At 42.6% G+C, this 121896-nt stretch overlaps 1 protein-coding gene across 2 annotated transcripts; it reads left to right on the top strand.

Annotated features, from left to right (window-relative positions):
• The first annotated feature begins 24409 nt into the window (after window positions 1-24409).
• Window positions 24410-105337, top strand: fa2h (fatty acid 2-hydroxylase). 2 transcript variants are annotated; one of them, XR_004414529.1, is made up of 8 exons: window positions 24410-24867; window positions 88739-88819; window positions 90832-90974; window positions 95566-95672; window positions 97337-97509; window positions 99721-99973; window positions 102808-103943; window positions 103984-105337. XR_004414529.1 is itself a non-coding variant. In XM_033036163.1 (7 exons), exons 1-7 carry the CDS (start codon window positions 24568-24570, stop codon window positions 102885-102887), a joined length of 1137 nt encoding a protein of 378 aa, XP_032892054.1. In that variant the 5' UTR covers window positions 24410-24567; the 3' UTR covers window positions 102888-105337. The 2 variants fall into 2 exon arrangements, 1 of the variants encoding a protein (XP_032892054.1); XM_033036163.1 differs by having other exon boundaries at window positions 102808-105337.
• Window positions 105338-121896: the final 16559 nt, after the last annotated feature.

Below are 121896 nucleotides of genomic sequence, written 5' to 3' on the forward strand. Positions count from 1 at the left end.
CAGATAGGAGGACCTCGCAGTTTGGGAGCTTAGTCAGACAAGGAGGCCATAAGCAGACTTAATTTTGAGTTTAGACACAAAATGCTGGAGTGACTCAGCGGGTCAGGCACCATCTCTGGAGAAAAGGAACAGGTGACGTTTAGGGTCGAGACCCTTCTTTGTGACAAAGGGAAACAAAGGGATATGATCTATTGTGGGCTCCACTTTTTCCTGGGATATCATGGGGCCCACCTTTCCTGGCCATATCCCTTCATTGTCACCTCTTCCACAGCCAACAATGGACCGCTGTGGGCTCCACCTTTCCTGGGTCATTGGTGCCGGCTCTGATTTGTTCTATACCTGTTCATGCCTCTAGCTTCCCTCTCCTCTGACTCTGTCTAAAGAAGGGTCTCATCCTCGACCCTTTTCTCCAGAGATGTTGCCTGACCCGCTGAGTTACTCCAGTTTTTGTGTCTATCTTTGGTGTAAACTAGCATCTACAGTTCCTTCCTACACACATGACTTTTGAGTTTAGTTGTTCGTCAGGAACCCATGAATCTGCCCATGACCGTACTACGTCTTTTTCGTCGAGTGATCTATCTTGCTTGCTATAGGATCTTTGGTCCCAACCTGAAAATGTCACCTATGCATGCTCTCCAGAAATGCGACCTGACCCGAGTCACTCCTGCACTTTGTGTCCTCTAATGTAAACCAGCATCTACAGTTCCTAGTTTCTACAATTGCCACATAAATCCTGTATGCTTTAATGGTTCAAGGGGAGGAGCAAATGGATTGGCTAGAACAAAATGACGTGTTTATGAACATACATCAAATGAGTGGGCCATGCCAACAGTGGTTGTGCCCAGAGCAGATTTTAAAAAGTGAGGTTATGTGGAAGGTTTAGTTTAGTTCAGACAAGCCCTTAGGCCCACGCTGACCAGTGATCACATGTAATCTAGTTCTATCCTATGATCTAGGGACAGTTTACAGAAGCCAATTTACCTACGTCTTTGGAAAGTGGGAGGAAACTGGAGCACCCGGAGAAAACCCAAGGGAGAACGAACAAAGTCCATAGACAGCAGCCATTGTCAGGATCGAACCCAGGTCACTGCGCTGTATGGCAGCAGCTCTACCGCTGCCACCCTTAAGTATAAAATCACACAAATTAACTTTCAGATGATGAACAATAACTGGTGTTAATTTCACAAGACTTATATGGTCCAAGACTGATTGAGCAAGATTAAAGATAGTCACACTATTGAGCCTATCTTAGTGCAGACACCTTTGAGCTTTGATGAAGATAGTAGGATTTGACCTATTGAGGATTGCTCCACCAGGGCAAACGTTTGCCCAGGATCTTCCAGGTAATAATAGAGAAACTCTTGCAAGGAGTGGATCATTTTATTTGTAAACAGGATAATTGTTTGATTGGCAAAAGCCCAGAAAAGAAAATGTTCTGATTTTTGAGGAATTGTTTAGGAAATTACTTAAGTGTATTGTGGTGTAAACTATTAACTTTTATGGACTGTATTTGCTTGCATTGGGTTTTGTTTTGCACTGTGGCTATTATTTTTTTATGTTTATTATATATCATCTATGTGTAATGTGTTTACAGGCCTGCTATGCACGTGCAAGTAAGAATTTTATTTTTCCATTGTCGGTACATTGGTCAATTAAACATTCTTGACTCGTGACTCTCTTGAAGGTTGAGGCCATTAGCCTGTGATAAGTTAGAGTCATAGAGTCTTACAGCATGGTAACAAGCCCTTCGGCCCAATTTGCCCACACCAGTCAACATATCTCAGCTACACTAGTCCCACCTGCCCGCATTTGGCCCATATTTCTCCAAACCTGTCCTATCCATGCACCTGTCTAACTGTTTCTTAAACGTTGGGATAGTCTCTGCCTCTTCTGGTGGCTTGTTCCACACACCCACCAACCAACCCCTTTGTGTGAATAAGTTACCAATGTTCTATAGATTCAGGATCAGTTCCTGTGGATTGGAGGGTAGCTAATGTTATCCCAATTTTTTAAGAAAGGCGGGAGAGAGAAAACAGGGAATTATTGACCAGTTAGCCTGACATCGGTGGTGGGGAAGATGCTGGAGTCAATCATAAAAGATGAAATAGCGGCACATTTGGATAGCAGTAACAGGATCGGTCCGAATCAGCATGGATTTACGAAGGGGAAATCATGCTTGACTAATCTTCTGTAATTTTTTGAGGATGTAACTAGGAAAATGTACAAGGGAGAGCCAGAGGATGTAGTGTACCTGAACTTTCAGAAAGCATTGGATAAGGTCTGATATAGGAGATTAGTGGGAAAAATTAGGGCACACGGCATTGGGGGTAGAGGGCTGACATGGATAGAAAATTGGTTGGCAGACAGGAAACAAAGAGTAGGGCTTAAATGGTCCCTTTCAGAATGGCAGGCAGTGACTAGTGCGGTACCGAAAGGCTCGGTGCTGGGACCACAGCTATTTACAATATACATCAATGATTTACATGAAGGGATTCAAAGTAACGTTAGCAAATTTGCATTTGACACAAGGCTGGGTGGCAGTGTGAACTGTGAGGAGGATGTTATGAGAAAGCATGGTGACCTGGACAGGTTGGGTGAATGGGCAGATGCATGGCAGATGCAGTTTAATGTGGATAAATGTGAGGTTTGATTGATAGAATTTATTGCCACACAACCAGGGTCGGTGGAATTTTGGGTTGTCAGCAGCGTACAATAATAAAGAACACACAACCACAATAAAAATGTAACACAAACATCCACCACAGCATTCATCACTGTGGTGGAAGGCACAGAACTTGGTCAGACCTCCTCCATTTTCCCCCGTGGTCGGGACCTCCACCTTGGTTATCCACTTTGGTAGCAAAACATCCACTTTGGTAGCAGATTATTATCTAAATGGTGTCGTTGGGAAAAGGGGAAGTACAACGGTATCTGGGGGTCCTTGTTCATCAGTCAATGAAAGTAAGCATGCAGGTACAGCAGGCAGTGAAGAAAGTGAATGGCATGTTTGCCTTCATAACAAGAGGAGTTGAGTATAGGAGCAAAGAGGTCCTTCTTCAGTTGTACAGGGCCCTAGTGAGACCACACCTGGAGTATTGTGTGCAGTTTTGGTCCCCAAATTTGAGGAAGGACATCCTTGCTATTGAGGGAGTGCAGCGTAGGTTCACAGGGTTAAATCCCGGGATGGAGGGACTGTCATATGCTGAGAGAATGGAGCGGCTGGGCTTGTATACTCTGGAATTTAGAAGGATGAGAGGGATTCTTATTGAAACATATAAGATTAATAAGGGTTTGGAGACGCCAGATGCAGGAAACATGTTCCCGATGTTGGGGGAGTCCAGAACCAGGGGCCACAGTTTAAGAATAAGGGGTAAGCCATTTAGAACGGAGATGAGGAAACACTTTTTCACACAGAGAGCTGTGAGTCTGTGGAATTTCCTGCCTCGGAGGGCAGTGGAGGCCAGTTCTCTGGATGCTTTCAAGAGAGAGCTAGAAGGGCTCTTAAAGATAGGGCAGTCAGGGGATATGGGGAGAAGGCAGGAACGGGGTACTGATTGTGGATGATCAGCCATGATCACATTGAATGGCGGTGCTGGCCCGAAGAGCCGAATGGCCTACTCCTGTACTACAATATGCCGGTTCAACATGTGTAGTGTAGACAATAGGCAATAGACAATAGACACCAATCTGTTATCTATGGTCTATTGTCTGTTGTCTATTGTCTATTGTCTGTTGTCTATTGTCTACACTACACATGCTGAACTGGCATATTACAGTGTAGGTGCAGCAATAAGCCATTGATGGATTACGGGCAAAATAAACTGTTGCTTTTGTTTCTCAACCAACAAACAATTGTGCACAATCGAGAGGGAAGTAGCTGGGATAGTTTCTCAAAACAAGAAAGTCTATCTCTTTTCCCTGGACAGATCCTTTACCATGGTGCCAGACCATAAACAGCCACAAACGATATAATGTCCCAAATCGGTGATATCTATTAGGGCAGGAATTAAGATGCAAAAGCGAGGAATCTTCCTATTGCAGCATGACTGTAATTGAGAGCAGAATGTCATTGCTAGTGGTCTGTAGCAAATAGTATAGGGTGTCATAGCAAGTCGAGCAATTGCTTCACAGTGCCAGAGACTTGGATTCAATCCCAACCTCAGGTGCTGTCCATGTGGAGTTTTCACGTTCTCTCTGTCATCTCATGAGTTCCCTCCAGGTGTTCCAGTTTCCTCACACATCCCAGAGTGTTATGGGTTGGTAGGTTAATTGGCCATTTTTAATTGTCCTTGGTGCACGGGTGAAGGGTGGGTTGATGCCAATGTGATGGAATTAATGCATAAATATGTAAATGGATAGTTTACAGTCGGCGGGGAATCAGGGGGCCGAAGGATCTGTTTCAGTGATCAATGTCTCACTGCCTCCACGACTGTGACTATGAAAGCACAAGTGTGATAGGCACCTTATGTGTGGTTGATGAGGCCTCTCCAGTAAACTCATCTGAAAGTACAACACAATTGGCAGCAGCACCCGGTGTTGAGAAAGGTCTGAGAGACAGACATGGGAAGGATGAACACATTTTGACCGGATGAGGAACTGAAACTGTTCCACTGTCTTCACAATGAGTTGTCATATGGGAAAGGGTGAAACTAGTAGAGTCATGAACAAGCAATTTCAACAGCATTGAGAAAAAATTATTTGAACACAACGTAGGAATGGTTAACTCCAACACTGTCACGGGAAGATAGACACAAAATGCTGGAGTAACTCAGCGGGTCAGGCAGCATCTCTGGAGAAAAGGAATAGGTGATGTTTCGGGTCGAGACCCATTTTGAGACTGCGAGTCAGGGGGGGGGGGGGGGGGGAACTAGTGATATGAAAAGGTTCAGAACACTTCAGTGCCAGCACCGATGACCAAGGAAAGGTGGAGCCCACAGTCATAGAGTCATAGAGTCATACAGTGTGAAAACAGGCCCTTTGGCTCAACTCGCCCACACCGCCAACAATGTCCTAGCTACACTAGTCCCACTTGCCTGTGCTTGGTCCATATCCAATGTTGGGGTAGTCCAGGACAAGGGGTCACAGTTTAAGGATAAAGGGGAAATCCTTTAGGACCGAGATGAGAAAAACATTTTTCACACAGAGAGTAGTGAATCTCTGGAATTCACTGCCACAGAAGGTAGTTGAGGCCAGTTCATTGGCTATATTTAAGAGGGAGTTAGATGTGGCCCTTGTGGCTAAATGGATCAGGGGGTATGGAGAGAAGGCAGGTACAGGATACTGAGTTGGATGATCAGCCATGATCATATTGAATGGTGGTGCAGGCTCGAAGGGCCGAATGGCCTACTCCTGCACCTATTTTCTATGTTTCTATGTTTCTATCCCTCCAAACCTGTCCTATCCATGTACCTGTCTGACCGTTTCTTAAAAGATGGGATAGTTCCAGCCTCAACTACCTCCTCTGACAGCTTGTTCCAGACACCCACCACCCTTTTATGCGAAAAAGTTACCCCTCGGATTCCTATTAAATCTTTTCCCCTTCACCTTGAACCTATGTCCTATCACTTATGACCTTATGAGTTACAATTAGAAGCACTCTACCCAGTTGATCCGGCACCAACTCTGTGAGAACAAGAGGCTCTTATAAACCGGTTACCATGCTAGAATTAAAGCTGTTCATTTAAAACAGTTATACTTGAGTGAAACATGTATATTGATCATTTACTTGTACCTCACTGTCGAAAGTGTATAAAGATTTAGGGAACAGAGTAGTATATCTATACAGATGGATGTTACATATTCATATTATACTACATTGATTATAGAGCATAGAAAAGTACAGCACAGGGGTAAGTCTTTCAGCCCACAATATCTGCGCCAAATATGATAACTAGATAATCTAATCTCATCTGCCTGCACATGGTCCATATCCCACCATTCCCTACATATCTTCTTGCCTATATAAAAGCCTCTTAAATTCGACTATTGTATTAGCCGACACCACCAACCCTGACACTGCACTCCAGGCCTCACCACCCTCAATGTAAAAAAACATGTCCCACATATATCCTTTAAACTTTGCCCCTTTCACCTTAAAGCTATGCCGTGTGTATCTATGCGTGTAGATAATCTATACTCTGTATCTATTTGTGAGGGTAAACTGTGATCCTGTTGGGTAAGAGTCACGCGACATGCAGTAATGTAATAATGTAATATTGACTGGAATACTTCAACACTTAGTTGGTACCAGGAGCTTGTCGATTCAATGATCAATCGGGGAGGAGTTCTGCCATTTATATAAACCACAACCTCTTTTTATATATACACATTATTTACACCCATATTTCCACCCTGTACATTATTGCCTTGGTCTGGCTTCTTCAAGCAGTATCTGTTACCTCTAGCTATCTCGAAATTATAGTAGTTTGTTCCCAATAACCTCTTTGAACTCCCTATTCCTATCAGTATGCTGTTACACAGGGCAATCATGTTTCTCTTCACAAAGAAAGACAAAAAATGCTGGAGTAACTCAGTGGATCAGGCAGCATCTCTGGAGAAAAGGAATAGATGACATTTCGGGTCGAGACCCTTCTTCAGACTGAAGAATTCTGAAGAAAGGTCTGAAGAAGAGTTTTGACCCGAAACATCACCTATCCATGTTCTCTGCAGATGCTGCCTGACCCGCTGAGTTACTCCAGCATTTTTTGTCTTTCTTTGCTAAAGCAGCATCTGTAGTTCCTTGTTACCGAACAATGTTTCTCTTCTCCCTGACCTCCCACTCCCCTAATTAATTAATCAGAAGTGAAAAGAATTTGGAAAGTCCTGAGTTTGTTGGATTCTCATGTAGCTGGAATCACTCGAAATAACACGGTGATTATGAAGGAGACTTCCCATTTGCCACAAGCAATCTCACTTACAGGCAATAAGGATGTTTTATGTAGGATGTAGTTCAAAGGCACTGTCAGCTTCTGTGGGATAACTAAACTAAAAGGCCATTCTTTATATGTATGCTGAAATAGCAGTACAGTGGGCCATCATTATTACTGATCTCTTTATAACGGATTTTGATTATAGTGCACGGACCGACCGACTTTCAGCAACAGGCCGTGCTGCTGACACCAGCCTTGGCCTGCACCATCTCCCGATTGCAACCAGGCTAAACCTACTACCACCACCACCAGCCCACACAGCTTCCTCGGACACGTCCTGTCCATGCCTGCCACCATCATCGCCACTGCCACCCCCTTACCTGCACTCCAGCCACTCTGCCCATCCTTGCCTCTCCCTGGCCACTAGCAGGCCGGGGCCATCAACTCACCTGGATTCCAGTTCCAAACCGAGAGTCGGAAGAAGGGTCTTGACTCGAAACATCACCTATCCATGTTCTCCTGAGATGCTGCCTGACCTGCTGAGTTGCTCCAGTACTTTGTGTCCTTTCGCGTGTTAACCAGCATCTGCAGTTCTTTGCTTCTACTTATGCAATGAAACACCATTACTTGGTAACCCCTTACTCGGTTATAGCGGACAATCGGCAGCAACGGACACCATTCCTCCATTCTAACGATGGTTCACTGCATTCACAAATGAAGTAGTAATTAGCTCAACCATAACTCCTCCCACCAACTTGGAAGGCAGCGCAGTCAAATGGAAATCACTGACCGTAAACAAGAACGCAAGCAACATTTTCCATCCCTAGGCCAGAAATAACCAAACTCATTGCAACATTGGCAATTGTCCACTGACTAAGGTGAGCTAATTGGGAAATAATTGGTGTTGAATTCAAGACTTCCTGAATCTACTGGGGAGTCCAGTGATAAATGTGTGTAAGAGTGTCAGCTGGTGTTTACAGTCACATCCAGCAGTGAGTTAGTGGAGATGAATATGCCGACCCCAGATTCAACTCTGCATTTCTTAGTATTTACTCCATTCCAGTGTCCGATCCTAACTCTGCGTCAACTTCAGTCAATTAAGGAGATTGCTGATTCCACAGCCACGTACCAAAACTCAAGTTTACAAAACTCAATCTGAAGAAGGGTCTTGACCCGAAACATCACCCATTCCTCCTCTCCAGAGATGCTGTCTGTCCTGCTGAGTTACTCCAGCATGTTATGTCTAACACTTGAGTTTATACCCTGGGCTGCCAGTCCAGTTCAGTTAGGTCACAAGGTCATAAGTGATAGGAGTAAAATTTGGCCATTCGGCCCATCACGTCTATTCCGCCATTCAATCATGGCTGATCTATCTCTGCCTCATAATCCCATTCTCCTGCCTGCTCCCCATAACCTCTGACACTTCTACTAATCAAGAATCTATTTATCTCTGCCTTAAAAATACCCACTGACTTGGCCTCCACAGCCTTCTGTGGCAAGGAATTCCACAGATTCACCACCCTCTGATGAAAGAAATGTTTCCTCCTTCCAAAAAGAATGTCCTTTAATTCTGAGGCTATGGACCCCTAGTCCTCGATTCTCCCACTAGTGGAAACATCCTCACCACATCCACTCTATCCAAGCCTTTCACTATTCTGTATGTTTCAATGAGGTCCCCCCCCCCGCCCTCATTCTTCTAAACTTCAGCGAGTGCAGGCCCAGTGCCAACAAACGCTCATCACAAGTTAACCTACTCACTCCTGGGATCCTTCTAGTCACAGCGAGAGTTCGGCCAGATTGCTCCATATCTGGGTTGTTATGTCAGCCCTCGCCTGCTTATTCTGCTGATTCAAGTGGGCACCGAACATCCCATGGCTTTCAGATGACAATGGGGAATTTGTCAAATGTTCTGACTAATATCTTTCCTTCATTTCATAACACAAGAAGCTTGATGTCATTGATCTTGTTCCTGGTTGTTAGAACTTGCCCGCAGAGATTGGCTATCATGTTTACCCACAAAACAATAGTCGCAGGATTTTATAAAGCAAGTTGTTAAGACAGTCTAAAACCAAATATAATCATTCAAATGAAAAACACAATTGAATTCATAACCACATCCTACGACGTGGGGTTGCTATGTTGGGACTTTGTTTGTGTATGCAGTTCATTGATGAAACTATTGTTAGACCTTCTCCGAAGATTTTATCCCAGCCTAACTTCTAGTTCAGAATTATATTGTGGAAGGTCAAGAAGGACGTGAAGGATCACAAATGTATGCATTGTTTCATTAGTTACCAATGTTAAGTTTTAAGATCTTTTACCAATCGCATGAAACACAAAAGTCTTCTACTTTATACAATTACCACATGCACCACCAGACTCAGGAGCTTCTGAACGCTAAGTTACTGTCTGATTCAACTCTGTCCCATTGTGGACCTTGGACTTTGTCTATAGAACTGCTGCACTACCATGGTGAGGTAGACACAAAAAGCTGGAGTCACTCAGCGGGAAGGGCAGCATCTAGAGAAAATGAATAGGTCAGAAGAATGGTCTAAACCCGAGACATCACCTATTCCTTTTCTCCAGAGATGCTGCGTGACCTGCTGAGAAACTCGAGCTTTTTGTGTCTATCTTCAGTGTAAACCAGCATCTTCAGTTTCTTCCTACAATGCTAAGAACTATATTCTGCACTCTGTGTCTTCCTCTTTGCTCAACTTATTGTACTTGAGTTTGACTGTTTGATTGTGTTTGAACTGATTGGATAGCATGCAAAACAAAGCTTTTTACTGTATCTCTGTACATGTGACAATAATAAAGCAAAACCTAAATCTAATGTTTATTACGGTGAAAACGCCAGGTCACGGGGACATAGAGAGATAAAGAAAATGGACCCTTCAGCCCATCAGATCCATACCAATCATTGAACATCCATTTTCACTAATCCTTCATTAATCTTACAAAGTGCGAGAGGTACTCAGTGGATCAGGCAGCATCTCTAAAAAACATGGTTGGGTGACATTTCAGTTCGGGACTTGAAGAAGGGTTTGGACCCAAAACGTAACCTAACCATGTTTGCCAGAGATGCTGCCTAACGTACTGAATTCTTTCAGCACTTCGTGTTTTAGCTCAAGGTTCAAGCATCTGCAGTTCCTTGTTTCTTCCACATTAATCCTATATTTTGTGCTTCTCATGTTCTCAATGGGCATAATTTGTGGTTGAAATCCTGCCCCACTAGTCGAATAAGGATAGGCAATAAATCTGGCCTTTTTCAGCAATGCCCACTTCTGAACAGAAAAACCTTACATTGCTTCAGAACTTAAAGATATTGCAGTATTTAATTCAAGTACTAGAGTCATAGAGCATGGAAACAGGCCCTTCGGCCCAGCTGCCCCATGCCCACCAAGGTGCCCTGGGAATCTGGGTGGGCAATCATATTAATGAGGCTGGCCACGTACTGTTATTTAACGAGTTTGAGTTTGAGTCTGAGTTTAGTTTATTCTCACGTCTACCGAGGGACAGTGAAAAGCTTTGGTTGTGTGCTAACCAGTCAGCGGAAAGACAATACATTGAGACATCCACGATGTACAGATACATGATAAAGGGAATGACGTTTAGTGCAAGATAAAGTCCAGTAAAGTCCGATCAAAGATAGTCCGAGGATTTTGCATGAAGTTCACAGAGCGTTAGTTGAAATACTTTTTACTGCTTATTTTAAAGTTTTAATTTGATAGTCTTTGACATCTTGCTTCGTGTGGCCACAAACATTTTGCCATAACCTTTCATGTAAAAGATGCCCGTAAGCCCTAACCTGTCAGCACAAGCTGGTGTGTGTTTATTGAAGAGCTTCTGGAATTATTTGTCCCCAGTTGCCTTTCATTATCCCATGGGTTGTATCCTCATTGACACAATTACGTATAAAATGCTGCTTGAATCATACATTTACAGAGATGCATCCATGTAATGTATGAGAGGCAGAAATATAACCAAGTGTATTGTGTAACAATGTTTTTTTGTACTCCATCAGGAAATAATGATGTTGACAGAGTTCTGCACTGAGTAACATTCATCTCAGAAGCTAAATGCAAAAGATTGTGGATGCTGGAAGTCTGAAATTAAATCAGAAACGAATGGAAATGCTCAACAGGTTGAGCAGCATTGGTGGAGGTGGAAACAAAGACACTACTTTGGATTATTGACCTGTCAGCAGACTGTGTATATTTGGCGATTAAACAAGTTATAAGATGCAGAGAAGGAGGAGAGGAGAAGAGAGAATGAAAGGGAAGAATCTATGTTTAATTAGATGACAGGGGTGGGAGATTGCAACCTTCACGTGGTCCACCCTGTTTCGACTAATGCAATTAACCCGACAAACACAAACAAGATCAAATAGAACAAGGTAGACAAAATTGCTGGAGAAACTCAGCGGGATGGAGAGTATCACCATTCCAATACATGTTCCGATTACACGATGATATTCAACACTGTGACAATGAGCAAAATGGAATCATTTAAGGTAAATTATGCAACAATCCACAATTAATTATTTGACATTAATACTTTTATGTAAAGAGATATGATGTCTATCCAACGAGCATTGAAAGGAAAACACAGTGCAGATCTGTCAACTGGCCAATACAAGGGATGAGTTATTTAAAATGTTACTCCCCTCTCCCCTCTATGGACTATTGCATAAAGTAATTGAAACAAGAAAGTACGGTCAGAGCTTATTTTTAACAATATAAATATGACATCAGTGAATCACAAGATGTTATTTCTGCAGTGTCATATGGCACAACATTTTTCTAATATAGGCTCATGGGGCCATCGAACACTGAAACAGGCCCTTCAACCAAGATGTCCCATTTACCCATGTGTGGCCCATATTCCTTTAAATCTCTCCTATTGAAATGTATTTTAAGTGTTGCTATTGTACCTACCTCAAATACCTCCTCTTGAATCTCGTTCCATATACACACCATCCTCTGTGTGAAATAGTCGCCCCTCAGGTTCCTATGATATATTTCCCATCTCACCTAAACCTATGCCTTCAACTTCTCGATTCCCATATTCTGTGCATATGCCCTATCTATTCCTCTCAAGATGTTATAAACCTCTTTTAGATCACCTGGCAAAATTCTCTAAATCTTCTCTGCACCCTTTCCTGCTTAATGGCAAATTTCTCATAGCATGGCATCTGTGTGTTTTAAATATGTTTAAACATAAATAAATAAATCCCAATCATTGTTTAACTTTGTGGTCATGACCCAAAGAACATAGCAGCCAACAATTTAATTCAGATTAGCTTTGAGATACAGCGTAGAAACCAAACCACTGGGAGAAAACCCACGCGGCCACAAAGAGAATGTACAAACTCCAAACAGGCAGCACCATACTCAGGTTTCTGGACGGCAGCATCTATCACTACGCCACAGTGCCGCCGATGCAAATAGAGCAGCCAATATGTACATTGCCAAAGACATTCTTGTCATAGAGGGAGTACAGAGAAGGTTCACCAGACTGATTCCTGGGATGTCAGGACTTTGATATGAAGAAAGACTGGATAGACTCGGCTTGTACTCGCTAGAATTTAGAAGATTGAGGGGGGATCTTATAGAAACTTACAAAATTCTTAAGGGGTTGGACAGGCTAGATGCAGGGAGATTGTTCCCGATGTTGGGGAAGTCCAGAACAAGGGGTCACAGTTTAAGGATAAGGGGGAAATCTTTTAGGACCGAGATGAAAAAAACATTTTTCACACAGAGAGTGGTGTATCTCTGGAATTCTCTGCCACAGAATGTAGTTGAGGCCAGTTCATTGGCTATATTTAAGAGGGAGTTAGATGTGGCCCTTGTGGCTAAAGGGATCAGGGGGTATGGAGAGAAGGCAGGTACAGGATATTGAGTTGGATGATCAGCCATGATCATATTGAATGGCGGTGCAGACTCGAAGGGCCGAATGGCCTACTCCTGCACCTATTTTCTATGTTTCTATGTTTCTACATTATATCCCAGAAGTGCTGAAACAAGGAACTGCCAATGCTAGTTAATACACAAAAGGACACAAAGTGTCGAAGTAACTCTGTTGGTCAGAATGTGGATAAATGATGTTTTGGGTTGAGATCCTTCTACAAATTAAATATCCCAGACATGCTATTGGGGTAATCGCCAAATTGATTTGAGTGATAATAATCATGTGTCTATATTTGTGTGATGTTGGCTGAACAATAAATGTTCATCGTATGGAGATATTGTACCTCATGTGTGTAGGATAGGGTTATTGTGCGGGGTATTGCTGGTCAGTGCAGTGTGCTGTATTTCTAGACTAAACTGGAAGGAATAGATGTAAGGTGAGAGGGGGAAAGTTTAATGAAGATATAAGGGGCAAGTTATTTTTACACAGAGAGTGGTGGGAGCCTGGAACATTTTGCCAGGGGTGGTAGTGGAGGAAGATTGGCATTAAAGAGGCTTTTTAGATAGGCACATGGAAGGGATCTGAGTCATGTACACGCGGATGCCATTAATTTAACTAGTTTTCATGTTCACATGAACATTGTATGCTGTTCCTATGCTGTATTGTTCAGTGTTCTATGTTTTCTATACCACCCCACTCCATCAATCTGTGAATCTGTGGAATTCTTATGGTGGTAAATCTGTGGAATTCTGTGGAGCCCAAGGCTGTGGATCTTTTAAAGGCAGAGATAGATAGATTCATTAATAGGGGTGCCAGAGGTTGTGGGGAGAAGGCAGAAGAATGGGATTAGGAGTGAGAGATAGATCAGCCATGATTAAATGGCGGAATAGACTTGATGGACCAAATGGCCTAATTCTGTCCTATCATTTATGAATTTGTGATTTTAGGATCACCATCTGTTTTAATCCAACTTCCCCTCCCATCCACAGATATTTCACCCACAGGCTTCCTCCTTCCCCACCTCTTCTGGTTCCACCTGCCATTCACCTCTCCTCCAATGGATCTCATTATCACCTTCCTTATTTATCAGATTCCAACAATGGCAGCCTTTGTGTTTCTGATTATCACCTTCCAGCAGTTGTCTGCACCTTCACATTCCTCTCCCCTCACCTGTCTCCATCTTCCTTCCTATATCTCCCCTTTCTCTTCTCTTCTACCTGCCTCCATCCATCATCTCCTGCCTCTTCCTTCCAACTCCACCCCTTCTCCTCAACTACCTTGTTCCATTTGCCTAAGATTTCAGCATTCACCGTATTAATGCTATTAGGTAAACATAATTTTTTTCTCTTTTTTTCTCCTTTCTTAATAGTGAGTTTACATTTGTTACCTTTGAATCTGAAGGAAATCTTCTAGAATTAGCTGAATTCAGATATTGGTACAATCTGCATACTTCTTCCTAGTTTTGGCAATTTTAGAAGCCTCTCCTTTAATTTAATTAAATACTATCTGTAACTTTTCTTAATTCATGGACCACTTTTATTTGAACCCAAGCTTTTATTTTTTACACTCACATTTTTTAATTTAATGTTGCAATCTTGTTATCGTAATTTGCTTTAATCATATTCAAGATTCTGGTTTCAGGGGAAGGGAAAACCACCATTCTTTCCATAGTGCTGCAGGCTCCTGTATACTTACCTAAAAGGCAGATGTAGCCTGAATATGAATGTCTCATCCAACAGACATTGGAAAAGAAAGTCAGCCTAGTTTGCATTTGCTATATCCAGAAAATGATATCCTATAGAAGACAAAAAGCTGGAGTAACTCAGCATCTCTGGAGCGAAGGAATGGGTGATGTTCGGGTTGAGACCCTTCTTCAGACCTGCACCAGAGAAATATCCTCGCACTATCTGTCCAGTGAAATTGTTCTGAAACTATCTTTCATTGAGTGAGTAAAGGTCCAACCTACTTTTATCACAAAACGTCCCATTCATTGTGAACCTAGGAAACTTTCATGCAATGCTTCTGAGATTCTGTTCTATTTAAGTCAATAGGACTGAAATTTGGAAAAGGATTGGCAGTATAATATGCCAAATGCAAGTGTATTACACCTATATATTGTAATATATAGAGGTGTAATATATATTACATCTATATAAATTACATAATTATATATGTGTGTGTGTATTACAGTTGTATACATATGTAATCCACATACACATATATATATATATATATATATATATATATACGCACACACACACACACATGTGTATTACATTGATATATATACATGTAATATGCTATTATAAGTAATATGCTGTAATATATATATATATATGCCACCAAGAATAACATTTTACCCTGTCTTCTTTACCGGTGCTGCCAGGAGGAGGGGCCATCTTGGGGAGCGGCTGCTAACCAGCAGCCGTCCGTTTAATTCGCTTTTTTTTTAAGTTTTTAGTAAGTCCTGTGTTTCGTCCGTTGGAGAAATGGATTTTTAATGTGGGGGGTAGGGGGCAATTTTACTTCTAGGTCCCTACCTGGTCGGTGAGGCAGCTTTTTCTCCGGGCTGCCCGTCGACCCATCCTCGTGGCCTACCAGCGGGCTTGGAGCGCCGTTTCCTGGCGGGGACCCCCCAGCACCTCGGCCTCGGTGGCGGCACAGCGCTGGAGCGCTGTCGCAGAGCGGAGCGGGTGATGCCTTGCCTGGGTCGCCGCGCTGGATCGACGCGCTGGAGCTCTGGTGAGCTGTGACCGCCGAGTTCAACATCTGCGGGTCTGCGGAGCGGAGCGGGCGGCGCCGACTTCAACATCGGGAGCCTGGGAGCTCCAACCCAGCGCGGCCTTGTCGGCTTCGGAAGTCGCGGTCTCCAGCTAGGAAGCGGCTGTTCCAGGTGGCCCAGCCGCTGAGAGGACTCTCCCGACGCCGGGGCAAGACCACCCGGTGAGAACGGCCAGGAACATCGGGCCTCCGTAGAGGCAATTGCGGTGGCCTCAATAGGCCTGACTTTGGGTGAACTTGGGGTTGGGGACTGGACATTGTGCCTTCCCCCACAGTGGTATCCATTGTGGGGGGATGATTTTTTTTGTCTGTAAGTAATCCTGTTAGTCTTTGTCCAAGATGGCTGTCGGAAGGGAGAGTGGACGCTGGCGCGCTTTACCTGCCGCTGCTCTCTCTTCACATTGTGTTTTTGATTTTTTGTTTTTGGACTGAATTCTGTTTATAATTTGTGTTTCTGTGATATAACCATATAACAATTACAGCACGGAAACAGGCCATCTCGGCCCTACAAGTCCGTGCCGAATAACTTTTTTCCCTTAGTCCCACCTGCCTGCACTCATACCATAACCCTCCATTCCCTTCTCATCCATATGCCTATCCAATTTATTTTTAAATGATACCAACGAACCTGCCTCCACCACTTCCACTGGAAGCTCATTCCACACCGCTACCACTCTCTGAGTAAAGAAGTTCCCCCTCATGTTACCCCTAAACTTCTGTCCCTTAATTCTGAAGTCATGTCCTCTTGTTTGAATCTTCCCTATTCTCAAAGGGAAAAGCTTGTCCACATCAACTCTGTCTATCCCTCTCATCATTTTAAAGACCTCTATCAAGTCCCCCCTTAACCTTCTGCGCTCCAGAGAATAAAGACCTAACTTATTCAACTCTGTAACTTAGTTGTTGAAACCCAGGCAACATTCTAGTAAATCTCCTCTGTATTCTCTCTATTTTGTTGACATCCTTCCTATAGTTGGGCGACCAAAATTGTACACCATACTCCAGATTTGGTCTCACCAATGCCTTGTACAATTTTAACATTACATCCCAGCTTCTATACTCAATGCTCTGATTTATAAAGGCTAGCATACCAAAAGCTTTCTTTACCACCCTATCTATATGAGATTCCACCTTCAAGGAACTATGCACGGTTATTCCCAGATCCCTCTGTTCAACTGTATTCTTCAATTCCCTACCATTTACCATGTACGTCCTATTTTGATTTGTCCTGCCAAGGTGTAGCACCTCACATTTATCAGCATTAAACTCCATCTGCCATCTTTCAGCCCATTTTTCCAAATGGCCTAAATCACTCTGTAGACTTTGGAAATCCTCTTCATTATCCACAACACCCCCTATCTTGGCATCATCTGCATACTTACTAATCCAATTTACCACCCCTTCATCCAGATCATTGATGTACATGACAAACAACAAAGGACCCAACACAGATCCCTGAGGCACCCCACTAGTCACCTGCCTCCATCCCGACAAATCCACCATTACCCTCTGGCTTCTCCCATTCAGCCACTGTTGAATCCATCTTGCTATTCCTGCATTTATACCCAACAGTTGAACCTTCTTAACCAACCTTCCATGAGGAACCTTGTCAAAGGCCTTACTAAAGTCCATATAGACAACATCCACTGCTTTACCCTCGTCAATTTCCCTAGTAACCTCTTCAAATAATTCAAGAAGATTAGTCAAACATGACCTTCCAGGCACAAATCCATGTTGACTGTTCCTAATCAGACACTGTTTATCCAGATACTTATATATATTATCTCTAAGTATCTTTTCCATTAATTTGCCCACCACTGAAGTCAAACTAACAGGTCTATAATTGCTAGGTTTACTCTTAGAACCCTTTTTAAACAATGGAACAACATGCGCAGTACGCCAATCCTCGGGGACTATTCCCGTTTCTAATGACATTTGAAATATTTCTGTCATAGCCCCGGCTATTTCTACACTAATTTCCCTCAATGTCCATGGGAATATCCTGTCAGGACCTGGAGATATATCCACTTTTATATTTTTCAAAAGTGTCAGTACTTCTTTTACTTTGAAACTCATAGTATCCATAGCTACTCTACTAGTTTCCCTTACCTCACATAATTCAATATCCTTCTCCTTGGTGAATACCGAAGAAAAGAAATTGTTCAATATCTCCCCCATCTCTTTTGGCTCTGCAGATAGCTGTCCACTCTGTCTCTCCAATGGACCAATTTTATCCCTCGTTATCCTTTTGCTATTAATATAGCTGTAGAAACCCTTTGGATTTACTTTCACCTTACTTGCCAAAGCAACCTCATATCTTCTTTTTGCTTTTCTAATCTCTTTCTTAAGATTCTTTTTACATTCCTTATACTCCTCAAGCACCTCATTTACTTCATGCTGCCTATAATTATTGTAGATCTCCCTCTTTTTCCGAACAAGATGTTCAATTTCCCAGGGCTCTTTCCAATTTTTACTGTTTCCTTTCAACCGAACAGGAACATAAAGATTCTGTACTCTTAAAATTTCCCCTTTAAATGTCCTCCATTTCTCTTCTACATCCTTCCCATAAAACAAAATGTCCCAGTTCACTCCTTTTAATTCATCTCGCATCTCATCAAAGTTAGCCTTTCTCCAATCAAAAATCTCAACCCTAGGTCCAGTTCTGACTCTCTCCATAATTATATTGAAACTAATGGTATTGTGATCACTGGACCCGAACTGTTCCCCAACGCATACCTCTGCCACCTGTCCCGTCTCATTTCCTAACAGGAGGTCCAGCACTGCCCCTCCTCTAGTAGGTACCTCTATGTATTGCTGCAAAAAACTATCCTGCACACATTTTACAAACTCCAAACCATCCAGCCCATTTACAGAATGTGTTTCCCAGTCTATGTGTGGAAAGTTGAAATCTCCCACAATCACTATTCAATTCAATTCAATTCAATTCAACTTTAATGTCATTGCACAAATACTGAGTATCGGTACAACGAAATGCAGTTTTGCGTCAGTCCGTAGTAGTAGAGCAATATAGAAATTTAAAAAAAAAAGAGGATACAGAATAATCAAAAATACAGAATAATTAAACAATGGGGATGGAGGGACCGGAGAAATCTATCGGCGGGACTCCGAGTTCAGCAATGCGATGGTATAATTGTAGAAGCTGTTCCTCATCCTACTGGTACGAGACCTGAGGCTCCTGTACCGCCTCCCTGATGGGAGGAGGGCAAACAGTCCATGGTTGGGGTGGGAGGGGTCTTTAATGATCTTCCCAGCCCGTTTCAGACACCGTTTTCGGTGGAGGGCATCCATGGCAGGGAGCGGGGCACCGATGATGTGCTGCGCGGTTTTCACCACCCGTTGTAGTGCCTTCCTGTCCGCTACGGTGCAGCTGCTGTACCATACTGTGAAGCAGCTGGTCAGGATGCTCTCGATGGTACACCGGTAGAAGTTGGTCAGGATCTGGGGGGACAGGTGGGCTTTCTTGAGCCTCCTCAGGAAGTAAAGGCGCTGCTGTGCCTTTTTGATCAGCTTGGAGGTGTTGAGGGACCAGGACAAATCCTCCGAGATATGTACCCCGAGGAATTTGTAGCTGGAGACGCGCTCCACCTCAGTCCCGTTTATATGGATGGGGGTATGTCTGCCCCCTCTGACCTTCCTGAAGTCGACAATAATTTCCTTCGTCTTCTTGGAGTTGAGGACGAGGTTATTGTTGGCACACCAGGTTGTCAGGTGCTGGACCTCCTCTCTGTAGGCTGACTCATCGTTGTCACTGATCAGTCCTACCACCGTGGTGTCGTCAGCAAACTTAATTATGGCGTTGGATCCGTACTTAGGGATGCAGTCGTGGGTGAAGAGGGAGTAGAGGAGAGGGCTGAGCACACAGCCCTGTGGCATGCCGGTGTTCAGTGTTATAGTGGAGGAGGTGAGGTTGTTGACCCTAACAGACTGTGGTCTGTTGGTGAGGAAATCCAGTGTCCAGTTGCAGAGGGAGGAGGAGATGCCAAGTCCGCTGAGTTTGGTGATCAAGCTGGCGGGGATGACAGTGTTAAAGGCGGAGCTGAAATCAATGAACAGCAACCTGATGTAGGAGTTGTTGTTGTCCAGGTGGGTCAGGGCAGAGTGTAGGGCCGCCGATATGGCGTCCTCTGTAGACCTGTTGGCCCGGTAGGCAAACTGATGGGGGTCCAGTGTGGGGGGGAGGCTGGCTTTGAGGTGAGCCAAGATCAGCCGCTCAAAGCACTTAGCAATGACAGGGGTGAGTGCCACTGGGCGGAAATCGTTGAGGCTCCCTGTGGCTGACTGTTTGGGCACTGGCACGATGGTTGATGTCTTGAGGCAAGTGGGGACAACACCCTGGGCCAGTGAGAGATTGAAAATGTCGGTAAAGACTGGGGATAATTGTCCAGCACATGCCCTAAGCACCCGGCCAGGGATGCCATCGGGGCTGGCAGCTTTGCGCTCATTCACCTTGCTCAGTGCATCTTGTACAGCAGAGGTGGAGAGACTGAGGGGTTGTTCATTTGGGGGTGGAGCAACTTTGATGGCTGGGGTTTTGTTATCCCGGTCAAAGCGAGCATAGAAATGGTTTAGCTCGTCAGGAAGGGTGGCGTTGTCTGGGGGAGGGGTGTTAACTTTCTGGTAATCGGCAAGGGATTTGATTCCTTGCCACAAGCGCCTGGGGTCAGAGTTGTTTTGGAAGTGCTCCTCAATCCGCCGTTTGTGATTGAGTTTGGCATTCCTAATTCCCATTTTCAGATTGGCCCTGGATGAGCTGTATCCCTCAGCGTCACCAGAACCTTGTGCTTACTACTAATATCTGCTATCTCCTTACATATTTGCTCTTCCAATTCTCGTTCCCCATTTGGCGGTCTATAATACTCCCCTATAAGTGTTTCTACACCTTTCCCACTTCTCAGTTCCACCCAAATAGCCTCCCTAGATGAGCCCTCCAATCTATCCTGCCAAAGCACTGCTGTAATATCTTCCCTGACTAGCAATGCAACACCTCCACCTCTTGCCCCTCCAATTCTATCACACCTGAAGCAACGAAATCCTGGAATATTTAGTTTCCAATCACAGCCCTCCTGCAACCATGTTTCACTGATCGCCACAACATCATACTTCCAGGTGTCTATCCAGACTCTAAGCTCATCCACCTTTCTTACAATGCTCCTAGCATTAAAATATGCACATTTAAGAAACCCCCCATCTCTTATTCTCTGTTTATTTCCTTTTTTTTCTTTCTCCTCTTGTGTCCGAGTGCTTCCCTTTTCTGCTTCCTGCCTCCCATTCTGTCTACTAGCTTTCTCTATTTGAGTCCCTCGCCCCAACCATACTAGTTTAAAGTCTCCCCAGTGGCCTTTGCAAATTTCCCCGCCAGGATATTGGTCCCCCTCGGGTTCAAGTGCAACCCATCCTTTCTGTACAGGTCCCACCTTCCCCAAAAGAAGTCCCAATGATCCAGAAACTTGAATCCCTGCCCTCTGCACCAGTCTTTCAGCCACGCATTTATCCTCCACCTCGCTCCATTCCTACTCTCACTGTCGCGTGGCACAGGCAGTAATCCTGAGATTGTTACCTTTTTGGTCCTTTTCCTTAACTCTCCTCCCAACTCCCTAAATCCTCCCTTCAGGACCTCTTCCCTTTTTTTACCTATGTCATTGGTACCTATATGTACCACGACCTCAGGCTCCTCTCCCTCTGATTTCAGGATATCTTGGATGCGTTGAGACACGTCCGAGACCTTGGCACCAGGGAGGCAGACCACCATCCTGGTCTCCAGACTGCGTCCACAGAATCGCTTATCCGACCCCCTAACAATAGAGTCCCCAATTACTATTGCCCTCTTCTTTTTGTCCCTACCTTTCGGAGCAACAGGGCCGGTCTCTGTGCTGGAGGCCCGTCCGCTCTCACTACCCCCGGGCAGGCTGTCACCCCCATCCGTACTCAAACAGGAGTACTTATTTGCAAGGTGTACCGACATTGAAGTACTCACTCGTTCCTGCCTCTGCCCCTTGCCCTTCCTTAGCGTGACCCACATGTCTCTCTCCCGTGGTTTTGGAGTGACCACCTCCCTATAACTCCCCTCTATGACCTCCTCACTCTCCCTGACTAGACAGAGGTCATCGAGCTGCTGCTCCAGGATCCTAATACGGTCCCTTAGGAGCCCCATCTCTCTGCACCTGGTGCAGATGTGGACGTCTGGAGGGCCATCCGACACCATCACCTCCCACATCTGACATCCAGAACAGTACACTGCTCTGACTGTCATTCTCCCGCCTTACCCTGGATCCGATACCAGTATAATACAATAGAAACTGCTGGGAGAAATCAGCAGGTATCTGACTCACAAACAGCTGCTCCCTCTTGACCTTTAAACTGCACCTTTATTATATAAACAAAAAGCACTGTACCTTTAGCCCACTGTACCTTTACTAAAGCACTGTACCTTTAACCAGAAAGCAGAAAAGCTAACCTGAGGTTGCACCCAAACAGCTGCTTCCTCTAGTCTGCTTCCGCCAATCAGCGGCTTCCACCAGAACCCTCCCTATGGAGTGTGGATTTTGGTAAAAGCCCTGACCCTCCTCCACTCGCTCCAACGGTTCCGGGCCTCTGTGAAAGAAAGCCCCGCGCCCGATTTAAGTACTCACCGCCCTGACCCTCCTCCACTCGCTCCAACGGTCCCGGGCCTCTGTCTTTATTATTTATTTTATTCTGATTATATGTTTTCTATTCCTGTTAATCTCTGTAAGGTGTCCTTGAGATTTCTGAAAGGCGCCCAAAAATAAAATTTATTATTATTATTATTATATTACTTCTCTGGAGTGTAATTAGAACCTTTGAATTCAGAGGGGGGAGCGCTAATAGAATGTAAGACCAAGGTGTAGGTATATCCCAAATAACCCCTCAAGCCTGCTCCACCCTTCATTAAGATCATGGCTGATTTGATTGTTGTCCTCAACTCTATTGCCCCGCCTGGTCCCCATGACCCTTTATAGCCCTGTAGTCCAAAAACATATCTATTGAACATATTTAATTACTCAATATGCACAACTCCTTGGGGCAGAGAATTCCAAAGATTCATAACCCTCGGAGAAACAAAATGTCACCTTATCTCAGTCTTAAATTGATGTCTCTTTATCCTGAGGCTAAGCCCATCTTCCCGCACCAGAGAGATATCCTCGCAATATCTGTCCAGTGAAACTGTTCAGAAACTATGTTTCATTGAGTGAGTAAAGGTCCCACCTACTTTTATCAAAAAATGTCCCATTCATTGTGAACCTAGCAAACTTTCTCTGTACTGCCTCCAAGGCAAATATATCCTCCTTAAATAAAGATAAATGGCAAATGTTTAACAATTAATACTGATAGAAGATAAATACCACAATTTTTTCACAACACGTTGTATTTATTCAATGTAATTTTACTCATTAAAATATACAAGGTGTTGATCTTGTAAATTGATTTGATTAAATCCAACACCTTTGTGAATTATTTGCAAAAAGAAATAAATGGGTGGAACAGTGGTGCAGCCAGCAGAGCCATTGCCTCACAGCTCCAGAAACCCAGATTCAGTTCTCTGTGTGGAGATTGCCTGTTTTGCCTATGACCAAGTGGGTTTCCTCTGGGTGCTCCAGTTTCCTCCCACATCCCATAAAGATGCAGGTTGGTAGATTATTTGGCTTCTGTAAAATATCCTAGGTGGAATAGAATGGGATTAGTCTAGGTTTAGACAATAGACAATAGACAATAGGTGCAGTAGGCCATTCAGCCCCGAGCCAGCACCGCCCTTCAGATTCAGATTCAGATTCAGATTCAATTTTAATTGTCATTGTCAGTGTACAGTACAGAGACAACGAAATGCATGGCTGATCATCCCCAATCAGTACCCCGTTTCTGCCTTCTCCCCATATCCCCTGACTCTGCTATCTTTAAGAGCTCTATCTAGCTCTCTCTTGAAAGTGTCCAGAGAACCGGCCTCCACTGAGGCAGAGAATTCCACAGACTCACAACTCTTTGTGAGAAAAAGTGTTTCCTCGTCTCCGTTCTAAATGGCTTACTTCTTATTCGTAAACTGTGGCCCCGGTTCTGGACTCCCCCAACATCGGGATCATGTTTCCTGCCTCTAGCGTGTCCAAGCCCTTAACAATCTTAAATGCTTCAATAAGATGCCCTCTCATCCTTCTAAACTCCAGAGTGTACAAGCCCAGAGTAGAGGGGTGATGGATGGTGCCTAAACCTGGAATCGCTTGCATCTGCGTAGAAAGAAATTGCAGATGCTGGTTTAGACCGAAGATGGACGCAAAGTGCTGGAGTAACTCAGCGGGTCAGGCAGCATCTCTAGTGAAAAAGGACAGGTGACATTTTGGGTCAGAACCCTTCTTCAGACTGCCAGTCTGAAGAAGGGGCTCCCACCCAACACGTCACCCATCCTTTCTTTCCAAAGATACTGCCTGAGCCACTGAGTTATTCCAGCACTTTGTGTCTATCTACTGGACACTTGCACATGGTCTCAGCTCAGTGGGCGATTTCAGACTGAGAGTCAGGGAAGAGGGAGTCATAGAGATATGGATGGGGTAAGGTTGTAAAACGACAGAGCTAGTTTTCTTGTCCCAGCACGTAGTTTATGGTGACTGGAAGTCGTGGAGGCATCTGTGTGCAAGGGAGGACAGGGCGGGTGTTGGGTGCTGATGTTAGGGGCATGTTGCCTAGGGTTGGTGCTTAAGGTTGGGGCATGCAGCCCTGGGCTGATGTTGATGCAGGGCGAGGTTGGGGGGTGGGTCAGCGTGTTGGGGGCGCGCTTTGGGCGGGTGTCCGTGGTGGGGAGGCGGGCCGGTCCGCGTCAGGTGCATGCCGGCGTCATGGGCTCATTACAGTGAGGCGCTGGAGGGAGGCAGTGGTGCAGCAGCAGTGGAATGCGAGCGGGTGAGGCCAGAGTACAGGTCGGCGGGCAGCAACAGTAGTGGTAGTAGCAGCAGACGACACACACATACATACACCTCTCGCCCTCATGGAGAAGCGCTACTTCAGCATGGCCGAGGTGGAGCAGCACGCCTCGGCCGAATCCTGCTGGATCGTCCACGAAAACCGGGTGTACGACGTGTCCGCCTTCATCCCGCGGCACCCGGGCGGGCAGCAGATGCTTGTTCAGCGGGCGGGCAGGGACGTGAGCCGGGACATGGAGGGGCCGCCTCACCGCCACAGCACCAACGCCCGCCGCTGGCTGCAGCAATACTACATCGGGGAGCTGAGGCGTGAGGATGACCAGGGAGAGGAAGAAGAGCTGGAACAATTCAGCCAGAAACAGCAGGTAAGGGATTTGTATTAATTTAAAAAAAGGTTATGAGGTCCACTATGAACATTGCCACTAATGTTCCTCTCTCCTACCCAACTCCATTCCTTCTGGGGTTCCCTTGCAAAGCCACTTCCAAATTACACTTTGTACAATGTTATCTTTCTGAGGGAATGACATCTTTCCGAGGTCGGATTGACACTTTATCTCAAAATTATTAACTCGCCCTCTTCCACTTCGCGCCACAAAGTAACGCAAACATGGATTAGTAAGTAGCAAAAAGTAAACAGTCTGTCCATGTGGGGCAGCGCTGGCGGTGACTGCAGAGAGATGGGTTAACATTGGCACAGCTGGAGTGTGTGTGTGTACGTGTGTGTGTACCTGTGTGTGGGTGTGTACCCGTGTGTGTGTGTACGTGGGTGTGTATCTGTGTGTGTACCCCTGTGTGTGTGTGTGCGTACGTGTGTGTATCTTGGTGTGTGTGAGAGGGTTTACTGAGGAGGAACGCAACTGAAGTAGTGCACTTCTGTAAACAACACACACTGAAACTCCAGTCTAGTTCTTTGTAACCTTTCGAGACCGTCAGCGTGTTATTTATTTTTTGTTGTTGTTGTTCGAATAAAAAAAAACCTCACACCTGCTACAGAGTATCTGGAACGGGACGGGTCCAGGCTGCGTGTGGGGAAATAGACTAGAGGGCGAGCTTTCCTGAGCGCTCTCGCTCTCGATCAATGCAGATGTTTGAAACATAAATGAAGTGGGCGAGCTAGTTTTGATTTGAATTCTCAGACCGAAAGTATCTCGTCGTGGGGAATAAAAACTTAGGCATGTGATACAGAGAAAAGGGGAAATTGGTTAAAAAGCAGCATTACATAGCCATGTTCTGGGACGAGTGGATCTGCACTTGTTCGTGCTGTGGAGAAACAGGTGCAGCAAAAAGCTGCTTTTTATATGAAAGGGCGTTGACTGGTACAACTAAACCGGTTCAGCAAGTACGTGGGGCCCACGGTTTACATTTAGTTTTCCCTTCCTTTCGTTGTCCCCGTCAAGTTTTTTTTTGTTGTAAGGGGAGGGAGAGGATAAGGAGAAGAAAGATATAAAACACTTTTTAAATTGCCGTTTCGGAATCGGCGGTATCGAAATTACAAAGCAAAAGCTAGGATCTGGTCACAGAATTGCAACTGTAAGGAATTGGTGTCAAGGGTCGTGGGCTAATTCTAGTTTGATTAAATGCAGTGTCGCTGTGTTACAGTTGAGCTGTTTGCAAATCTAGGTGCAAAAATTGATTCCCAGTATTTACCTTGGTATCTCTCGCCTTAGTTCGTTATACTTTTATTGCAGAGCGAATTTTTAACACGGGGGCTGTATGATTAAGGTATTTTGATATTGATGTAGTTAGACGATTAGTGTATTTTTCCAAATTGATTAAAACTGAATTGCATATACAGGTTATTATATAAAGCTTTTATGGGTACCACATTCTTCCTAAATTTGCAGGTATTTTCTCTTGGGTATCCAATTCCGAACTTTACAATTAACTCTTACATTTTTTTCAGGCAGAGCATTAAAAATTGCCATAGCGATTGCTATTTTAAGTGTCTTTCTTTTTGTACTTGGGTTATTGGCACTTTAGTTGCTGTAATTAGATTCTCATATATTCCCCGCATTATGTCCCGTTGTGATCACCCCTATCGAATCTGTTCCGCCAATGTTCAGGAGAAAATAATGCCATCTTCTCTATTTTAGTTAGTAAATTAATTCTGTGTTGCACCTGAGGGCTTGCCATGCTGTTTTCTTTTCTCTTCAGGTGAATTGAACCCGTTTCACCAGCTGAGGCGTGGTTAAAGGCGCGGTTGACCGACAGAAGTTGCTCAGTGTCAATTAAAGCAACAGTCAACTGTTGGAATGTGTTTGACGGCAACTTCCATGCTTTATTCCCCAATCCGTTACTGGTATTGTTAAGGAAGTTGCCTGTTTTTTTAATGTTCTGCCACATTCAAGAGTTAATGTAAATCCAGGATTCTCCAAGCTTCTGCTTCTCAAAATGGGCTTATAGACGGTATGTCTGGTAAAATTCTGGTTATAGACGACATTTCCTCATTGTTTCTATTGAAATTGTTGCACTACTGTGCCACAGATTTCTTCTGCGTGATCGGCCAATTGAAATCACATGAAACCCGCTTAAAGTAGTTGCTCTCCTTGCAATTGATACCTTTTGAAGTGTGTATGTGTTCAAGGAATGATTCAGTTCAAACTCAGAAATCACTGTCGGCAGTGGGCCAAGATATAGAATGTATACTTAGACCAGCAGAAATAAAAGACAGGTTGTTTTTAATATAAAATGGAATGCAGAAACTAGTCAGCAGCTCATCTGATAGGGAAAAATTGACATTTCAGATTGGTGACTTGTGAAAACCCATTGTTTCTGATCATTGCCATAGCGATTGCCATTTATTGCTATAACATAAACTCTTTATCCACAGATGCTGCCCGACCTGCTGAATATTTTTGCATTCTCAAATCTGGGTATTTATTTTGCGTGACCTGCGTGAGTTTTCTCCGGGAGCTCGGGTTTCATCCCACGCTCAAGATGTATAGATTTGTAGGTTAATAGTCTTGGTATAATTGTAAATTGTCCCTAATGTGTGTGTGTGGGATAGTTTGTGTGTGGGGATTGCTGGTCGGCGTGGCCTCGGTGGGCCAAAGGGTCTGTTTCTGCGCTATATCTCTCAACTAAAACAAAAGGCTCAGGGCAAGTTGCCATGAAAAGCTCACTGGACCATGTGGTGAAAGCTGTTGGATAGACGGTAGTAATTTGGTGACCTGTTGCTGCCTTTAGTAATGGAAATAAATGTCAAGAAGCATGATGGCATATTGTTCTCCATTAGATATTTTCGCATTGCAACACTCTCCTCAAAATACTCAATTTGTAACTAAATTCAACAGTAAGAACGTTTTGATGATCCCACAAAGATAAGAAGTGGAGCATATCTACACACTAGTGCTAATGTAGAAACAAGGAACTGCAGATATGGTTTACAAAGAAGGACACAAAGTGCTGGAGTAACTTAGCAAGTCGGGCAGTATCCTTGGATAACATGGATGGGTGATGCTTTAGGTCGGGACCCTTCTCAAGACTGAGGTTGGGATCCTTCAGACCGAGTCAACAGTCTGAAGAAGAGTTCTGACCCAAAGCATCACCCCTCCATGATCTCCAGGGATGCTGCCTGACCCACTGAGTTACACCACCACTTTGTGTCCTTCTTCACTACTGCTAATGGCTGTGCCACATAAATTGTAACTGGTTCTAGAAAGCTTCTCGCTTTACTCTTAGTGTTTATTGTCAAGTATTTATTATCAAGTGCAAGTACAATGAGAACTCTTGCTTGCAGCAGCATTGCAGACACATAGACTCATTCAACACAGGAACACATTATAAATGATCCAAGACAGTGGGGGAAAAAAGGTATTAGTGCAAAAAAAAAATCGACATCTTTAATTTTAAATAGTGCAAATAGATGATTGTTTTCAGACTTTTCTGGAATTTGATTTGAAAATGATAACTTAAAGGGATAGACCAATAATTGAACATCCAGAACAAGGGGTCACAGTATAAGGATAAGGGGGAAATATTTTAGGACCGAGATGAGGAAAACATTTTTCACACAGAGTGGTGAATCTCTGGAGTTCTCTACCACAGAAGGTAGTTGAGGCCAGTTCATTGGCTATATTTAAGAGGGAGTTAGATGTGGCCATTGTGGCTAAAGGGATCAGGGGGTATGGAGAGAAGGCAGGTACAGGATACTGAGTTGGATGATCAGCCATGATCATATTGAATGGCGGTGCAGGCTCGAAGGGCCGAATGGCCTACTCCTGCACCTATTTTCTATGTTTCTATGTTATTGACTACATTTTTCATTTGTTAAGCTACAAATATCTTGTAAAGAGCTTTGTTTTGCATGCTGTCCAATCAAACCTGATAATACTACACATACATATAATCAGGCGAAACTCAAGTACAATGGATAGAATGAGGGGAAAGGTAAAGTGCACAATATTATTCTCAGCATTGTGCCAAAACTATCAGTGTCAAAGTCCAATGTCCGCAATGAAGTAGAGGAGAATTGGAGTCTGCTCTGTCTGATGAAAGGCTGTTCAGAAGCCCGAATACAGAAAGGAAGAAGATATTCCTGCATCTGGTGGCATTTGTTTTCAACCTTTATCTTCTACCCGATGGGAGTGGGAAGATGGAATAACCGGGTTGGAAATGGTACTTGATTATATTGGCTGTTTTTCCAAGGCAGCGTGAAGTGCAGATGGAATCATTGGTGAGGAGTCTGCTCTGTGTGGTGGACTGGACTACATCTACAATGGCCTGCAATTTCTTGCGGTCTTGGGCAGAGCTGGTACCAAACCAAGCTGTTATTGCCTCTGCAAGATGCATCATGAGCCTTGTCTGCTATTGCTTTACATTCTCCCCCTCCCTTCTGGCTTATCTGATAAAGTTAATGTTCTCTAGATGTTTGCATTTTTTTAACATAGATTTTGACTGCCACTCTTGCCATGTAACTCCAGTTAGTTGCTAAACCTTTCTCGGTAGGTGTGTTTCATTGTTCAACGATACAAGCATCTTCAGCCTTGTGGTATCAGCATGACACATCATTTTCCTGCCATTATATAATAGTGATGATTTATGACGATATGGGCGTTTCACGCAATGATAAACATTTTCAAGTAATTCCAGACTTTGATGTTCATCCAGGATTAAATTATTTTCTTTTATCAGTTTGTTCTGGTAGAATATGCATTGTTAATGGCAAGTGGTGTCAGATGAAATAAGTCCTTTTGGCACTTGTTCTGTGATCAGTCTTGAATGTCTGAGCATCACGTGATGTTACACCTATTGGGTGGGAAGATGTGATCTACAATGGCACTCACTAAAACAGATTTGATTTCTTCACACACTCCAAAGATGTACAGGTTTGTAGGTAAATTGGCTTGGTATGAATGTAAATTGTCCCTAGTGTGTGTATGATAGTGTTAATGTGAGGGTATCTTTGGTCAGTGTGGACTGAAGGGCCTGTTTCTGTGCTGAATCTTTAAACTGAAACTAAGAGAATGATCTCATCATTGCAAGTCATATAATGAAAGTTGTCCTGCCCCTACTTTCATGGGGCTGAGTGGTGTGATGAATTCCAAGTCATTTTCTGTTGCAACTGGACCTGTACATCCTGTTTGTAGAGTGCATCCTCCACATATTGGAACAACCTGACAATAAATTGAGTTATTGGTAGGGTTTGCAGGGTCTCTGGTGTTTTATCCAGAGCAAGCAAATTAATTGTTCAAGCACAGATACCACCCCAAAATTGATCAAAGCCAAGAGTTGGTGTTCCCGGTTGTGAACCATTTTATCTCCTCTTACTGTTCTCATACGATTTATTTCTGATCTTGACTGCCTCGGTTGTTTGAGTGATGCCACATGCAAAGATGAAGAGCAGCAACTCTCATTCCACTTGGGTAGCTTCCAACCCAATGGTGTGAACATTGAATTCTCTAATTTCAAGATGTATCTGCTTTCCCCCCCCCTGCCCTTTTCCACCTGTACCAGTCCCTCCAGCTATACATTTCACTCCTCTTCTTGCCTTATCTGACACCATTTTGTCTCCTTGTTACCTTGTGCCTTGAAAATAGTTTGCGTTAGGGTCAGGCACCATCTATAGAGATTTTGAGTTCATGATATTTCATTTGAAATGTGAAAAGAGCATGGGTATAGCTTCCTCATGCTTATTTGTTTGCAATTTATCAATGTTATTTATGTATCCGAAATTGTCCGTGGTGTGCTTGAATTCTTTGGTAAGTATTTAATAAGCATGTTTATTTATACAGGATTCAACTGGATGAATGTTCATTGGTATGAAACATGGAAGCTTTCGCAAACTGGTTTCTTCTTGGAATTAGATTAGATTAGATTCCTTTATTGTCATTTAGACCTTTCGGTCTAAACGAAATTATGTTGCCTGCAGTCATACACAGAACCAATAAAAACAAAACATACAATAAACACAAATTAAACATCCACCACAGCTCCGGGCCGCTGCTCCGGGTCCTGCAGTCTCCGCTCCAGGCCGCTGCCCCAGCTCCGGGTCCCGCAGTCTCCGCTCCAGGCCGCTGCCCCAGCTCCGGGTCCCGCAGTCTCCGCTCCGGGTCCCGCAGTCTCCGCTCCAGGCCACTGCCCCAGCTCCGGGTCCCGCAGTCTCCGCTCCAGGCCGCTGCCCCAGCTCCGGGTCCCGCAGTCTCCACTCCGGGTCCCGCAGTCTCCGCTCCAGGCAGCTGCCCCAGCTCCGGGTCCTGCAGTCTCCGCTCCGGGTCCCGCAGTTTCCGCTCCAGGCAGCTGCCCCAGCTCCGGGTCCCGCAGTCTCCGCTCCGGGTCCCGCAGTCTCCGCTCCAGGCCGCTGCCCCAGCTCCGGGTATGTAGAATGAGTATGTAGAAAGTTTGCTCTTAAAATAGGATGTCGTGTCATTTACTAAACTAAAATGGCAGTTCGGCTGGGTAGAACACAAAGTGCTGGAGTGATTCAGGGGATCAAACCCTGGCTGTTTGTCTGATGGAGTTTCGACGGAGAGGCTGGCTGCAACTAGTTAATATTTTGGATGGGGATTGATAACTGACAGACAAAGTCAAACAAGAAGTATCAGCCGAAAACTCACTCAACAAGAGTCAGATTATCTACCAATGGTAATTCTCCAGCAGCCCAAACATCTGCCCTTGACCGGAAACTCAACTGGATTAGCCACTTGCACTGGTTATGATTAGATCGGAGGATGGGATATTCTGCAGGGAGTATTTTCTGTCTCTCCAAAGCCTTCCTACCATTTATAAAGCAAGCTGGGAATGGGTGGAATATTCTAGTTCAGCAAAATCGAAGCTCAAACCATCCAGTGCAGCAGGCTGCTTGATTGTTACCAATACCCCCTCTAACATTCACTCTTCCCGACACCTCTATGGCTGCAACCTGCAACACTGTTCTTTCCTCATAGTACCTTCCTAAAGCCACAACGTGTATCGCCAAGAAGGCGATAGGATCGGGTTTATGAAATGATCATCTGCAGACTTCCACTAATTTGCATGGGAAATAAATGATAACTAGGCATTCAACGATACTTTTTGTGGGTGAGGGGTGTGGATGAACTTTCAGTCTTTTACTCTTGTCTGCTTGTACTTATTGGTTCATCACCGAACCCCCCCTCCCCCCCCCCCCCCCCCCCCCCCCCCCCCCCTTTGCTGCTTTGTGATGACTGGGAGAACTTTGCACAAGGGTCCTGACCTTTATGCTTTCTAGAGTTGCTGCCTGACCTGCTCAGTTGGTCCATCACCTTTTTAAGAAGTAAATTCCTGATTAGGTTGTAGTGAAAATTGTAAAATCCACTTTCACCTTCACTGTCTTGGCAATTTTGTTTCTTTTTATGTTTTGACATGAGTTACTAAGTTACAGGAGCAGAATTAGGCTGTTCGGCCTATCGTGTCTGCTCTGCCATTCAATCATGGCTGATCAATTTTTTTCTTTCAACCCCATTCTCCTGTCTTCTCCCTATAACCCCTGACACGTGTACTAATCACCCAATTTTATTTGGGTGAATGAGGGCAAGGCGGTGGAACGATTTGAAGCAGAGCATGAAGATATTAAATGAGCTAATTTAGGTGCAGTTGTCGGACCGCATTTCATTGTTGCAAAGAATCCACTTTGCCCTGGATGGGAGTCCTGGATAAGGCGATTGGATCAGTCACTATATACCCTGTTATAGCTGAAGCAGTGGCTTTTGCTGAAAAGTGCCAAACCCCATCAATGAACCTTGAGCGGGCAGGCAGATACTAAATTCATAGTCGTAGATTCATGGAGGACTATAGCATGAAAGCAGGCCCTTTGGCCCCAAAAGTCCATCGCTCCATCAAACATTCATTTTCACATTAATCCTCCCCTAACCCGTTTTACTCTTGCCGCCTTCTCTTCACTTCCCACCACTACCAATTACCACCACTACTGGCCAGTTAACCTACCAACCCACGTTATTAGAATATACGGGAGGAAACCATAGCACCTAAAGAAAGAGGTGCAACTAATAGAGCAGCTGCAGTAACCGCAGTTCATTTCTGTTCTTCAACACTGTGTCTATGTGGAGTTTAGATGTTCCCTGTGATCTTGTGGGACCTTCAGGCACCATGGTTCTGACAAAGTTGTCAACAGTGCACATTGCTAAGGGTCCACGTGGACAATGAGCTCTATTCTGGGTGACTAAGATTCTGACTGCTTGAACCCATGGTGGCATTATATGGGGCACATGGATGATGTGATTTGGTAGTCTCGCCCCAGTATAAATGTGACAGACTTATTCTGTTCATTAGCTCAGGGACTGATGTATTTAGGGTTGTTGGCAGGAAGAGAAATTACTCTGGAAACAATGCGCGAGACCACACTTTCTGGGGCATCCATAGGTGCACTTGTGCAGAACTACATGCAGTGCCCCAAGATGACCCTGAACTTCCAGTATCTATAACTAATTCCCATTTCATTTCCAATTAGACCTTTGTCTCTGACCAACAGTGGAACAAATTTAGGAAGCGATAATAAGCTTGGACATTATAGTCCTGAAACAATGCAACTTTAGTGCTTGACAATCCATTATTTCTCCCAAACGCCATTGTCTTTCATTAGCCTTTTATCAGCAAGCGCCATCACCTCATGCCACTCACTTCTTCCCAAACACCTAATTGCAGAGCTTTCTGTTCTCCACCTGACTTTTTACTGCAAATTTTATTTCAGTATTTCGTATTTTGACAAAAATTGCTTTGGGTTGCAATTTCATCTGGTTGCAATTTCATCAACCCAAGACTATTCTTTCCATACAGATGTTGCCTGATGTGAATATTCCACCATTTTGTTTGGTCAATAGCAATGCTGCTGCTTTAAGATTGTTTGGAGAACTTATTGTTATTGAAAGTCAACCTTTTGACTTTCTCCACCGACCCTTTGACGAAATGTTTTGTCAGATTTTTACATTTTTTTTGCATTTGATTGGGTTTATCATGATTAGAAGTCTGCGTAGATCTGTTATTTGAATTGCTTGAATATCAGTGGTTCTATAATGTGTTTGCTTCTCTGCAATGTTGCATCTTCATTTTAATCCAAAACTAAATGAGAGCGTGGACCCTTCAATGAAAGATTAGCAATAAATATCCGGGTTGGTGTTTCATTGTGTGGTGGATATTGCAACGTCATGAGAAACAAATTGTCACAATATTGCAGCGGACGTGCACCGGGATCATGGTATGTGGTTACGACGATAGACAAGCCAAATGGGCTGCTTTGCTGCATGTTATTGTGCTGCATTTGTTATTGGAATCGCTCTCGTAGAAGTGTAGTGTTTTACACACTGGCACCGCTTATGGTTGCTGCCTCACAGAGCCTCAGACCTGGGTTCCATCCTGACCTTGGGTGTTGTCTGTGTGGAGTTTGCATGTTCCTTCTGTGATCACATGGGTGCTCTTGTTGCCTCACACATTCCAAGTCCATGCGGGTTGTATTGGCCAATGTAAATTGCCCATTGTGTGTAAGGAGTGGATGCATAAGTGGGATAGCATAGAATGAGTGTAAACCTGGTCAGTATGGGTGTGGTGGGCTGAAGAACCTGTTTACATGCTCTACTCTTTCAATCATTTACATGAATTTGCCCTGTGAATGAGGGAACACCTTTTTTTAATCTTCAAGCATGTAGCTGAGTCTGACCACAGAATGCCAGTTATAGACCCGTCATTCCCACTGAGTTTGTTGAGCAGGCACAGTTAAATGTGATATTAATAGTGACTTCTGCAACCTTTGGGTAATATCTATGGCATCAACAGCCTTGTTTAATGTCAAGGGGAGATAGTCAACGTCCAGGTTCAGGAATAGCCTCTTCCTACAGCCATTCGGCTATTAAACACTACAACCTCAAATAAGCTCTGAACTACATAGACCATTATTGTTATTATTGCACTATTAACCTTTTACCTCTCTTATATTGTTTACAGTGTACTGTTTACATATTCTGTTGTGCTGCTGCAGGTAAGAATTTCATTGTTCTATCTGGAACAAATGACAATAAAACACTCTTGACTTTTGACATTGCCCGATCCTTGTGTCATGAAGATATGACTCGCCACATAAACCAGTCTGAAAGTTGTCCAGATTTTGCCGCGTCATGGCATAAATCATTTCATTGTCAAGAGCTGCACATTGCAATCCACAATGCCCCTTTTTACTTTTTATGTGAGGAGGGTCATTGAAGTTGCAGCACCTTGAGTTTGGAATGCAATTTCTGAGGAAACTTTTTGGAAAGTGACATTTTGTTTCCTGACACAACTATCAAAAAAAATGCTGGAAGTACTCGGCAGCTCAATGCAGCATTGGATAGAGTGGATGCGGAGAGGATGTTTCCACTAGTGGGAGAGTCCAGGACCAGAGGTCAATGCCTCAGAATTAAAGGACGTTCCTTTCGGAAGGAGATGAGGAATTTTAGAGTCAGATGGTGGTGGATCTGTGGAATTCATTGCCACAGAAAGCTGTGGAGGCCAAGTCGATGGATATCTGCCTGGAAGGCAGAGATGTAGATTATTGATTAGTACGGGTGTCAGATTATGGGGAGAAGACAGGAGAATGAGGTTAAGAAGGAAAGATAGATCTGCCATGATTCATTGGTGGAGTAGACTCTGTACCAAATGGCTGCCTTCTGTTCCTATAACTTATGAACTTATGAATATCTGTGGATGAAAATGGACTGACACTGTTGCATTTATGATGGATTTGACTCCTAAGTTCCCAACCCCATCTGTTTCTATTGATTTAAATTTTATTTGGCCAAGTGTGGCATTGTCAAAAATGATCTTTGCCGTTCTGATTTTTCTCTTTAGTCTAATCTTTAGACTAACGTGTAAATTGTCCTGGAGCTAAGTAGCTCTTTAAGGGACCAAATCTGAGCAAGTGAGAAGATTATTAATTATTCTCACTCAAGTCATTGCTGATGATATCTTCCGTGAATAAAGCTGGGCAGTATTTTGCCATCTTAAATTTATCCACCATGAGCAAGACAAGATGTTAAAATGGGCAACTTTCCCCATTTTGTTGGGTAACAGAACTGTGTTTGCTGGAATGCCTATTAGTGCTGTTTTGGGCAGACTTGCATCTTGCCCACTCAACAGGTCTAGATGTTGAACTCTGCATTTTCATCTAAACAGGCCTATCAACACAAATGTATTTGTTCTTGGTTGTAATATATCATTGAAGAAAATAGCATTGTCTCGTTAGCAGCTTGCTTCACATTGGGCAAGGATGCAAAGAATTGGCTTTCTATCAATTTAGAAAGCGCAGCAACAAATTCTCATCCCTTTTCACGTGGCAAGCACTTTCCATTGTGTGTTGGGAATACTGTAAAAAAATACTGGAATTAAGAGGACGTAACTGAAAGCTTGGTTTGATTTATGTTCAAGAAACCACCTAAATGACACAGTGGGATAGGTTGGAATATTTGCAGTGCATGGAATTAATATTGGAATGATTCTGTTTTTGAATAAGCAAGTATAACAAATTTCCAGGATGATGGATATCAAGGAAGTTGTACTCCATAGAAAGATTTTAAAGTTAGTGAGAATTTTTGAGTAAACTTTGTTTGCCAAAGAAAAGGCTGAACCAGATTTGGAGTGTTTGTGGGCCGCGGAGATGGACGTTTGTTTTTTTATCTTTCCAGAGGAAAGTTACTTGACCGACATTGTCTTTATTCAGATTACTAAACGGTGCAATGATTGAGCAAGTTCAAGAATCTTATTTAGAGATGTTGCCTCAGCGCGCTCTCTCTCGTTTATTTAACAACTGCATTTATTGAATCTGCAGCTTACTTGCCATTAGCTAGTGTCTTGCTCGTATCATTTCAGCAAACTGATTTGAAAGCCTTACTCCAGTAAGCACATTTTTCACGCTGATTTGGGATTATGTTGCTAAGGAAGTGACTTTCGTTTGCTGTGGCTTCTTTTGGATTAGGGTGTTAAAAACATCCTTTATTCATGCTGGGACAAAATGACACTATTTGAAGAGCAGTGATCTTTTCCCTGAGACCCGTTTATACTGATTCATCAACTGACTCCAATCAGGTGGCTCCTGTGAAAGATTTGTGGGCTATATGGTGATTTTGTTCTGGCAGCTCACGAAACACTTCATTCTAGGGTTTTTTTGTAAACCATCAGGTACTCTGTTTTTATTTTCCCGTTATCTTAAAGACCTGTTGCTAGGTTCATTGACTACTGTAAGTTATCCCAAGTGTAGGTAAGTGGCAAGTGAACCAAAGATAAATTGATGGGGATGTAGCGAATGAGATGTAAGTCTACAGGGAAATGAAAGAACAGGACTGATACAAATGATTTGTTGGAAGCTGGCATGGTCATCGTGGGGACAGTAATCAATGCCTCAGTAGTGAGTAAATAAGAGCTAACATTTTTGGGACCAGTCTTCAGAGCACTAAAATTAATATTTATTTTGTTTATGTAAATGTGTGCAGTGCAGATAATAGTTTGGTAAATATTCTTAAAATGCAGTGGCAGCACTATCCTAGCTGCCTACTCTTTGAATAATGCTGGATATTGTCACATTGTTGATGATTCTGGTGCTTAACATTTGCCATCTCTTCCCGATGTTGGCGTTCTGTCTCTTGTCTCAGCAGACAAAAGCAACCTTTATCCATCTGCCCGCTGCAGTCGGCCTCTGAATTAGAGCCACTGTTGAAGTTGTTTACAGGCCCCTTGCAGATCACAGATTGGGCACCAATTTATTAAAATGGCCTTTATTTCAAAGACTGCGTCTTAAAAGAATCAATTGTGCTCTGCTTAAACCGATTCTTCATTTTGTTGCTAAATTCCCCAATTTAAACCCCCCCCCCCCCCCCCTCCCTCCAAAGAATCAGCTCTGTTTTTGTCCCCAATGTGGGCGATGCTTTTCAAGCATCTGACAATGCACCAGTTGTAAGTCCTTCCATGTTATTCACTGTTTACTACTCTGCTATTCTGCAGTGGCTGGAGATATTTGAAATGGAAAATGCGTTTGTCTGAAAAGCATCAGTCACATTATTTGGGACGCACAAGAAAATGCTAGAATATTGAGCAAAAAACTGTGCTGAGGGAACTTGGGCGGGGAGAATGTGTCGGGCAACACCTGTGTGGAGGGAAAGGACCGATGACAATTTGTGTCGGCACTTCAGTGAGAACGGTCCCAACCTGAAATGTTGTCTGTCCATTCCCACTGCAGATGTTGCCTGTTCTGCTGAGTTCCTCCAGCACTGTTTTGCCCACAGTATTAATGCTGTTCACTCCAATAATCAATTTCTGTATTAATTTGGGTTTGTTTTCCTCATGTGTACTATTTTTCTAGATGAGCCTCAAAGGTGTATTTAATTTGATATTCATGGACCTATCCATGAGTACTCTAGTCCATATATTTTCTTTGCAGTTAAAACCGACCCGATGTTCCTGCTAAGTCCACAGAATCAGAGTTGAGCACATTAATTTTCTGCCTTCCTCACGAACTTTCACGAGGTTGAGCCCAGATTGGATGAATTTTGAAATGGAAACATCTGCTGCCTGGTTCTACATTTGTACGGAGTAATTGGGAGAGTTTTTAGAATGTTATCAGGAATGTATTAACAAAGCCCAAAATTTTGTATCGATTTGGAGTGGAGGATGGTCGGGAGGGAGGGGAGGAGAGAATGGCTAAATTAATACAGTTGTCTGGTTTGGAACAGAAGCCTAACAGGTCAAGATAAATTTTGCACCTAACAATTTTTTCAATCCACATCTTGTAGGATCTTGTGTGTAAATTGTCCACCTGCCTAGGTAAGGAGGTTTAAATATAAAGAAAATTCATCTGTAGGTGTTGAATTCAAATGACCATAAGGCTGTTCACACTTTATTTTTCTGTGTTGGAGGAAGTGCTCATTAAATTTAACATAACCCCTTGTACCCTTGTAAAACCCTACTTTTGCAAGCTATGCCCTATCCTTCCTTCTGTCTGCTTTATTTTTTATTGCAATCCTCCCTGGAATGCTTCTATCCTTTGGCCAGGTGTATATCTATTTCTAATCTTCACCTCTTAACCAGTATGGTCAAGAAAGACCTCTTGCACTGGCGGTCTTTATGGACCACACAGCCTCCACCTTTAAAACTGACTTGAGGTCAACTTCTTTTATTATCCCACATGAAATGCATTGGGAATAATGTTGACTGTTTAGAAGCATTCTATTGAAAAGTTTAAAATGTACTCATGGAATATTTCTCAATGAAAATTGATGTCATGCTATCTTTAGCTACTGTGCTCCATCCTTGACCACAGGTTTCAGACAAAGGCATATAAAGATGCCAAAATGCAATGTGAATTTGAGGATTGGAAGTGATTTTAAGAGTTGAACAAAATATAGAGCATGTGGGTGGGGGGGAGGGGGGGGGGGGGGGTGACAGATACTTTTGTTCACAAAATTTCGTTCAGACCGAAAGGTCTGAATGACAATAAAGGAGACTTTGACTTTGACTTGAATCGAGCAAGCAGCTTGGTGGGAAAAGCAGATTTGTTTCCTCAATTGAGTGACAAGCCAAATTTTACAATGGTTGAAGCATAGCTGGTTTGATTTTGAAAGTGGCTTTTTTTCAAGTCTTTCTCATCTGTTTGCTGTGTCTGCATTAACTTTGTTTTATTGGACCAGTCCGAACATGACTAGTTTCTCAGTTTAAGCAACATTCTGGTGTATTCTTACTACAAGAGCAAGCGATTTATGAGAATTCCACCATTGTTTGTTCTTCCACATCTAATGACCTTCAATAGATTCCAGCATGTTTATATTAACTTGCCATGTGCTAACTGGTTTGCAATTCCCAATGTTACGCCCCGCCTTTCACTAATGGGCCTAAGTGCCATTTACAGTGGATATTCTAGAATTGAGGGAATTTGAAAGATCTCAATTCTGGGTAACCATATTTACCGAGCCTTAATGTACGCTAGGATGTTTAATCTGAAGAAGGGTTCAGACCTAGAATGTCACCTATTCATGTTCTGCAGAGATGCTGCCTGACCTGCTGAATTACTCCAGCACTGTTTTACTCCAGAGGATTTGTTTGCTTTTGGTTTTCCTGTATCTTTAAAAGTAAATGTCCTTGTGTCTTATTCATTATTAAAAATTTCAGTAGTTACCTTAAATTTAAACTGGTGGTGCTTTGTTTATTTCACACCAATCAACGCATGATTTGATTCAGTCTAATAAGGGCAGCACAGTGGCGCAGAGGTAGAGTTGCTGCCTTACAGCGCTTGGAGACCCAGGTACGAACCCGACTACAGGTGCTGCCAGTGCGGAGTTTGTATGTTCTCTCTGTGACCGCGTGGGTTTTCTCAGCGATCTGCGGTCTCCTCCCACACTCCAAAGGCAAACAGGTTTGTAGGTCAATTGTATACATTGCACCTAGTATGTATAGGATAGTGTTGATGTACGAGGATTGCTGGGCGGCATGGACTCTGGGCCAAAGGGCCTGTTTCCGTGCTGTATCTTTAAACTAAGCTAAAAATTTGAAAGAGCACTTTAAAACTACTAACAAAATGTCTCAAGCCACATGCATAACATTTAAAACAGAGTTGACACCAAGCCATACAAATTTACTGCATGCATGCTGAATCTTTATAAAAAGTTGCTTTTTTTAGGAAGCATGTTGATTGCCTACCAGTCATTAGTGATTAGAAAATCCCGGATGATTTATGGCAGAATTGGAAAGGCAAGAGTTATTTTGTAGGCCGCAGTAACGTTAAGTTGCAATTTCATTTAAATACAATGGGTAAGGTGAGAGTCAACTATCAGCTGATGTAGATCATTGTATAAGTAGGGATGACCAAACAAATCTTGAGGGGGAGGGGGTGTGAGATCAAAGGGTTTTAACCAACAAAAAATAAAATGCAATAAAATAATCAAGAGGTAACACTCATAAAGGGATTTAATTTGCAGATGGACCATAAATTGGGATTACTGTAAATTGTGGTTTCATGATCCATGTGGACACTGGGCCAAATGGTCTGTTTCCATGCTGTATCACTTTGACTTCTTTTAGCATATACACAAGAGGAAGCTGTAGAGTTCGGGGATAGGGCCACGGTACGTCTCGACCAAGGATTGTTCGACGTACCCAACAAAGAGGCAAGCATAGCTGGGGCCCATGTGCGTGCCCATAGCTATGCCTTGTATTTCGAGGAAATGGGAGGAGTCAACCAGAAAGTTATAAGGGTAAGGACCAGCTCCGCTAGGTGGAGGAGAGTATCAGTAGACGGGGATTGGTTGGTTTTCCGGTCGAGGAAGAAACGGAGGGCTTTGAGACCTTCCTGGTGGGGAATGGAGGTCTAGAGTGACGACATCCATGGTGAAGATGAGGGAATGGGGGCCTAGAAAATTGAAGTCCTGGAGTCGACGAAGAGTATGTGAGGTGTCTTGAACATGGGTAGGGAGGGATTTAACCAGGTGGGGGAGGATAGGATGGAGAATATGGAAATAAGTTTGGTAGGACACGAACAGGCAGAGACAATGAATCTGCCAGGACAGTCAGGTTTGTGGATTTTGGGGAGAAGGTAAAATCGGGCCGTGCGGGGCTGGGGAACGATGATGTTGGAGGCTTGGGAGGGCAGGGAGCCGGAGTTGATGGGGGGGGGGGGGTATATAAACACTGATGTAATTTCTACATGGTAAAACCAAAATGCATAAAAATGACCTTTATTAAATCTGACAATGAGCACTTAAACTACATGTGATTTTTTTTATTTTTCCCCCCCCTTTTTTTTCAATTACAAATCTCAAATTGCAGAGTACAGAGGCAAATAAATAAATGATGGATCTTTGTCCCAAACATTGTGTTGATCATCTGCAGCCTGGTATTTCCCAGATAGTTGCAATGCAGAGTGGGGGAGTTGGTGGCGAGATACAGGTGTGGATGGGATGAAAGACTGGATTAAGTCTCAGTGTTTTAGCATTTCTGCAGAGCTATACAAAGAAAGGGGAATATGGCAGATTGGGAAGGATACATGGTTGAAAATGAAGGTGCTGGCAACTTAACGAACTGGCATGTTTTTGAATGATGCTAAGCTGTGACCTGCAGATGTAAATGATACCAAGAATAGATCTTTTGTTGATTCAGGAAATATTGTGGGTGAGGAAAGAATACTCATTGCAGGTTGTTTTTTATCTGCTTATGACTAAGTAAGAAGTTCAAGTTCAAGTTCAAGTGAGTTTATTGTCATGTGTCCCTGTATAGGACAATGAAATTCTTGCTTTGCTTAAGCACACAGAAAATAGTAGGCATTTACTACAAAACAGATAAATGTGTCCATATACCATGATATAAATATATACACACATGAATAAATAAACTGGTAGTGCAAATAACAGAAAGTGGTTGCTAATAATCAGAGTTTTGTCCGAGCCAGGTTTAATAACCTGATGGCTGAGGGGAAGTAGCTATTCCTGAACCTGGTTGTTGCAGTCTTCATGCTCCTGTACCTTCTACCTGAAGGTAGCAGGGAGATCAGTGTGTGGCCAGGATGGTGTGGGTCTTTGATGATACTGCCAGCCTTTTTGAGGCAGCGACTGCGATAAATCCCCTCGATGGAAGGAAGGTCAGAGCCGATGATGGACTGGGCAGTGTTTACTACTTTTTGTAATCTTTTCCTCTCCAGGGCGCTCAAATTTCCGAAAATGGGTCTGAGCCACTGATTTGGGATGTTATTTAAGCTTCAAAGCTGTAGTTGGTGGGAAACTGTTTTTGCTTGAGATGGTCTGGAACAAAACATTGTGGTAAGATAAAGAATGCCTAAAGCTGCCTTGGTGCATAGATCAAGACTAGTACCACGGCAGCATAAAAAATATATTTGAGTGATGTAATCTGTATTCATAAAATGTTGGTTACGCTTGATATAAAGGTTCGAAGGTCAGTTTATTGTCACATGTACCAATTAAGGTACAGTGAAACTTGAATTACCATACAGCCATACTTAAAGCAACAAGACACACAACTACACAAGTTAACATAAACGTCCACCACATATGCAGCAGTCAATTGGGTGAAATATGTTCCAAAGCAGTTAAACTGGGAAATGTAGGCGCTGTTTGCAGTAATTTAACTCAACTACAAGGTCCTCTGTCATCTTCCCTGGACTAATGCTGCGAAGTCGATGATTTGCAAACTTTGGTCGCATGAAATGAGGAATCTTTTGAGCAGATTAGAGTATGATTAACAACCCCGGATATGTTGGTGCAGATTTTACTTAACCGAGATAAGCATTTACAAATTCTAGTTTCGTATGTGATCATCATTTTATAACCTTTGTGCTGCATACCGTGTGTATAATATTTTTTTTTTTTAAATGTATTGAACTTTACGTGAGGCAACTTGGTGTGATTGCTGTTCAGTTGGCTTGGTGCTGTCATTGTGGCTGGATGATGAAATCAACTGATTCCTGGAAAGGGGGAGTCAAGAGAGGTTACTGGTTCATTTTGCCCTTCCTTCAATGTTACCAGTGTTTGTGTTGGTTGTGCTGTTTGCATCAGATTTAGTTTGATCCTGTAGTAATTATCATTGTCCATTCACCTACTGTGGCTATGCTTGTTTACTAATTGCACTGCAGACATGTATTCTAACATTTGGTAAATTAGGTAGTTGGATTGTATTGTATAAAACTGCCGGTTGTATTATAAAACTGCCTTCGCTTTTGCTCAGTGGGCAGAAGCAATCTATTTGATGCTGTAATGCTCAATTCAGAAAGCATAATGGTTTGTTTATGTGGTTTGTTTGACCCTTTTTACTAAACATGGGCAATTGTACGTCCAAGATAATGGCTCATAGAGACTCGCAGCACAGAAATAGGCCTTGAAGCTTGCAGATTCATCAAGCATATGAACACTAAAACTGCTGGAAAATGTGGACAAATCAATAGTTAACATGTCAAGTCCCAGATCCTTCAGTGCTCTCTATCTGCAACAAAGGTTATAAAACATTCTCTCTCCTGCAGATGAAGTCTTACTTGCTGAATGCTTCCAGCATTTTCTGATTTTCAGATTTCAAACATTGTTACAATCATTCTTTGGAGTATTAATCCCTATTTTATTCTCCCTACTTTCCCATCATCTCTTCCCCTTGCCTTGAATTCCAACGCTCACCTAGTTGGGACAATTTACATTCTCCACCTAACACTGGTCTTTGGGATAGACACAAAGCTGGAGTAACTCGGCGGGTCAGGCAGCATCTCTGTAGAAAAGGAATAGGTGACGATTCGGCTCGAGACCCTTCTTCACTCTTCCTTTTCTCAAGATGCTGCTACCTGACCCGCTGAGCTACTGTAGCTTTTTGGGTCTATCTTTGGTTTAAACCAACATCTGCAGTTCCTTCCTACACATTAATCTTTGGGATGTGGGAAGCAACAGGGGAAAATGTACAAAATGAGATCAGGATCATGTTGGAGTGACTGGAGCTGTGAGACAGTAGTTCTACAATCACTCCAATCTGGATTTGAATGATTACCTGTGTGACATTTTTCCAATTTGGGTGTGTGTGGAGGATGCAGAAACTACAGTGTGTACTCTGCATCCTCAACGGCTAAAATTGATCAATAGCAAACTATTAGAACAGCGCTACTAGCTTGGTGGGGTTTAGTTCATTAGTTTATCTCTACTTATGAAGTAATGTGTTGCTGTGATATAAACAATGTGGTCTGGATGCTGGGTTGCTTTCAGGGCTAGGTAAAGAACATGTACCTGGAAGAAACATTTTAATTTTGTGTTGCCCTGACTTTGGATTGCATGGCCATGAAGTTGACCATCTCCAGTCCAACATTTAGTCTTGGGTCTTCTGAGGCAAAGTATTTTGGATCGCGATCCCGTCCTTACACAGAGCTTGTCCACTGCACTAGCCTCCAGGCAACAATGATCCCCTACCCACCTGTATGCTTCAAAGACCACCTCCAACAGGCACTGCAAGGTACCACTGCGGTGTGTTTCTGCAGGCAGTGCCTAACACAAGGCTCTTGGAACAGTGTTCAGTCATGGCAAAGGATTACCAGAGCGATAAAAATTCAAAAGTTCTCAACACCACTTCAGGGGGAGGAAATATAACACTCACAAACTTGTGGGAATCTTCTCCCATGACAATGTGCAAATCCTGTGATGGTCTCAGCAGCCATCTCTGTGGAGGCCATGTCGCTGGATATTTTTATGTCAGAGATTGACAGATTGTTGATTAGTCAAGGGCCTGTCCCACGAGCATGCGACCTGCATGCGGCAAGCGTGACCAAACCGGAAGCGGGGGCCGCGCGGAGGTTGAGTGATCCCCGTACAGGGCCGGTCCCACCAGCATGCGCCTGCATGCGGCGAGCGCGACCAAACCAGAAGCGGGGGCCTTCGAGGCGGTGCGTATGGTGTCGGGGCGGCTGCGGGCCGGCAGGCTGTTGCCGTGCGGATTTTTGAACATGGTCAGTTTTTCGGAGCCCCGCGTGATGTCTGGACCAGCTCCGCACAACTCCATATGGCTCTGGCGATCGAAGTGGGACCGGCCCTGTGAGGCCGTACGGCTCAAGCGACCACGTTAGGTCGCGCTTGCCGCATGGAGTCGCATGCTCAAGGGACAGGCCCTTAAGGGTGTCAGGGGTTATGGGGTGAAGGCAGGAGAATGGGGCTGAAAGGGAAAGATAGATCAGCCAGGATTGAATGACACTTGATGGGCCGAATGGCCTACTTCTGCACCTGGAAACAATGAACCCAGAACTGACATGGAAATAAGTCATCGGAAGATTGTTCATTAAGACATTTATAAAATTGAAAATTGATTGGTTGGGGGTTTCAATTATATTTTTGGTTCCATGTGCAGAACATTTTGTGATCCTTGTTTGTGAAGTGCGTCTGTGCTCATCTCAAAGAAAGCTTTACAACACTGCCAGGATATTGTGCCAGGAAAGAGCCTTTACAATGGATTGCAGGATTCTTGAATATTCGGTTAATGCTATCATTTGCAAGTCTGTTTCTTACTGGATGTTTTATGGAATTGTTAAAGTATGCATAAAGTAAAAGTTAGTGGAGAATGCAGTGGGTGTGTTCATACCCTAGTTCTGGTATGCATTTGTTTTCTAATCGGTTTGCAAAAGCCAATTTGGTTTGTGTGTGTGTGTCTCCAAAAATTCCAAATATTTAATTGGAACTGTATAAACATCCATCTTTGAATTGAAGCTAGTATTGATCCCGTATAAATATATAAATAGTTTTGTTGCCCTGTGTAAACAGATCTCTCTCTGTGTGATGTGATTGGGAAATATTTCAATCTTGGTGATAATGCTGGTTTAAATTCTTGTAAATACTATTCCTCCATTGCATCATTCTAAAAAAATTGTTACTTGTCAAGGTAGACCTATGTTGCTTTATAAAGGGCCATTGTTCACTTTTCAAAGGGCAAGGGATGAGGCAGGAAACAGTTTATGGCCTGGTAATTGTGTGTTCATTCAAGTTTACTTTAGAGATACAGTGCAGAAACACCCCCTTTGGCCCATCAAGTCTGCACCGCCTAGCGATCCAGATACACTAACACTATCCTACACATGTAATTGTACTAAGCCAATTCGACTACAAACCTGTACATCTTTCGAATGTGGGAGGAAACATGAGCATCCAGAGAGAACCCACGCAGGCTGCGGGGAAGAACGTACAATCACTGGTGACAAAAGCCGCAGTCAGGATTGAGCCTGGGTTTCTGGCGCTGTAAGGCAGCCACTGCGCCACCGTGCCAACAGCCATTAATAGTTTTGTTTAAGCAATGTTTTGGACGGTCTCTCAGTATCAGCAATTTACTACTTCACATTTGGTGTTCTGAAGTGACTAATGACTTCTTTCTACGCCAGATCCAGAGGCTCTTGAGACCAAGTGTTGGCTATGGATGGATTGCGTAGGATACATGGGAAACAAACGATCCATCTCCACATGCTCCCAAGCCAGTTAACTTACAGACCTGTACGTCTGCGGAGTGCTTAGTGGCTTCTCAAGGGTATGTCTGTCAGTTCGAGCAGCGAGGGATTCCTAAGCTGATGTTGCAATGAGAACTGAGTCTCATTGATCAGGATGTTGCCAGATGGATGATATCAGTAGATAGACGCAAAACGCTGGAGTTACTCAGAGAGTCAGGCAGCACCTCTGGAGAAAAGGAATAGGTGACGTTTCAGGGCAAGACAAGTTCTTCATACTCAGTAAAGATAGATACAAAATGCTGGAGTACCTCAGCGGGTCAGGCAGCATCTCTGGAGGAAAGGAATAGGTGACAATCCGGGTCAAGACCCTTCTTCAGATGATATCAGTAGTTTGGCTATGTGGATTTAGAGGATTTTGTGGAGGTGGTGTTGGTAATATTTTTCCATTACTTCTGACATGCTTGTTGCAAATTAATGTATCTGATAGAGAATGGAGACTGCTGCGACTTGATACCAGTTTTAAGATCTTTGCCTTCAAATCCATGTTGCCTAAGTTGGCAAAAAGATGGTGTTGCATTTCATAATTGCTTTTTTTACCAGCTGTGACGTGATATTGATTCCTACACATCCTCTGTTCTGGACTTTATAAACTCCACCATCAATAGTGTCACCTCCCTCAAACGGGTGACCATATTCCCGAATCGGAAGCCATGGATGAACAGCAAGGTCAGGCTACTGCTGAAACCACGGGACGCTGCTTTCAGGTCAGGCGATGCTCGAGCCTACAGTTCATCCAGGGCTAACCTGAAGAAGGGCATCAAGAATGCCAAGCACTGCCATAATCTCAGGATTGATGAGCACTTCAACAACAACTCCGACCCCCGACGCATGTGGCAAGGCATCCAGGCCATCACGGACTATAGACCCACCAACACCACCCCCACATCCAGCGATGCCTCCTTCCTTGAGGAGCTTAACCACTTCTATGGCTGCTTCGACAGGGACAATCTAGAGACAGCCATCAAGGCTGTGCTCCCTGCTGATCATCAGCCCCTCACACTCACCCCCTACGACGTATACGTGGCACTGAGTAGGACTAATGCACGTAAGGCTGCTGGCCCTGACGGCATCCCCGGGCGCGTGCTCAGGGCCTGTGCTGCGCAGCTGACAGACGTCTGGACTGACATCTTCAACCTGTCACTTGCCCAAGCAGTTGTCCCCACGTGCCTTAAAACCACCTCCATCATGCCGGTGCCAAAACACTCCACTGCGGCAAGCCTCAACGACTTCCGCCCAGTTGCACTTACCCCCATCATGACCAAGTGCTTCAAGAGGCTGGTCCTGGCACACCTCAAAGGCTGCCTACCCCCCACATTGGATCCCTATCAGTTTGCCTACTGCAAGAACAGGAGTACGGAGGATGCCATCTCAACAGCACTTCACTCCACCCTCTCCCACCTCGACAACAAAGACACTTACGTAAGAATGCTGTTCATCGATTACAGCTCAGCATTCAACACCATTATACCCCCTAAACTGATCACCAAACTCGGCAACCTGGGCATCGACTCCTCCCTCTGCAACTGGCTACTGGACTTTCTAACCAACAGACCCCAGTCGGTTAGGTTAGACAAGCACACCTCTTCAACCCTCACCCTGAACACCGGCGTTCCACAGGGCTGTGTGCTGAGTCCCCTCCTCTACTCCCTCTTCACCTACGACTGCACACCTGTACATGATACTAACACCATCATCAAGTATGCAGATGATACAACGGTGATTGGCCTCATCAGTAACAACGATGAGTCGGCCTATAGGGAGGCGGTCCAGCTCCTAGCAGCATGGTGCGCTGACAACACCTGGCCCTTAACTCCAAGAAGACCAAGGAGCCCATTGTAGACTTCAGGAAGTCCAGGGGCGGCACGCACACCCCCATCCACATTAACGGGACGGAGGTGGAACGTGTTTCCAGCTTCAGGTTCCTGGGGGTCAACATCTCCGATGACCTCTCTTGGACCCACAATACCTCAACTCTGGTCAAGAAGGCTCACCAGCGTCTCTTCTTCCTGAGGAGACTGAAGAAGGTCCATCTGCCTCCTCAGATTCTGGTGAACTTCTACCGCTGCACCATCGGGAGCATCCTTACCAACTGTATCACAGTATGGTATGGCAACTGCTCTGTCTCCGACCGGAAAGCACTGCAGAGGGTGGTGAAAATTGCCCAACGCATCACCGGTTCCTCGCTCCCCTCCATTGAGTCTGTCCAAAGCAAGCGTTGTCTGCGAAGGGTGCTCGGCATCGCCAAGGACTGCTCTCACCCCAACCATGGACTGTTTACCCTCCTACCATCCGGGAGGTGCTACAGGTCTCTCCGTTGCCGGACCAGCAGGTCCAGGAACAGCTTCTTCCCTGCGGCTGTCACTCTACTCAACAACGTACCTCGGTGACTGCCAATCACCCCCACCCCCCACCCCCCCCCCCCCCCAGGGACACTCCTCCCACAGGAAAAACACTGACTGTATGCATGTAAATAGATTTATTTATTGAAATCATATTCTATGTCGCTCTTCCAGGGAGATGCTAACTGCATTTCGTTGTCTATGTACTGTACACTGACAATGACAATTAAAGTTGAATCTGAATCTGAATATCTTATAATATGCAAACTAATGTAGGTTTTCCAGGGTTTCATCGTGGATCTGGTTATCAGGGTGGGGTGGTGTTATATAGCAGGAGGATGTTGAAGAACTTTGGTCTTTCGGAAGGATATGATATGGTTTTTGAGCTTTGACTGGAATTTAGGGGACTTGCCTGCCAATTACAATGACTAATTAGCCAATAAATGTTAATCTGTAAAAAATACTCCTTGGACATATCAAACATCAGGCAATAGAGATGGCAGATGACATTCATTAATTATACTTATTCATGCCAAAAAGCTTATTTCTACGGGCATGAGATCTCCAGGACTCTTTCCCCCATCTCAATTGTAAATTGTGTTGAGGTTACAATGTTAGAGCAACTCGGTCTGATTTTATTGTTGCAGATGTAGAATCCAATAACAATTGTATTGGTAAATAAAGAATTCCCTATGGTCCATTCTAAGTCCATGGAGCATAACATGTTCCCAATGGGGACTGTTTCTGTTGAGCAAATGTAGGTGAGGGGGTGGGGAAGTGCTTTAGCACAGGTGACAGCTTGCTGTTCACACTGCTGGGCCAGATGGGACCATTCAGGCAGCTGGATAGGGCCCACTGGTTGCTTTTGGTTCCAAGTTGGTACTCCAGTTATCAAAAGGCATTGCTCAGCCTGGATGAAATGCACAGCAAATTGAAAGTTGATATTCTATGTAAACAGTACTTTTGATCGGGTGCACATCTTGTACATTTACTCCTTCAATACTGTTTTTGATGTTGCGTTCTGGAGAGAGTTTAGTTTTGAGAAGTGATCCTCTTTATTTTTTTTTTTTTAAAGGAAAAAAAAAGGATTTGACTGTGGTTTGTTTAAATGAAAAGTGCAACTGAAGATCATAGGTTCAAGGAGCAGAATTCAGTCCATCGAGTCTACTCCACATTCAATCATGACTAATTTATCTTTCCCTCTCAATCCTATTCTTCTGCCTTCTCCTCATTACCCTTGACACCCAGATTAATCTGGACACATGGTCTGAAGAAGGGTCTCGACCTGAAACGTCACCCATTCCTTCTCTCCAGACATGCTGCCTGTCCTGCGTCCTACTCCTGCATTTTGTGTCTACCTTCAATTTAAACCAGCATCTGCAGTTCTTTCCTACACACCCGGACTAATCAAACTGCTTAATATGATGATGGACATGATTTTACTTCGTGTCATATCCTTATCCATTGCATTAGAGTTCAACAGGGCTTTTGAGTATGGAAATCTGTAACTTTTGGTACTGTTCCCCAGATCCTTTTGGCACATGCAACCTGCCGCATAATGTATTTTTTTGCACATTGAAACTAGCATTGAAATAGCTTTAGTGGTCCGCAGACGAAGACTGACTCGGCGGCCGACGAAAATGAAGACCGAGTGGTCTTCAGGAACGAAGATCCAAGGCCACATGTGCAGCAGTTTGGTTCGCCGCTGCGAAGGAGGACCTGGCAGGCCATTGCCTGCAAGTGAAGCCCTGGAGACGGGAGAGTCGAAGAGGGAGCAGCTGGCAGCGACAGACATGAGGACAGACATGTAGGAGAGAGATTGCCTCCAACACCTTCAAGGTCGGCTGCAGGAGGCGACTCCCGGGACACTGAGGCGGTCGGCAGAGGAGAGGGACATCAGGTCATGGGCCTGCAGCAGCCTGGGGCTCTGGTACTTCCAAGAGGAGGAGGAGGAGGAGCTCTGGTACTTCCAACACATGGACCAGACTTTGGACCTGGACTGTTTATTTCCCTTGTTAATGGCGCCAAAACCTGGTGACTGTGCATTTATGGTTGTGCAAAATAATTTTGCTGTGCATGTGTGACAAAAAAAACCACATTGAGTCAAAGTCAAAGTAGCCTTTATTGTCATTCAGACCTTGCGGTCTGAACGAAATTTCGTTGCCTTGCAGTCCTACATATAGTTTTAAAAAAAGACAAAAACACACAATAAACACAAATTAGCGTCCACTACAGTGAGTTCACCAGGCACCTCCTCACTGTAATGGAAGGCAAAAGTCTTCTTTGTCTCTTCCCTTCTTATTCTCCCTCTGCGCCGAGGCGATCCAGGCTTCGGATGTTGTGATCCCGCTGGGTGATGGTAAGTAATGTCAGTCCCGCGGCTGAATCCAAGCTCCGCGAACGGGCCAGTTCAACTCCGCGGCCTGGGGTGATCGAAGCTGCCGAAGCTGCCGCCCTCCAGTCCAGCGGATGCAGCTGTTGTCGCGGGAGCTCCGGAGTCAGTGATGGTGATGGGAGTCCGTGACTTCCACTTTGCACAAAAGCGGCTAAATCTTGTCACAGCCATTGGCAGCAGACACTTGCATTTACAAACGTGCAGTGAGCTCTTGTATCCTTCATGTGCAGCAATCCTAAAGACCAAGGTGTCAGGCAGGCTGAGATGATGAAAATGGCCAATTGGCGCTGTTGCAGCAGTGCTTCAGTTCTCCAATGAAAAGGCTTTGTCGTCCTGAAGAATCCAAAATTGAATTCTACCTACAACTAGTCACAGTATCAGTATTCTTGAAGGACACAAGTGGCAATAATTGCAACATGTGAGAGTTATTCCAAGGATAAAAGTTATTCCAAGGATAAAATGTGATCTGGGTTAAAACTATTTGCATAATAATTGCGTCTACTTGCATTTAAAATGTTCATAAATGGCTTTTAAATTGTTTTAATTCCATTATGAATTGGCTTGGTGCTCTGTGATCTACCTCCCAAGGTTTGGAATTTGGAAACAAACCCTTCGGCCCAACTTGCCCACACCGGCCAACATGTTCCAGCTACATTAGTCCCACCTGCCAGCATTTGGTCCTTGTCCCTCCAAACCTGTTCTATCCATGTACCTGTCTAACTGCTTCTAAAATGTTGGGATAGTCCCTGCCTCAACTACCTCCTCTGGCAGCCTGTTCCATACACCCACCACCCTTTGTGTGAAGAAATTACCCCTGGGATTCCTATTAAATCTTTTCCCCTTTACCTTAAAACAATGTCCTCTGGTCTTTGATTTACCTACTCTGCATAAGGGACTCTGCATCTACCTGATCTATTCCCCTCATGATCTTATACACCTCTAAGATCACCCCTCATCCTCCAGCACTCCAAGGAGTAGAGTCCCAGTCGACTCGACCTCTGCCTATAGCTCAGACCCTCTCGTCCTGGCAACATCCTTGTATATTGTCTCTGTACCCTTTCCAACTTGATAACATACAGAATAGTGAAAGGCTTGGATAGAGTGGATGTGGAGAGGATGTTTCCACTAGTGGGAGAGTCTAGGACTAGAGGTCATAACCTCAGAATTAAAGGACATTCTTTTAGGAAGGAGATGAGGAGAAATGTATTTAGTCAAAGGGTGGTGACAGTGGAATTCTTTGCCACGGAGGTCTGAGGAGACCAAGTCAGTGGATATTTGTAAGGCAGAGATAGATAGATTCTTGATTAATACAGATGTCTGAGGCTATGGGGAGAATGGGGTTAGGAGGGAGAGATAGATCAGCCAGAATTGAATGGCGGAGTAGTCTTGATGGGCTGAATGGCGGAGTAGTCTTGATGGGCTGAATGGCCCAATTCTACACTTATAACATCTCTTCAATACTTTTAAAAACATGCACATGATCAACATTCCTCCATTTGCTGCCTGTTCATGTGGCAGTCTGTACGATTCTTAAACATTGCTGTTGCAATGTTTCCTGCACTTCCCTCGGCACCTGCCACTGTGTTCTTAAAAGTAAATTACCTCCTAAATCTCCATTTTAACTTCCTCCTCTCGGCTTAAAACTGTGCCAACTAATGTTTGACATTTACACCCTGGCGGGGAAAGACTCGATCTAGGCTAAGTATGGTTTCATCATTTTATGTGCTTCTGGTGGGTTGCCTCGGCCTCTAATGCTCCTGAAAAATACAATCCAACAACCTCTTGAAATATTTACTCAGTACCACAAGTTAACTTTATTGACCATCCAGTTATGATCAACTAATTTTAAACAATAGAATAAGCAAATAGGCTGTTTTAATTTTTAGCTGACTTTGTTTTGCGCCCGAGCACCTTTTAGGACAACTGAGTGTTGAGCTTTATACACGTATGTTTTCAGTAGTGAACTATTTGAATCTTTGACCTGTTGAATCTCAAATGTGCAGAAGGTTTTTAAAGTTTCAATAAATTATAGGAATTTGTGTTTGGCCTTCATTGTTTCCCAAAATGACTTCATGCAAATGTTCAAATTCTAAATTCATGTCTAACAATTTGAAGTGATTGGTATCAAAATGTGGTCATCAGTTGTGTCCAATTTGAGCAAAGGAAATTGGACCAAGTGGCTTGTTGAGATGCTTCCAAATTGTGAATGAGCTGGGTTTAATAATCCCATTATTAGGAGAGGGGAAAGAAGCAGAATAGAATGATCAGTTTAGATAATACAGTTTGCTTGAACATTACCTGGAGCCATTTGAGGTATAAAAGGTTATTTGACCTTTTGGTGGACGGTCAATTGCCAGTATTCTGCAGTGTTCTGACACTTAGAATTGAGGCTGCAAATTGGAAATCACTATTTACTTTCTGCCTTCGAAAGTGGCATCGCTTGTTGCTTGTTCGATTGTGCTGGAGTGAATTAAACTTGCAGTCGGCCATCGTCTATTTGGATGTTGACCTTTTGCTTTGTGGTTTTAAATTTAGAGCTGGGATGTGAGTGATCGCTCTGGTCTTCCTAAAAGGTTACAATAGATTTTTGAAAGGTTTTTAACAGCATGTGTCTGACGTCGTATTGGAAGTCTTATCTGTAACTGGGTTCTGTTGCATTGACGTTTGTCATCTTGAATGCTGGGCTAAAGCTGTTCAAGGTGTGGCTAGCTAGCTTGTGGCAAAATGGGTTCGATTTGAACAGGCCAGAGATTTTAAGCTGACGTGTAGCTCATAAACAATAAGTTAAGCAAAGCTTTCTCAAAATAACTTGAGGACCAAGATCAGTGCTGTACATCTGTCAGAGTCTAATTGTGGTCCCTCTGCAGCCCAGTGTAATTCCCTTGGCAAATCAGCCTTTTATTAAAGTCAATGCAGCTGATATCTGCTCATTAACATTTGTTACGAGGCAATCCTGCACTGTGCTTGGATACATTTAAAAGGTTTCCTTTAAAAGGTGTTGCATGTAATCTCGTGCTTGCAGTGATTTGAGTAGCACTTTATATGCCAATGATGCTGGACAAATCCAGATATTCAATTCTAGATTTCTAGTTGAATAGTTCCAATAGGAACAATGCACAAGGCGTGTATTTTCCCTTCTTTAGAAAGCGCAGACAATTTGTGCTGCCTGTCATGTTTTTGAATGATTCAAAGATAAAAGGTTTCCAAACCTGTCAGGAATGTATTGGTCTTATTGTGAAACCTTATGGCATTGCAATCTCTAAATCATTTACTTCCTGAAATCTTTCCTCATCTATGTATAAGATCTTGAGAGGATTAGATACGGTAAATGTAGAGTCTTTTACCCAGAGAAGGGGAATCGAGAACCAGTGGACATAGCCTTTATGTGAGGGGGGGAGAAAGATTCAATAGGATCCTGAGGGACAGCATTTTTTTACACAAAGGATGGTCATTAAATGCTATGAGTGACCAGTGGAGGTAGTTGAGGCAGGTGCTATCACAACATTTAATAAATATTTGGACAGGTGCATAGATAAGATAGGTCTGGATGCATATGGACCAAATGCAGGCAGGTGGGACTAGTGTAGATGGGGCATGTTGATCGGCGTGGGCAAGTTGGGCTGAAGGGCTTGATTCCACACAGTTTGACTCTGTGACCTCCTCCTACCTCTATTTTCTCCCAAACCTTTCATATATGGACAGCATTGCACTCTTGCCAATTTTCTCCCTTTCGGCCATCCTTTCCAAATGAATTAAATCAATAACTTTTCAGAGGAAGCATTACGTTGGGAATTTGAATTGAAACCACCCTAAAAAGGTTTGTTTCAGCCGCATATAGATTTCAAGGGTTTGACCGAAGAGAATACTTGGACCTTAAAAGATTTGTGATGTATAACAGTTCCAGCTTGTGTGGTGACATCTTTTAGTAGGTTGATGTGTGATGACTTGCAGTGTGATTTATTGTCATCTCTGTGTTTAATGTAGCATTTGTATTTTTCCATTCTACTCAAACATGTTTCCATGTGTTTTCAGTGAATATACAGAGTAAACAATTGTTTTAATATTTTTTAATTTGGTTCCAATGTGATTGATGAACCCTGGGTGGCATTTTAGCCTAGTATGGGAACACCACCGATTTTTCAGGCAACTGATGGTCCGTCACTTCAAATCCTGACAAAATTACAAGCGCGCACTTGAAATTCCTATAACCGCCTGACTAGGACCAGCGGCCACAGCCTCAGAATAAAAAGATGTACCTTTAGAAAGGAGATGAGGAGGAATTTCTTTAGTGAAGGGGTGGTGCATCTGTGGAATTCATGGCCTCGACGTCGTGTGTGGCCATTTTTTTGTTTTTGTTTTAAAGGGTATTTTTAAAGTGCAGATTGACAGGTTTTTGATTAGTAAGAGTGTCGGGAGTTATGGGGAGAAGGCAGGAGATTAAATTGAGAGGGAAAGATAGATCCGCCATGATTGAATGGTGGAGTAATTTTGCTCCTATAACGTGAACTATTTCACTGGTGGGCCACACATGGCATTGTGTGTGGTGCACGTTCTTTTGGGAGTACAATTTTTGCTGTACAACTTAAATTCCATTTGCCATCATAATTATTTCCCCCCTGAACATTGTATAGATGATGGGTTTTTATTAAAACACAATATTGTTGACTGTGAAATATTCAATGTTTACATTTTAGCCATTGTACCGAGCTCTATGTTTAAAGTAATGCAGTTCATCCCATTACCTGTTGCTTTGTTGGCTCAGAATAACTAGTTCCATCCGTTTTTGTGTACGAGTAAATGACTTGCTGCAAAATCCATACTTTGACATTGTTCAAACATCGTAACCAAACATGTGACAATCTATTACCGTAGAGCCCCAGAATCGTTCACAGGCGGTCAATCACAAAATTCTGAAAGAAGCGCGATTGAAATACCGGGTGTGAGTTGCAGACCTGTTCCTTGGGCCTTCTGAAAATTTCATATTTAGTCGGGCATTTAAAAAAAGCGACATTAAGAGTATTCTTTGGGCGACAACTCGAGTAATATGTTTCACTGAGTTGGTGAAGTGAGCTCTGAAGCCCAGCTTTGTAATTGACAGGCATCCCAATCCATTAGGTGAGGCCACTTAAATGTAAAGAGAAATGGCAAAATAGTCGCTTTAGTTGGCAGTATTTCGCAATATGGAATATGCAATATGCACCGGAACATGGAAATGCACCATGTAGCGTGTGCCTCTGTCCCGAGGGGGTTCATTGTTTACATCTGCGGTAGTTATTACATGACCTCTGTTGGACCGGCCAAACGGATAATCCAACAAGGCCCTGGAACCAAGGGTGTGTTCCTCTATTTGGTGTTTTAATGTCTTAAACCTAAAGATTGTTATCGTCTTTTTGGGATTTAATTCAGAAAAAACTGTTACTTGCATGACAGATGCACGGGATAACTGGAGTTTACTCTTTACCTGAAACTCTGTCTTGTGCCTCGCCCCAGTTTCTTAAAACATTTTCGTCTTGGGCACTTCTCTAGAACCAGAAGTGCTTTTACAACCACAGACAAACGTTTAGTTTTATTGATACTTGGTACTTAAGATTGAATGTTATTTGCCAGTGGTTATCTCTGTGTGCCAGAGTACTTGAATATGAATCATCTCTTGCACCTGTGCCGGCATAATGGAAATATGTACGATCAACTTGTTTTTCCGATTTGTCAGCCCTGGAGTATTGGAATTTCAACAAAATCAATTTGCAAGCTTCTGCATGTCCCTGTGCCTGTTGTATGTTGGACCTTGCAAGAGGAAAAGCTTGTCATTTATTTGGTAGGATAACTGCCCATGGTTCTCTAAATACAGTGCTGGATTCCAGGGAAACTTGATTGTGACAGCAAATTGGACGCCTGCACGAAATCAGCAAAAATTAAAGGAACATAAAGTCATCCCCAAAGTAGAAGCGATTTTCTTGTGAAAATTAAAATAATTAGGCGTTGAAAAGATCGGGTAGTATCACTTTGGAGATGGCTGTTTGTCAGAAATTGGTAAAGAAAATATTTGTTTTGAGCTGCAGCATAGGAAGGAAGTGGGATGGATAGGATAGGGACATCTTTGTGGTAAGGCCAGGATTGCAATGGACATTGAGAGGCCATCCAGTCAATGTGATGACATGGGCGAGTTTGGAGGAAAAACCAGATGCGAGACGAGGATACAGGCATCATCTTATTCACTGTTGATACTATGGCTCGATGTTTGACTTGCAATGTAACTTTTCAAAGGCTGACAGGATCATAATTTTGAACATTGAACAATTCGAGAGACTACATCTTCTGACTAATGGGATGCACTGCATGCCATTTCTTGTATGATGGCTTGACAAGAGGACAAATATTTTGAGGGGGAGGCTATCTAGAGTGGTAATGTTCTCTGTTCGTCAATTTTATTTTGCATGACTTAAGAAAAACTTTAAGCTGAGCTCTTGTGCAGCCCCTCGGGTTATGAACGGCTTCTAGAGAGTAGATGCCAATGAATGGAATCTTTCAACAAGAAAGCCATCGCACATCAGGTAAGTTGTCAATCATTATGAGTAATTAACCATATTAAAGCCAAATAATTTGGTTTACTAGAGGACCAATTCTCTCCCTTGGGCATGGCAAATGGTCATCTTACTTCCTGCATCTCCAAGTTCTGGAGTCACAATTAAAATCCTTCCCTAGTTTCAAAAACTTTTCATGCAACCATGCACTTTTGTGGAGTTTTTTAACATTCTGTATAGTACACATTTAACATTTTGATGTCTTAGTTGTATTTTTTTTGGTAACATAATTTAATAATTTCTGATGGAATATGTTCAGTTTAAATGGGATTGATGTTGGCCTTGTTTTTTGCTCCAGAGGGAGATCCAAACGGCTGCTTCAGACTTCAGTCTGAAGAAGTCTCAACATGAAACGTCACCAATTCTTCCTTTCCAGAGATGCTGCCTGTCTCGCTGAGTTACTCCAGATTTTGTGTCGATCTTCGGTGTAAACTAGCATCTGCAGTTCCTTCGTATGTATTGTTCATACACTTTTTTGACCAGCTAAGGATTACTGATTTTTTGATGTGCAAGAAGGAACTGCAGATGCTGGTTTAAACCAAAGATAGACACAAAAAGATGGAGTAACTCAGCAGGACAGGCAACATCTCTGGGGAGAAGGAATGGGTGGCGTTTTGGGTCAAGACCCTTCTTTGGACCATGTTTATCTTTCTCCATTTGCCTTTAATTGTACAGCCTTGCATCTTGTTTTATTCTATATTTTTGTTTGAATTTTCTTTTCCATACGTTACATTTTAATTGCATAATTTTTCCATGCTGCAAACTAATTTTGGTCACTGATGTTAACTGAGGGCAGAGGATGGAATCTGCAAAATTAATAAATTAGCAAAGAGGAGTGTTCAATTTCTGGTCTGTACTGAATTATTTGATTTTGTTGAGAATGGTTAAATGGGTCAAAATGTGTGTATGTCCCCAAGGGCTACAACATGAGCTGCTACAACAGCTGTGCTAACTGGGCCATGCAACAAGTGAAATATGGGCTCCCTGGTGCTCTTTGTTAGAGTGGGGTGCCTGGGAATGGGGTGCCGGGGCGAGCTGGGCAGCATCGGCAGTCCGTCTGCTATAAACAAAATCCGTTATAAAGGAGTCCGTTACAATGTAGGTTTATTATATTTTATGCTGCGGTTGAGATAGAAACTAATGGTGAAGGGACGTCATTCTCATTGTCAAATATCATGTTCCCACCTGTAGCACCCTCCACAGCTGGTGTTGACCAGCGGGTTGTGATACAGCTGAGGATATGGTGTTGTGATGATAGGGAGTCTTTGTGATGGTGGTTATGGATTTTGGATCAAAATAGATGATTTTGTTGCACTTCAGTCAAACTGAAATGATCAGTGAAGGATTTGTGGCAAAGGAGAAAGTTATTGTTGGGCTGAAGACAATTGTCTTCTAACTTCCTGTTGATTGTTTGGTAAAATTACTCAGCTGTTTGGCCTTTAAAATCCACACTCAGCAAAATCAATAACCCCACTCTCACCATCGACGGCACCACTGTCTCCTCATCTCATCAGGCCCGCAACCTTGGCGTGATCTTTGATTCCACCCTCTCCCTTGAGCCTCACATCCGCCATGTCATTAAAACCTCCTTCTTTCATCTCCGCAACATCGCCAAACTCAGACCCTCTCTCACACCTCCCGCTGCTGAAAGACTCATCCATGCCTTCATCTCCTCCCGACTGGACTACTGCAACTCACTTCTCCTTGGCATCAGCTCCACCTACATCAACCGACTCCAACCGGTCCAGAACGCAGCTGCCCGACTCATCACCCACACCAAATCCTGGCATCACATCACTCCAGTCTTCAAACAACTTCACTGGCTTCCCATTTCCCACCGGATCACCTACAAAATCCTGATCCTCACCTACAAAGCCCTCCACCATCTGGCCCCCCCATATCTCACTGACCTCCTCTTCCCCTACCAACCCTCACGGTCCCTCAGATCCACATCAGCCGGTCTCCTCTCCATCCACAAGTCCAACCTCCGCAGTTTTGGGGACCGAGCCTTCTCCAGGGCAGCTCCCAGGCTCTGGAACTCCCTCCCCCAACTGATCCGCAATTCCGTGTCCCTCACCATCTTCCAGTCCCGCCTCAAGACCCATCTCTTCACCTCTGCCTATCCTTAGCCCCACGTCCCCCTCGCTTTTCATCTGTGCTTGAATTGCCTCATATTGTGTTTTGAATTGAATTCTGTGTTTAATTTGTGTACTAGTCATGTCTCTACTATTTATTTCATTCCCCTTACATGTTTTTCCTCTACTTGCTAAATTTTTGTAAGGTGTCCTTGAGACTCTTGAAAGGCGCCCATAAATAAAATTTATTATTATTATTATTAAAAGGAAATACCCAAGTTAGATAACTATATAATTAATTTAATCATCACTTTTCTCCAGCATTCAAATTGTCCAGAACCTGCTTAACTGCTCACCTGTAGTCAGTTTACGTGCAAAATGCCTCGCCCTTCAATGAAGTAACACGTAATGAATTAGCCGGAAATACTTTCTCAAAGTATGCAGCAGTCATCACATTCTTGTTGCCCAATTGAGTAACTAGCTAGGGATGAAAACAAATCTACTCCGATCTAACTTCTTGCTCTGTGGTAGGAGTGCAACTTGAATGGAATTTTAAACTTGTATGTGGGCAATGATTTTTCACTCGTCTAGATTGATGGGTCGATTTTGAGAAATAGATCAGAATTCAGATGTCACAAATTACTTTTTTGTTTGCATTAAGCAATCATATTTTACTAACAGTGTAAAAATCTGTTGTATTGCCAGATGTTTATGGTTAACTGCATTGTATATTCCCAATTCATCAGTGACTTAGTGGTACTAAAAATTGGATGGTCCTTTAAAACGCTTCTAAATATCCCTGTCGTTCAAGAGAATAGTGTCCAATCTTGCACTGGTAACTACTCCAATTGCTCACTGAATAGTGCCTGGAAATGAGCATAAAATTATCTCTAGACATTGGAGTGTAAAACTGAAGTGATGAACCTTGAAACCATTGAATCCAGTTGAAGGAAATGTGTGTGTGCCAGCTATGGTATCACAGTTGGGTGAAAGCAGGTACTTTTTTGTCCTTGGTCCAAGATAGTGTATGATATTATTACAGCCTTAAACAGAAGGAAAATAATATATAATACCTGATGTTATTTGTAACCTTCATGCTGTACTATCTTCCAAATCAGGGAAGTGGTCTTTAACCCGGTTTTGAATTGCTTTGGATGCAGCGATGGTCTGTAACCTCATGATTTCTTGCAGTGTTTCCCAAAGTGGGGAACGCTTACCCCAAATGGTACGTAAAAGGTCTTCAGGGGGTACGTGGCAATTTTCAGCTATGCACCACTGAAACATAGATTCATTATTAGAAAAAAATACCATGGTTACGAATTATTTTATACATACATATCTGCAAATAAATGATATTTCGTATGAATTCTCCTACTCGAGTTGTGATAGTTGCTGCATTTGGGAAGTTTGCGGACTCCTGTGCTCCAACTCGTAAATTTTCGTTCAGCCTCACTTGCCCGAATGGTTTGCACTTCGTGTGCGTCAGCGACGAAGAAAGAGTAATCATGTGGCCGTGGGTCGATGCCTTTCGAGCCTTTAAATTCTCAATTATGGATCATTGGTTTAAAACTGGGTGTGTAAAACGCACAAAAGGGAGCAATAAGGAAGATAGAAGTAGCGGCAGACAAAGAGAAAACGTCAATAGATCTGGACCACATGAATGTCATGAAATTGAGAAGGGTGTGCCACCTGACATCTCTGAAGGACCAACTAAGAAGATGGAGAAGAAACTTCGTAAGTAATTACTTACTTGAAATATGGATTTTCATGGATGGGAGATGAAGGTGAACTGGCTCCATTATGTGTTATTTGTCATGAAATTTTAACAAATGAGAGTATGAAGCCTTCCAACTTGAAGCGCCATTTTGAATTGAACATATCGAATACAAAGACAAACCTGTGGAATTTTTTGAGATTAAAAAAAAAACTCAGGAAAATAATGTGGGGCCTGACAGGAAGTGAGAGGGGGGGAAGCCTTATTAGCCTCATATATGGTGTCTCTCTTCATAGCGAAAATTGGCGCACCAGAGACGATTGGTGAAACTGGTTAAGCCTGCAGCAAAGATAATGGCAGAAGTAATGATCGGAGATAACGCAAAAAGGTCTTTTGATCGTATTTGTCTCGCAAATAATAGTTCATCAAAGAATCACAGAAATGGCTGAAAATATAAAACAAATATTATTGTCCGACATCCGTCGGAATCGTTATTATGCATTACAGGCGGACGTACCCACTGACATTGCGAATTTTGCAAACCTTTTGATGTTTGTTGTATATGGAAAAAGACCAAAAACTTCATGACAACCATTTATTTTGCTAACCTTTGCCAGAGCATACAACTGGAGAAGAAATCTTTAACATTATGGATGAATTTATGCAACAAAACAAACTTGATTGGAAGCTTTGTGTTGGTATAAAAACAGACTGAGCGAAGGTCATGGTTGGATCTTGTTTCGAGGATTAAAACTATTACACCCCGATGCAAAATCGACACATTGTTGCATACACAGAGAGGCTTTGGCTATACATATGATGCCTGCAGACCTAAAAAAAGTTCTAGACGAAGCAGTAAAAATCATAAATTATATTAAAGGACGCCTGTTAAATGCCCAACTTTTCTCACAACTGTGCGAAGAAATGCGTAGTAATCATACCCAACTTATTTTCCATACGGAGGTTCGTTGGCTTTCTCGTGGAAAAGTGTTGACTCGGTTATTTGAACTCCGGAATGAACTACCGGTTTGTCTTAATGAAAGCTTTGAATTGAAGGAATGTTTACAAGACTGGAGATGGCTCTGTCAATTAGCGTATCTGGCAGACATATTTTCTGTTTTAAATAATCTCAATTTGTCCTTAAGGCAAGGAAATTTCTATATTTCACCTTCAAAATGAGGTGAGAGCCACAGTGGCTAAATTGAAGTTGTGGCAAAAGCGAGTTGTTTATGGAGAAGTGGACTCTTTTCCATCTCTTCATGAATTACAGACAAGTTCAAGCGAACAAATTGAAGACTGATTATTAAAATACAGCATTTACAGAGTTTACAGTTGAATCTAAAGTATTTCCCTGAATTGGACATTGATATTGAGTGGATAAGATGCCCATTCCACATCAATCATTCAATGCCAAAAGGTCTGTCACAAACAGAAGAACAACAACTTTTGGAGCTAGCTTCTGATGGATTCTTAAAAAACACATATAAAGAGAACACATTATCTTCATTTTGGGTACAAACACACAATGAATTTGCAGAATTGTCAGATAAAGCCCTAAAGTTCATTTTCCATTTCCAAGCTCATACCTTGATAATTTCAACTGAGGTTGAAATTAACAACTGCAGAGCCAAATTTTCACACAATATTTTCCCAGCATAAGCAATTTCATCCTTCACATTGATGATAAATTATTTTAATTAAACATTTATTTAATGGATACTTTATTAATCTTTTTCTAGTAATTATATATTATAATGAACTTGTTTACATGTATATCCTAATCCAAAATAAAAATGTATGCAATTTTTATCGACTTTTACAATGAATTACGATTGTTTTTAACGAGGGGTACAAGATGCTTATGAAAATTTATGGAGGGGTACACGGGTAACAAAACTTTGGGAATCACTGTCTTAGAGGATCAAATAGCTAGATTTGTGTGCTGTTCTCTGGTTGGATTTGAACCCACAAGTTCTGGCTTGGGTGACAACACTGCCAATTGTCACAGCTGAGAAGGTAAGTATATATTCTGCAGCATTTTAAGATGCTGCTATTCATGATGGTGTCATTTCTCTGCACTATGCATTGTAACAGCTAAGATTACAGACAAACCAGAATGAAGGCAGGAGATTGAATGTTGGAATCTTGAGCGATAAATTAAACAATCTGCCGGAGGAACTCGCCGGTCAGCTAGTCAGGCAGCAGCTGTGGAGGCAAATGGGCGCATGACATTTCAGTTGGGAATTGAGACCCAACCTGAAAGTACTATCCATTTTCCTCCACTGATAGATACTGCCTGCCTTGCTGGGTTCCTCCAGCACTTTAAAGAATTGGCTTCATTTGTATTTCTACTAATTTGCTCCTTATTTGCATACACTTTGAAAGTGTAGACATTCTACTATCAATCTATAATTATTTAGAGAAACCATTGCTTTTAACTCCTAGAAGTTATATCAAGTGTGTACTCAAATGATAGTTGGAAAAAATATCACTAAGCATTTTCATTCATTTCCACACTTGAGGCAAAGACAACATTCTTCAATTTCTACCAATTTGGGTGTATCTAGATTTATTGTTAAAATAGTGCAGGTGTTGTCCTTTTTGTTTTTTACCAAAGTAAACCTGAATTAAGATTAATATTGATATCTAACCATTTGTACCTGCAATTAAGATGTGCATTTGTGCAAAGCATGCAGCTTAAAATGGTTTTAAATTGTAAATTTAAATCAGGAATACATTCGTTCCTAGTCTGGTAGTCATATTTTGTGGATGCAGACCAATTTGCTGATTGTTCCTGTCTACCATTTGCTTCTCTTCAGATTTTTGTGAAAAATAATCATTTGGCTAGATATGGTATCAGCAGTACATATGTCAATGAACTGCTTGATTTTGGTGGAAACTTTAAGGTCCAGTTACTGATTCCATTGCCATAAAACCTTGCCTTAAGCATCACTGGATTGTGGGCAACAATGGGGAGCTCTAGATGAAGTTGGCAGTCTTCACCTCCACTGTCATGCCATCTGCAGTCTGATAAATCTACACAGATTAGAGATGTTAACATGAAGATAGACACAAACTGGAGTAACTCGGGGGTGGGGGTAGGTATAGGCAGCATCTCTGGAGTGAAGGATTGGGTGCACCATGTTTTTGTGTCTGTCTTTGGTTCAAATCAGCATCTGCAGTTCCTTCTGACACAGATTTTAACATCATCTGCCTCACCCAGTACCATGCTGTGTATATTTACCTAACAACAAAGGGATGCACACGCAAAATTTGTTTAAAACCGAAAAGTGTGGTTTCTTGTTGGCTTAGTCGAATTGCCCTGCTGACGGGTTAAGAATTGACCAGTGGGACTAATCATGACCTAAAAACTGTGAATAGATGTTTTATATGAGCAATACATTGCTGTGGAAAGATAAGCTGACAAACAAGAAATACCACATATTTGAGACATTAGACACTTTTGTGTGGTGAAATAAATACAAAATCTTGGGGATTGGTGGGGAATTCATAGATTTTTATCCAGATCTAGGTTAGATTGTTGAATCTGGTGAAAGGTGAAAGTAAATATAATGTGTAAAGATAGATAGTTTGCTGCATGCAGTGGGCAACCATGTTTTGCTCGCTTTTCGTGCATTCTCTTGCTTAACATATGGATAAACTTTGCAGTGCTTCGTCACCTGGGGAAGGCGAGGGAGCCTTTTAACTTATTGTGCATTTTCGGGTCAGTTAATTTGGAAAGTACTTAAAAAAAAAAAAATACAGCAACAAAATGCATGGCAAAGTTCCAAACACAACTGCAATGAACAGTCAAACTGTTTTTGTAACTTTGAGGAATGAATATTTGATAGGATACCAGAGGTTGTTGTTACAACAGTATAACCTGATGTTGATTGAGATTTCAGTTTGGAGATACAGCGTGGAAAAAAAGGCCATCTGGCCCACCATGTCCACACCGACCAACAATCCCCATACACTAGCACTTTAATAGTAGCACTGGGGATAATTTACTATTTTACCAATGTTAATTAACCTACAAACCTGCATGTATTTGGAATGTGGGAGGAAACCAGAGCACTGGGAGAAAACCCATACAGTCACAGTAAGAACACACAAACTCTGTACAGACAGCCCCTCTGGCACTGCAAGACGACTCTACAGCTGTGCCATGTGAGATGTGGCTTCATTGGCTCATCTGTACTTTGTGCCAATTCCTCAGGACTGACCTGATGAGCCAACAAGGCTACATCTCAATCTGGTGTCCATCCAGTATTCACTCCTCATCCAAAGTTACAAAAACTGATCAAGTGGTTATTGGAGTTGTTTGGGATCTAATATTGCATGCAGTCTATATTGAAAATTGACACAAAAGGCTGGAGTAACTCAGCGAGACTGGCAACATCTCTGGAGAGAAGCAATGGGTGAATCTGGAATGGGGCATTCTATATTCTTGTGCTGAGTTCTCGAGCTTGGGACAAACTCATAACCTTCTAATTGCTGCTGCTGGCAGAAACAAAGCTGTCACGTGTATGAATGCCATGAATTTTTCCTCAAATACCAAGAATGCTGTGGCTTTCCCTTTGAATTACGTTATGGTACTTAAGTTTACAAATAAAGTGAATGAATTGGAAAATTGACTTTGATGCTAACAAATTACAATATGTGAAATGTAAAGCGGCTTGTTTAAGTTTGGCCTGTACTAACAAAAACTTTAAATTAAACATTTTATTTTGTCAATGAGCTTGCACAACGCTACTTACAAATTAGTATTTAGTTTAGAGATACAGCACAGAAACGGGCCCTTCGGCCCACCAAAGCCACACCGATCAGCGATCCCTGCAAATTAACACTATTAGACACACACTAGGATCATTTATATTCATACCAAGCCAATTAACATAAACGTGTACATCTTTGGAGTGTGGGAGGAAACCCACACAGTCACAGGGAGAACGTACAGACAGCACCCATAATTGGGATCGAACCTGCGCAGTTGGCGCTGTAAGGCAGCAACTGTACCGCTGCGTCACTGTGCTGCCCGATTTCTGTTTTCTCAAGATTTGTGATCTCACCAAACTACTGTACTGGGTCCACAAAATTGCTGGGGAAACTCAGCGGGTGCAGCAGCATCTATGGAGCGAAGGAAATAGGCGACGTTTCGGGCCGAAACCCTTCTTCAGACTGTACTGTACTGGGTCCTTGCTCTTTTACCATTCTGAGAATTGTTGATCCTTGAACGTGTGTGTGTGTGTGTGTGTGTGTGTGTGTGCGCGCGTGTGTGTGCGCGCGTGTGTGTGCGCGCGTGTGTGTGCGCGCGTGTGTGTTCTTCTGCACAAGTTTGGATAATGTGGAAGCTATTTTGCCATGGAGATGCTGCCGAACTCTGCCAATGCAACACTGATGTACATGCAGCCAATTAATAAAATTGCCACACAAAATGCTTACACTCGTTACTTGGTTGATGAAGGTAAACCTAATTCTTTAAAGCAAACAGCACAGCACCAATATTATGCGCCCTAAATGGCTTGCTGCTGCTTTACATTGAGGAATTGAACCAAGATGAATGTCAGTATCACCACACTTAAATTTGAAAGTAGAAGCCTCCTGAGTGGGGCTGGTGGGGTAGTGGCTACACACCAATGAGCCTTGGCCATATTGATATCCAGTTTTTATCTTTATTTTGCTGGCCCAGTCCAGAGTTGATCTGAAGAGTTCTGTCAATTAATGTATTGCTTTCTACCACATTAGAGTGGAAGGTATGTTGCTAAAAGAACCAGTGTTCTATGACAGGTATTCCAGAGGAGGGTGGATGCAAATCACCTGCTGTAAACGTAATAGCAGAAATATGCAGGTCCTCCCCAGCTTATTAACACCTGGGCTGTACACAAACCATACATATGAACGGACGTATAGTTTAGAGATACAGCGTGGGAGCAGGCCCTTTGGCCCACCCAGTCCACACCAACCAGCGATTCGAGTACACTAGCATTATCCCGCACACGGGACAATTTTTACCGAAGCCAATTAACCTACAAACCTTCACGCCTTGCATTGCCTCTCAATATAGTAGTCATTTGTCTCAAAACAAAGTTATTTTTCTGGAGGCTCGGGTTAGACACAAAGCATCCTTTCATTTGGCTTCAGTAAGCCGTATGGCTTTTAAGAGTGTCAGGAAGACATAAAGATTGAGGGCAGATCAAAGAAACTTGGCTGGTTTTCCCTTTATTTAGAAAGCTGAGAGCTGGTTTAAATGATTTAAAAATATATATAATATTGAAAGGATATAGATGGGGTAGTTTGTTTCCTCCCAGTGGGTAATCTAGATTAAGGGTGCGGCCTTAATTATGGTAGGCTATTCAAGAATGGAATGGAGAACACTTAATGCAAATTAGAATTTGCGAGGCCAGGGCTGATTAGATTTGTTGGTCGATGGTATCCAAGGATTCGGAGCATAAGAGATGTGAATGGAACGGAGGTATCAACATACTCTGTGCTGTGTCCAACCCCCAATATCCTCATACATGGATACCTTTGTGTGTAAATGAACATACTAATCTTAATTCAGTTTTTATCCTTTCAGTTGTTAAAATGGGGCAACATTGCTTGAGCAACTCAGAATAAACACTAATGGTTGCTGTAGAAATATGCTTTGTCTAATAAAGTGTTGCGAGGCTCTAACAAGTAGAAAACCAATACAATCAGTTTCTTGTCCATGCATTCGTATGGTAATAAATCATACCTTTTTATAGAATTGGTAATGAGGTTTGGTTTTACACTGGTTAATCTTAGACCTGAGGTTTGAACTTTATGTTTATGTAGTGGTGCTGTGTGTCTGTCTGTCCCAGGTGATGTGTTGAGCACTTGCCTGGACACTGTGACACAAAGAGCTGGAGTAACTTAGTGGGTTAAGGCAGCGTTTCTGGAGATGACCAGGATTCTCCAGAAATGCTGCTGTAACCTGCTAAGTTACTCCAGCACTTTGTGCCTACAGTTTACACCAGTATCTGCAGTTCCTTTCTACAATATTGAAATGTCCATTGACTGCTGAAATATGTATTGTCCCGAAACATCAACCATCCACTCCCTCCATAGATCTGTCTGACCCATTGATTTATTCCAGCCCTTGTTTTCCCCTCCGGCCACCGTTACCTGACCTCTGGATTATTGGCTTTAACTCTTTTAGATTTTCAGTGTTTGAAGTATTTTCCTTGCACCAAATTTCACTAGTTGAGATACTCTAGTTATTGTGTAGACTCCTGGAATTTTACAGCATTGGGGTCAGTATTTCAATCTGCTGGCACTTTTGGAGAGCATCCGAGTTGATTCCGTGGTTATTGGATACATCCCAAACTGCAGTGCCTAGAATTACTGGAGAGTTGGTGTGATTCCCTTGGTTATATATTTTGTCATGATTGTTAATGCCAATGTGTTTTCATGTCCATATCAAATTACCATGCCACTTTTAAAATGTTATTTGAGGATCTGCTTATTGGGCCAAATTGTCAAAATGCATGGGTTTCACCAGTAATTGAAGTTATTGACTGGAAAATGTATTTCTATGAAAATATAAACAAAACTGCAGATGTGGGAAATCTGAACTAAAACAATGCTGGAAGCCCACAGCAGGTCAGTGTCTATGGGTAGCATCTGTGGAAAGCAAACTAGTTTAGTTAATGTTTTAGGTTGAAGACCCTTTATCCAAATTGTGGTCTATCTAATTTATTTTGAATTGAAGCCCTGGGTCGAATTCATGCTGGTTGTTTGTATTGTAGGTGGTGGACCTCACTGGAATAGCTGAGTGACATGTAGTTTACTTTGGAGATATAGCATGGAAACGGGCCTTTGAGCCCATCGTGTCCACACTGACCAAGCACCACCCATTCACACTAGCTCTGTTGCCCCACTTACGCATCCACTCCCTTCATACTAGGGACAATTTAGAGGCCAATACAGACCCGTACCTCTTTTGAGGTGTGGGAAGAAAACTGAATACCTGGAGGAAATCCATGTGGTCACGGAGAACGTGTAAACTCCGTATAGACAGCACTAAAGGTCAGAATAGAGCACTGGTCTCTAGTACTGTGAGACAGCAGCAGCCCAGGTCTATGTCAACTGTAGGAAACGTGAAGACTGAATTTAGTATTCCCCACTTCGAAACTCCAATGAAGTCCAAGGGTAGGGCTTAGTCTTGCTGGGATTCTCCAGGAATGTTGCTACATGGACAGTCTCTTGAGGAAAAAGGATTACTTCCACGTCAGTTGTGCGGAGGCTGTGAGACTGGTGTGGGATGTGCAGACTGCCGCTGTGCCACACGAGGAACAGGGAATGTTTCATGCGATGGGTGGGATATTTGGCAGATACTGTGATCTATTTTCTTTGGGCTTTGATGTTCTGTGCCAAACCTACTGCACCTTCTCTATTTTGGTGGGGGAGGGGGATAGAGGGTTTTGTGTGCTATGCTTTGAGGTCTGGTTGGTGGAGAGATTTGTTTTGGAAGAGGCAGAGTCCTTTCTTACAAATTCTTACAGTGAATAAGATTACAGTGATTAGTCATCTGCCACAGATGCTGAGACTCAATTCATTTCAATGGGCTTGTCGGTCAAAGATTTAAGGGGGAAGGAGGAAGATTTTTCATCATTGTTTTGCTTTACACCTCTTATTTGTGAGTGTAGGATTTGCTGCCGAAGACCATTTTGTGTTCCTTGCACACATACATCTTTTTTATCGACTGCCTTTTAAGAATTGGATGAAAATTAAATGAGAATTCCATAATTGCAAAAGTTTGATTTTATTTCGGTGGTATGGACCCCCTTTGAATATTTGACAATTTACCAAAAAAGATTTCATTAAAATCGGTGGTGGCCACCGAACTTCAATGATGGTAATTCTAATTCCTTGATTATTTCATCCAAAAAAACATTTTGAATTGAAGTGCTCGAGAGATCAACAAAGAGGCACATTAGGTTGTAGTTTCATGTCAGCCTTCATAGTGTCCCCAAAAAGAGACCATATTTTAAAATGTAATTCATAGGAGTTGAATCTATATTTAGACCTTTAGTATTGCATAAATGCAAGATTTTTTTTTCCTCGCTTGACATGACATCACCTTAAAGGTTTATGGTCTGTGAAGGTGCCTATGGGACCACGGTCCCTTTTATTTTGTTAATGGGGAAAATGCCTGTTGACTTTGAACAGTTTCTTCAGCACTCGTATTTTTTTTATTTTAATTTATTTTATTTTCCTTGCACTGCTCCCCTCCCACCTTTTCAGTTTGCTGCTTTGAGCAGACTTCTTGGCAGATGGCTGGTTTATCCAGTAACAGGACTTTGGCTCTGGTGTGCTCCATAATCTCAAATGTACTCCATGCAGACCACTGTCTCCATGCCACAAGAGTGCCTGGACCCTGGCAGATGTGTCATTACTGCTCCGTGTCCAAGTCAAGATTCGCCTTTCTGTCCTGGGCCTCCACTGCCAAACGCAAATTGGAGGAAGAGCACCTCATATTTCGCTTGGGTAGCTAACAACCCAGCGGTATGATATTGATTTCTCTAACTTTAAGTAACCCTTGTTTTCCGTCTGTCTCTCTCCGTCTCTCTCCGTCTCTCTCCGTCTCTCTCCGTCTCTCTCCGTCTCTCTCCGTCTCTCTCCGTCTCTCTCCGTCTCTCTCCGTCTCTCTCTAGTTCTACTGGTTTCACTGTCCTCCTGATTAATTTTGCTGTTTATACACCTCGTCACCTTCCCCATATCCAACAATGAACCATTGTACATTTCTTTAATCTGTCATTTTCACACCGTACATGGCCTTTGTACCTTTCCATATCTCCAGTTTCCCTCTTCTCAGACTCTACCGGAAGAAGGGGCTCGCCCAGAAAAAGGTCACCCATTCCTTCTCTACAGATATGCTGCCTATCCTGCTGAGTTACTCCAGCGTTCTGTTTTCTGTGTGTTTCAAGAATGTTTAGTTGTCATATGTACTGACAAGGGAACAATGAGATTCTTTCGTGTTGCAGCTCAAGTGGCCTGTAAACATAATACATACAATATGCTGTAAATAAAAATTCAATTACGAACATTAATATCCTCGTATCCCTGATAATATTTCCCTACACACACGCTCCACATGCATTAAGATTATAATCAAATGTATCTGAGAAAATATGTCAGATTCTTCTTCCACTGCACTTCTAAAGAAGTGAATTCCAAAAAATGATGGTCCCCTCAGTTTTGAATAATTTCTAAGGCAGTGCCTTATCTTTAAATCTGACCCTTGGTTCTCCTAATGGTCTTGCTGGCCCCTTATCTCTACACTCTCCTGAATCCTGCTTCTGCTCCCTGAAAGTCAAGATCTTGTAATTGCCTATACCTTAATCTTTGGAATTCCATTGTTTTCGCCCACTTGGGCATTCGTTAATTCTCGACCTGATAATACTTCGCCTTTGAGGCAGGTCAATGTTGCTCCTAATCTCCAAGTAGGGGTATGGGAAACCTTTTATTAGATGTGATTTAAGTGACAATTACACTCTGTACCAGAAACTTGATTTTTGCTCATTGTCATTTGCACTGGATATTCACACATTTATGTTGATTTCAGGTCAAGTCTAGTTTATTCGTCACATACACATGCGAGATGTGCAGTGAAATGAAAAGTGGCAATGCTCAAAAGATTTTGGTTCCCATCTATTGTTCTCCTAAATTACTGGCTTATTATTTCACAGTAAATAGCCCTTAAGGCAGTGTTCCTTGTTGTGCAAGAGGCTTCACGTTCAAAGTTGTTTTAAATATAGATCAGTGCTTAAAATATACTCAAATCTATCTTTAGCGAATGTCGAGTAGGAAGGATCTGTAGATGCTGGTTTAAACCGAAGATACACACGATGCTGGAGTGACTCGGCAGGACAGGCAGCTTCTCTGGAGAGAAGGAATGTGTGACGTTTCGGGTCCAGACCCTTCAGAAGCAGACTCGTCTTACAGACCCTTTACTGAATGTTTTCCTTTGTCATCACAAACCCAAGGCTACAAGCTCCCAATCACCATACATCTATGGCTAGGAATCAAATTTTCCAGTGTCTTAGCTTAATGACAAAAATGGTTACCTCGTTTCTCCTAGTGTTATAAGTTTTGTGTTTAAAAAAAATCCAAGTTGTGGAACTTGCTGTTTGCCTTTGTTATTTAACCACCTGACCTCAATAGGAAAAATGTGGGAATCTGATGGAAAACACCCTGGTGGGGACCTAGAGTGGAAGGTTCAGGTCATAATACAGGAATTGAAATGTCCTGTTGCACCAGAAATGTCAACATATTATTTCGTATGGCGATTTACAAGGCCCGCTGATCATTTTGTATTGCATTCTTCCCACTTTCTCCCCCACAAGCTAATACACTCCCCTTTCTATTTCCACCCCACCTTTAAAAGGTAATGTGTTAAAACTGCTTAGTCTGATACCGAGTCTTAAGGGTCCCAACCAAAAAGATGCTGCCTGACCTGCTGAGTTCTTCCAGTACTGTTTTTTTGCTCAAGATTCCTGCATTGGCCATTTCTTGTCTCCTTTAGCATGATACTGGTAGTCATAAACTTTTTCCATGTTGTGCAGAAGATTCAAATTCCGCATTATCTTTAAGGTAAATTGGTATGCGAAATCCACTGCATTTTTAATTGAGACCAGAATCCAGATTTCTTCAGTCTATACTCATTTGTGTCCAGTATAAGATTGTGCCGCGCCCTCTTCATTGGGGCGGTATGGTGGTGCAGTGGTGAAGTTGCTGTCTTACAATGCCAGAAACTCTGGTTCGATCCTGACCACGGATGCTGTCTGTACAGAGTTTGTACGTTCTCCCCGAGACCGCATGGGTTTTCCCCGTGTTCTCTATTTCCTCACTCATTCCAAAGACGTACAGGTTTGTATATTAATTGGCTTAGGTAAAAGATTGTAAATTGTCCCTTGTATGTAAGATGGTACTAGTGTACAGGGATCATTGGTCAACACAGTCTTGGTGGGCTGAGGGACCTGTTTCCTCGCTGTATTGCTAAACTTAAGTAATTACGTCCCCACCCTGCCCCAATACTACTGTTCCATTAACACTACACTACCTTTTCCTGATGCTTATTTCCCCTGTTCAATTTCAGAATTGAATGAGCTTGCCTTTACCAAAGCCAATTGTAAGAATGCTGTAAATAGACACAAAATGCTGGAGTAGCTCAGTGGGACAGGCAGCATCTCTGGATAGAAGGAATGGGTGATGTTTCGGGTTGAGACCCTTCTTCAGAAGGTGGTAAATCTGTGGAATTCATTGCTACAGAAGGCTGTGGAGGCCAAGTTAATGGATATATTTGAGTCGGAGATAGATGGATATATTATGGATTGGTATGGTTGTCAGAGGTTATGGGGAGAAGTCAGGAGAATGCTGTACTAACATTTCCTTGTTTTTGAACCTCTCCAATTAGGTTTTTGCCCTGCTACAAGAACTGAAAAGGCTCATGACAAAGATGCTGCTTTGCACTGTCTCTGTTCACAGTGCATCTATTGATCTTATTCCTCTAGAATTGTCTGCAGTGTTTAGCTCGGTCGTTGAAGTCTATTCTGGACCAGCTTATGCAGAATCTTGTGTCTAGGTTCTATTCTTGCTTGGACAATTGTAAACTGTCTCGATTAGGTTTTTGCTATCTTTATAATCCTTGGAGCTCGCCCTCCTCCCTTGGGTCCCTCCTCAAGACTTACCAGTTAATCAAGCTAAACCTTATTAATATCTCCTCCTTTGGGCGATACCGATTTCAGTCTGTGTCGCGAGGTGCCCTGGCATTTTGCATTGTTGAAAATGCCACATGTTGCTGTTCATAACAATCTGGGTTTAAAAAAACACAAAGTGCTGGAGTAACTCGGTGGGTCAGGCAGCATCCCTGGAGAATATGGATAGGCAATTTTATTTGGGTAGGGTCCCTTCATATTGATTGTAGTGGTGGGGAGGGGGGTGAAAGCTGTAAGAGGTGGAGGCAGGACAAAGTTTGGCAAGCGATAGGTGAATACAGGTTGGATGCGGGCGGGGGGGAGGGGTTTGATTGGCAGATGGTTGGGCAAAAGCCAATCAAAACTACCTCCACTATTTACCTATCACTTGTCAAACTTTGCCCTGCTCCCACGTCTCTTCCAGCTTTCACCCCCACCCCACCCCCCACTACAATCAATCTGAAGAAGGGTCCCAACCCAAAATAGTCAAGGTGGTGAATCTGTGGAATTCATTGCCACAGACGGCTGTGGAGGCCAAGTCAATAGATATTTATGGCAGAGATAGATTCTTGATTTGTACGGGTGTCGGGGATTATGGAGAGAAGGCAGGAGAATGGGGTTAGGAGGGAGACATAGATCAGTCATGATTGAATGGCAGAATAGACTTGATGGGCCGAATGGTCTAATTCTGTTCCTATCACTTATGAACTTACGAATATTGCCTATGCATGTTCTCCAGAGATGCTGTCTGACCTGCTGAGTTTCTCCAGCACTGTCTTTTAATGTAAATCAGCATCTGCATTTTGCATACATTAAAACAATCTTGATGTTTATGTACCTTGCCTGCCGTTGAAGTAATTGATCTTGAAAGCTGTTTTAATGTGGATACGGAAGTGCTCACATTTATATAGCACTTATAGTGTGCTCTGCAGGGGACATCTCTCATATGAATGAGCTTTTTATATTTACATTTAAATGGATGTTTCTGAGTTTTTTTTAATCTGTACAGTTTGCTGAAAGTTCATTGGTGTCAATTAAATTGATCTCGCCTATTTGAATGCTGTTCCAAAGGTGTGGCTGAATTCTTTTCATTCCATTGTATCACTTGTATGACTGGTTTGCATAGGAAAGTTGTTTTAAATGTTAACGGTACTTTAAAAATATATTATGATTTAATCAAAGAAAAATTGTTGTGTTTTTGTATTACCAGTTGTAGAAACTTGTCGGTTTCGGTAACACCTTTTTAACGGTGCAATGCTGCCAGATGCTTTATGTGAGAGTTGCCAAATGCATGAATAGGATTTAAGACGAGTAATGTTTTTTTTTAAGATGCTTCAAGAGACATTAGGACTCCTGAATGTTGCAGCTAGAGGGAGCAGTGAAACTCAAACATGCACGAGGAGGATATTCAACTTTCAATTATAGTGTAAATTGAAACTTGTCTTTCCCTGTGTGAGTGAAGCATTCAAGATCTCAATTTTTTTCCTCTTTGGCAACTCATCAATCTGATCAATATTGTAATCATAAGATCAGTGTTATGAGCAGAATTAGGCCATTTGGCCCATCAAGTCTACTCCGCCATTCAATCATGGTTGATCTATCTCTCCCTCCTAATGACATTCTCCTGCCTTCTCCCCATAACCAAAATGTAGCAAGCCCTACAAAGGAGGGCAAAGCTTGATTTACTCTTTTTGAAATTGGGAAGAGCACGTGACTGAAGTGTCCACGGGCAAACCTTTTTGGGACCAATGACCGTAGTTCCATTAGCCTAATTTCTCTTTTAAATTATAGAGATAGTGTGGAAAAGGGCCCTTTGGTCCATTGAGTCCACGCCATCAAGCCATCCCCACACACTAACACAATCCTACACGCACGAGGGGCGATTTACAATTTTACCAAGCAAATTAACCTACAAACCTGTGTGTCTTTGGAGTGTGGGAGCAAACCGGAACTCCTTGGGGGGAAAATCCATGCAGGTCACGGGGAGAACATGCAAACTCCAGATAGACAGCACCTGTAGTCAGGATCGAACTCTGGTCTCTCGCGCTCTGAGGCAGCAACTTTACCGCTGCACAACCATGCCACACATTTATCTAGTTATTGATAAAGGATGAGTTGGAACTCAAGTTTAAAATTTTGAATTGGGGCAAGGTCATCTTTTGTATTAGGCAGGAACTTGCTGAAGTTGATTGGAATAGGTTGTTTGCAGGCAAAGGAACTCTGGAAGTGGGATGCATTTAAGTGTGGGAGTTCAGGGCATCCCTGTTCCTGTTAGAGTGGAGGTCAAGACGGGTGGGAATAAGAGAAGCTGGATGGCAAAAGAAGTTGAGGCTTTGGTCAAGAAAAAGGCTACTGGTATAGGCAGTTGGGTTCAAGTGTGTAGCTGGAGGCATTTCAGGAACTGAGTAGCAGTTCTTTAGCAAAATAAATCAGGAGGGCAAAAGACAGCTGGCTCTGGCAGATAATATTAAGGAAAATCCAAAGAGATGTTATATGTACATTATAAGAAAGGGTAACTAGAGAGAATATGACCAAAGCAGTCATCTGAGGTCCTTGCCCATCTCCTGCTGCTCCACTCTGAGAATTTCTCCTCTGTTTTAACTGTGAGGGAAGACATGGAGACTGGAGAGCTTGGGGCAGTTGTTGGCGACGTCTTAATGACAATCTATATTGTGGTTGAGGAGGCGCTGGACATACTAAGGTTATGAAGATAGATAAATTACCCCAGCCTGATTAAATATATCATAGGGTACTGTGGGAAGAAATTGCAGGAGCCCTGGCTGAGAGATATGGATCATTGTTGGGCATGAGTGAGGTGGCGGAAGACTGGAGGGTGGCTAATGCAACCTATATTTAAGGTGCCGATTAGGGATCGTCAGCATGGTTTTGTCTGAGAGATCGTGTCTTACGAATGAGTTTTAAGTAACTGAAAGTGTTGACCAGGGCAAAGCCACAGACATTGCCTACATAGACTTCAGCAAGGCATTTGATAAGGTTCTGTGAGGGAGGCTGCTCTGGAAGGTTAGATCATATGGGATCCAGGCAGAGCAAACTGACTAGATAGAGAATTGGCTTCATGGAAGTAAGCGGAGGGTGTTGCTGGAAGGTTGTTTTTCAGCAAGGAGGCCTGCGACTCATGGTGTGTCCCAGGGATTGGTGCTGGGCTCATTGCTGTTTCCTGTTTATATCAATGATTTGGAGGAGAATGTCGAAGACGTGATTGATTAGTAAGTTTACAGATGACACTAAAGTGGATGATGTTGTAGATAGTGGGAAATGATTAATGGAGAATAACACAAGTTGCTGTTACTCTTTCTTCCTTCTGAAGTCGGGCTCATATCTCCATGTTTGGACCAAGGCTGCAATGAGGTCAGGAGCTGAGTGATTTTCCAGAATGGATACTGAGCTTTGCTGAGTAATGTGTTGTGCAAGTTGTTGCTTGGTAACACTATTGATTATCCCTCTTCTGGAGCTAATGGTGCAACATTTCTATATTTTTACTGCTTCCTACTCCCAAGGACTTTAAAAATGGACTTCTGTTTCCTGGTCTACTGGAGTACACATAGGCCAATTGGCCCTTCAAATCTGCTTCACCATTGAATACAATTGTGGTTGATCAGATTCTGCATTCTACTTCATTCTTATTTCACCACCTTTTTGATCAAGAATCCACCTCTACCTGAATCACTGCTTCAGCTGCCCTTTGAGAAAGTTCCAAAGACTCATGGCCCTCAGGTGAGGCAAAGATTTTGTCCTAAATAGGTGACTTTATAATTCTAGATTATCCTACAAGGTAAACATGGTCCCCACTAATTCTGGATCAAGCCCCTTCTCCAACTCGAGCAGATGCAAGCCTACCTATCTGGCCAACCTATCCTCATAGGACAGACTGCCCATTCAAGGTCTGAAGAAGGGTTTCGGCCCGAAACGTTGCCTATTTCCTTCGCTCCATAGATGCTGCTGCACCCCAGCTGAGTTTCTCCAGCATTTTTGTGTACCTGCCCATTCAAGGTATTAGGCAGGCAAGCATTCAGCAGAGTGGTTCAAAGTCATCACACCTTAAATGGTATCCTGTGCTTGAAATGTGTTTTTACCAATGCTCAATATAATTGAAGCATAACCCTCTTTTGTGTTCGGTTCCACTGATATTTGGTAGCTTTCCTAACAGGTGTATGTAAGCTTTTGTGAATCATGTGGGATGCAGAGAGATCGCCAGGTCAGCTTCTGCAGTCTTGCAGGCTGTCTGAGGTCTCGAAGCACTGATACAGAGATGCATATCCCAGGTTGAAAGCTGAGGCAAGTTGCCTGTGTGGAAGGGAATGGTTATTCTGTGTTAAAACTGTGCTAAAAATGTTTCATTACTTGCAGCTCTGATTTTAAAATTAAGATTAGTTTCTAGGTAAGCTACCGAACGCGAGTCGTGTTCTGCTCTTGATGTGGTAAACATGAGGTGTTTGGTGATAGTCATTGATATCAAAGGGACTTAATTTTGTAGCAACAAGCCGAGTTGCCAAAACACGCTTTGTGTCAGAACCGATCTGTTGTGCAAACTGCTTTTAACCAGGTGTTTTACTTTTGTTTTGGCTTTTATATTTCAACCTATTATCTTTGTTGCCAAGGCAGTTAATATGGAGTCCTATTCTCAGTGTTGTTCATTGGGTGGTGGCAGCAGGAGATTGGTAATTCTGAATACAGGTCCTGTCATCAAGTTTGCTTGCATGCACTAACAGGAAAATTTAATGCCACCATGATCATAGAGAGTTAAGAAGGTATTTTCAATTTTTCTCACTTAAAATATTTGGTCAATTCGTCCCTTCCCACCCAACCCACCCCATGCAACCGCAGGAAATGCTACACTTGTTGCTTTACCTCCCCCCTTGACTGCATTCAAGGACCCAAGCAGCCTTTCCAGGTGTGGAAGAGGTTCACCTGCACCACCTCCAACCTCATCTATTGCATCCGCTGCTCTACATCGGTGAGACCAAGCTTCGCCCAACACCTCTGCTCGGTTCGCAATAACCTACCTGATCTCCCGGTGGCTCAGCACTTCAACTCCCCCTCCCATTCTGGATCCGACCTTCCTGTCCTGGGCCTCCTCCATGGCCAGAGTGAGGACCACTGTAAATTGGAGGAGCAGCACCTCATATTTCGCTTGGGTAGTTTACACCCCAGCGGTATAAACATTGACTTCTCTAATTTCAGGTAGTCCCTGCTTTCTCCTCCCCTTCTCAGCCCACTGTCCCCGCCTCTTCCTTTCTCCTTCCCGACACCCCCCCCCCCCCCCACGACATCAGTCTGGGGAAGGGTCTCAACACGAAACATTACCTATTTCCTTCGCTCCATAGATGCTGCCTAACCCGCTGAGTTTCTGCAGCATTTTTGTCTACCTTGAATGCATCCAAGGATTAGTTGATGTGTTCTTTGCATGTGCTGATTGTGGTTTTTTGAAACATTTCATTGACTAGTTAGCCTACCCTTGCAACATTATGCTCATTTCTGGGTGTTAGATTTTAGGGATGTTTTTAAAGCTTTGGTAAGTGTATGGAAGAGATTTACTTACATTTATTTATGCCAGGGATGAGGAAGTCACTAGGGTCCATTCCCTCCACAGATGCTGCCTGGCCTGACTTTCTCCAGCACTTTGTGTTTTCCTCATGATTCCAGTATCTGCAACATTAGTGGGTGGCGCAGTGGTAGAGATGCTGCTGTCTTAGTGCCAGAGACCTGGGAACGATCCTGATTATTGCTGTATGTATGGAGTTTGCACGTTCTTCCTGTGACCACGCGGATTTTCTACGGGTGCTGAGAATTCCTCCCACGTTCCAATGTCAGGCGGGTTTCTAGGTTAATTAGCTTCTGAAAATTGTCCCTAATGTGTGGCATAGAACTAGTGTATGCGGTGATTGTTGGACTGTGTGGACTCGATGGGTCGAAGGGCCTGTTGACATGCTGTATCTGTAAACTAAATCTACAGTTTCTTGTCTTAATGTAACCAAGGAGGTAGATGAGGGCAGGAAGGCAGACAGTTCATGGACTTCATGGATTTGATAAAATTCCACATTTCGGGTTACTCTGGAAGGTTCGATCACATGGGATCCATGGAGAGCTCGCTAATTGAATGCATAATCGACTTGATGGTAGGAAGCATCAAATGCTGCCCTAAACCCGGTGAATTACACAGATTCATGGTCCGGTGCTTACACTGGATTTGCATTTTATTTATTTAAAAATTCAGAATAAAGTATGAAGATGAGTCCAATTTTTTTAAATGGGATCAATATCACATGTTAGAAGTTGTTTCCGAAAATAATAAGATGCGATGGCAATGCTCGTCCAACCGTATTCAACGTATAACAAAGACTCACTAGAACTTGCAAACACTGCAAATTATTTTTCTTTTGTGCCTGAAGAAATGAATTTTGTTCTCACTGAGCTGTTGCTTCATGGAACAAATAAATGGTCAAATCTAGGATGGTCCAAATGCCAGTAGCGATCTTTAGCATCTAATGCAGGAAAGGCTGGAGTGCTTTAGTGTAGTTTAGAGATACTAAACTAAACCAGCGATACTGGTTTAGTGTAGTTTAAGGAGTGCACCATGGCTCTCAGGCACCACACTCTGTCTTTGCATCTTGCCCAGTGCCTAGAATGTTGCCTATCCATCATTGAAGTTTATTTTCAGAACTGAATTAGAAAAGAGACAGGATGGAAGCATGGCCAAGGGAACAGTTCCGAATGATTCCGCACACTAGCACGACACAAATGTTGTCCCATGTTTTGACTTTGCCACAGGCAACAAGTGCATAATTAGCAGGTACATGATGTCACACTATTGAAGAGTACACGGGGCCTTCGATCAACACTGATGTTGCAAGCATTGTGATCATAGGGTATTGCATTGAATATTGCAGGTTACTTGGGCATGATCTTGATGGGTGTGTTGTATGCGAGGACCAGCAAAATACTGATTAAAATGCTGCAGTTCAATATTGACCATGTTTTTTTAATTTTGATTAGTGCCTGTATCATTTTTGAGGTTGGTACCGAGTAGAGACGAAGCTACAAAGGCTTGAAGGAAATTAAACAACATTGTGGGAGTTTAATGGATAATGGTTGAGCAGGAGTAGTTGGGGCAAGGACAGCAGAGCTTTGGATAATCTCTAGTTTGTGAAAGATAGAACAAGAGGTGAGAGTTGAAAATGAGAATCATTGATTACCTCCATCGCCTTGCTGTTTATTCAACTCTTCATCTGATTATGGTTTGCTAGAAAATGTGGAAATTGGTTACAGGAAGATTGTGGTATGAAATGTATTCAATTAATGTAATGTACATAAGGATTTTGTATCAAAGTAAACCAGCGATAACAACTAGTGGAATTATTGGGTATGCGGCACTAACTGAATGGATCCCATATCCAACCGTTGGAAATTGTTTGCCTGTGTCATTAGGATGCCGACAAACAGCTAACAATGGCCCGTTTCCTTTATCCGTTACATTTTGCATATCTTTCATTCATTGTTCTTTATCTCTCCATATCATCGTCTATCTCTCGTTTCCCTTATCCCTGACCAGTCTGAAGAAGGGTCTCGACCCGAAACATCACCCATCCCTTCTCTCCAGTGATGCTGCCTGCCCCGCTGAGTTACTCCGGCTTTTTGTGTCTATCTTTTGTGTAGTATATTGTTTCTTTGGTGGAGATGGGTTCTGATGCCAGATATCTTAGTACAGGCATTTTCAAAGTTACAACAAGGTTGTGTTCCTCATAACCTGGGCGGTTTGTAGGCTGGAAATGAACAAAGATGGTGTATGGAAGAGGATCATAAACAGATGTGTGGCGAGCGAAGAACAACCTTGCTTGCTCAGAGTTGGTGAGTCTCCTTGGCGCTCCCAACTCTGCTCAGCCTGACCCAGCACCGGATTGTTATTAGTGGAGATGGAGTGAGGACACCTCAACCCAACAGAAGGTGCTTGCAGCCTCAACAAATCCATCCCCGTTCATCCCGTCAGAGTTATTAGATTGGCAAAACAAAGGACCAACCCAAATTTCTCATCATTTGCATGTATGGTGTCCATCAGACATTCGTACGTATAGTGTCCATAAGTTCAATGTTCATAAATTGGCGAGGGCCTGTAGGCTGATATTTAATTTTTATAGGAGCAAGAGTGGACTTTGAATAAGATTGTTCCGCCTTATTCTTGAAATTGGTTCCACTTTCCATGCAGCTTTCGATTTCCCGATAGACTAAATATGTGTTGGCCTGAAAGTAATGACTGATTAAACCTTATCAGCACTAGAGTGGGGGTGTCTCAAAGATTCCCTCTGAGAAGCAATTCCTCAGTTTTTTTGCATAACGTTTTGCTGATTAGAATATAAACTTTGTTCTATGGGGTGAAGATTTAAGTGATATTTAGAAAGTTAATGAAGTGTGGAGATCGAGGTAGTGATAAGATGAATGAGATAACAGGACATAAAATGGCATGAGCACAGCAGCAAATGGAGTCAGGATAGGAATAACAAGGTTAAAGCAAAACAATCTGTCTTTTACAAAGACAATTAAACACACTCAACGATTATTGGAATGAGTGTATAAGAGTGGATAGATTGAAATCATTTGTTAAGTGGAAATTGAAGATTCTTAAACAAGGAATCATATTGAGGGCATTAGCCTGGGCAAGATTTTTAATGAGGACATGAAATAGTGACACTAGGTCATTTTCTCCACGATCTGGAACTGAGATCTTCAGATCCATGCTGGACCCTCGGCTGTGTAGAATCTATTTTAATTACAAACTAAAGGGGCAGTCCCACTTGGGCGACCTAATTCGCGAGTTTAGGAGAGTTTGAAAAAATGTCATGTAGAAGACCTCCTTCGACCTCCTTCGACCTCCCTTCGACTATGATGACGACTATCTATGACTACCTTCGGTTATCTTCAACTACCTTCGATTACCTACGACTAACATGCCGACCTACTACGACTAAACCTACGAGTAAAAAAAGTATTGTTTTTTTCTTGTTTTTTTCCATGGCAACTTTTTTTTACTCGCGGGCATTTTTCAACATGTTGAAAAAGACTCTGCGACCTAGCTGAGGCCGCGAGTACACAGGGTCTACTCTCGAGCATGAAGGAGAGTTACAAAGACCTACGACCTCGCGTTGACCATGCTGCGAGTATGAGTCGAGGGCAAACTCGCCAGAACTCGCGGATTAGACCGCCCAAGTGAGACGGCCCCTTAAAGGGGTATGTGCAATGTATCCATGTTCGATGAGGTGAGCGGCAAATGAGAGGACATGGCATGAAGGAAAGGAATAGAAACTGATTCAGTGAGGTAACATAATGTTATAAGAACAATAACGTGGGGCATCGGGTTATTGGCATTGTGAGGGAGAATAGAAAGGCAGAATGGAAGTTTAAATCTTATTTAAATGTTGATGCTTCATCAGTACGTCCTTGTATAAGGATTACTATGTTATTATGTTTGAACGGCAAGTAAATGCATAGGCTGGAAGATTTCATTGTGCTGCAAATGTTCTGAAATGTGAAGCCAGATTGAGCGTTGACCTTAATTCCAAGAGGGAGTACAAGAGGAAAAGGCCTGCTCCAATTATACATGACTTTGAGATATTGCCTGGAATAACCTATATGTTGCTTGTATTCACAAGTTCACAATTTGTGGGAGTGGAATTGGGCCATTCGGCCCATCGAGCCTGCATGGCTGATCTCTGCCTCTTAATCCCATTTTCCTGCCTTCTCCCCATAACCCTTGACACCAGTATTGTATAAGGAAGCATATTTGTGCCTTTGAATTGCTGCATTCTAATCTTGCATGAAAGCATTATATGAAACCTGACTTGCATAAAGCTGGAAGGTACACAAAATTGCTGGAGGAACTCAGCGGGTGCAGCAGCATCTATGGAGCGAAGGAAATAGGCGACGTTTCGGGCCGAAACCCTTCTTCAGACTCATAAAGATTGCATAAAGCTTTTGTTCCCATGATTCATTTTGTTTTGAATTCTTGCCACTCAGTGTTCGGTTTACTTTATTGTCACGTGAAAAGTCACATGAGGTACAGTGAAAAGCTGTTGCGTGCTAACCAGTCAGCAGAAAGACAATGCATGATTACAATCAAGCCATCTACCGTGTATAGATACATGATGAGAATGTTAGTGGAGTAATTTTGGATTATTTGCAGGATAATATTTTTGTCTTAATATTATGGGGCTGGAAGACATTAAAGCAAAGTTATCTGGCTTGGAATGGAATAATGTGGGATTTAAATATGTACACTTTTCTGGTAGGTGGTACGAGAATAGAAGTCTTGGCAATTTTATTTCTCACCTGGAGCTTAATTTAGTTATAATCACATGTGCTGAGGTACCGTGAAAAGCTTTTTTAATTGCTTGCTATCCATTTAGCGGAGAGACTATACATGATTACAATCAAAGCCAAGAAGAATGATCATTCAAGAGGTCAAATGAGGCAATGGGTATGGATTCAAGTACAAAAATGGAAATTCTCAGTTCCATGAGAAAGCATTGTCCATCTCCACGCGCTCCTGAGGATGATAAAAGGCCAACTGTAGGCAAATATTTGAGAACTTTTTAAACACTGGCAGTATTTCTGAAGAAGGGTCTCAACTCGAAACGTCACTCATTCCTTCACTCCAGAGATGCTGCCTGTCCTGCTGAGTTACTCCGGCATTTTGTGTCCTAGCACTCTCGGTGGTGGATTTCAATTAACCTTAAAGGGTCTGTCCCACTTTCCCGAGTTATTCACAAGTTCTCCCGAGTTTTCAAACTCGCAGAGTGTTCGCAACAAGTCTGTGGATATATCGTAGCCACCGTAGGTGCTCGGGGCTTTTTTTTACTCGTGGACATTTTTCACCAGGATGTAAAAAACGTCCCGACTTGCCTGATGACCCGAGTATCTACGACTGGCGTAACGAGCAGCTACGATATATCCACGGACCCCTACGACCTCCTACGGACTCGTTACAAGCATTCTGCGAGTTTGAAAACTCGGGAGAATTCTTGAATAACTCAGGACGTGAATAGCTTGCAAAAGTGGGACAGGCCCTTTTGGAGGGGGAGGTGCATTGTAAAAGCTGCACAGAATTACAAAGTTACAATCGGGAGATTTATTTTAGCCGGTATCTAGCAAGCCAAATAAGAGGACACTGTTTGGGAGTTGGTTTTATGGATCGAAGCTTGAAGGGGTATCCACAACATGAACGCATTTGTCGTCATGATCAGAATGTTTGTTCTGATGCAGTTATGGAAAAGAACAGATAAAGCAAGACAGTCTTTCCAGACTGAAGTGAGTTAGTAAAAGATGTTTGGAAACTGTTACTTGGAGGTATGAATCCAGCCTCTGAGAGCAGCGGGCAAAGAAGCAAGCCATTTGTGGTAAATCTTTCCATAGTGGATGGGTTAACTGTATTGAGGGGCTTTGGTACAAGGTGCATGAGGTAAGCTGACGCTAACAAGTGAAGCTCATGTACAACACTGATACAGCAGAAAGACAATTAGGGGACTGTAATTATAAGGGAAAAGCAAGTGGAGGTGTGCATAGAAGTAAAAGCAAGATTTAAAAAAGCCAAATACATTATAAAAAATAAAATAAAAAAAAGAACAAGGTAGCCAGTGAAAGCAGGGCCAGCATGGTACCCAAAAGATGATTTTAATGAATACCCCAGGTGTTTACACGAGGTTTGAAGCCACTGTTGTGGTTCAAGAGGACAATATGGAAAACATTAATTGGGATAAATATAGCAAAGGGTATACAATTTTTGGCAAGAAAATATGTAAATCGCTGTGCCCGGGTGAACTTGCCCGTGCTGCTAATCACAACAGGGAACTTTGAAGACTATTTTTGAATCGTCCCTGGTTGCAGCTGCAATGCCAGGAGACGTGCTGCATTGAAGTCTGGAGAAAGAATGGTACAAGGACACATGGTCTGTCTGAAAGGTTCTGACCCAGAACAACGCTTATCCATGTTCTCCAGGGATGCAGCCTGACCCACCGAGTTACTCGAGCGTTTTGTCTTTCTTTCACATAGTCTGTCAAATTGGTGATAGACACAAAATGCTGGAGTAACTCAATGGGTCGGGCAGCATCTCTGGAGAAAAGGAATAGATGTCGTTTTGGGACAGAGCCCTTCAGACTGTCAAATCTTGCCTGGGTTTGGGCAAAAACTTCCTCCCATCCATAGCACAGCTTTTTTTTTTTTTTTCTCATCCTGCTACATGTATATATTTGTGATCTAGATTTAAATGTGGGGCCTTAATAAAGAAATTTGCAGATTTGAATTGTTTGACTGTAACTCTCAGTAATGTTTGACATCAGTGTGGCAAGTATCCCTGCAAGAGCAGTTGTTGCACTCGATGTTTAACGTATTACATTGTTGGTGTGAAGCTTTATGCCTGTGCAAGTGCATATTAACTTATTCCAAGAGTCAAGAGCGTTTTATTCCCATAGTCTCGAAACAGAACAATGAAATTCTGACTTGCAGCATCACAACGAATATGTTAGCATAGCTCTGTGTAAACACCGTAATAAACACATTTCAGCATACAGAAAACAAACGGAAAATAATAGTGCAAAGATACAAGCAATAAAAACAATGCCCCTCAAGTTTAGTTTGGTGTTAGTGTGGAAGCAGGCCCTTCAGCCCACCAAATCCGCACCAACCAGCGATCCCTGCACATTAACACTACTCTGCACTCACTAGGGACAATTTATAATTTTACCAAGGCAATTAACCTGCAAACCTGTACGTCTTTGGAGTGTGGGAGGAAACCAGAGCACCCGGGGAAAAGCCACACAGGTCACGGAGAATGTACAAACTCCGTACAGACAGCACCCGTGGTCAGGGTCGAACCCGGGTCTCTGGCGCTGTAAGGCAGCATCTCTACCACCATGCAACATTGTGAACATTTGTAGAGGGTTTGTAATGGGATCTTTTGTGCATGAGGAAGCATTTCTGAAATGAAATTGGAGAATGTTCCTACATATGATCAAGTCTTTTGATTGTGTTGTGTAACTAATCTGAACAATTGTGCATGTTTTGTATTTTCTGGTTGCTACCACTTGAGGAGCTGGAGTATATTTCCTTCTGTAGTGGTGAGCTATTTGTTCAACCAGAAAGATAGCAACAAAGCACTTCCCAAAACCGAGGCACAAGAGCGGAATGTCCCGCCACATATGAATGAAATCATCCAGTATTAATAGCCGGTTGTGTTAATAATGCATGTATGGAGTAGTGAGAGTGGTGAAAGAAAACCAGAGCACCCAAGGGAAAGCTGCACGATCAAAAGGAGAACGTACAAACTCCACGCTGACAGCACCCAAGGTCATGATCAAACCTGGTGCTCGGGTGCTGTGAGGCAGCTGTGCAACTGTGCTGCCTAAAGGGCCCGTCCCACTTGGGCGTCATTTGCACGTCATGCAGATGGCGCGCGAAGATTTTGTACATCCCAAAATCCTGGGGCGCCGTGTGCGACCGCGCGTCACTGTCTACGTCACCATGCGCTCGTAATGCGCACCTGGCGCGCGTCGTGGCGTGCGTCGTGACGCGTAAATGATGTAGCGTAAATCACGCATAAATGCCGCCCAAGTGCAACAGGCCCTTAAAGTAGCATTCTTTCAAATTGGTTTTAGTCCAGCTTCAACATTTCAAAGCTATGTGCTATCTCTGTCATGAACCTTGTATTGTAATGCCCTTGCGTACTAGATGAAGTTAACCTCTTGAACAGGGTTCTGAATAAAGGTAAAAGTTTCATACAGCAACTGTAGCTGGGAAATGGCAATTTTTTGTTGGTTCCTTTGATACTGTTAAATTATGAGAAATTTCAAAAATAGTTAAGTGGAAATGTTGCAATCTTTGTACAAGTAAGCAATTCATTGTCCTACATAAACAATCTGCTTTTAGACCAAATTATGACCAAGATGTTTTTTTGCTTCCACAGGCATTTAGAGAAAGACGAATAAACCATCAAGCATCGGATTTGGTGATGGATGCCAGGTGCAAGTCGGTGGATCCAGAAAATGTAAGGATTTGAGCTTCTGGGGATTGTATCACTGCAGCTTTGATGAGCTGTGCATCCACTATTAGTTGCAAGGAACCGTTTTGTTGCCCTTTAGTTTCGAGATAGTGTGAAAACAGGCCCTTCACCAATGATCCGCGCGCACTAACACTATCCTACACACACACGAGGGACAATTTACAATTTTATAAGCCAATTAACCTACAAACCTATATTTCTTCGGAGTGTGGGAGGAAATCGGAGCACCCGGAGAAAACCGATGTGGTCATGTACAAACTCCGTACAGGCAGCACCCATAGTCAGGATTGAACCCGGATCTCTGGCGCTGTAAGGCAGCAACTCTACATCTGTGCCACCATGCTGCCCTAAGCCCACATTTTTAGGAATCCAAAGAGAGAAGAAAATCTGAATGAATTTGAACTAATGTAGCATTATACATAAAACGCCAAATTATTTTTTGATTCCTTTGCTCAATCCTAAAGTCAACATTTTGGTGTTAACAGCAGAACGAAAGATTAGAGATGATGCACATGGATTATTATTGGCCTGATACCAAACTTCAAATTGGCCCATATAATTGAACGATAGGTTCGCTATCCTTGCACTCGTTTCATTAAACTATTTGCAAACTAGAATGATCGCATTTGTCTGCCTCGTTGAATAATTTCAATATCCCTCTTGAAGATTTATATCTAATCTCTAACTTTATGGAAAACTATAAACAAATCTGCATTGTTAACAATTAGGGAAATTCCTATCTGCCATTTCTCGTGCTTGAGCGGGTCCATAAATTGTAAGTACCTGTTCTGATCTCAAATTACTGCTGGATGTTGATTCATTGGTCAAATAAGCTCTCAACCAAATTGGATCTCCCATTTTTGAGGCTGGTGTATCAACATCGATGTTCTGTGTATATTTCATCACCAATGAAGATTAAATAAAGACCCAGTCCATGTATTGAATGGGCATTAAAGAATATTGATGAACAGAAAGTTCGCTGGGTTCAAATCCATAGTTTCCTGAAAGTGGCAATACAGGTAGTTAGGCTAGTGAAGAGGTGTAGCATGCTTGCTTTGATAAGTCAGGGCATAGAATATAAGGGTCTCGACCCAAAACGTCACCCATTCCTTCTCTCCAGAGACGCTGCCTGTCCCACTGAATGACCAACATTTTGTGTCTATCTTCGGTCTAAACCTGCATCTGCAGTTCCTTCCTGCACATAGAATATAAAAGTTTGGAGGGTTGTGTTACAACTTTCCAGAATACCAGTTAGAGCCCACTTTGAATATTGTTAGCATTCTGGGCACACCACAGGAACGGTGTGATAGCAGAGAGGAGATTCACTAGGATGTTGTTTAGAATGGAGGCCTTCGATTCTAGGGAGGGGTTAGATAGGCTGCAGTTGCTTTCCCTGCACCGAAGGGAATCGATAGGTGACCTATTGGAAGGGTATAAAATTATAAGAGGCGCAGGTACTGTAAAGCAGGGGTCCCCGATGTTTTTGTCCCGTTTACCCCTGGCAACTTTAATAGCACATAACAATGTTATTTCACTTATTTATGAACAACTAATGATGAACAGATACCAGTATACCAGAACCAAACACATTCAGTTAATGAGAAAAAACATGTACAAATCCAGAATCAACAAATTTACCCGGTGGAGGTAAATTTACCCCAGGTTGGGAACCCTTGCTGTAAAGGTAGTCTTTTTTTTTTTTTTTTGCCTGGTAAAGGATTCAAAAATAATAGGCCATAGGTTTAAGATGAGAGGAAGGAATTTTGAACGGAGGGAAAATAAACTAAACAGTGGTTATCAGGAACAAGCTGCCAAGGAGAATTAACAGACTCTAATTTTGTCATTAAACTTTACTGTTGACGAATAGATATCAGAATTATGTTTTGCATAGAGATTAAGAAATTAAAATGGATTTAAGTTCTCATTGAGGTCAATCCTCTTGTTTTTCTTTAATTGTCCCAACATGTTGATACGACGCTGATTTTTCTGATTCCCAGGATTTAGTGGACTGGAATAAGCCTTTGTTGTGGCAAGTTGGTCTTTTACGTGAGAAGTACGATGAATGGGTGCATCAGCCAATAGATCGGCCTATACGCCTCTTCTATTCAGATCTCGTAGAAGCTTGTTCAAAAACAGCCTGGTAAGGAACTGAAATCATAGCTTGGTTTAATGAGTTCTCCAGTGATGAATTACAGGATAATTCCTATTGTTAAAGTAGGTTTCGGATTTGATTAGTGAATCTTTGAGTTATTTGATTGTACAATTTGCATATCTACATGCTATATAGTTTAGTTGTGGTGCATAATTAATTTGAGCAAAGAATATTACATTTTCTATTAATTCCTTGGTGTTAGAAACACTAACACAGGAGGAGTTTTCAGACAGAAAATTGCAACAGTATACATTTTTGATTATTCCTTGCGATTAGTGGCTGACTATGTCAACATACTGCATTTAGTGTTCTGACAGAAGACATAAGTATTTGATGCCAACATTGGTTGCACTTTTAATGTGGATTTTTATGAACAGACTCAATACAGAAACTAGTGTTGAAGTTATCAATCTAACATTTTCTCATTCTATTTAACCACTTCCTACAGGCCTATGGTAACTGAGCAATCAGAAATTCATGATGTGTAATTAAATCTGACATAATCGGTTTGAAAAACAGTGTCTTGTTGAATATTTTTGTGATCTCTTGGTTCTTTTAAATAGAAATCTACCTTTAATTCATTAGAAATGAAAACAGCAAGAGAAAAAGAAAATTACCAAATGTGTCAATTACCTCCACGGAATATTCCTAAACATTTGGAAATATAGAATGGTGAGGTTTTGGTAAATATTAATTGCTTGGAGGTGGATTTGTTGCTGCACCATTGAAAACAAGTTGCATGATTTCCTACATGGCATCTACCATTCCTTCAAGTTCCAATTGCATTCAGAGATTAGTTCATTTATATAATCTCCATTGAACGCTGCTATATTGAACAATGTAGTGAATGTTGAGTTTTGTTTATTGAGTTTAGTTTATTGTTAATCTTGGGCTGACTCTCACCAAAGATGGCCAGTGGAGTAAATTTAACGAGCTAAAGAACTATTGCATTATTTTATCAGTAATTTGCACGCTGGGTTTGGTGGTGGGGGGGGGTTCCCAAAACATTTCATTAGTGTATCTCTTTTAGAGCTGTGAAATTATCAATGGATCTGTGGTAGAACTGACCACAGATCCTTCCTTGCTATACAAAAACCCATTTATTTCCTCCAAGGATAGTTGCAAAATTGTTGTTGATTTGAATTAAAGTATCAGACTCTTGAGGAATGTTCTGCTCAATCAATTACTAAATAAAGTTTTAATTTAATGTGTTAAATTGCTGTTTCACTGCATGCTTTTGTTGCTTGCTGTCTGTAGCATGCTGCCACTGTTTAAAGCATGTTTTTAAATTCACTGTTTGGACTACTGTGTGTACTGCAGTGGAAATTATTATCTAACCACTATTTGGTCTTTTTTTAAAAAGGGGCACTGAAACGAGAAAAAAATTATAAATAGCACAAATGCATTGAAAATTATGTCGAAAGAATAAATAGTTGGTACTACATGGTATCCCATTTCCAGACTTGTGCAGCAATCTTTGCCTAGACCCATGAAGTTGGCTCATAAATGGCCTGCTCTGATACTGTCTTATGCCACTTTAAATTCACTATTTTAATGATCCAGATAGAATAAACATTATTCATCGTAGGTTGGCAAAGTTTTACTTGTCTCCTCTCCCAACTTTTTGTTGCATCTTGCTATGGTACTGGCTGTTAGTGGTTCTGTTATTGGACTTCATTGTCTGAAGAAGGGTTTCGGCCCGAAAGTTGCCTATCTCCTTCGCTCCATAGATGCTGCTGCACCCGCTGAGTTTCTCCAGCATTTTTGTGTACATTGGACTTCATTGGTTTTCTTAAGGAATGGTAAAACTACATACCCACATTTGGGGAAAACATAGTAGTTACAGATGTAACTGGTCGGGGGCCACATTTGTTCATGAATGTTGCACAACACCGTCCCCCACTTTCTTTGTCTTAAACACTTCAGACAAAATTGTGTATATAATACCTGCCGTTAAATAGAGAATCATGCATAAACTTCAGCATCTCAAACAAATATGCTGTCGTCCAAAACGATGGGCAGCACATTATGGCCATGTTTGATGTCAGGTGGTATCTTGGTCAGGGGGGTTGTCTTTATAAAGCCAGTTATCCTTAAACTGGTTTGTTTTCCGCTATTTTAAGGCTGAACATCATCCTGGCTCTCAACACATGGAGGCATTTTACACTGAAGATTTGTAACTTTTTAAACAGTGTGAATGTTCCTTGCAAAATTGTCAGTGCAACTTGCTTAGAGAAAAAGCTTGTTTATTTTCTATGTATTGACCAATTTTGCATCTTTCGTTTCAAACATAAAATTAAAATGTATATTGGAATGTTGGTGATTCTAACTGATCCACCTAATGATTGGTTACAGCTTACCTGGTTTCAAATGCTGCTAGATCGATGGGCAATTCTATTTCTGCTGAATGGAATATTTGCTCGACTTTGGAGTAGTGTTTCTAATTTTAGTTTTGCAACCAGCATTGTAATATTGCCCCAAATCAGTGGTCACCAGCCAGTTATATCCATGTTTGTTATTAAATTAGGAGATTATAGTTGCTCATTTGGTGGAAAGTAGGCACTTCAGCAGGGTGTTATATATAGAAATACTGGCAGATGGTGGAACCGGAACAAATCTCACTTACAGTGCCCTCCATAATGTTCGGGACAAAGACCCATCATTTATTTATTTGCCTCTGTATTGCCACAATTTGAGATTTGTAATAGAAAAATTCACATGTGGTTAAAGTGCACATTGTCAGGGGGCTATGTATAAACACTGCTGTAATTTATACATGGTGCAACCAAAATGTATGGAAATGGCCTTTATTAAAATCTGACAATGTGCACTTTAACCACATGTGTTTTTTTTCTATTATAAATCTCAAATTGTGGAGTACAGAGGCAAATAAATACATTATGGGTCTTTGTCCCAAACATTATGGAGGGAACTGTATTTAATTGCTTAGTTGAGAAGAAAAGTTTTATCTTAAATTTAAATTATCGGCAATAAATCACTCGAGTCCGTGATGCCATTCTCCACTTCCATAATCAGTAGAGTGCTTCATGGGCCAGGTCTGTTCTGATATGGTTTCTCCAGATTTGTGATTGCTGTTTAAAGCAAAAAGTGTTGGCTCAGCAGGTTGGGTAGCATCTCTAGAGGAGTTGGATCAGGCAATGTATCGGGTTGGGACCCTTCTTCAGACTCAATGGGTCCTGATCTGTACACCACCTCTGCATTCCCTCCACAGATTCTGCCCAGCTCTCTGAGTTCCAACAGCACTTTATTTTATAGACCAGACCCATCTGTAGTTCCTTATCTCAATTTTAATAGCTGTATCTTTGCGTTTTGCTACATAGTCACATAACTGAGTAGTGAATTTGAGTGAATAGCTGCCACCTTGTTTAAGACTTGCTGCACACATGTATGGCAAGTCCCAAGCTTACCGTCGCTGTATTAAGAAGTCTTGGTCTTTCCCCACAAGATTCAGACCATGTTTTATTCAATTTGGAATTGGAGCAGGATTTGAGGTTCAGTTATCTGGAATGTAAGTTGTACGCAGAGGGTAGAACGGGTTACATTTCTTTGCAAGTTTTCAAAAAACTAACAATGACACAGAAATTTAGAATCTTGATAATTGGTGCAAATTTCGAAGCAGAGTTAAAGTCAGGAGCGTAGGGATAAATTGGGAATCATTAACTAAAACGTGTGATGGTGGGGGTAGAAGGTGAAGGGGAAAGTGAACAGACCATGAGCTTGCCTCGCAGGCGTTGTTTTGTGGTCAGTTCAGAGACATTGGTGCGTGGATGAGGAGGGGTGGCTGCGGGAGGTGATAGCTGGCATGATTACAGTGGCTTCAGGTCATCCTGCTGCAACAGAAGCCGAGGCTTGATATAGCGATGTGGTTGATGAAAGTACTACGTCAGCCTGGTGGGCGATCAAATCGAACACCGCATGAGCAACATTGGAAAGAAGCAACAGCCTTCCCCACCCCTTAAAGCACGCAAACCAACGCTTTTCATCTGTATCTTGGTACATATGACATTTAAACTAGATAATGCTAGCAGGTTTAAGATGCCATTATGGAGAGAAAATGCTTCATTGATAACAGTTTTGTGTTTACAAACTGTTAAAAGACTTCATAGTTCTCAATCACTGTGATACATCAATGGATTGCCATTGCTTTTATTCTATTTGTAAGTGATGGTTGCATGAATAGTAACATTTAAGACATGGGCATCTTCATTTCACATGCAGGGGAGCAATATTTACAGCTTCCTGCCTCTAACTTGCAGCTTGGGTTTGCTGGTATGTCTGCATGCAGGTGGACAATCCATCCAATTTTGGACTCCAAGCTCCATCTAAAGAATTGTGTTGTGGCTCTAGCTATGACGTTGACTGGTACATGAATGGGTAAAACTCTTGACCAAGGTAGCTCCTCTTGATGTGAACCTGTGGATGTTGGTGTTATGCATTACTTTGTATCTGAAAGGTGAGAAGTGTTCCACCTGCAATGTCACCGGTCTCCCCATTTCTCCCTTCGCAGTCGGTTGAGCTACATGTGAAGCCTTTCAACCTGTGTCCTTTCCCTCTGCAGGTATATGGTGCCATTGGTTTGGATTCCCATTGTGATTCTTTGTAGTTGGTATTGCTACACTGACCTCGCGCAAGGCAACACTCGAATTTTCACATCTTTCACAACAGGTATTGTAATAGTTTTCAAATGGCAAGTATTTGTGCAACAGTCATAATATTTAAGATGATCGACACAATTTAAACCAGCATCAGCAGTTCCTTCCCAAACATTTAGTTATAATATTTAGTTGGCTGCTAATATGGTTTCAAGACATTTTACTATCATAAATGAGTAGGATTTTATAGAAGTCAGCCACAAAACACTGGAGTAAGTCAGCGGGACAGACAGCATCTCTGGAGAGAAGGAATGGGTGGCGTTTTGGGTCGAGACCCTTCTTCAGACCCGAAACATCACCCATTCCTTCTCTCCAGAAATGCTGCCTGTCCCGCTGACTTACTCCAGCATTTTGTCTACCTTTGATTTAAACCAGCATCTGCAGTTCTTTCCTACACTTTTTGTCCCAGGTTTTTATAGATCTCTGCATTGCTATTTTACAAAAGGCAAGTGCTGGAATGTATCTTTGTTCTTGTGCACTAGTTTTCAAGAGGCATTGTGATAATAATGGTTCCTCCTAAAGGCTATTAAAAATTCAGGTGGTGTGATCACTGGCAGGAGAAATGGAAATAATTTGCATTTTTTCATTAATGCTGAACATCTCCAAACTCATCTTACCGAGTCCCCACAAGATTAGAAGTTGCTCAGCCAGAGCTGAACACACTTCTCGGCATCTGCATACAAACAGATTGGTGGAAGCAGGGTCGCGACGTGAACGCTCTTTCCTTGACCCCTCCAAAAGAAATGATCATAGTTTTGAGCAGTTTGGTGTTTCTCGCTTGTCTACATCAATTAAATGAGTGGTGCACATCTTTTTAGATGTGGAGAGCGTCACTTAGTCCGCTCATCGGAAACATTTTATTTTAACCGTACAGACACTCCGTGACTTGTGTAAGGGTTACGTTCTGTGAACTCTTGCGCAGGTCAGAGTTTAGGTAAGTTGGAATCCCCATCCCCTCCTCCCTGTGTCTGGGGACTTTCTGCGGTGCATGACCTTCTGGGTAATACCGCCGCCATTGCCGGCCTGGGTACTATCTCGTCGTCGGAGCACTTTCTGTGGTGGGAAGTGTTCTGGGTACGCACCACTGCCTGCTTGTTACCGATGTAAGCTTGAGTGATTGTACAGTGTTGTGGAAATTACAAACTGCTTTGCTTGCACTAGGGACTGAGTACAGAATTGTTTACGAAAACGAGAGTTTGCCTAGGTCGCCTATTGCGTAAGTTGGAGAGTCTGTACATTAATCATATTGGTATTTCTAGTCATGCTTAAAGATGCATGCCTGGGTTCTAACTCTTGCTCACTCCCCAATACCCAGTGTAAATCACTCTGGATTCAAATGGGAGTAGAGGTCATTCCTATATTGGATCGACACCTGCAGCCTCCCACAGTCCTTCTGATCTCCATGTGGTACCCCTAATATCAGAAGCTGTTTTTCATTGATGCGATGATTCCTGTGCCCTAGGGCAAGCTTCAGCTGGACAACTTGTGGCAAATGACAAGACTGAAGCAGATCTGCAAGGATGGTATATACCAGCTGGAAGCACCAACCTCTCACGCTTGGAGTTTGCACCAAGTCATGCTTGTTTGTGTGGATCTGAAGTTTGGGAATGGGCTACTGTAATTGACGGCTGTTGGATAAGCAGTAACGGTTCACTAATTGTTTCTCTTTCTATGTAGAATACTCCATCCGTGTCCACAAGTACTGCTTCCCTCTATTATTCGTGTTTGGGATGTTTCTGTGGTCATTGGTTGAGTACCTGATCCATCGATACGTTTTCCATATGAAGCCACCTGCTAGCAATTACTATCTCATCACTCTTCACTTCATGCTTCATGGACAGCATCACAAGGTGATTGGAAAATGGGTGGATTCCTGCCTGATGGTTTAAAAGTGGGGTTACAGCCTTCATTGCAGTGATAACATTCTTATTCACATTTTGAATTTTCAGATTAACAGGGCATCTTAAATTTATTCCTGGATATAAGCACAGGGATTTGAGTGTCATTATCAAATAGTTGTCACAGAGTGATACAGCGTGGAAACAGGCCCTTCAGCTCAACTTGCCCACACTGGCCAACATGTCCCAGCAACACCAGTCCCACCTACCCGTGTTTGGCCCATATCCTCTCAAACCTGCCCTATCCATGTACCTGTCTAACTGTTTCTTAAATGCTGGGATAGTTTCTACCTCAACTACCTCTTCTGGCAGCTTGTTCCATACACCCACCACCTTTGTGTGGAAAATGTTACCCCTCAGATTCCTATTAAATCTCTTCCCTTTCACCTTAAACGTATGTCCTCTGATCCTTGATTCACCTACTCTGGACAAGAGACTCTGTGCATCTACTCAATCTATTCCTCTCTTGTGTGGGTACATTGATACAATGAACGATAAAAGATTTCTTAGTGGGGCCACCTTTTGTAATAAATCCACTGTCCTTGAGAGTTTTGAATGTCTGATGGGCAAGCATCTGTTGGCAAACACCATTTGGTGTTCTCCTCGTGACACTGACAGTCACTTGGAGAGCAGGCTTGGGAGGGAAGCAGTTGTGCCCTTATTTGGCTCATAGAATGATGTCTTTAGTATTGCAGTGACAATTTATTACTTTTTATTTTTAACGATACAAACGTGAAGGTTACTTTAGGGTTAATTTCCTGGCAATTCTTGGTAACATTAACTGGTCAAGTAAATGATTAAAAACTGTGTGTGGGTGACAATCACAGGAGCAACTGTGACGGGAGCAGGGCGGTGGCCACGGGCTGGCCTCACTGACCCACAGAGTAAATGAGTCAACTCGGCAATCCCAGCACCTCTTGGTTCGATTCAGCTCTGATTCTTGCAGTGGTGGAGAAGGGTGAGAAGGCATGAGAAAATGCCTCTGTCCCACCCAGTAGATGTCTGCAGCCCTGGTAAACCAACCCATCCCTCTGGTCTCCCAAACATGTGGTGTCCATTAATCAGGTGTTCGTAACTAGGAGAGGACGTGTTAATATCTTTCTTAATCGAGGTGTAGCCAATTCCCTTACACTTTCTGGCCTTGCACTTCACATCACCTTCAATAAATAAAATGTTAATGGTACTAAAGTTTAATTATCTACTTTTTTACCATCTGTCATTCTTTTATCATTTATTCTACCATATCCCCCTAAGAATGAAAATGTGCCTGGGGAGACGGTGGTGGAGCTGAGGGAGAAAAAAGGACATGGGAAGTTTTTGTGAATACAGTGCAATAAATTCCATTCCATTGACTAGATGGGTAATTTTAGAAGTGCCCTCTATTTGTCATTTATAATATTTGACTCTTCAATAGACCCATATTTTGATTCGAGAGTTGTGCAGCATCAGGTGTTCAGCAGGGAATTAATTATTTGCCTTGTATGCCAGACAATTTTTGAGAATCTTTAGTCAGTGGGTGGTGAATCTGTGGAATTTGTTGCCACAGAAGGCTGTGGAGCCCAAGTCAATGGATATTTTTATGGCAGAGATAGATAGATTCTTGATAAGTATAGGCGACAAGAGATATGGGGAGAAGGTCGGAGAATGAGATTAAGAGGGAAAAATAGATCAGCCATGATTGAATGGAGGAGTAAATTTAAATCAGGCCATTCGGCCCATCTGCTCCTATCACTTATCAACCTGTCTCAAGTAATTTTTTCATTTTTGCTGTCTAAAAAAAGTTTCCCCCAAAAGATGCACTATTTATTTTGTCTCTAATTTGCAACAATTTATTGTTTAAAATAATTAACAATTTGTGTTAAATGTGCACGCGCACATTCTGTCAAGAGCCTGAATACTTTGCAATTGTTTTTATTGCTCATTATTGTTCCCTCTTTGTGCAGTGCAAAGAAAATAACAATCCATATATTGAATTATTACAAGTGATGCCCCAATATTCCTTCCCTAAGGGATAAAATGTGGATACGTTCCTTTCTTTTGAAGCTAATGGCTTATTGCAAAGTAGTTACAATACTGTGGCATACAAATTGGTGCTGTTGAATTTTACATGAAAACTGCATTTAAATGTGAAGTATTTACATGTCCTCTCTGTCTTATCTGCAGTCCCCATTCGATGGCTCCCGGCTGGTGTTCCCGCCTGTTCCAGCATCACTTGTCGTAGCTTTATTTTATGCTGCTTTCCACTTGATTGCTCCTGGAGCAGTTGGCAAATCCATCTTTATCGGAGGTCTTGGTGGCTATGTCGTTTATGATATGATACATTATTATCTGCATTACGGATCTCCAAAGAAGGGCAGCTACCTCTACGGACTTAAAGCATACCATGTAAAGCATCATTTTGAACATCAAAAATTAGGTACAACAAATTTCTTTTGACACATTTGTTTTAATACTAACAAAATTCCAGAACTTGTCATTTATTGCATTTTCCGCCAAACCTCGTGGAAGTTAGTAACCCTAAAATCTTTATTTATATGCTTTACTCTAGTTTGTTAATGCAAACCTCCATTCAGGATTTGAGGCAATGCTCCATGTTTAGTGCTTTCATTGTGTGATGAGCAGGTGGCGATGAGGTGTTGGCCAATACGGCTATATTTTGTTTAGAGCATCAAATAAAATACCTGCTCTCACTGAAGAGCTAAGACATCATCTGGGTCCCCTGTCCATTGTTCTCCTGTCCTGCCACCTCTCTGCCTCCTCCTCCAGCCCCAACCTGCTCTCACTGCCAAAATATCATGAATTCACCAGATTTGAAGCACTGAGATGTAAACACATCTCCCTCTCGGGTTGTAGGTACTGGAAAACATTATTTTAGAACCCAGTATTGAATGTGGTGGATTTAGGTGAAACATTCCTGTTTTGTCCAGATAATAATAACTTAATCCCAGTTTTGGATAATTCCATACTCTGTTCATGTGGGGAAAGATTACATGTAGGAATCTTTCTCTTAATTTGAGTGCAGGGTTTATTTCCTACCTGTAACAAACTAACCTTAGTCTCGTGGGTGTAATGTTTCTTGTATTGGTATTCCATGCTGTTTTGAGATGGGTAGCCTGTCACTAGTTTAGTATGTATTACTTGAGGGAGAAACCTATTGAGCGAGTTTTTTGAGTAGATATTTCCCAGGCTGGTGTTGCCTGCAATTAAGTTATTTGTTTCATTTATTGCCACGTGTAGCGAGGTACAATGAAGAACTTTTGCGTGCTAACCAGCCTATGGAAGACAATACATGATTACAATCGTGTATTTATTTCAAGAGGGCTAGAATACAAAAACAGGGATGTAATGCTGAGAATCCAAGATCACTGGTGAGGCCACATTTGGAGTATTGTGAGCAATTTTGGGCACCATATATGAGGAAGGATGTGCTGGACCCGGAGAATGATCCCAGGAAGAGTGGGTTTACAAGAATGATCCCAGGAATGAGTGGGTTGAGAGTTTGACGGCACTGGGCCTGTACTCGCTGGAGTTTAGTAGAATGAGGGGGGGCCTCATTGAAACGTACAGAATAGTGAAAGTCTTGAATTGAGTGGATGTGGAGAGGATGTTTCCACTAGTGGGAGAGTCTAGGACTGGAAGTCATAGCCTTAGAATTAAAGGACTTTCCTTTCGGAAGGAGATGAGAAGGAATTTCTTTAGTCAGAGGGTGGTGAATCTGTGGAATTCTTTGCCACAGAAGGCTGTGGATGCCAAGTCAATGGATCATTTTATGGCAGAGATAGATAGATAGATTTATTCTTAGTACGGGTGTCAGGGGTTATGGGGGAAAGGCAGGAGAATGGGGTTAAGAGGGAGAGATAGATCAGCCATGATTGAATGATGGAGTAGACTTGATGGACCTAATGGCCTAATTTGCTCCTATCACATGACCTTAATCGAGCCATTCACAGTGTACAGATACATGATGAAGGGAATAATGTTTAGTGAAAGGTAAAGTCCATTTAAAGATAGTCTGAGGGTCTCCAATTACTTAGATAGTAGCTCAGGGCAGCTCTCTTGTTGCTGATAGCATGCATCTGTGGCCTGTTTGTTTTTTCATCCCTCTGGGATGTGCCTGGCCTGTCAGGTATATCCTCCTACTCTGAATCTGACAACTCACACCTTGTGTCTGGGTTCTTGCTCTCTTACTGCACCTATTGGCCAGATAAACTTGTTAACAGTTTATCCTATGGTAAAGTCAAGACTGTTTATCCCATGGTCACCCCTGTTTAACCCCAGAAACATCCCCTGTGATGCAAAATGAAAGACGTGTTGATGTGATCATCCATGTTCTGACATGAGCAGGGTACAATTTTCATTGCTGTCTAAACTTTAAGTGTGAAAGTCAATGGGGAGTGGTGGGAGAGAGACTCCCTGGGTGTACAGAGGTGGGTAAGGGATTAAAAAATTACTTTGTGACCAGCAGCTAGCTTAAAAAAAATGGGCAATCAATATTTTGAGTGAGGAATAACTTTTGTGAAGAGGTGTTGAGTAATAGGTAAGTCTACTTGGATTTAATCTTGCAATCTGTCGTTTTAAACATTATCATCTGTGCTCCCTTGTGCTGCTAATGTATTCTGGCAAGCACTTCAAAGATGTTGAGAGTTGTCTGATTTCCACTTCACCCTCGCTAGCAAGTAGCCATTTTGTAGAAACAAGGAACTGCAGATACTGATTATTACACAGAGAAGAGGTAGGGCAAGGCATGGCAGGTTATAGGTGGATTTAGTATCTCAACTGTAGCAATGAATGTCTAATTGGTTGGGATGGGATAGATCATTAGACTACAATGTATGGAGTTTGTACATTCTCCCCATGACCTGCGTGGGTTTTCTCCGAGATCTTTGGCTTCCTCCCGCACTCCAAAGACCTACAAGTTTGTAGGTTAATTGGCTTGGTATAAATGTAAATTGTCCCTGGCGTGTGTAGGATAGTGTTGATGTGCGGGATGGCCGGTGCAGACTTGGTGGACTTCCGCACTGTATCTCTGAACTAAACTAATCAAAGGTATGAATATTCTGCTTTAATCTGTCAAACCTGGGTAGCAATTCCAATTGAATTGAACAGCTATTAATTGGAATAAATCAATTCATCAAGATTCATAAATGAGTCCATTCCATGAGTTCTCATTCTTCATAGATCAATTGGAAATGTGTCTGTTTTACTACAGCGTCTAATCTGTGTTCCTCTATTTATCTTTTCCCATTTTAGGATTTGGAATTACTAGTAGGCTGTGGGACTACCCATTTAAAACGGTAATTCCAGAAGAAAAATTTGAGAAGATTCACTGATATCTACAATCGATCTTCAGATCCACACAATTAATGCCTCATCAATCAGCCAGCCTCTTGAGAATCTCTATCCCATACTTTCCTACGTATGGCCAGACTCGTGCCTTCAACCCTCCTCTTCAGCTCCACGTAGGATTCCTTCCTCGTCTGGAAAAGTTAAAAGCTTCACTGCTTACTGACTCTGTCCAAAATGTTGTACCCCAATCTTTTTCTAACATAAGTGCCTGATCTCAGAGAACCATATTGCCTGTTGATCAATATTTATTAATTAATTGTTAAATATTTTTTTGGACCTTTGTCTATAAATCTTGTCAAAGCTGTTATGTATTGTGGGGAGTATTAACACTAATGTTTGGGCTTTGAATTTTAAGCAGTTTGTGGTTAGCAAGCACACTGAAAAAGGGAAAAAAATCAACCTGCACAAATTAATTATCATGTTTTTGCTTAGTGTTAATTCCCATATTAACAGATCTGATGAACAGTGAAAACCGCAATCTAAAGTTTTTACTTGTTTTATCGCCTAACGACTCAGAAGTTATCTCTAATTTCCAAACCTCAAAGCTTGCCTGCACAAAGAATTTCCTCTGGGTTTAGTTAAGGTTTTTACAATTATGTCGCTTTATTCCCTCATACGTGGTGTGGATTCCACGTTATTTCCAGTTACGTAAACCCTTAAATGAAGTTGCTCCAGCCCTGCTTTTTTATGCATTCTAATTACACAGATCCCACCAGCACTGTGCATTAATTCCCTTTAAATATGATGCTCCTGGCTACAATGCTTTGAGAGTAGCTGCTTTGTATGCACCAGTATTTAATAAGAACCTAGGCCATGAAGAATTTGCTCCTTCAACCTTTTAGGGCATTGAATAAATTGTACATTTTCCCTGTTGCAAAACTTTCAACAAAAATGCTGTGAAACACTGAGCCCTTTATTGTAATTTTGAATCTCTTATCTACAGGTGAGCGATTTGCTTTGCACAAAATAGTTAGGTCATCAGTAGAACCACAGAACAGCAATTGGAAATTTGTATCTCAAGGGTATTGCAGTAAAGTTTGGTGGGTAGATGTTTCAACTGACTACTAATGGGGCATATAGATGCCGAAGACATTCTCTGCCCTTTAAGTCTGCTGTCTTGCAACAGAGAGACTTAGCATTTTAACAGTGAATTTTTTTCGATAGCTCAACCCCTTAAATTGTAGTTTCTCTTAACACTTGGATCTTCTATTTTTTTTTTTGACACTGATTATATGGTATAAATGTAACCTGAATGGTTTAGTTCCATAACTTTCTGGGACTGAATGCTGGCTTATCGATGCAGATGAAGAAATTTTAATTTCTATTATTTTACTGCAAAATGTTGATTCGTTGTGAATGCTGAAGAGATTCTTTTCAAGGTGAAATGTAACTGTAAATAAAGGTCTGTATATTTTGAAAGAAGTTTTTGTCCAAATTCTCTTCCCAAGCAATGTATTTGCAATTTCTCCAGTTTCAGCATTCTAATAAGGATATAGTTCTTTCACCAAATTTGGGAACTGGATGACGTTACTGTTTCAAGCCTCCCTAGCTGGTGTATCGCCACTTATGCTGGTGGATACCTGTTGATCAAAACACGATAGGATTTTTTTAGTCCAGAGATATTGAAGAATGTATGGCATTATTTTTATACTCTGCTTATACATCAGTTTATCTTGCATATTTTTGTGCAGTGATTTTAGTTTAGAAATTAAGTTCATGTTAATCCTTAGAAACAGTGGTACGATTTGAAAGTTTTTTTTTCCCCCCCCTAACTTGAACCAGAACCCCAGATCTATTGTTTAATATCCTTTCCAAAGGAGTTGCCAGTTTTGGTGACCCTTGTCTGTTAATTGTTTGCGGGACTGTTGAGCCATTAGTTTGGTCGCCACCATTGATGCACCTAGTATATGAAACACTAATTGAAGGGAAAATTAAACGTAACAATTTAAAACTAACGGTCTGTTCTGTCAACATAACTCTCTCCTTTCTCAATGCTGAACTTAGGAAATGTTCCTCATGTGGAATGTCATGTAAAGTGCAAATCTTAAACCTCTGTCCAATTGGCCATTGCTGAAATGTTTACTAGGCCTGGTGTTTTGAGAAAATTAGAACTTTTTTTTAATTGACAAACAATTATGAACTCGGCAACTGAGGGATATTGTAAAATGGTCTTGCTTGAATGCTCCTGTTGGGGTCGTGTGAAACTACAAGTTACTTTGCAGAGTGGAACATACCCCTTGTACAGCATTGCCCAGGCAGTAGAATCTTGTGTACTGTTAATAGATTTACATCTAAAGCATTGTATCAATTTGCTTTTGATTGACTAAATGTTAATAAATTTCTAGTGTATAAAATGAGCCAATTGGAGATCTATAAAGAATTTTGTTCCAGAATGCGAATTTGTAACCATAAAATTAATATTTGATTTACCGAGCATTCTTTAAGTTGTCAGTTTGCAATTTATTTCTATTTAATAAACTTGCCTTTTCAATTTATAGTGGTAACTGGATGTTGTAATCTGTGGCTGCCAGTTTTGAGGTTATATTCAACTTCTGCGGGAGGAGGAGTCAATTGGCCACTGAATAGTTCTGTGTTGATCTTAAAATGAGTATTGAATGTTGTCTTTGTCTCCAGATTTCTCATGAAAAGCTGGGAAGATATGAAGTGTTAATAATTGAATTGCCAATGTATGGAAAGTGAAGGATCACACCACATGTTCCAGACACCTGCACAATCTGGAGGAAACTAGGTGTGCGTTCATAGTCACACAACATGAAAACAGGCCATTCAGCCCTACTTGCCCACTCTGACCAGGAACCCCCTTCTCATCTAGTCACACCTGCCTGCGTTTGACCCATATCCTTCTAAATCTTTCCTATCCATGCACCTGTCCAAATTTGTTTTAAACCTTGTGATAGTACCTGCCTCAACTACCACCTATTGCAACTTGTTTCATATAGCCACTATGTTTAGTGTGGAAAAAGCTATCCCTTGGGTTAAATCTTTTCCCCCTCAACTTAAACCTGTGTCCTCTGGTTCTTGATTCCCCTACTCTGGATAAAGACTGTGCATTTACCTTATCTATTCACCTTCTTGCATATGGTGTGGATGTCCTAAAGTTGTAGGACAACTTCTATTTGATCTTATTTGATTGTGCACGCCAGGTTGATTGCATTCGTTGAAACTGGGCAGACCACGTGAAGGTTGCAATTTCCCACCCATCTATTCACCTCATGATTTTAAACACTTCTAAAATCATCCCTCATCCTCCTGTGCTCCAAGGAATAGTCCTAGCCAGCACAACCTCTTCCTATAGCTCTGGGTCTCTGGTCCTGGCAACATCCTTGTAAATCTTCTCTGCACCCTTTCCAGTTTAGCACCTTTCCAATAACAGGGTGATCAAAACTGAACACAATACTCCAAATGTGGTCTCACCAATGCCTTTTTACAATTGTAACATGACCTCCCAACTTCTATGCTCAGTACTCTGAAAGCCGCCTTGACCACCTTATCTACCTGTGGTGCCATTTCAAGGAACTATGTACCTGCAGTCCTAGATCCTTCTGCTCCACATTTCCCAGGGCCCTGCCATTCATTCTGAAGGTCCTGCCCTGGTTTAACTTCTCAAAATGAAACGCATCATACTTACCTGTATTAAACTCCATTAACCGTTCCTCAACCCAACTGATCAAGATCCTGCTCCTTTTTTTGATAACCAAATAATGATGCTGCATTGGATCCATGAAGCTGCTGGGGGTTTCCTTTTGGAAATATCAAGCTGATATACCAGTGAGTGGAGTATATTGGAGTCGAGTTGGTGAAATCCCTGTGTTACAGGATACATGTGGATTTATCCAGGTGGAGCTGCATGCTCTCAGATTTGAGGATAGAATTACCTTCAGTTGCTCTGTAACAATGATTTGTTTTCAGTTTTGAACTATACCCAATTGTTTCCTGCAGTCCATTTGAGATGTTTACAATAATTTCTTCATGTACAATAGTCAATGCTGTAGTAACTCAGTGGATCAGGCAGGATCTCTGGAGAACATGGATTGGCGACATTCCAGATTGGGATTCTTCATACTGATTTAAGCCCGACCCAAAATGTTGCCTGTCCATGTTCTCCAGTGATGCTGCCTGACCTGCTGAGTTACTCCAGCATTTTTTTCCCCTTCCAAACTAGCATCTTCAGTTCCTCGTTTCAACATTTAATGTACATTTTGTTTTTCACTTCACAGGTCCAATGACTTTTGCTTGCCCTTGGATTATGGCATGGCATCTTAAGCTTTTCCTTTATAGGTTAGGCACACTTTTTGCAACTTAAAACCAAATACTGAAAAGACTTGATGACAGCATATGTGGAAAATGGATAGTTATATTTTTGGTCCGGCACCTTGTCAAACATTTGCTTGCCTGATCCACTGAGTGTTTCCAGAGTTGTTTTATTTCACATTTCGGGCATCTTCGTTTTATTACTTTCATATCATACAACATGCAGCACAAAAGCAGGCCCTTCAGCCCACAATGTCTGTGCTGAACATGATGCCAAGACCATTACTTATCTACCTGCACATAACCTTTATCCCATCATTGTCTGCATGTCCATATGACTATCCAAAAGTCTTTTAAATGCCATTTTCGTATCTGCTTCCCTGACAGTGTGGCAACAAAAAAATGCTTGTCCCGCGTATCACCTTTAAACTTTTCCCCCGTCAGCTTAAAGCTATGCCCTCTAGTATTTGATTTTGCCATTCTGCGTAAAAGATTCTAACGATCTACCTTGTTATTTTATATTATTCTATCAGGTCCCCCTGCAACCACAGGGATTCCAGAGAAAACAATCCAAGTCTATGTTTGGAACTCTTCTCCCCTCCCCACATCCTTATATGATGACAACAGGAGTGGGCTGTTTGAACCCATTCATTTTCAGCTTGGCTACTCTACCTTTCAACACTCTTGAGTACACTTCCATTGACTTGGTAAAATTGTAAATTGTCCCTAGTGTGTGTAGGATAGCGTTAACATGCATGAGTCGCTGGTTGGTGGGCCGAAGGGCCTGTTTCCACGCTGTATCTCTAAACCAAACTATGGTTCAGGCTATTATAGTACAAAAAGTGTTTCTGCTCAAGTTGGCCCTGTGTGACATTAAGCAAAGTAAATCCTGACCCAGGCCTATAAAAAATATTTACAGCTGCCACCGTTGGATTTTAACAATAAAGTGGCATGAAGGAGACCTTTTCTATCCAGTGCTTTTAGCACTTGATATCTCCTGGGATGAGAGGGTGTGCTGTCGCACAAGTGACTAACTGCTGGGAATTTGATGTCCCATAAATGCTGCAGCAAGCACTTGCCCAATCCTGACTGATGGTTTCTCTTTTTTTAAGTTTGTGTTGTTCTGAAAACCTAAAGTGAACTCCGTACAGTCTTGTGGTGGAGAAAATAGTGCACTGACATTGGCACAAGTTGATGCACAAGCATTGGGTGTGCATGAATGGAGAGAGAATTATTTTCTAAATGGGCTAATGAAGGATTAGTGTAAACAAGTGGTTGATGGTTAGCATTGACTCGGTGGGCTGAAGGGCCTGTTTCTGAGCAGCATGACGAAGATGTACTTCTCCCAAGCCATGAACGACGTCATCCAACACATTCACGTACATATAGAAACAAAGAACCACAGATGCTGGTTTGTACTAGAGGCACAAAGTGGCTGGAGGAACTCTGCGGGTCAAGAAACATCTCTGGTGAGAAAGGAGTGGTGGCATTTCGGGTCGGGAAACTTCCTCGGACTTTCTTACAAGTCTGAAGAAGGGTTCTGAGCCGAATTGCCACCATTTCCCCTACCCCCCCCCCCCCCAACTGGTGCTGCCTGACCCGCTGAGTCACTCCAGGACTTTCTGTAAACATTTGCGTTCATAACCAAAACTTCAAGGATATTCCCGACAAGAAAAATCAAGGCTATTTTTCTTAAATTATTTGCACCCATTTGGGGGCAGATAATCCCAGAGGGATGATCCCTGGGACAAAGGTGCGTGTTAGTTTATCTCGTGGTGCACATTGTTCAGGCAGAAACATCTGACGTGATCTCTTGGTCTCCTGTGATTCGATTTATGCTCGTGTTTGTGTCCCCAAAGAAATGTGTTTTTGTAGAAATGTATTTTCCTCTTGCATGTTCCTGAGGCATGTGTTTAAGATCTGCGCTTATTTTTCCTCTATGCTGCTTGCAACTCAAGCGCTTTGAATTTGGAGATGAGCATGATGCTATTGTGTTGACATTTCCTAGTCCTGTACAGTGTACACGCTTCCTTGCATTTAGCAAACTAACCCGTGGGGTCGGTCATGTTTTCTTTCGAGGAAAGATGTTAATTCGCAGTGGGTGCCATGATGTCATTGAGTAAACAAGATGACAGCCATCAAAATGTTTGTTTGAGAGAGGTGGGAAGGGGATGATGTTTGATAAGGTTAGGTTACCAAGGAGACTAATTACACTGTCAACATTCGCACTCCCTTTCAGCACCATCTGAGCCACCATGATGTGGTGTTTTGCACAATGCAAACAAATCAGTGCGGCATACAGTAGAGTCTATATCACATCAGCAGTGTTAAACCATTAAAGGTTTCTGATAGATTTGTCCAGTTTTCAAGATTCACGTTTGTGTGCTTATGACTACCATTCATAAACTTAGGATTGAGGGTCTTTTTACAGCAATATATGGCATAATTGAGGGGAATTGACTGCCTTGAATAGATGTGGAAAGGATGTTTCCATTGGTGGGAGAGTCTAGGACCAGGGGGCACAGCCTCTGAATAAAAGGATGTACCTTTAGAAGGGAGATGAGGAGGGTGGTGCATCTGTGGAATTCATTGCCACAGACGGCTGTGGAGGTATTTTTAAAGCAGAGATTGACAGATTCTTGATTGGTACGGGTGATAAAGATTACAAGGAGAAGGCAGGAGAACGGGGATGAGGGAAAGATAGGCCATGATTGAATGGTGGAGGAGACTTAATGGGCCAAATGGTTCCTAAGATTGAGCTTGAAATCCATCAGCTCACAAAGTTGGAGTGCAGACACAGACCCTTTGACCCATCAAGTCTGCGTTGACCATTATCTACCGACTTCCTGTAATCGGAGGGGAAGAGCAATGGAGGAGCCTGGGGGGGGGGGGGGGAAGTTAATGTTTCAGGTTGAATAATCCTCTGAACTGGGAGAAAGATCACAAAAGTTAGTTTTAAATTGCAGAAGGAATGGATAGGACAGAGGAGAAATCTGTGATAGGGTTAGGGCAGGGTTGCCGTGGGGATGTCACCTGGTCCAATGAGGGTAATTAGAGGGTTGTTACGCTTTTTTGTCAATGTGTCAATCTTCCTGCCCGACTCTAGACTCCAATACAATCACTATGTTCCTGAGTATCAAGGAAGTCCACAAATTCTCCCTGGAAATAGAATATTTGGAGATGGGGGACAAAGCACAAAGGGGACCCGGGGGGGGGGGGGGACAAAAGGGGGAGCCAGCGTGCTTTGTAACTGTTAGTGCCGCAGGTGGCTGCTATTTGTATACATTGTGTATACAAGCAAAGAATCTCACTGCCTAGGCACACGTGACAATAAAGTATTCCTTCCTATTCCTATTTTTTCTTCTCTATGTTCCCCTTACCACAGACATTTGCAACCAATTAATCTACTACTTTCATTTCTTTGGAGTGTGGGAGGACCTGCAAACTCCACACAGAGTGCACAGAATCTGTAGACTGCCACTGGTGACATAGGAAGCGTTTGTTCGGTTGGGTGGGTGCATCGTACACAATGCTGGGCATTTCCATGAGACATCTACTTGCTCCTGTTGTCCAGTGTTGGTGTTCAGTGATTTTAGCAATGATACTACACCTCCAAATATTCTATTTCCAGGGAGAATTTGTGGACTTCCTTGATACTCAGGAACATAGTGATTGTATTGGAGTCTAGAGTCGGGCAGGAAGATTGACACCACATTGACAAAAAGCGTAACAACCCTCTAATTACCCTCATTGGACCAGGTGACATCCCCACGGCAACCCTGCCCTAACCCTATCACAGATTTCTCCTTTGTCCTATCCATTCCTTCTGCAATTTAAAACTAACTTTTGTGATCTTTCTCCCAGTTCAGAGGATTATTCAACCTGAAACATTAACTTTCCAAATGCTGCCTGACCTGAGTTTTGTGGACTGGGGCTAGTTTTTGTAGTATCTGCATGCTGCTGTTCAAAATTTACTTTCGAAGAATTGAGTTTAAGATTTGCAACAATCTGTCACTTCACCTTTTTGCTTTCCCACCCAGCCAGGTCATATTGATGGAAAAGTGCGGAGCATAATATGGATTGGGGTAGGACAGTATAACCATGGATTGGGTGGGCAAAAGGACCATATTGGTATAGTATACTTGAATAGTGCGATATTGCCTTGGTTATACTTGAATATAAAATAAGAAAATATCGCACAGAAAACTGGCCCTTTGGCCCACCCAGTCTCTTTGGACATCTTCAAGATGGTTGGCAAGTGCTGTTGAATGGAGTCAGGAACCTATACCATGGGTATTTGCATTAGAAAACCAGACAATCCTTGTTCGAGGCGTACCATGGCCCTATCCCCAAACTCTACCTCCGCTACATCGATGACTGCATTGGTGCTACCTCCTGCATCCATACAGAACTCACTGACTCATCCATTTCACCACTAACTTCCATCCGGCACTCAAATACACCTGGACCATTTCCGACATCTCGCTACCGTTTCTAGACCTCACTATCTCCATCGCAGGTGATAGACTACTGACCAACATCTACTATAAACCCACTGACTCCCATGGCTATCTGGACTACACTTCTTCCCACCCTGCTTCCTGTAAGGACTCCTTCCCATACTCCCAATTCCTCCGTCTACACCACACCTGCACCCAGGATGAGGTGTTCCATACCAGGCCATCGGAGATGTCCTCATTCTTTAGGGAACGGGGGTTCCTCTCTTTTACTATAGATGAGGCTCGCACCAAGGTCTCTTCTATACCCCGTAACTCTGCTCTCACTCCCCATCCCTCCACTCGTAACAAGGGCAGAGTCCTCCTTGTCCTCACCTTCCACCCTACCAGCCGTCACATACAACAAATAATCCTCCGACATTTTCGCCACCTCCAATGGGATCCCACCACTGGCCACATCTTCCATCTCCAGCAATTTTGTCTACCAGTTGGACAAATACAGTACTTTACCCAGTCCAATCCTATTGCTAGCTTTATCCAATGAACATGTCATCTCAACTATCTTGTGGTCGGGATGGTGGCACAGAGTTGTTGCCTTATAGCTCCAGAGACCCCAGTTCAATCCTGACAACAGGTGCTGTCTGTACGGAGTTTGTATGTTCTCCCCATGACCACGTGGGTTTCCCCGGGTGTTCCGGTTTCCTCTCACAGTCCAAAGACGTACAGGTTTGTAGGTTAATGGGTTTCGGTAAAAATGGTAAATTGTCCCTGGTGTATACAATAATGCTCGTGTATGGGGATTGCTGGTCGGCACGGATTCAGTGGACTGAAGGGCCTTTTTCTGCACTGTATTAGAAGGAGTTACTAGATTCTAACTGCTTCAAAATAAATTAAACGAAAATGTTGCAATTCCCTCATTGCCATTTGGAAATTACCCAGAAACCGAATCTGCTGAATCTTTTCAAAGCATGGTCCTCCACAATACTCCCATGATGATGGGTTGCTTAATTCTACTTTAGGTTTCAGGCTGGTGACTAAGTAACTTACTCATTCAGGAGGGGTTCTGCAGGTTAAACTGGTTCTGTGGAATAACAGCGCTGAATCAGCAGTTGTTCACGCCCGAGGTCGGCCGTGGTGATGTGCAGAAAACACTCGAGTGAATAAATTAGTTCGGTATCTCCTGCGCGCAATGAATCGTGGGATTTGTCAAAGGTCATTCGGGTTAAACAAAGAGCATTGCTAGTGATCGTGAACGCAGCGCTGCAAAAATTGTGTGTACGTATTGGGCGGAACTCTGTGTAAAAATAACATTTTCGGTCTGAGTTTTTGTCGTCTTTGTATCTTAAAATGCTAGCAAGCAACTCTCTATCGTGTGTGCAACAACCAGGACATGCCACCTCCTAAATATGCATCTAGCATGTTTTTTATATCAATTATTTGCAATTCCAAAGCACTATGATTTTCCCCAACATTTTATTTCTGGTACATGAAGAATTATTCAAAACCACACAGCAGATATGCAAACCAAGATCACGATATGCATCCTGGAACTAATCCAGACACATATACAGTATAACTATTAGTAAATAGTCATTGTGGCTTGAAAAAACAAATTATCTTTAAATTGTTTATGCAAATGCAACTACACTTGGGCTACACAAACTAAATGCATTAAACTGCATCTGCCCACTCACCCAACCTGTCCAAGTCACCCTGCATTCTCATCGCATCCTCCTCACAGTTCACACTGCCACCCAGCTTTGTGTCATTGTAAATGTTAATGTTGGTTTTCATTGCGAGAGGATTTGAGGTTAGGAGCAAGGTGGTCCTACTGCAGTTGTACAGGGCTCTGGTGAGACCCCATCTGGAGCATGGGGTGTAGTTTTGGTCGTTGACTCCTAATTTGCGGAAGGACATTATTGCTATTGAGGGAGTGCAGCGTGGTTTAACCAGGTTAATTCCCGGGATGGCGGGACTGACATGAAAGAATGGGTCGTCTGCGCTTGTATTCACTGGGATTTAGAAGGATGAGAGGGTCTCTTATAGAAATATATAACATTCTTAAAGATTGGATAGGCTAGATGCAGGAAAAATGTTCATGATGTTGGGGGAGTCCTGAACCAGGGGTCACAGTTTCAGAATCAGTATTTGATAGACTCTATCTTTTTGCAACAACTGATGTCAGTCTGGTGTTCTGGGTTTTCATTCCCTAATTCTGATTAATTTGAACACAGCATGACGAACAAAGCAGATGATATCAACAAGTATCTCATCTGCTTGTGCTGAAAGGTTCACTGAATAGCCTATTACCTAGCGGTTAATCTATTAGCTCCCAGGCTCTGTCCTGCCCATCCTCTCTTCCAGCTTTCTTTTACCCCACCCCCACAATCTGTCTGAAGAAGGGTTCTGTCCTGAAACAAAGGTGGCGCAGCGGTTGAGATGCTGCCTTGCCAGAGACCCGGGTCTGAACCCGATTACAGCTGCTTATCTATACAGAGTTTCCACCTTCTCCCCTTGACCTACATGAATTTTCTCCCAGATCCCAGAATTCTCTGCCTCAGAGGGTGATGGGGGCAGGTTCTCTGGATGCTTTCAAGAGAGAGCTAGACAGAGCTCTTAAAGATAGTGGAGTCCAGGGATATGGGGAGAAGAGGAATGGGGTACTGATTGTGGATGATCAGCCATGATCACATTGAATGGCGATGCTGGCTCGAGGGGCCAAATGGCCTGCTCCTGCACCTATTGTCTATTGCCTATCTTCGGTCTCCTCCCATACTCCAAAGACATGCAGGTTTGTAGGTTAATTGACTTGGTATAAAATGTTAAATTGTTCCTAGTGCGTCCAGGATATTGTTAATGTGTGGGGGAACGCTGGTCGGGCGGACTCGGTGGGCCATAGGGCCTATTTCTATGAGGTATCTCTAAACTAAACTAAACATCACCAATTCATGTTCTCCACAAATGCTGCCTGACCCGTTGAGTTACTTTAGCACACGGTGACTTTTCACTGACTTGAGTTGGTCTTTGGAGCCATTGCCCCCATCAACACCTGAAGTGCTGATGGATGCCTGAAGTGGCCATTGTCAGTGGTGGAACCGATCGTACGAAAGGCCCCTCAAGAGTCTGGGGTCATTTGCAACAGTGTGAAGGTGAGATATATGCAGCAATGTGGTACTAACAACAAACTTGTGTTCATCATCATCACTGAGGTCTATTGACAAGCAGCAGTGGCATCGTGAGGCATGCTTATCAGCAGCCTAATGCATTTACAAAGGAGACTAGCAGGAGCCTCCATCTGAGGCCACACCAGGAAATTCATTGCCTGAAGGTTGCTGATCACTGCTGCTGATAACCTTGTGAAAGATAACCCAATATCAAGGGGAGTTGAAGAATTCTTGCATTTGTGTATGCTGATTACAATTGGAGGTATGTAAATGGTAAAGGATTAATCAATTCAATGAAGGGACACAAAAATGCTGGAGAAACTCAGCGGGTGCAGCAACATCTATGGAGCGAAGGAAATAGGTGACGTTTCGGGCCGAAACCCTTCTTCAGACTGATGGGGGGTGGGGGGGGAGAAGGAAGGAAAAAGGGAGGAGGAGGAGCCCGAGGGCGGGGGGATGGGAGGAGACAGCTCGAGGGTTAAGGAAGGGGAGGAGACAGCAAGGGCTAGCAAAATTGGTAGAATTTTCAATTCTCAATCAATTCAATTATACCTGTTTTGATGAATGTGGCAACTGTAAGGCAGAAGGACCCTTTGTGGACTTGCAACAAAGGCTTTTCACTGTGCCTCGGTACACGTGACAATAAACTAAACTACCGACATTGACTATGCTATTATGTTTGGAGTAGCACCATCTCTTTGCAGACTACTTATAGATAATGATAAAGATGTCCCTTGACGTAGCCTGGATCCCCTTACTGTGTGAACTCTACATGTGATTGGATGAAATGAATGGGGCCATAATGAAAACAAGAAACTGTGACTGCTCAAACATTCATCAAGAATTTCTGATTCCCTACTCCTGTAGACTTGTGTATTAGATTTAACATAATCTCTAATTTGTAGATATCTGAAGAAATTATTTGAGTGCAGTCCATAATTCTGTTGTAACTCTTGAAATGAAAGAAAAGTGCCTTTCCCATAAAGATGTCCAATATTTTTGATTCCATAATTTTTCCATTGTGTGAAACCTTTGTCCATAAAGGATGATTTGAATGAAGGATTATTTACAATGGGAAGGTGGTATATTACTATCCTAATACTGAAAAACTAATAGCTTATATTTATAACACCCTACTAAACAACGAGGTACCACCGACCGAACCATATAGATACAAATGGGAAAATGAAATAGGTCACCCTATAACGAAAGATATGTGGGACGAAAGTTTACAACAAATACATCAATGTTCATTAAATGCCAGACATACTTTAATACAATTCAAGGTCTTACATAGACTACACTACTCTAAAATAAAACTAAATAGAATCTTCCCACAAATCTCTCCTATTTGTGATAAATGTCTACATTAGAGGCTAATTTAACACATACGTTTGCAAACTGTATAAAACTTAAACATTTCTGGACTGATATTTTTGAAATAACTTCAGAAGTTATTAATACAAAACTGGACCCAAACACAAAATTAATAATACTTGGAATATCAGAACAAAGTTTAACACTCACAACAAACCAAAGAAATTTCCTCGACTACAGTATAATAATCGGGAAAAATATTAATATTAAAATTTTGGAAAGGCCCTACAACCCCCACAATTAAAATGTGGATTACGGAAATGTCGGAGACCCTATACTTAGAAAGAATTAGACTTGTCTTAATGGACAAACAAGATATTTTCGATAAAATCTGGGCTCCATTCATTAACTATCTGAAGGGATAGATTGGCACAGCACGAGGACCCAACTGAAACTTGAACTCAGGATCAGATGAAAAGCTATACTTTATAATCTACGAACCTATCTCCATTGACGTATTACAGGTAACCCATTCCACCTCCCTTGTTTTTCTGGGTTTTTTAAATTTGTAACTTTCTACCCTCTTTTTCTCTCTCTTTCTATAAAAAATAAAAACACTAGAAGCAGAAGTAATTGATAATTGAAAATGTTAATAATGTATGACTGATGTATATGAAAAGTCTTTTTACTATAATATGTAACTATACTTTATAATATGTCTACTTCTAATAAAAATATTTAAAAAAAGAAAAGAAACTGTGACTGCCATTTTGCAAACAGCAGAAGTGCAAACACTTCAGAAAGTCACCTATCCATGTTCTCCAAGGATGCTGCCTGACCTGCTGAGTTATTCTTGCAGTTTGTGTCTTTTTGTTCTTCAGAAAAAGTGCCTTTGAATGCAAAGCGCATTGTTAGGAAGGTGTTACATGTAGTAAGTTAGTTTGTTCAACAAGGAAATTTCTATGTAAAAATCTCTGATTTGGGGTGCCCTTTTATTGTCTTAGTGTTTTAGTTCAAGTTCACCCTCCTTAAGGTCTTTTCTACATATTTACAAAATGCATCCTTTCCAGCAGAACATTTACAGTAGATAGGACTGTTCAGTATTTAGTATATTTTTCAGCGTCAGGCATGTGGCGACACTTGTGTACTGCCCAAGTTGTATGCAAAATAAAGCATTTCACTGTACCTAGTACCAAGGTGCACGTGACAATAAGGTATCATCATCATCACATTTCAAATTCAAACATGACCATCCCTGTCCAGGATATACTCTAGTCTCTGTGGCACCCACCAGTCCCGGAAAGCCCCCCCGAGAGCCAGTTGTGATCTTCTTCTTCTTGCGTTTGAGGCAGAAGAAGTCTGCAGCAGGGTGATGCCATCCGGTTCGACATCCGTAGGTGCCCGCCCTAAAAAGGGCGCATGCTCCGGGTTAGCGCCAAGCTGCGGAGCTGCTGCTGTCTCTGTTTGTTGTCGTTCGCCTGCCTGAGGTCAGATGACAGAGCTTATCACGGGGAGGTAGACAACAAGGATGAGGTGCTCTTTCTCCAGGCCACCTTGGCCTTGTAGACCAGTACATGGAAATGCCTTGGAAATAAATCCTAGTCCTGACAGGAAGTCATTGAATTTCACAAGCAAATCAAACTTCCCAAACTGCATTTTACACCGACACTCCATTTGGTCAAAGTGATTTGGCCAAACTGCCAGCAGTCTGATTTAACACTGGCGGGAAGATAAAGCCTCTGGTACCATGAGGCATTGTTTCCATGAGGTACATCACAAGTCGTTTCCTACATCACAATGTCGCCATCCTGCAGCCTGCTTGGCTTGGCTTCCTCTCTCTGTTCACCTCCTATGGCCATTCTTTGCTAAACTGCACACTGATGAGTTTAATGCATTTACAAAGGATGTTCCTGTATTTATGCAGTGTGTACATTGCCGATTAAACTACGCAGTACCCTGTGGAGGAATGCCGCATGCCTGCTGATTCTTGCTATTCCAAGGATATCGGCTGCCTTACCAATTATACAATTTGGTGCTTCACACAATTTCATGTTCACTACCCCATTGTTCGATTTAATAAAGCTGGTATAATTTCATGTTTTACATTGTCATACAGCCATTCCCCCTCTGTAAGCACCACAGATATTACAAATGACAGGTTAGTTTATTGTCACAGGTATCAATGTGCAATGCAATTCCATGTTCGTGTGAAGCTCAGAGTACAACCCATACATGGTAATGTAGATATTGCATTAAATTAAACAACTAATGCAAAACAGTAGAATAGTTCAAAGATTGTAGTGCAATCTGAAGTAGTATAAAAAATAATTGCAGTGGTGCAGCTGGTGGAGTGGCTCTCACAGCCCCAGGGACCCAGATTCAATTCTCAACTCGGGTGCAACTGTGAACTGTTTGCACATTCTCCCTGTGACCGAGTGGGTTTCCTCCAGGTGCATTGGTTTCCCCCCACATACCAAAGGCAAGTTTGTATGTTAATTGGCCTCTGCAAATGACCCTTAATGTGTAGGGAGTGGATGAGAATGTGGGATAACATACAACTGGTGTGAACAGGTGATCGATGGTCAGCATGGATACGGTGGGCTGAAGGGCCTGTTTCCATGCTGTATCTTGAAACTAAATGAATAATTTAATAAGGTGGAGTCAAAAGAGTGGCAGCACCTCTTGGAAGTTGAGTGTGAAAGGGGTGATTGGTTCAGGAGGCTGATAGCAGGGGGGAAGAAGCTGTTCTTAAATCTGGATGTCCGAGCGTTCAAATTCCTGTATCTTCTCCGAAAGGTAGTGGAGAGAAAAGGGAATGTCCGGGGATGAAAGACATCCGTGCTGATACTTCCTTGCCTTCCTGATGCAATGCACCATGATGATGGGCTGGATGGAAGGAACTGACGAGCCTGTGATGGACTGGGCTCCATTCACTACTCTCTGTAGGTTCAGGTGGTCAACAGCAGACCAGTTGCCCTATCAGGCTGAGATGCATCCTGTCAGAATAGTTTCTATAGCGCATCTGTAGAAGTTTGAGAGAATTCTCATCGATGTGCATAATTTTCTTGGTTGCCTAATAAAGTAAATACACTGATGTACTTTCTTGATCACCACACCAGGGTAACGACACCAGGGTAGATTACTGGCAATATGGATGCCTAGGAACTTCAACCATCTCTACAGTAGCTCTGCTGATGAGGACAGGGCTGTTTTCTGGGCCTGGAGTTATTCTGGGTACTGTGACAGTTCCAATGTGATGGTGGGGTGTGTGGTTACATCTGGCATGGTCTCTGTTGTCAGTGCGGGCATCACCGTCAGAGTAGGTGGTGTAACAGTGTATACAATCGTTCCCCTTATAGTACTATCTGTGCCTATCGAGATAGATTACCCAACCCACCAGATGTACCAGGGATTAGAATTAATACAATTAATATGAAGCAATATCATGTTGCAAACAAGGACAATTCATACAAAACAGCACTTGTGTTTGGAAGGGGATATTGGGAAAATGGTGAAGACTTGCTAAACAGTGACATTTAGTCTCCACTTATTGCCAAAGGGTAGGAATTTGAGCTGACAGCAGTGTCTGTGTTTTGTTTTAAAATATGCAACATGGAAACAGGCCTTTGGTCCACCAAGTCCACACTGAACATTGATCACCTGTTCACACTAGTTCTATGTTATCCAACTTTTGCATCCGCTCGCTGCACACTAGGGGCAATTTACAGAGGCCAATGAACCTACAAACTGGCACATCTTTGGGATGTGGCAGCAAACACGAGCGCCTGGAGGTAACCACACAGTCACAGGGCGATCATGCAAACTCCCCCCACACACACACACACACACACACACACACACACACACACACACACACACACACACACACACACACACACACACACACACACACACACAGCACCTGAGGTCGGGATTGAACCCGGGTCTCTGGCGCTGCAGGTTTTCTGCTTGATTGGGTAATGACTTGTCAAGGTCAAGCAGCTTGGACAAAGTCTGAGAGACATGCAGCCCGAAGATGCGTGCATCGAAACAAGATATTTTATTGCCACTTGTACCTAGGCACAGTGAAATGCTTTGTTTTTGCATACAACCTGATAAAATCATATAGCAAACCTCACCTAGGCAGTACACAAGTGTTGCCACATTTTGGCGCCAACAAACGATAGAATCCTATTCAGAATAAACTACCCCAAAAGTTGCCAGACAAGAGAGAATGTAATAAATAATGAAGAAGATGAACAAATAGAGTGGCGTGCATTGGCCTGAATGGTTGTTGATTTTATGTTTGGATGTGATGCATAAAAGGGCTCGTGAGTTGTTCCTCTGGGAATTATTCCCTAGTGGTTCCAGACATCATGTCTTTCCCACTGGTATAGAGACTGCTCGAGCTTTCACCAAAAGACCTTGCTTTGAGCGTTGGTGTAAAATATTTCACTTTCACATTTTAAGACAGAATATAAAAATTTCTGATAATTTTGAGCTTCAACGTGCCTATTACAAATGTAAAATTATTTTGTTAGTAGTGCACAATGGTATCAGGTGCTGATTAATAATAATAATAATAATAATAATCTTTATTGTCATTGTACATTTAAGACAACGAAATTCTGTTGGAGCAGTCCTCCAGCTGCACAGGAATATAAGTATAAAAATACAATTAAAAAAAAAAAAGAACTATTAAAAAATTTAACTATAACCATAAACATACAGGAGTATTGGCGGGTGTGTGAGAGAGAGGGGGGGGATCAATGTGGGAGGGGGATAGAGTTCAGTAGTGTCACAGCTCTATGGTAGAAGCTGTTTTTCAGTCTTGTCGTGCGGGCGCTCAGTATCCTGTATCGTCTTCCTGAGGGCAGAAGGGTGAAGAGACAGTGTCCAGGGTGTGTGCTGTCTCTAAGGATGCCCTTGACCCTCCGGATGCAGCGGGTCCGGTAGATGTCCTCCAGACTGGGGAGCTGGGTGCCAGTGATCCTCTCAGCAGTCTTGATGACGCGTTGGAGAGCTTTTCCTGTTCTCTGCGGTGCAGCCAGAGTACCATACTGTGATGCAGTATGTAAGAACTGACTCAATGGCTGACCTGTAGAAGCTCACCAGCAGCTGTTGTGGGAGACGTGCCCTCTTCAAGCACCTCAGGAAGTGAAGCCTTTGAAGTCCTTTCTTGGCCGTCGCCGTGGTGTTGACGGTCCAGGTCAGGTCGTGGCTGATGTTGACCCCGATAGGGGTAGGATAGGAATATTGCCTCAATGTGATCAATAAGATTTCGGGAGTTTATCATTGTATTAACCAATAGGAAGCTTGCTTCTGTTCACAGGTATGTTTCAGCTGATCTAATTCCAAAAGAATTTGCAGCCCAGTCACCTGTACTCCGCCTTCCCTCCCCTCGCCCTCCACCCCAGCTGCATTCCATTCACCTGAACAGGTGAACGTGTTTCGCATGAATGTAAGAGTTGGCACTGGTGCTGTTTTACTGTTGACTCATTGAGAAGCACGATTTCTGCACTCTGTATCTTACCCTTTGCTCTACCTACTGTACTGGAGTTTGGCCTGATTGTATTTATTTATAATATTATCTGCTTTGATTAGATAACATGCAAATGCAGTTTTTCACTGTACTTTGGTACACGTGACATTAATAAACCAAAACTTAAAAGTTATGGACAGAGGAAACCCAATCCTACTAATCTCCTCTCCCTTGTTACATCCAAATGCAAATATCAAATGTAAAGGGTGGTGAATCTCTGGATTTCTCCACCCTAGTAGTA

The sequence above is a fragment of the Amblyraja radiata genome, chromosome 17 (genome assembly GCF_010909765.2).
Source record: "Amblyraja radiata isolate CabotCenter1 chromosome 17, sAmbRad1.1.pri, whole genome shotgun sequence".
Classification (NCBI taxonomy): Eukaryota; Metazoa; Chordata; class Chondrichthyes; order Rajiformes; family Rajidae; genus Amblyraja; species Amblyraja radiata.

Coding starts and splice junctions, on each gene's coding strand:
- fa2h (XM_033036163.1), top strand. CDS start 24,568: ATGGAGAAGCGCTACTTCAGCATGGCCGAGGTGGAGCAGCACGCCTCG. Junction 24,868..88,738: donor AATTCAGCCAGAAACAGCAG/GTAAGGGATTTG, acceptor TTGCTTCCACAG/GCATTTAGAGAAAGACGAAT. Junction 97,510..99,720: donor TTCATGGACAGCATCACAAG/GTGATTGGAAAA, acceptor TCTTATCTGCAG/TCCCCATTCGATGGCTCCCG.